The 144,179-nt window shown below is 43.4% G+C and overlaps 2 protein-coding genes, 1 long non-coding RNA gene and 1 pseudogene across 3 annotated transcripts; 3 read left to right on the top strand and 1 right to left on the bottom strand.

Moving 5' to 3' along the window:
• The first annotated feature begins 44,161 nt into the window (after positions 1 to 44,161).
• On the top strand, positions 44,162 to 46,257 carry LOC129810825 (uncharacterized). The gene is made up of 2 exons (XR_008752786.1): positions 44,162 to 44,820; positions 45,517 to 46,257. It is a non-coding gene; the product is annotated as an uncharacterized LOC129810825 (long non-coding RNA).
• A 2,419-nt stretch (positions 46,258 to 48,676) lies between these two features.
• Positions 48,677 to 58,381, top strand: LOC129810824 (lipoprotein lipase-like). The gene is made up of 10 exons (XM_055861752.1): positions 48,677 to 48,950; positions 50,117 to 50,298; positions 50,605 to 50,784; positions 51,450 to 51,561; positions 52,052 to 52,285; positions 52,658 to 52,903; positions 56,070 to 56,190; positions 56,453 to 56,635; positions 56,889 to 56,996; positions 57,113 to 58,381. The coding sequence occupies exons 1-10, from the start codon at positions 48,857 to 48,859 to the stop codon at positions 57,162 to 57,164; spliced, it is 1,512 nt and encodes a 503-aa protein (XP_055717727.1). The 5' UTR covers positions 48,677 to 48,856; the 3' UTR covers positions 57,165 to 58,381.
• A 10,819-nt stretch (positions 58,382 to 69,200) lies between these two features.
• Positions 69,201 to 75,688, top strand: LOC129810823 (lipoprotein lipase-like). The gene is made up of 9 exons (XM_055861751.1): positions 69,201 to 69,458; positions 72,156 to 72,352; positions 72,471 to 72,650; positions 72,798 to 72,909; positions 73,043 to 73,276; positions 73,865 to 74,228; positions 74,475 to 74,693; positions 74,835 to 74,930; positions 75,029 to 75,688. The coding sequence occupies exons 1-9, from the start codon at positions 69,362 to 69,364 to the stop codon at positions 75,048 to 75,050; spliced, it is 1,521 nt and encodes a 506-aa protein (XP_055717726.1). The 5' UTR covers positions 69,201 to 69,361; the 3' UTR covers positions 75,051 to 75,688.
• A 901-nt stretch (positions 75,689 to 76,589) lies between these two features.
• Positions 76,590 to 141,444, bottom strand: LOC129869328 (disintegrin and metalloproteinase domain-containing protein 10-like; annotated as a pseudogene).
• Between the last annotated feature and the right edge of the window lie 2,735 nt (positions 141,445 to 144,179).

Here is a 144,179-nt window from a genome sequence, read left to right as displayed (position 1 = left end):
TAACTGGCCAATGTTGGCCAGTTAGCTTGGGTGCTTGACTGCTGTTGTTTGGACAGAACGCTTGGATCAACCCTTAAAGAGATGGGTGGGCCTAAGAGCTCTCCAGTAGGTACCAAAAACATTAAAAGGCTATTTTATCTAAAGTGAGGATACAAGTTTATCAACTTTCAAAGCAGAATTACTTTCCCATTGTTCCTCAACTGTAGTGTATGATATACCATTTTCTAGCTCTGAGTCTACTTTTATCCTATGTAAAAAACACAATTTCAAATTTTGCTACATCAGACCGAATCGAGCCGTCACATATCATAAGAAATGGATGATGGACATCCCAAAATTAATACATAACATACAAAACGTAACATACCATATTAAATGGAGTGTCTCGGATTTATGTACAGAATAATACTAAATGCTCTGAGACCAGGTTGTAACCATGACTGTAACAGATCGGAGGATTGTGTGTGTGTGGACGTGTGTGTGTGGACGTGTTTCACTATTCTTGTGGGGTCCCGAAAAATTTGACCAACTGGGGACATTTTGTTGGTCCACACAAGGTCAAATTCTATTTCTAGGGGGTTTAGGGTTAAGGTTAGAATTAGGGTTAGGTTTAGGAGCTAGGGTTCGTTTTAGGGTTAGGGTTATGAGCTAGGGTTAGGTTTAGGGTTAAGGTTAGGTTTTTGGGTTAAGGTTAGGGTTAGGGTTAGGGTTAGGGGTTAGGGAAAATAAGATTTTGAATCGGACTGAATTGTGTGTCCCCACAAGGTTAGCTGTACAAGACTGTGTGTGTGTATGTGTGTGTCTTAAGGGATAGCCCAGACCGCGATTCCTACGCTATTAGCAAAAAAAGGTGCTATCTAGAACCTAAAAGGGTTCAGCGGCACTAAATAAGTGTCACTTGTCCTCAGCATTCTACATGCACACAAACAAACAACCACATTGTACAGTAGCTAGCTCCAAATTAGACCTTTCCCCTAGGTACAGATCAAGGATCAGCTTACCCTCCCCATCTCCAAACCTTTAGTTTCTAGCAGGAAATGCGTCCTTCTCCACCATAATAACCACCACACTTTGTAGCCATACCAGCCATCTCCAGGGCTCATACTGTACCATTCCCCTGGGCAGAGAGAAGGGGGCCCTGCCCTTCCTGTAACACACCCTGGCCTGCATGGCTCTCCTGCTCACTGCCCACTGCTAACTGTTCAAGGGAAAAGGCATGTGGTTGGTTCCACATATTGGGGTCTCCTCGTTTTTCTATTAATCCCTCCTTTCACACAGCACAAATTAAAGTGATTCAATGTGAAGAGTTACAAGTGTTACCAGTTTGGAGTTTTATACTAAGAGTTTAAAAAATTCACCATATACTTGTGAAAATAGTACCAAAGATATAAAAAAAGCTAATTATGGCAGAACTTCGGTAAACAAAACACCCATCTTTCCATTTATTTATGTCTTTCAAACTAAACTACATTACAATGTAGTACTAGGTTCTTTGACAAAGTTCCACCACCATAGGCATGTGAGACAGCAACAACAACAAAAAATCAGTGAAAGGCTATATTGAAAAGCAACTGGGTCCGAAATAGGAAAGGTTCATTTTCGTGCAAAACCTTTTTCTGTTGCAAAGCTTTTTGCTACGGTTTGCTAAGTATGCATGCACTGAATACACCCCTGATCTTGGGGATAGTGCCACCATCTACAAAATCTAGAAGAGTGTGCAATAGTACTGCTCATAAGAGCAGAGACTGAAAGGTGTATATATATTTTAACACGATCAGTTGGCCACTTCTCTCATAGTTGAAAACTCAAATTACCTGAGACTCTGGGTATGACAGGCTTCCTTCACAGGCTCTGGGCAAAAGCGACATAAGTGGTCTCTTAGGGCCCCCCCCCCCCACAAAAAAAATCTGAAATACTAATATATATATACACTTAGCGTACAAAACATTAGGAACAGTTTTCCGTATGTATCAAGAATGGTCCACATCCCAAAGGATGTGCAGGCTACTTGACACAACTGTTGGAAGCATTGGAGTCAACATGGGCCAGCATCCCTGTGGAACGCTTTCGACGCCTTGCAGTCCATGCCCAGACAAATTGAGGCTGTTCTGAGAGCAAAAGGGGGTGCAACTCAATGTTAGGAAGGTGTTCCTAATGTTTTGTACACTCAGAGTATACCTCCTACAGGCTGGAGATAAAATCTATGACAATGTACTGAGAAGTAAACTTTTTACATCATGTAGGTTTCTTCGATAAAATAGCCTAACCTAAATGGCGCCCAAACAAATATAAAATGTGCTGACATGTTAACAAACAGATATCCTAAAAACTGGACAAGTCAGTGTAAAATGGACAATACGGAATGGAAAATCAGGCTACTCACAACTGCTGTCCAGGAGTTTCATCCAGTGGGCTAAAATTGTCATGATCAGTGGTTTCAATTTTCTATTAGAAAATGTTTTACGAGCTAATCATAGCGGGGGAAAAAAATGCTTCTTCTGCATTTCCCACTGTGTAAACACATTGCAAATCGGCTGAGGATAACTCCTCCTGATAAAGTTGGGTAGCTGATATTCAGAGCTTAAATTTATTAGTCACAGGAATCAGGACTAATAAAGCCAATGCAACGGCCTGTTTTACAAGTGGTGGGCCTACCACGTGGATGGGCATTCATAAAATACCATTGCTGGCCGACATGGTAGGCTACACCCCAGTAAGTACGAACTGACGCCGGACGTCTTTTTTCGGTCCTATTTGGACTGGACATCTTTTTTGTTGTTGTGTTTAACAAAATGTAATTTCAAGCAACACTGTAGGCCAGGGATGGGCAACTCCAGTCCTCTGGGGCCTGGTTGGTGTCACACTTTTGCCCAAGTCCCAGCTAACACATCTGACTCCAATAATCAACTAATCATGATCTTCAGTTCAGAATGCAATTAGTTTCATCAACTGTGTTGATTAGGGATGGGGAAAAAGTGTGACACCACTCCGGTCCTGAGGTCTGGAGTTGCCCATCCCTGCTGTAGGTTATAACTCCATTAGCACGGAGCAACGCTAATGCCTTTTAGATGTCTTTTTTTGGTCCTGTCAGGACTTCATTTTTTTTGTGCAGTCCGGACCGTACTTGATTTCTACGTCCATGGACGTTGGTTTTTGGTCCAGTCCAAATCATAGATGTCTATGGTTAGTTCAGATTTTGTCCCGTCTGGACCAGTCATGATTTGGCCCGAACATAGATGTCTATAAATTGCATATTTTCAACTTTCATTCAGAACCAAAATGATCCTGATTTCCATGTCCAGAAAATACCTATTCTTACCTTTCATTTAGAACCTAAATTGAACCTAACTTCAACGTCTGGAAAAATATGTATTTTAGATGTCTTTTCAACGTCATTTTGCTTACTGGGAGTACTCTTGTAGGGGAAGGAATTTTTTTTCCTCGCCTTGGGCGGAAGAACAGCCAGGACCGGCCCTGTATCTGAGGGGATAGCCCAGACCTTGATTCCTACAGTTCCCTAAGGTAAATCCGATTTCCTGGCCAATGGTCGCAACTGTCTGTCTGCATCACTGAGATTCTGTAAAGATTATGGCCCCAACTAACCCCATAAAGTAGATGCCTGCGCCCTCTCTGAAATCTAATTAGCTTAATAAAAAATGTAAGTAAATTTAAAGTAGAGATATCTGCATTGGATGCATCTCAGTCAACCACACCCGCGATGTTGCACTTTCGAATATGCGGTTAAGGTGACAGAGCTAGAGTGGTGTTTGTCAGACCAGGAGACATTCCGAAATTCGGGCTATTCACAAAATCGTCTGTAGCGTCCAAACAGTTTGGCCAACAAACTATTATGGAAAGATAAGACTCTCACTAACATGATGGTGTTCTCCGTTTTGTACTTTGGACGCCCACAGGCCTCACAAGACTTGTCTGAAGGTCCCCGGTACCAGAGGAAAAAATCAAAGGAAGTATATATGGAAACTGTTTAATGCCAAAAATAAGGGGTTAAATACATGTAAAAAACAACAACAAATGTTTCCTGATCTTTCTTACATCTCTCAGATTTAAGAACAAACTTTAAAAAAATATTTTTTGGGGACTATCTGTTCCATGTAGTGAATCTGTTATTCAATGTGTTTGTATGGGCTATTAGCAGTAAGGCCAAAAAAAAAAATTCAGCAAATATTTTTTTTATACTTCAAGTGGTCTTACAATTCTTTTTTTCAATTTAAAGTTTTATTAAGTTTTCTTGTTTTTCAATCAACCAACAAAACACATTCCACATTCACAGATGTGACAGACTTAAAAAAACAGTAATAATAATAATATATAAAAACATTTTTTATAATAATAATAATAATGAAAACATAACAAATATATATATATATAATATATACATACACATACACACATGTATATATATATATATATATACATATATACACATACACACAAAGAACAATTATTTAAAAAAATAAATATATATATATATATATAAAACTTGCAGCAGCACTATCAAGGTTCTTATTAGCTATTTCCAGCCTTAGCTGAGACGACGAGCAAATAATTCGTTTTTAGATTTTACAGCACCTTACACAACATGTATCTGCTCATTTCCCTAATCACCCCATTCACTCTGTCCAATTTGAAATCTAGTTGAGTAGTGGAGACCAGAGTCTATCAAACTTGGGCTGTCTCTTGTGGAGGTTATAAGTGAGCTTTTCAAGAGGGTTAAAGTCAACAATCTGGTCAATCCAGATTTTAAATGTAGGAGAGGTATTAGAGGCCCACAATAGAATAATACATTTCTTAGCAAAGTATGTAATAGTCATAAGCAAATGTTCTCTGTCAGGATCAAGAACAAAGTCCTGCTGGGCATTAAGAAGATCAAATCAAATCAAATCAAATGTATTTATATATCCCTTCTTACATCAGCTGATATCTCAAAGTGCTGTACAGAAACCCAGCCTAAAACACCAAACAGTAAGCAATGCAGGTGTAGAAGCACAGTGGCTAGGAAAAACTCCCTAGAAAGGCCAAAACCTAGGAAGAAACCTAGAGTGGAACCAGGCTATGAGGGGTGGCCAGTCCTCTTCTGGCTGTGCCGGGTGGAGATTATAACAGAACATGGCCAAGATGTTCAAATGTTCATTAATGATCAGCATGGTCAAATAATAATAATCACAGTAGTTGTCAAGGGTGCAACAAGTCAGCACCTCAGGAGTAAATGGCAGTTGGCTTTTCATAGCCGATCATTGAGAGTATCTCTACCGCTCGTGCTGTCTCTAGAGAGTTGAAAACAGCAGGTCTGGGACAGGTAGCAAATCCGGGGAACAGGTCAGGGTTCCATAGCCGCAGGCAGAACAGTTGAAACTGGAGCAGCAGCACGGCCAGGTGGACTGGGGACAGCAAGGATTCATCATGCCCGGTAGTCCTGAGGCATGGCCCTAGGGCTCAGAAAGAAAGAGAGAAAGAGAGAATTAGAGAGAGCATACTTAAATTCACACAGGACACCGGATAAGACAGGAGAATTACTCCAAATATAACAGACTGACCCTAGCCCCCCGACACATAAACTACTGCAGCATAAATACTGGAGGCTGAGACAGGAGGGGTCAGGAGACACTGTGGCCCCATCCGATGATACCCCCGGACAGGGCCAAACAGGCAGGATATAACCCCACCCACTTTGCCAAAGCACAGCCCCCACACCACTAGAGGGATAACTTCAACCACCAACTTACCATCCTGAGACAAGGCCGAGTATAGCCCGCAAAGATCTCCGCCACGGCACAACCCAATGGGGGGGGCGCCAACCCAAAGAAGATAGATACACGGGGTCATATCAAACTGTACATCTAGTATTTTCTGTGCAGCAGTATGTATAGATTGCCAAAATCTGGCAATCTCTCTACAGCTCCAAAATACATGCATATAGGTTCCACTTTCAGAGGTACATCTTTTACAGTTAGGAGAAATGTCTGTTTTCATTCTATGGAGTCTCAAAGGAGTGTCATAAAATGTGTAAAAAAAATTGTAATTAGATTCTTTCATTTTGACATTAGTAGAGGAGCAGTGTACCCTGTCGCAAACCTCCGCCCATAACTCATCACTGATAGTCAGACCAAGGTCCTTTTCACAGATTATTTTCAAAGGAGTAAAGGAGGAGCCTCCTTTCTCAGAAATGAGTCTATAGATATAAGAGATTTTGCCTTTAATGGATTGTGCTGTGACAAGACGGGTTTCAACTTCATTCAACTGAGTTCTAAACCTCCTCTTGGAAGTAAATGAGGAAATGATTTGAAGATATAAAAAAAAAATGGGATCTTGGCACATTGAATTCACTGCAGAGCTCTTGAAATGATTTCAGTGTAGTGGTTTTCTGATGAAATAGGCCTGATTCCTAGAGTATGCCAAAGATTAAAGTTGGCATCCCTCAGGGCTTTTGGCAAGTCTGGGTTGCCTACTATAGGCGAGTGAGAACATATTTGGGAGGAAATCCCAAGGTATTTCTTACAGTCCCTCCACGCTAGTAGGGTGCTGTAAATCGCAAAGGTTTTGGCTATGTTGCCCACTTCACTAAAGTTATTAATGAATATAATTGAGCTTAGGGGCAATGAACCACAGGATTGGGCTTCTATCTGAATCCACGTTGACTCTTGTCTGTTTGTGATCCATGTTAGCATGTTGCGGATTTGGGCAGACCAGTAGTACAATTGAAGGGAGGGAAGGGCAAGACCACCCTTAGATTCAGGTTTCGATAGAGTGGAGAACTTTATCCTAGGTTTTTTATTTATATATAAACAAATGTATATATAAATTTGGTGATGCTTTGGTTAGTTGTTTTGAAAAAGGAAGCTGGGAGAGCATGGGAGCATCTGAAATAAATAGTTCAGTCTAGGGAGGACGCTCATACGGATGACATTAATTATTCCTACTAAGCTAATTGGGAGGGAGATCCAGGTTTGGAGATCGTTCTTGATTCGATCCAGGAGTGGAAGATAATTTTCCTTGAAAAGGCAATTCAGATCTGGTGTTATGAAGATCCCAAGGTATTAAAACCTCTGTGTCTTCCATTGGAATGGACATAGTGTCTTCATAGAGCTGGTGAGTGTAATATTGAGAGGGCAGATAGTGGATTTGTTCAAATTTATCTTATAACCTGAAAACCTGCCATACTGAGCAATTGTGTCTAAAATGGGAGGGATTTCTCAGGGTTGGATATGTAGAGCAAGACATCATCCGCGTAGAGCGAAATCTTGTGCTGCAGGCCATCTGCAGAAACACCCATAATACTTGGATTGCTCCTTATCAACTCTGAGGCTCCGCCCCCAACAAGTAGAGCAGGGGGGACAGCGAGCACCCTTGTCTTGTGCCCCGTCCCAAAGGGAATCTGTCAGAGTTCAGTCCGTTAGTAGTCACCATGGCATTTGGATGAGAGTATAGTGATTTGATCCATTTAATAAAGTTTGGGCCCATATTGAACTTTTCTAAGACTGAGAACAGAAAGCTCCACTCCATCCTGTCGAACGCCTTCTCAGCATCCAGTGAAGCCAGCAGGACAGGGGTCTTCCGTGCGTTTACTTGATCAATAATATCAGAAAGACGGTGAATGCTATCAGAAGAGTATCTGTCTCTAATAAATCCAGTTTGGTCCGCTTTTATTATTTTGGGAAGATGAGTGTTTCGTCTTTTGGCGAGCAATTTGGTAATTATTTTGTAGTCGAAATCCAACAAGGTTATGGGCCGGAAGGACGAGCAGGATAGAGGGTCCTTGTCTTTTTTGAGCAACACTGTAATGCGAGCTGTGTGCATTGAGTCTGGGAGAACTCAGTTTTTGCAAAAATCCTCCAGCGTTGGCATGAAAATAGGTTTAAGCTGGAGCCAAAAAGCTTTGTAGAACTCTCTGGGGAATCCATCTGGGCCTGGGGACTTGTTAGGTGGCATGGAGGTAATTGCCTCCAGGACCTCCTCAGGAGTGAAGGGGGAGTTGAGATCTTCTTGGTCGGTCTCTGATAGTTTAGGTAGCGAGATTCCCTCTAGGAAGGAGTGGAGTTCTGCCTCCGTGTGTTTTCTCTCAGAGGTATATAGCTTGCAATAAAAATCATGAAAAGTTAAATGTATCTTTTTGGGGTCATATGTGACCTCGTCCTCTGCTGTTCGGATAGCCATGATTGTACCATGACTGCTCTGACTGCTCTTTTTTTAATTGGTAAGCAAGCAATCTACTCGGCCTATTGCTATACTCATGGTATTTCTGTTTAGTAAAGAAACCTTTTTTTTTATCTCCCGAGTGTAGTCCAAATTCAGTTTGGCTTTGGCTGCTTTAAGTTGACTCCAGGAGGTGCTTTCTGGGGATTGTTTATGTACTCTTTCACAGCGTTCCAGCTCCCTCTCAAGATCTAGCCTGTGTGCTTCCATTGTTTTTTTCTTAGAGGAAGCATATGCAATTAGATGACCTCTTAGTGTGGCTTTGGCAGCGTCCCACAGTGTGGCCGGAGAAACAGGAGAATCTTTGTTGTCTTGTGTGTAGTTGTCTATCCATGTAGTTACCAATGTATGGAACGCTTCATTTGATAACATGGAGGTGTTGAATTTCCAGCTCTTTGACCTCGGGATGTTTTTGCAGAGGTCAAAGCGGAGGTGGACAAAGGCGTGATCTGAAAGTGCTATGGGTCCGATTGTACACGTGGCTGAATTTATGAAACTCTTTGGGATAAAAATGTAATCTATACGGGTGTAGGTGTTATGGACATTAGAGTAGTATGTATAGTCCATAGATGAGCTGTTAGTCTCTCTCCAGATATCTATCAGTCCCATCTCTTTAGTAAGAGAGTTCAACATCTGTGCAGATCTAAGATTTGTGGTAGGGACTTGAGATGATTTGTCTAGGGTTGGGTTAAGGGTACAATTAAAATCTCCGGCCACCACGCCAAAGGAAACACAATGCTCATTGAACAGGGTTATCATTTTTGATATGAAAGCAGGAGTATCTGTGTTAGGGGCTTATATGTTTAAGATAGTAATTGGTTGTCCATACAGTGACCCAGTTATCAAAATGAATCTCCTCTCCGGATCAGATATGTTTTTGTCAATTATGAATGGAACATTCTTATGGATAAGTATGGCTGTACCTCTACTGTTGATTTGAAAGATGAGAAATACACCTGTCCCACCCAAGCTCTGCGGAGTTTGGCATGTTCGGCATCACAGAGGTCTGTCCCTTGTAATAGCGCGATTTCTGCTTTTTCCTTTTTTAGAGCACATAGTATCTTTTTCCGTTTTATTGCATGACCTAGACCACAGGTGTCAAACTCATTCCACGAGGGGCCGAGTGTCTGCAGGTTTTCGCTCCTCCCTTATACTTGATTGATGAATTAACATCACTAATTAGTTAGGAACTCCCCACACCTGGTTGTCTAGGGCTTTATTGAAAGGAAAAACCAAAAACCTGCAGACACTAGGCCCTCCGTGGAATGAGTTTGACACCCCTGACCTAGACCATGGCAGTTCCATGTCAATAGATTTAAGGTACTAGTCATCGTCATCGAACAGTAATCGAACTTTAGTGCAAGTCATCTCTGGGTAAAGGTGGATAGTAGTTACAGCTGCATTCACATTAAAGGAAAATAAATGGTTTACATAAAATAACAATCTCTGAACACCCCAGCCGAGTTCCCAAACAACTCAACATATCCTGTTGGATCTATTACCCCCCGCTCAGTCACAATTCTGTGTTCTGAAAAAAAAACAAAAAAACGGGAACAGTTAGCAACGCACAACGTCTCCCCCTCCCCACCAAAGAAATGCCTCATCCTCTCCTCTCCGCATTGAGTAAATGACAACGTAGCCCCCGTCCAGACAACATTAAAAGAGGGAGAAAATAAAATCAATAGCCCAGCCTACATATACCTCCCCCAAGGGACATAGGGAACCACAAGTAATAATAGCAACAAAGAAAAGGGGAATAAAAGTAGGCTGAAACGTTAGTAAGTCTAGGTTATGCTATAGAGCCTATCCCTCTCAGCTAAAGGAAAATAAATATAGATTAGACAGCTATAATGACATTTAGCGGGGCGGGTGGGTCTTTGGATGTTGGCTATATGTTGTCTTACCTCCTTTAGTAATAACAGTAATTGCATTTAGTCATTTGTCCATTTCTCATTGACCAGGATTGTCTTTCAAAAAAACGTTTTGCCTCTTCGGGAGTTTTGAAGTGTCGCAGGGCTCCTTGGTGAAGAATCCTGAGCTCGTTTGGGTATTTGAATCCCCTAAAGATGCCTCGGTCAATGGAGTATTTCTTCACCTCGTCAAACTCTCGGCGCTTTCGGCGTAATCCAGCTGACAGGTCCTGGTGTAAAGTGAGTTTGGCGTTTCCCACTGTAATGGTGTTGATTTTCGCCGCCTGTAGGACTCGTTCCTTGTCGGTGAATCTCAGGAAACGTATGGTGATTGGGCACGGTGGTTGTCTGGCTGCTGGTGGGGGCCTCAGTGCTCGGTGAGCTCTCTCGAGTTCTATGGGCCTGTCAGTGGACAGGTGGAGCCACTCGGGAAGTTTGTCTTGCAGGTAGCGGATCAGTGGCATGTTTCCCTCTTCTTTTTCACCCAGATTTAATAGAACACAATTATTCCTTCGCCCCCTGTTTTCCAGGTCCTCTGTTTTCTCTTCCAGATGCTCAATTTTCTTTTTAGCATATGCTATTGTTTCCATGGTGTCTGTCAATAAGTTTTCCATGGATAGGATTCGCCCCTCTGCCTCGTCCAGGCGCCCCGCGTTTATGGTTATCTTGTTGTTGATGTCAGGCAAAGCATTTTCCAGGATTGTCACCTTGCCCCCTATCGCACTGAGCTGAGAGTTAATGGCATCTAATTTAATGTTGAGTTCTGTACGTTGGGATCTCAACTCAGAAAGGATGTCTTCGACAGAGTGCGAGGTTGGCATTCGTTGAGCCTCGGGAGGGAACATAGCGTGACTGCAGATGGCTCCTGGCTAATGGCGCTAGCTTTTTCTGAAGCTAGCTGCTTCTTGGAGGCTTTTTCCGTTGCTAATGCTCGAGTCCTGTGAGGGATGGTTTTGTTCTCTTTTAGCATGAATATATGCCTTATAGAAATAGGACATGTTAATCACAAAACATAGCGTGACTGCAGAGAAGCTGTTGTTAATCTAGGGTGTCGACTGTGCAAACCACAAGGTTGAGACAAGATGGAAAAATGCTGAATAACAAGAAAACAGGAACTGAGGAATATGTAGAAACCAACAAATCAGTTCAATCTTCACAAACAACATTCTGGACAATTGAATCCTGAGTGCTGTGAATGGACACCACCGACCATCTACTGTGACAGGCCAACTCTGAAGTTGGAACCACCACTGACACAGTATAAAAGAAGATATCTGTACTATTTCTGTCAGTTCCCTGCTTTACCCTGCGTGGTGATACAGTGAACCCGTATATACGAAAATTGCATTTACCATTTATCACTTGAGTTTAATTAAAATACTTAAAATATATTCGGTGACTCTGAATCACATTTTGTCCTGATACCAGATTTGAACTGACGCAAATCTCTTTCAGTCCGGGTAACAATGTCACCTGTAATGTCGCCTTTTGTAGCCGCCGTGACTTTTTGACTAAAGCTAAAGGAGTTTAAACTTGAAGTGGAGGTAAGATTAGGAATTGGAAACTACTTGTGCGGAGCTCTTAATTCATGCGGCCATCTCGTTCAAGGGTCACGTGATCCCCCGGTCTTACAATTCTAAATAAAATAGCTAAATGATCCTTGGTATGACCTTCGTAAAACAATTCCATATAGCTGAGACAGGGCTTAGACTCTGAGGGGCGACTGTTGTAACAGCAGTAAATAGGTGTCACTTGTCCTCAGCATTGCACACGCACACAAACAAACATTCTACAGTAGCTAGCTCCAAATTAGACGTTTCCCTTAGGTACAGATCAAGGATCAGCTTACCCTCCCCATCTCCAAACCTTTAGTTTCTAGCAGGAAATGCGTCCTTCTCCACCATAATAACCACCACACTTTGTAGCCATACCAGCCATCTCCAGGGCTCATACTGTACCATTCCCCTGGGCAGAGAGAAGGGGGCCCTGCCCTTCCTGTAACACACCCTGGCCTGCATGGCTCTCCTGCTCTCTGCCTACTGATAACTGTTCCAGGGAAAAGGCATGTGGTTGGTTGCACATATTGGGGTCTCCTCCTTTTTTTCTGGGTCCTTCCTATCACACAGCACAAATGAAAGTGATTCACTGAGTGGAGTTGTGTGTGTTAGTACTTCCCTTCTACTGGAGTGGTTCCCAACCAGGGGTACTAGGACCTCTGGGGGTACTTGGTCTATCCACACGGGGTACTTGATAAGACTCATGAGCCCATAGGTCTACTGGTAAAATGCACATGAGGGGGTATCTCAGGGCAACTCCGGGCAGAGCAACATTTATTTGGTGGTATAGTAACCAAAAAAGGTTGTAAACCACTTCTCTACTGGGGACATCTGCGGAGTGTATTACTATGTCTAATGCCTCTGCTCTTAAAGTGGAGTTCATGTCTATGTCATGATATATAATAATGTGTTACCCTCTAGTGGTCAATATTCAGAGGAACCGTCTTTCCAACTCCAAATGCTTCATATCTGCACCAATTAGGGTCCCATTCTCAATATGCGTTTCCAGTTTCTATTCTCTCACTTTAGTGCGATTTTCACAAGTATGTTGTACATTTTCACAACTTTTAGTACAAAACTCAAAACAGATCATTAAAAATGCAGTTGTTTCAAAACTCTGAGCACTTTTTTTATTGACTAAGTATAACACACAAAATCAAACAGTCACTTTTCACATAACTTAATCAGTGTTTCATCTAGAAATAGATGTTTCACATTGCAATACATGTTCATATAAAGTAATTGCCTTTCACAATGCAATGCTCACATTTAATTTCATATGACTCCTCTTCTCTTTTGTTAAAATACATTTTATTATTACTTAATTTAATTGCTCTTAATTTCTGATTTTACATGTAAACTGGTTTATCTACCAGAGATTTTGAGAACTACATAATGAAAATGTATGTCTGTAAAGTACAAATGTACTTATGTATTGTAGTATTGTTGTATTTGTATGTATTAGGGATCCTACTCTTCCTGGGGACCAAACACATTAAGGCAAATACACTACATACAAAACAAACGATAAAACAGTACATCATATAACATTCTTATACCACTACATAACTACAATGCAAAATTTATACAGGGCATTCAGAAAGTATTCAGACCCCTTGACTTTTCCCACATTTTGTTACATTACAGCCTTTTTCAAAAATTGATTACATAGTTTTTTCCCCCCTCATCAATCTACACACGATACTTCATAATGACAAAGTGAGCAAGGCAGTTAACCCACTGTTCCCCGGGGGCCAAAGATGTGGTGTTGATTAAGGCAGCCCCCCACACCTCTCTGATTCATGCTCCCCATCTCCTTGCTGTCTCTGCCTGGCCAGTTCCCCTCTCTCCACTGGGATTTTCTGCCTCTAACCCTATTACAGGTGCTGAGTTACTGGCTGACTGGTGCTCTTCCATACCGTCCCTAGGAGGGGTGCTTCATTTGAGTGGGTTGAGTCGCTGACGTGGTCTTCCTTTCTGGGTTGGCGCCCCCCCTTGGGTTGTGCCGTGGCAGAGATCTTTGTGGGCTATACTCGGCCTTGTCTCAGGATGGTAAGTTGGTGGTTGAAGTTATCCCTCTATTGGTGTGGGGGCTGTGCTTTGGCAAAGTGGGTGGGGTTATATCCTGCCTGTTTGGCCCTGTCCGGGGGTATCATCGGATGGGGCCACAGTGTCTCCTGACCCCTCCTGTCTCAGCCTCCAGTATTTACGCTGCAGTAGTTTATGTGTCGGGGGGCTAGGGTCAGTCTGTTATATCTGGAGTATTTCTCCTGTCTTATCCGGTGTCCTGTGTGAATTTAAGTATGCTCTATCTAATTCTCTCTTTCTCTCTTTCGTTCTTTCTCTCTCTCTCTCTGAGGACCTGAGCCCTAGGACCATGCCTCAGGACTACCTGGCATGATGACTCCTTGCTGTCCCCAGTCCACCTGGCCGTGCTGCTGCTCCAGTTTCAACTGTTCTGCCTGGGGCTATGGAACCCTGACCTGTTCACCGGACGTGCTACCTGTCCCAGACCTGCTGTTTTCAACTCTCTAGAGAGAGCAGGAGCGGTAGAGATACTCTCAATGATCGGCTATGAAAAGTCAACTGACATTTACTTCTGAGGTGCTGACTTGTTGCACCCTCGACAACTAATGTGATTATTATTATTTGACCATGCTGATCATTTATGAACCATGCTGATCATTTTTCCAAGTTTTGTTACGTTACAGCCCTGTTCTAAAATTATTGAATTGTATTTTTCCTCATCAATCTACACACAATACACCATAATGACAAAGCTAAAACAAGTTTCTAGACATTTTTGCTGATAAAATGTATGTTTTTTAAAATACCTTATTTACATAAGTATTGAAAAAGAGCTCAGGTGCATCCTGTTTCCATTGATCATCCTTGAGATGTTTCTACAACTTGATTGGAGTCCACCTGTGGTAAATTCAATTGATTGGACATGATTTGGAAAGGCACACACTTGTGAAAGGTCCCACAGTTGACAGTGTATGTCAGAGCAAAAACCAAGCTATGAGGTCGAAGGAATTGTACATAGAGCTCAGAGAAAATATTGTGTTGAGGCACAGATCTGGGGAAGGGTACCCACAAATTTCTGCAGCATTGAAGGTCCCCAAGAACACAGTGGCCTCCATCATTCTTAAATGGAAGTTTTGAACCACCAAGACTCATCCTAGAGCTGGCCGCCTGGCCAAACTGAGCAATCGGGGGAGAAAGGCCTTGGTCAGTGATCAAGAACCCGATGGTCACTCTGCGGAGATGGGATAACCTTCCAGAAGGACAACCATCTCTGCAGCACCACCAATCAGGACTTTATGGTACAGTGGCCAGACGGAAGCCACTCCTCAGTAAAAGGCACATGACAGCCATGTGAGTTTTCCAAAAAGCACCTAAAGACTCTCAGAACATGAGAAACAGGGTTCTCTGGTCTGATGAAACCAATATTGAACTCTTTGGCCTGAATTCCAAGCGTTACATCTGGAGTAAACCTGGCACCATCCCTACGGTGACGCATGGTGGTGGCAGCATCATGCTGTGGGGATGTTTTTCAGCGGCAGTGACTGGGAGATTAGTCAGGATCGAGGGAAAGAGGATGGATCAAAGTACAGAGAGATCCTTGATGAACACCTGCTCCAGAGCTCTCAGGACCTCAGACTGGAGCGAAGGTTCACCTTCCAACAGGACAACTGTCACACCCTGATCTGTTTCACCCGTCTTTGTGATTGTATCCACCCACCTCCAGGTGTCACCTGTTTTCCCATTAGTCCCTGGGTACTTATTCCTGTCTTTCCTGTATGTCTATTGCTAGTTTGTCTTGTTTTGCAAAGTCAACCAGCGTGTTGTTCCGTGCTCTGCTCCTGCTTTTTCATTTTCTCTGTTTTTGCTAGTCCTCCCAGTTTTGACCCTTGCCTGGCTTGACTCTGAACCCGCCTGCCTGACCCTTTTGCCTGCCCTGACCTCGAGCCTGCCTGCCACTCAGTACCTCCTGGACTCTGACCTTGTTATGATCTTTTGCCTGTCCACGACCATTCTCTTGCCTGCTCTTGTATTATAATAAATATCAGAGACTCGAACCATCTGCCTCCCGTGTCTGCATCTCACCCTGTGCCCTTATAGTAGGAACTGGCCATGACAGACCCAGCAGACTTGGATCAGCTCAGTCACGCTGTCTCCCTGCAGGGAGCCACCATTGGGAGGCATGAGGAGCTACTGCTGGACCTTTTGGAGGGGCTTCATTCCCTGACGGAACACCACGACCAAGGGTTCAAGGCTATTATGGAGCAAATCAGTGAGTTAGCTCATAGGCAGCCTGCCACCTCTGAGACCTCCCAACCACCCAGTAACCTGTCTACTATCAGTGGTGGGTTTGTACAACCTACCCCGGCTCCCCGAGTACCCCGCTTACCTCCTCCAGAGCGATATTCTGGGGATCCTGGAACATGCCGGGGTTTTCTTTCTCAGTGCTCCCTTATTTTTGAGCTACTGCCATCTTCGTTCCCTTCGGATCGGTCGAAGATAGCATATATTATTACGCTAATGTCAGGAAGGGCGCTCTCCTGGGCTACGGCAGTTTGGGAGCAACAATCCGCAATTTGTCGTCTTCTGGAAGATTTCATGGGATAGCTGAGGAAGGTGTTCGATTCTACGGTATCCGGGAGAGAGGCGGCCGAAAACTACTTGAATTACACCAAGACTCCCGTAGTGTGGCAGACTACGCAGTATATTTTCACACGTTGGCCTCCGAGAGTGCCTGGAATCCGGAGTCCCTATTCAATACCTTCCTTCATGGACTTTCTGAGGAAATAAAAGAGGAGCTAGCAGCTCGGGAGTTACCGCTGGACCTCGATTCCGTTATCGCCCTAACTATTAGGCTTGATGGGTGTCTACGGGAACGTAGGAGTGAGAGGAGGTCTCGTCCTGGGCACACTCGTTCCTCTGCTGTTGCTCGTTCATCTCCAATGGAATCCGGAAGTCCCCGAAGGCTGTATTTCCGAGAAGACCCGAAGCCACCCGAGTTCCCTCGAGAATCATCGGTGATGGGTGAGTCAGATACACCGGAACCAATACAACTGGGCAGAGCTAGATTATCGCCGAAGGAACGTTCATAAAGACTAAGCTCCAACAGTTGTCTGTATTGGGGTGCTGCGGGCATTTCATAGCCACCTGCCCAGTGAAGAGACCTCAATCATTAGTAGGCATAAGTACACTGGTGAGCCAGATTGGGAACCCTCTAATTCCCATTACCCGTACTCCTTTTGTTGTTATCCTGCTGTGGGGAGACCAGTCTAAGTCTCGGGTGCTCATTGACTCTGAGGCTGATGAGAGTTTCATGGACGCTACCCTGTTATCGGAACTAGGTATCCCCACTCAACTCCTCTCCGTTCCCATGGATGCCAGAGCACTGGACGGCCGCTCCATTGGTAGAGTCACGCACAGCACAGTTCCTATTAATCTGCGGATATCTGGTAATCACAGTGAGTCAATGCAGCTTCTCCTCATTGAGTCCCCTTAAATCCCTGTTGTTTTGGGATTTTCCTGGCTCCAGAAGCACAACCCCAATATTGACTGGACCATGGGTTCAATCCCGGGTTGGAGCCCGTTCTGACATTCACACTGCCTAAAGGCGGTGCAGCTTTCCCTGGCAGACGCCTCCAGGGTTAAGTACGGCCTCGGATCTCTCTGCCGTTCCCGCAGAGTATCATGACCTCCTGGAAGTTTTCAGCGAGCTCGTGCTGCCTCCCTTCCTCCACATTGTCCTTACGATTGTGCTATTGACCTCCACCCGGTCACCACACCGCCTCAAGGCCGGCTATATTCCCTGTCTGGCCCTGAGACCAAGGCCATTGGGGAGTACATTGAGAACTTTAGAGGATCTGCAGAGAAGAATGGGACAAACTCCCCAAATACAGGTGTGCCAAGCTCCTAGCGTCATACCCACGAAGACATGATGCTGTAATCACTGCCAAAGGTGCAGTTTGGTATTTTTAATACATTTGCAAAAAAATCTAAAAAACAGTTTTTGCTTTGTCACAATGGGGTATTGTGTGTAGATTGATGGGGGGGAAACAATTTTTTCATTTTTAGAATGTAACGTAACAAAATGTGGAAAAAGTCAAGGGGTCTGAATACTTTCCCGAATGCACTGTAATACCACCATACAACAATATTGCAATGTACGTGTGTGTAGAGTGTGAATGCTAGAGCTTGTGTGCGTATGCATGTGTCTGTACTTTCGTGTGTCTCTTCATAGTCCCCGCTGTTCCATAAGCTGTATTTTTACCTGGTTTTTGTTGATAGTGTTGTTAATAAGGCAGAGCAGCACTTTATTATGGACAGACTTCTTCCCATCTTAGCTACTGTTGTATCAATATGTTTTGACCATGACAGTTTACAATCCAGGGTAACTCCAAGCAGTTTAGTCACCTCAACTTGCTCAATTTCCACATTATTCATTACAAGATTTAGTTGAGGTTAGGGTTTAGTGAATGATTTGTCCCAAATGCAATGCTTTTACTTTTGGAAATATTTAGGACTAACTTATTCCTTGCCACCCATGTACTGTATGTTTATTGGTTGATCACACATATTAGCAGATGTTACAGCAGGTGCAGTGAAATGTTTGTGTTTCTAGCTCCTACAGTGTAGTAATTCAATATAAATACAATACTAATACGCAAATAATCAAGAAAGTCCCAAACAAGAAAGAAATGCATAAACATGTGTCCAAAATTAAGTTGCTGGGGTCTTTTTGATTGTACAATACTATAAAATACAATACACAATTACAATACAGGTGGAAGATGTATGATTGCCTTCCCTATAAGCGCACCACCCATGGATGAGGCATGCAATGATTTCAGTCCAAACCTATGTCAGGCTTGGATTCGCCATGCCAATAGGTTTTTCCCCAGGTGCATGAACAGCGAGGATATTTACTGCAATTTTGATGAGAACCTATGGCCAAATGTTCAAGACAGGCTTGATGCAAACTAGTGACAACTTAACATTGTTTGTTTCATTTCTTTCATTTGATTACATTGTGAAATATGTCTTAATTTATCACACCTTTGATAACACATGGGATAGAAATGATGGAAAGGTGATGGTCAGTCAATTTTAATGGGTAGTGCAAGTGTATTGACAAATGTGAAAACAGTGTAATATACTGTAATTTACAGTACTGTAGCATACTACATTCAAAGGGCAATTTTGAAACATGTATATTACATTTTTTGCTATTGGATTAATGGGTTTTTAAAATAACTAAATTAAGAAGATATCATTATGTTGTGCTTTGATGATTAAACTAATGTACTCATAATACAGTATTTCACAGTAAACTTATATTTTCAATCAATGGTTGTGTGATGAAAGATGTCTACAAACAAAATGAATGCACAATTAAAAGTTTTTAATGTAACACTGACTGCGTAACAAGTGTTACTCGTTTGGAGTTTTGTACTAAGAGTTTTGAAAATTAATCACATGTGAAAATACTAACAAAGCAATAATACATTATTTTTAACAAAATGAGTGGCTAATTGTGGCAGAACTTATGGAAAGAAAACACTCATCTTTCCATTTATTGATGGCTTTCAAAATAAACTACATTACAATGTAGTACTAGGTTCTCTGACAAAGTTCCACCACATTAAGAATGTGAGACAGCAAAAAAAATATTTTCAGTGAAAGGATATACTGAAAATCAACTGGGTCCAGAATAAGAAATGTTTATTTTCATTCCAAAACTTTTTGCTACGGTTTGCTCAGTATGCATACATTGAATGCAACCCTGGTCTTTGGGATAATTGCACCACCTACAAAATCCATCAGAGGGTGCAATAGTACTGCTCATAAAAGCAGATACTGAATGGTGGCCCAGGACATAAGTGACATAAGAGCTTGCTTAGGTCCCCGGCCGCTAGGGGACCCCTGAACCCCACCCCCCCCTCCCACCCACAATATATATATATATGCAGTACCAGTCAAAAGTTTGGACACACCTACTCATTCAAGGGTTTTCTTTCTTCTTTAACACACATGGAATCATGTAGTAACCAAAAAAGTGTTAAAAAGTAGCCAAGGTCCCCAGTCCACCTGGTCATGCTGCTGCTCCAGTTTCAACTGTTCTGACTGCGGCTATGGAACCCTGACCTGTTCACCGGACGTACTACCTGTCCCCGACCTGCTGTTTTCAACTCTCTAGAGAGAGCAGGAGCGGTAGAGATAGTCTCAATGATCGGCTATGAAAAGCCAACTGACATTTACTCCTGAGGTGCTGACTTGCTGCACCCTTGACAACTACTGTGATTATTATTATTTGACCATGCTGGTCATTTATGAACATTTGAACATCTTGGCCATGTTCTGTTATAATCTCCACCCGGCACAGCCAGAAGAGGACTGGCCACCCCTCATAGCCTGGTTCCTCTCTAGGTTTCTTCCTAGGTTTTGTCCTTTCTAGGGAGTTTTTCCTAGCCACCGTGCTTCTACACCTGCATTGCTTGCTGTTTGGTGTTTTAGGCTGGGTTTCTGTACAGCACTTTGAGATATCAGCTGATGTAAGAAGGGCTATATAAATACATTTGATTGGATTTGATTTGTTTTTAGATTGACAGTTACCTCAATGGCATCCCTCGAGGGAGATTTTTCTTTCCAACCAGGCATAGTACTTTGAACGCACCACTGATCTCGACACGTGATGCAACTTTCGTAGAGGGCAGAGAAATTCACAATTTAACATTAAATCAAATCAAACTTTATTTGTCACATGCGCCGAATACAACAAGTGTAGACCTTACCGTGAAATGCTTACTTACAAGCCCTTAACCAACAGTGCAGTTCAAGAAGAGTTAAGAAAATATTTACCAAATAGACTAAAGTAAAGAAAATTAAATAATATAATAATAATAAAAAGTAACACAATAACATAACAATAACGAGAATATATACAGGGGGTAACATTACCGGTACCGAGTCAGTGTGCGGGGGTACAGGTTAGATGAGGAAATTTGTACATGTAGGTAGGGGTAAAGTGACTATGTATTGATAAAAAACAGCGAGTGCCAGCAGTGTACAAAACAAATGGAATGGGGGAGGGATGTCAATGTAAATAGTCCAGTGGCCATTTGATCAATTGTTCAGCAGTCTTATGGCTTGGGGGTAGAACCTTTTGGTCCTAGACTTGGCGCTCCGGTACCGCTTGCTGAGCAGTAGCAAAGAAAACAGTCTATGACTTGGGTGACTGGAGTCTCTGAACAATTTTATGGGCTTTCCTCTGACACGCCTATTATATAGATCCTGGATGGCAGGAAGCTTGGACCCAGTGATGTACTGGGCCGTACACACTACCCTCTGTAGCGCCTTACGGCCAGATGCCGAGCAGTTGCCATACCAGGCGGTGATGCAACCGGTCAGGATGCTCTCGTTGGTGCAGCTGTAGAACGTTTTGAGGATCTGGGGACCCATGCCAATTCTTTTCAGTCTACTGAGGGGGAAAAGGTTTTGTGTTGGTGTGTTTGGACCATGATAGTTTGTTGATGATGTGGTCACCGAGGAACTTGAAACTCTCGACCCGCTCCACTACAGCCCCATTGATGTTAATGGGGGCATGTTCGGCCCGCCTTTCCCTGTAGTCCACGATCAGCTCATTTGTCTTGCTCACATTGAGGGAGAGATTGTTGTACTGGCACCACATTGCCAGTTCTCTGACCTCCTCCCTAAAGGCTGTCTCATCGTTGTTGGTGATCAGGTCTACCACTGTTGTGTCGTCAGCAAACTTAATGATGGTGTTGGAGTCGTGTTTGGCCATGTAGCCGTGGGTGAACAGGAAGTACAGGAGGGGACTAAGTACACACCCCTGATGGGCCCCAGTGTTGAGGATCAGCATGGCAGACGTGTTGTTGCCTACTCTTACCACCTGGGGGCGGCCCATCAGGAAGTCCAGGATCCAGTTGCAGAGGGAGTGCTACGGGGCGGTAATCATTTACGCAGGTTACCTTCGCTTCCTTGGGTACAGGGACTATGGGGGTATTCTTGAAACATGTAGTATTACAGACTCAGTCAGGGAGAGGTTGAAAATGTCAGTGAAGACACTTGCCAGTTGGTCCGCGCATGCTTTGAGTACACGTCCTAGTAATCTATTTGGCCCCGCGGCTTTGTGAATGTTGACCTGTTAAAGGTCTTGCTCACACTTGCTACCGAGAATGTTATCACACAGTTATCCAGAACAGCTGGTGCTCTCGTACATGCTTCAGTGTTGCTTGCCTCAAAGCGAGCATCAAAGGCATTTAGCTCGTCTGGTAGGCGCGCGTCACTGGGCAGCTTGCGTCTGGGTTTCCCCTTGTAGTCCGTAATAGTTTTCAAGCCCATCCGACGAGTCTCAGAGCCAGTGTATTAGGATTCAATCTTAATCCTGTATTGATGCTTTGCTTGTTTGATGGTTCGTCTGAGGGCGTAGCGGGATTTCTTATAAGCGTCCGGACCACATCCGTATTGAGCGAGTCACTGGTACTTCTTGCTTTAGTTTTTGCTTGTAAGCAGGAATCAGGAGGATAGAATTCTGGTCAGATTTGCCAAATGGAGGGCGGGAGGGCGGGGGAGAGCTTTGTGTGCATCTCTTTGTGTGGAGTAAAGGTAGTCTAGAGTTTTTTTACCCTCTGGTTGCACATGTGACATGCTGGTAAACATTTGTTGATTTAAGTTTGCCTGCATTAAAATCTCCGGACACCAGGAGCACCGCTTCTGAATGAGAATTTTCTTGTTTGCTTATGGCCTTATAGAATTGGTTGACTGCGGTTTTAGTGCCAGCATTGGTCTGTGGTGGTAAATAGACGGCTACGAATAATATGAGAACTCTTGGTAGATAGTGTGGTCTACAGCTTATAAGGTACTCTACCTCAGGCGAGCAATACCTTGAGACTTCTTTAATATTAGATATCGCGCACCAGCTGTTATTGACAAAAAGACACACATCACCACATCTTGTCTTACCAGATGTAGCTTCTCTGTTCTGCCGGTGCATTGAAAATCCCACCAGCTCTATATTTTCTGTGTCGTCTGTCAGATATTACAGTTCTTAATGTCCCGTTGGTAGGATAATCGTAGTCGTAGCTCATCCATTTTATTTTACAATGATTGCATGTCAGCAAGTAGGACGGATGGCAGTGGGAGTTTACTCGCTCGCCTACAGACTCTCAGAAGGTAACCCGATCTGCATTCTCTTGTCCTCTGTCTTTTCTTCACACAAATAATGAGGATTTGGGCCTGTTCCCGGGAAAGCAGTATATCCTTCTCGTCGGACTCGATAAATGAAGAAGCTTCTTCCAGTTCGTGGTGAGTAATCGCAGTTCTGATGTCCAGAAGTTATTTTCGGTCATAAGAGACGGTAGCAGCAACATTATGTACAAAATAAGTACAAAAATAAGTTACAAACAACTCAATTATTTTTTTTTTATTGCACAATTGGTTAGGAGCATGTAAAACGTCAGCCATCCCCTTCAGCGCCATCTTTACGGTCAGCAGTTAACTTCTATCACATAACTGGAAGGATTTAGCTTTGTACAACCCTTCAACAATACATTTCCACAACTTTTTCCACATTTTGTTACGTTACAGCCTTATTCTAAAATGTATTAAATTATAATTTTTCCTCATCAATCAATCCTCAGGTAAAAAACTGAAATATCTTATTTACAAAAGTATTAAGGACCCTTTACTATGAGACTCGAAATTGAGCTCAGGTGCATCCTGTGTCCATTGATTATCCTTGAGACGCTTCTACAACTTGATTGGAGTCCACCTGTGGTAAAGTCAATTGATTGGATATGATTTGGAAAGGCACACACTTGTCTATATAAGGTCCCACAGTTGACAGTGCACGTTAGAGCAAAAATCAAGCCATGAGGTCTAAGGACTTGTACGTAGAGCTCCGAGACAGGATCGTGTCAAGACAGAGATCTGGGGAAGAGTACCAAAAAATCTGCAGCATTGAAGGTCCCCAAGAACACAGTGGCCTCCATAATTCTTAAATAGAAGATGTTTGGAACCACCAAGACTCTTCCTAGAGCTGGCCGCCCGGCCAAACTGAGCAATCGGGGGAGAAGGGTCTTGGTCAAGGAGGTAACCAAGAACCCGATGGTCACTCTGACAGAGTTCCAGGGTTCATATGTGGAGATGGGAGAACCTTCTAGAAGGACAACCATCTCTGCAGCACTCCACCAATCAGGCCTTTATGATAGTGAACAGACGGAAGCCACTCCTCAGTAAAACGCACATGACTGCCTGCTTGAAGTTGCCAAAAGTAACCTAAAGGACTCTCAGATCATGAGAAACAAGATTCTCTGGTCTGATGTAACCAAAATTAAACCAACATTTTTGGACAGAATAACAAGCGTCACATCTGAAAAGGAAACCAGGCACTTCATCACCTGGCCAATACCATCCATACGGTGAAGCATGGTGGTGGCAGCATCATGCTGTGCGGATGTTTTTCAGTAGCAGGGACTGGGAGACTAGTCAGGATCAAGGAAAATATTAACGGAGCAAAGTACCAAGAGATCCTTGATGAAAACCTGCTTTATAGTGCTCAGGACCTCAGACTGGGATGAAGGTTCACCTTCCAACAGGATGATGACCCTAAGTACACAGCCAAGACAACGCAGGAGTGACTTTGGGACAAGTCTTTGAATGTCCTTGAGCGGCCCAGCCAGAGCCCGGACTTGAACCCAATCGAACATCTCTGGAGAGACCTTAAAATAGCTGTGCAGCAACGCTCCCCATCCAAGCTGACAGAACTTGAGAGGATCTGCAGAGAAGAATGGGACAAACTCCCCAAATACAGGTGTGCCAAGCTCGTAGCGTCATACTTAAGAAGACTCGAGGCTGTAATTGCTTCCAAAGGTGCTTCAACAAAGTACTGAGTAAAGGGTCTGAATGCTTACGTAAATGTAACGTTATTTTGTTTTAAATACATTTGCAAAAACTTCTAAAAAACAGTTTTTGCTTTGTCATTATGGGATATTGTGTATAGATTGAGGGAAACAAATATTTAATCCATTTTAGAATAAGAAATGTGGAAAAAGTCAAGTGGTCTGAATACTTTCCCAAATGCACTTATACAATTATTGCATATACTATAGTCTTTCAAATGTGTGATTGATGGTTGTCTATTGCTACTTTCAGATCACTGATATGGTGGAAGTTGTCGAACGAGATCAGAACACCTTCGAGGACCACCTTCAGGTACGGGCTGAGAAGGTTGTGGAGGTTTTTGTCCTGGTAAATATTAGTGTCCGCTTTTTTCTGGCCCTTCAAGAGATATTTAAGTTATGTATTTGTAATAATATGAAATATAATTGCATATATTCCTATTATCAATCAAGGTGAGGTTTAATATCAACAAGGCGCAGGAGAAACAGAAGGAGAACTACCGGAGCAGAATCAATAAGGGGACCAAGTTCTACGACATCCGGGCAAATTACTTGGTTTGAAAGAAGGACGAAAGGAAGGCGAGACCTGGGAAACCTTGCTGCTCTTTCGCTCTTAGCTGGGGTCACCACCCGTTAAGGTGAATATAAAAATCTCATAATAACTATTTGCATTTGCACACAAAATAACCTGAATCTAGTTTTCGTTTCCCTAATACTGACATGTTTCTCTTTGTCTTCCTAGGGTTACCTTGGTGGAAGCCAACAATCTTCTCTAGTTGGAGCAGTTGGACGGTTGACCACTGAAATCCCTGACGCCCTACACTCTGGAGAAGCACATGAGACAAAGTATGTTAAGCTTTGGTTGACATTTGAGAAAGCAAGAAATGGAAGTTATGCTGAGTTTATAAAAATGTACCTCTTCAATTTACCTCTCCAAATGACTTTAGGACCATCGACTGTCCGAGCCACCCAGGAGGTATCCCATCCACCAAAGCCAGTGAATTTGGATCAGTCTGATTCTATGTGCTCTAAGCCATAGGGGGACCAGCTTAAAGTAGGCTATACCTTCCAGAACTGTTGAAAAGAATCTCCCATGTATAACACTGCACTAATCCATAAAATGTTCTCACCAGTCGCTTGGGTTAGACTGCAGGAACAGGGGCAGGTAAGTCTAGTCACTGGACTAGAAGACACTAGCGAGGTTCTCATCACTAGTGTCCAACAGGGGCAGCTAAGCCAGCTACTCTCTGTGGCTGGATAGAGGACCTTTGGGGAGTCATCCTTCCGTCACACTCCTGGTTGGACAATTTTATAAATGATCATGCTCAAGCTTTTTTGAAAGTGTAGCATCCAGGAGTGTAAAGGCCTCCTGGCGGTGGGCGGCATCGCCATGCTGTCAGCAGTACCAAAACTGGCCAAGGAGTTTGTCCAGTATTTTTACATACCTGATCTACCTGTAACCTGTGTGTTTGCTTATTTACGTCTTGGTCTCCTCCCCTCTTCCCTTTAACTCATGTTCTCCAGAACCTAGGGGATCTGTCTAGCACCCAGACGTGGATCCACCTGATGTCCTCCATCCACCCTCCAACTTTTCATTACATCATCTACAGCTACTGTTATTGTCATGTTGGCATTATCTGCTAAGAAAGTTTTCATGCTCTACTGGGCACATAATATGTGAGATACACAGATGCACAAATTAAAAACATTAGCACTGCAAACACTCAGAACAAAGAGCGCAGCAGGGCCTGAACTTTGCAGTCCCCCTCTTCGAGTCCCCCTTCTGAGACTGGCTGCCTGTTGTGAACAAGTCAGACAGAACCACGCACCCATCTCCTCTTTATTTCCACAGAATTCAGTATTTCAGTCTGATTGCCATGTGTGTACAAAAAAATCTGTGAAAATAAATGAATGACACACCTGTACCAAAAAAAGGATCAAGGTTCATATATTTAAATCTGAAATATTGCCAGGTTAGTTTTCACAGCTGTTTCACAAGTTGTTTATTGTTGTAAATTGCAAGGTATCCCTTGATTGTATTTGTTAGTTCAACATCATTAATTATTGTATCCTAGGATCTACAATAAATACTTGTCACGCCCTGGCCTTAGTATTCTTTGTTTTCTTTATTATTTTAGTTAGGTCAGGGTGTGACATGGGGAATGTTTGTGTTTTGTCGGTTTTGGGTGGTTATATGGTAAAGGGAGTGTTGGGTGTAGTGTATGGGTTTGTGTTGAGTGAATGTGTCTAGCTGTGTCTATGGTTGAGTGTAGGTTCTAGGAAAGTCTATGGTTGCCTGAATTGGGTCTCAATTAGAGACAGCTGGTTATTGTTGTCTCTGATTGGGAGCCATATTTAAGGCAACCATAGGCTTTAGTTGTTTGTGGGGAATGGTCTATGTCTATGTTGCATGTTTTTGCACGTAGTCATTTATAGCTTCACGTTCGTCTGTTGTTTTTGTTTCGTTTTGTCATTCTTCTAATAAAGAGAAGATGTACTTTCCACGCGCTGCGCCTTGGTCCTCTCTCAGTCCCTTTGACGATCGTGACAATACTTATACTGTGTCTGGCAGACATATCAGTGTGGATGACGGATCACCACCTCAAGCTGAACCTCGGCAAGACGGAGCTGCTCTTCCTCCCGGGGAAGGACTGCCCGTTCAATGATCTCGCCATCACGGTTGACAACTCCATTGTGTCCTCCTCCCAGAGTGCTAAGAACCTTGGCGTGATCCTGGACAACACCCTGTCGTTCTCAACTAACATCAAGGCGGTGACCCGTTCCTGTAGGTTCATGCTCTACAACATTCGCAGAGTACGACCCTGCCTCACGCAGGAAGCGGCGCAGGTCCTAATCCAGGCACTTGTCATCTCCCGTCTGGATTACTGCAACTCGCTGTTGGCTGGGCTCCCTGCCTGTGCCATTAAACCCCTACAACTCATCCAGAACGCCGCAGCCCGTCTGGTGTTCAACTTTCCCAAGTTCTCTCACGTCACCCCGCTCCTCCGCTCTCTCCACTGGCTTCCAGTTGAAGCTCGCATCCGCTACAAGACCATGGTGCTTGCCTACGGAGCTGTGAGGGGAACGGCACCTCCGTACCTTCAGGCTCTGATCAGGCCCTACACCCAAACAAGGGCACTGCGTTCATCCACCTCTGGCCTGCTCGCCTCCCTACCTCTGAGGAAGTACAGTTCCCGCTCAGCCCAGTCAAAACTGTTCGCTGCTCTGGCACCCCAATGGTGGAGCAAACTCCCTCACGACGCCAGGTCAGCGGAGTCAATCACCACCTTCCGGAGACACCTGAAACCCCACCTCTTTAAGGAATACCTAGGATAGGATAAAGTAATCCTTCTAACCCCCACCCCCCTTAAAAGAGTTAGATGCACTATTGTAAAGTGGTTGTTCCACTGGATATCATAAGGTGAATGCACCAATTTGTAAGTTGCTCTGGATAAGAGCGTCTGCTAAATGACTTAAATGTAAATGTAATGTAATGTGTATTCAGCCACAAGGGTGTACTAATAAACTATGAGAGATAGAAAAAAATTAAACATAATGGAGGACTACTAAAATATTATTATTTCAGTGTATAAAAGGGAAGGGCAGCTTCAAATAAAAAATGCCAACCAGACAAGCCAGTGTATGAATCAAATGTATTTGCATATGAATGGAATGGAAACTAGCTGACTTCGTGATCACAATTAACATTGTGTCAAGCAGATTGGCTATTTCCGAAACATAGTGTCACGTTCTGACCTTAGTTCCTTTTTTATGTCTTTATTTTAGTTTGGTCAGAGCTTGAGTTGGGGTGGGCATTCTATGTTTTGTTCTATGGTTATATTTCTATGTGTTTGGCCTAGTATGGTTCCCAATCAGAGGCAGGTGTCAGTCGTTGTCTCTGATTGGGAGACATATTTAGGTAGCCTGTTGTCCTTTGTGTTTTGGTGGGTGGTTGTTTTCCTGTGTCTGTGTGTTCACCATACGGGACTGTATCGTTTTCGTTTTGCATCATTCACGTTGTTATTTTTGTATTCTTAGTGTTCAGTTATTAAAGTTAAACATTATGGACACTTGCCACGCTGCGCATTTGTTCCTCACCTCATTCCAACGACGAGCGTTACACATAGCAATGTTTAAGACATGGATTTCATGTTGAAATGTTAACAATGTACACAAAAGTAGTTTGAAGTAATGTTTCATCCTATTAGCTAAACAAAACTACTTTAAACAGAGACTTTGTCGCTGAAATTAGCTTTGTTTGCATAGCGGGATGAAAAGAACATAATTTAGGCTGTAATGATCTCCACAATTCGACGCATTAAGTCATCACACGTTGATAGAGCAACTGACGCTAATAGTTTATCGAATCCCATTGTGACGCGGGGGGGGGGGGGGGGGGGCACACTTTGTCAAAGGGACACTATTTGGGATGATAGGGCCACTAACAAAATGTTGCTTAGGGCCGCAAAAGACCGACCCTGGCAGGAACCATAAAACTAAGTCACTTTGAGTAAGAGTCTGCTAAATTACTTAATGTAAATGTAGGCTGGACATCAGAAACTTTCGTTTATCTCTTAATTTCCATGAGTGAACTTTCCCATCTGTCTCATTTTACCGTGGTTAAGGATCAGAAACTAAACTCAAAACAGACTCACAAAAACAGCTACCAAACTAAACCGTGCATTAAGATGTTTTTTCCTTAGAACTCAGTACATGCGTCAGAACCTTAAATAGATGTGGATTTCTCTTTTAAGTCATTAACTAAGTTCCTCCAGGACCATCTGAGCCCTGATGGCTCCCTGTGTGTAAAACAACATTTGTACCCGTCATCTGTGTATTTGCATCTTTCCTTCACCCCATCTCCACCCTTTCCATGTCTGAACCTGTTCAGCCATGACCATCTCCTTGGCCCCTCTCTAGCCTCCTCATGTGTACAGTAAGACTGGAGCTCTCGTCTGCTTCCTTTACCTCCTCCCCTGTGCAACTATCATCACAAAAGGCTCTCCAGATGTAGGACAACTGAAGTCTAAAGTCAACACAACCACAACAATACAGCCTAAGGTGAGAGAGCGGAAGCACACGTAGGCCTGGCGACAGACAACCGCCCTCAGTCAGAGGCCTTGGTCTGTACACACAATGCAGCCCTGTGTCATGCACCTACAGAGCAACATCCCTTCACTCATCCACATTAAATGGCTTTGGAAATGGCTTCGCTTGTTGTTTCTGTTGATGAGTGGTTTGGACCTGAACTCACACACGCTAGGCCAACAAGACCTGCACATGAAGGCACTCTGAGGACACTGGTTACACTCTCCAAGACATCACTCTTCTGACCTGCTACAGCTGCCCCATATTTTCAAAAGAACCAGCATGTCGGAGTCACTAGGCTCTTCCCAGAACAATCCTCCGTCCATCCATCCCCACTCTGTCTAACTAAGGTTTAAGAGGAAGTAGGAGAACATCCACGCTAGCGTTCATATTATTTTTTGCAATCCATTTTTTAATTGACATTTTACTCAGCGTTCATAGCATTACGATGGCCGCTGGTACCCGAGCCCCACTTGATCCCACTTGTGTGAGATGCGTGCGATGGATACATCAGCACAACATGGGGGAAGTTCCTGAAAACAGAAAGTGTAAGTGTGACGTGCTCATTTGTAACATCATCCATGTGGTTCTGGGCCCTAAAAGTGTTACGCTACTATTAGGGCCCAGAGTTGTTCCTGGTTAGTTCAGGAAAAACTCCTGGCCTTAATTATGATTGGTCCAAACTGAGGTGGGAGGCACATGCGTATCGCCATAGGTCCTTCCCTGAAAAGAAGAAAGTAAAGTTGTGACAACATTCTTATCATTTCATGGAATTCAAGCTCAGCTAAATAACTGGAGCTCCGGGGAGGTCAAACAGAACAATAAATAGGACCCACAGTAGTACATCAAGAAAAGGAGAGGTCATGGAATTGACCAACAAGGCTGATCGCCAAGAATAATACACATGCATATAGATCCACACAGTGTACTGTAGATGCACACATGGAGGACCTGGGCCCTAGGACCATGCGTCGGGACTGCCGCCCGTGGTGACTCCTTGCTGTCCCCAGTCCGCCTGGCCTTGCTGCTATTCCAGTTTCAGCTGTTCTGCCTGCGGTTATGGAACCGCCACCTGTCCCAGACCTGTTGTTTTTCAACTCTTAATGATCAGCTATGAAAAGCCAACTGAAAATTATTCATGATTATTATTTGACCATGCTTGTCACTTATGAACATTTTTGAACATCTTGGCATAGTTCTGTTATAATCTCCACCCGGCACAGCCAGAAGAGGACTGGCCACCCCTCATAGCCTGGTTCCTCTCTAGGTTTCTTCCTAGGTTTTGGCCTTTCTAGGGAGTTTTTCCTAGCCACCGTGCTTCTACACCTGCATTCTAGCTGTTTGGGGTTTTAGGCTGGGTTTCTGTACAGCACTTCGAGATATTATCTGATGTACGAAGGGCTATATAAAATAAAATTGATTGAAAAAAATAAAATAAAATTGACATACACAGCCATGTAGTATATGCATACCAGCATGCCTGTACTCTGATTCTGTCCTATGCACGATTGCAAATGCGTTCAATTCAATTTTAATTCAAGGGCTTTTATTGGCATGGGAAACACATTCACACACACATACTGTTCATGCATGTGCATGCAAGCACGCAGAGAAACACACTGGATCCTCCTGAAATTAAATCCATAAAAAGTCCTTTGCGGAAAAGATGTTTGGCATAAATTTGTTTAAAACAGGTCTAAAGATGAACAAAATCAAAAGGGAATACTTTTGAGATATTTAAGTTTTATATACAGTATTTCTCTATCCATTAATTCATGCAAATCAATTGTATTCTTTAACACTAATCATATGTCAGAAAACACAGTAATGTTTTAGATGACACCAACACATGCTATGTAGCATCTACAAACTCATTGTTGAAGTGTCTAAAAGAAGGCCAGGATAAGGCCAAAATGTCACAACTTTAATTAGTTATTTCTCAATAATTATTTTGGATACAGATTTCAAAAGTATGCCAAACATCCTTCCCCCAAATGATGGTTTGATGGATTTTGTTTCAGGAAGATACAAAATATCATAAATGGGCCATAATGGCATGGAGTTGCTCCGTTGTGAAATGGGTAAGCTGAGTGCAGGACTGGCAAGACTGTCTCCTGGGCCTGGGTGGATGGGTAGATGTGATGAGTTGTGAAATGCTGTTACACAGTGGAGGCTGGCTGACTGCTGTGCATGGGGCCTGCTGGCGCTGGGTTGGATCCTAGGGTCAGTCAGCTCCTGGGTGAACACAAGATACATTATTCTGTTGGGTCATTCTGCATTCCCCACATAACTGACTGACAGCAATTCCTCATACACACAGGCATGTATACGTGCAAGCACACAAACTTAGTGCACATTAAGACATTAGCACTTTCAATCCTAAACGGAGTTAAGCAACTAACCCAGCTAACAACAAACATTCCCACAACTTTAGAGAATGTTCCCTTACGAGTCTCATTAGGTCATTCACTAATGTTTTCATGGTAATTTTCCCGTGATGTGCAAGCAATGTTTCCAAGAGACGATTCCCTTATTGTCAAATAGAGTTACACAGAAAGTGGCTACTTTGTTCTCAGAACTTGTTCTAGACAATTCATGGGAACGTTGCAAGACATCCATGAGTCCAGTTCTCTGTGGGTTAGGAGAGTATTGAATCAGCGTCCCACCAAGCATACACAGAACATGGTTGCCATGTTCTCAGGATATAAGATAAAGTTCTAGATACATTATATAAGACTTTTGCAAGAACATTTAGGTTGAATCAAATCAAATATCATTTGTCGCTTGCTTCGTAAACAACCGGTGTAGAGAGGGAAAGGCTTACTTACGGGTCCTTTACCAATAATGAGTTAAATATAAAATAAATAGAAATAGTGACACGATTAATAAATACACAGTGAATAACTGGCTATATACTGTGCAGGGAGTACCAGTATCGAGTCGATGTGCAGGGGTACAAGGTAATCAAGGTAGCTATGCACATATAGGTAAGGGTAAAGTGACAACAGGATAGATAATGAGCTGAGCTGTAGCAGCAGCATGTGGAGCAGTAGTAGTGAAAGTGTGTGTGTGTGGGCATATGTAGTGTGTCAGTCTAAGAATGTGTGAGAGTGTGGGTAGAGTCCAGAGTGGGGGGGTCAATGCAGGAAGTCCGGGTAGCCATTTGATGAGCTATTTAGCAGACTTGTTTAGCAGTCTTATTGCTTTGGGGGAGGAGTTATTCATGATCCTGTTGGTTCCAGACTTGGCGCACTGGGGACAGCCCGTCAGGAATTCCAGGATCCAGTCGCAGAGGGAGGTGTTCAGTCCCAGGGTCCTGAGCTTGGCGATGAGCTTGGAAGGGACTAAGATGTTGAATCCTGAGCTGTAGTCAATGAACAGCATTCTTACAGTACATAGGTATTCCTTTTGTCCAAGTGGGTGAGAGCAGTGTGGAGTGGGTCCAGGGTGTCTGTGATGGTGTTAATGTGAACCTTGACCAGTCTTTCATGGCTCTAGATGTGAGTGCTACAGGGCAATAGTCATTTAGGCAGGTTACCTTGGCGTTCTTGGGCATGGGGATGGTGGTCTGCTTGAAGCAAGTTGGTATTACAGCCGGGTCAGCAATACGTTGAAAATGTCAGTGAAGACACTTGCCAGCTAGTCAGCACGTGCTCTGAGTACGCATCCTGGTATTCCGTCTGGCCCTGTGGCCTTGCGAATGTTAACCTGTTCAAAGGTCTTACATCGGCTACGAAGAGCGAGATCACGCAGTAGTCCGGAACAGCTGGTGCTCTCATGCATGGCTCAGTGGTGCATGGCTCAGTGTTACTTGACTGAGCATAGAAGGCATTTAGTTTGTTTGGTAGGCTCAGGTGTTCAGTTTCCTGTGGGTTAGGAGAATATTCTATCAACGTTGCACCAAACATGGTTGCCATGTTCTCAGAATACACTGTATATGTTAGTCATTATTGCCATTTTGAATTGCATTTAACTTAGGGCTAGGCCCCTATTTCTCAATTTCCGCCTGAATGACGTGCCCAAAGTAAACTGCCTGTTGCTCAGGCCCTGAAGCCAGGATATGCATATAATTGGTACCATTGGAAAGAAAACACTGAAATTTGTAGAAATTTTAAAATAATGTAGGAGAATATAACACTCCTACCATATCTATATAGATAGAATGTGGACATATTATGACAATAACAGCTCAAATATGCAAAGAGAAACGACAGTCCATCATTACTTTAAGACATGAAGGTCAGTCAATGAGGAACATTTCAAGAACTTTAAATGTTTCTTCAAGTGCAGTCGCAAAAACCATCAAGCGCTATGATGAAACTGGCTCTCATGAGGACCGCCACAGGAAGGGAAGACCCAGAGTTACCTTTGCTGCAGAGGATTAATTCATTAGAGTTAACTGTACCTCAGAAATTGCAGCCCAAATAAATGCTTCACAGAGTTCTAGTAACAGACACATCTCAACATCAACTGTTCAGAGGAAACTGCGTGAATCAGACCTTTATGGTCAAATTGCTGCAAAGAAACCACTACTAAAGGACACCAATAAGAAGAGGAGACTTGCTTGGGTCAAGATACATGCGCAATGGACATTTGACCAATGGAAATCTGTCCTTTGGTCTGAGTCCAAATTTGAGATTTTTGGTTCCAACCCAAAATTGACTGGTACTGGATATATATCCTTATCAATCTACACAAACAAACAGTTTTTAGAAAATGTTCCAGTCTCTGCCACTAAAAAACGTCCCCAACGCATGATGCTGCCATCACGCTTTACCGTAGGGGACCTTCAATGCTGCACAAATTTGTGGGCACCCTTCCCCAGATCTGTGCATCTACACAATCCTGTCTCGGAGCTCTGCGGACAATTCTTTCGACCTCATGGCTTGGTTTTTGCTCTGACATGCACTGTCAGACCTTATATAGACAGATGTGAGCATTTCCAAATCATGTCCAATCAATTGAATTTACCACAGGTGGACTCCAATCAAGTTGTAAAAACATCTCAAGGATGATCAATGGAAACAGGATGCACCTGAGCTCAATTTTGAGTCTCATAGCAGAGTCTGAATATTTGAAATATTTTTGCAAAAAATTCTAAAAACCTGTTTTCACTTTATCATTATGAGGTATTGTGTGTAGATTGATGAGGGAAAAAACGATTTAATCAATTTTAAAATAAGGCTGTAATGTAACAAAATGTGGAAAAAGTCAAAGGGTCTGAATACTTTCCGAAAGCACTGTATATATGGCATCTTTGGGGCATTTTATTCTGCTCTTCCGACCGCCTCAATCATTTTAAGCCATCATTGGGTTGTATGTACCAATTATTTATGGAGATATGTGAGTCATGTCCATTATGGCCCCATCAGGTGGTTGGGGGGCATTTTTGAAAATGAAGTATAGTTAGGTGTGTAGTGCTGCCGGAGCGCTCTGGAGAGGCTAATCGATGTCTCGTAATATAACTTAATTAATGATGAATTAGTATTCTGCATAACAGTCTGAATACAATAGCATACTATAACATTACTGTAAGACCAAAAACACCACATCATTTCTTATGCGATTTAAGGATAAATGTGCTCTGATGAAAACAATACATGTGGGCTAGTCTGTTTGTTAGTATCGTGTGCTCTGAAATCCACTCAAAGAATATTTACTCACATCACAAAAGAAGATCTAAATGCATATTTTCATGAAACTGAGTGAGATCAAATGGTTAGGGTTGGCATTCAGATGCAGCTTGGACGTTTCATTTGTAAAATGAGAAGAATTATCATTCACGATTGACAGTAATGATGACTTATTTTGAAATGAGGTAGGCCTAATTTGGTGTTTGATGGTATCAAAAATACAAAAACATTTATTCAAGGCAATGTGTGTAGGGGTAGGCAGACATTACATTTGGATGTTTTGTTATATGCATATAAAATTATATTATTCAACAGGCTGCGTTGATTGAGAAACATGGTGTAATTTCCTTATTTTTGTACTCTGGCAGCAAAAGAATTGCACTACACCACTGAGTATAATAAATGACTTACTTTGTGTAAAGGCTGGAAGGTCTCATCATAAAAGCATTTTGTTAAAATGGGTAACCTGTCTTTCTGCTGTACATTCCTATGGGATTTTACCAAAAGTGACATGTACAGGGCAGGGAACACCCAAATATATTACTTTTTTGAGTGTTCACATGTAATCTAGTGTAACTAGTCATGAAAACATTTACAAAATAATTTGGCACGTGTTTTTACGAATTTTTATAACTAAAAGTTTAAAGGATATGTATATATGGCATCTTTAGGTCATTTTAGTAGGTTTTCCAGACCCCCTCAAACATTTTAAGCCATCATTGGGCTGTATGTACCAATAATTTATGAATATATGACCAAGTGAATCTTGCCCAATATGGCCTCATGCAGATGGTTGGTGGCCATATTAGAAATGACAATATAGCCAAAAATACTTCTTTAGAAATACGCCAGCTGTGTGTGAAATTTGGTGGCTCTGTCACAAAGTCAATATTATTTTCCCATAGTCCCTGGATTATGGTCAGTATGACCCCCATGAAGGTCTTAAGAGTCTTTTATGATCAGAATGATTGTCTATATTATCTGTGGGGTGTATTTAGTGGGGAGATAACATTACAAAGTAAGATATTGTTTGGAATGATTTTATTCTAACAGGATATCCAAATGGTAGCCATTTTATTGAAATGGTCGCCCTGGTTGACTGACATGCTTCCCAGACTGCTTGCAATCCTTAAAATGTTCCTATCTGGTATCAGTGTACCAAGTTTGATACTTGTATCATATAGTGGAACGATCTCGGGTAAAGTGTATTTGGTTCTTATCCGCTGGACTACAACACTGATCCCAAGTGATTCTGTTGCAATTTGTCAATTTGTCCACATTAAAACTTGGAGATGGAACTCTGTGTTGTGTATTGCTTTGGTATGACTGGCATCATCATTGCTTAATTGGCAAATGTGGTGAAAATACAGACATTCTACTGTAAATATACACATTTATGATATTCTGAGAGTTGCGGCAACCATGTTCTACGTATATTTCTATCAGAAGCAACACTACCCCCTGGGCCATGTTTCTATCAAAAGCAACAATACCCCCTGGGCCATGTTTCGGCAACAAATTAGGAACGTTACAGATAGAAATGCAATGACGAGAGCTGATGTGTTTCATTATCAGACACACGTTTTTTCTACAGGGTAAGTGCTGTGAATTTCAAAAAGACGAAAGAGATTTCTCTTTGAGATGCTCAGCTATCTAGAATTCTACTGATTACCGTTTTTCAATGAGAAATGTTTATTAGGTCAGATAGGTGTGTTGTAACTGTTGCCAAATAATGACACTAACATACCTGTATATTGCTAAAAATGTGAGAGTAGGGTGACTCCGCTAGTGGTTCTCAAACCCAAGTCACCAGCATCAATGACGAACACCCTAAGCACTAACCCAATAAGGGATATCTCTAGGGAACGTTCTTATTGTGTCAGTATAGTTAGGCCCTTATCACAAAAAAACTCACCCTTCCTCCCTAGGCACCTGGGTGAATCTGAAACAGCTCCATAGATGTAAGCATTACAGTGAATGCATTTTGAAGTAAATTTCAGCTCTGTAAAAAGTATACTCAAGAAAAACGTATATTGACCAGAGTGATTCAGGAGTATTATTTAAACAGGTTAATATTCCCCACCAACATTAGACATCTATACAGAAAGCCCTTAAACAATGATCATTGACACAGACATGGTGGCGTAGCAGGAAGATCTGAATGCTGTGAACCAAGAGTTTGGGAGTTCAAAATCCCAGGTGAGGACATGTTGAGTAATAATTACTGTATAAATGAACATGTACAATGTAATCATGTATGTCAAATATGCAAGTTGAAAACACTGTATGTTAAAAGCATGGGTGAGTTTCCCTTGCCAACAGAATGTACTGTATGTTATCAAAAATCTTCTGAGAACCTGTTTTGGTGTTAAAGTTACGAGAACATTCCCTTAATGTCAAGCAGAACTTATCTAGAATGTGGTTACAATTTTCTCAGAATATAAGATATGAATGTTCTAGACACATTTCATGGGAACATTGCAAGTACATTTCATTGTATCAGTTGTGAGGACGTCGCCTGATGGTCCCAAAGAATCATAAAAAAACATATTTTCCTCATCAATCGACACACAATACCCCATAATGTCTAAGCAAAAACAGTTTCTTATTTTTTTTTATTTAGCAAATTTATAGAAATGTACATAAGTATACAGACCCTTTAAACAGTACTTTTTTGAAGCACCTTTGAAAGCGATTACAGACTTGAGTCATCTTTGGAGTGGTGCAGCGGTCTAAGGCACTGCATCTCAGTGCTTAAGGCATCACTACAGACACCCTGGTTCGTATCCCGGTTGTATCACAACCGGCCGTGATTGGGAGTCCCATAGGGCGGCGCACAATTGGCCCAGCATCGTCCAGTGTAGGCCGTCATTGTAAATAAGAATTTGTTCTTAAATGACTTGCCTAGTTAAATAAAGGTTAAATAAAAAATACAAATAATAATAAAGCTACAAGCTTGGCACACCTGTATTTGGGGAGTTTCTCTCATTCTTCTCTGCAGAGCCTCTCAAGCTCTGACAGGTTGGATGGGGAGCGTCATTGCACAACTATTCTCAGGTCTCTCCAGGGATGTTTGATCGGTTTCAAGTCCGGGCTCTGGCTGGCCACTCAAGGACATTGAGAGACTTGTCCTGAAGCCACTCCTGCGTTGTCTTGGCTGTGTGCTTAGGGTCGTTGTCCTGTTGGAAGGTGAACCTTCGCCCCAGTCTGAGGTCCTGGCGAGTCCCAGTCACTGCCTCTGAAAAACATCCCCACCACCATGCTTCCCCGTGGGGATGGTACCAGGTTTCCTCCAGTGAGGTTGACGCTTGGCAGTCAAGCCAAAGAGTTCAATCTTGGTTTCATCAGAACAGAGGATCTTGTTTCCCATAAACTCAGCAAAAAAAGTAACGTCCTCTCACTGTCAACTGCATTTATTTTCAGCAAACTTAACATAACAAGATTCAACAACTAAGCCTCAGCCGACCAGAGTCTGAACAAACTGAACAAGTTCCACAGACGTGACTAGCAGAAATTGAATAATGTATCCCCGAACAAAGGGGGGTCAAAATCAAAAATAACAGTCAGTATCTGGTGTGGCCACCAGCTGCATTAAGTACTGCAGTGCATTTCCTCTTCATGGACTGCACCAGATTTGCCAGTTCTTGCTGTGAGATGTTACCCCACTCTTCCACCAAGGCACCTGCAAGTTCCCGGACATTTCTGAGGGGAATGGCCCTAGCCCTCACCCTCCGATCTAACAGGTACCAGACGTGCTCAATGGGATTCAGATCCGGGCTCTTCACTGACCATGGCAGAACACTGACATTCCTGTCTTGGAGGAAATCACTCACCAAACGAGCAGTACGGCCGGTGGCATTGTCATGCTGGAGGGTCATGTCAGATGAGCCTGCAGGAAGGGTACCACATGAGGGAGGAGGATGTCTTCCCTGTAAGGGACAGCGCAGCGTTGAGATTGCCTACAATGACAACAAGCTCAGTCCGATGATGCTGTGACACACCGCCCCAGACCATGACGGACCCTCCACCTCCATATCGATCCCATTCCAGAGTACAGGCCTTAGTGTAACGCTCATTCCTTCGACGATAAACACGAATCCGACCATCACCCCTGGTGAGACAAAACCGCGACTCGTCGGGGAAGAGCACTTTTTGCCAGTCCTGTCTGGTCCAGCGGCGGTGGGTTTGTGCCCATAGGCAACGTTGTTGCCGGTGATGTCTGGTGAGGACCTGCCTTACAACAGTCCTACGAACCCTCAGTCCAGTCTCTCTCTGCCTATTTTGGACAGTCTGAGCACTGATGGAGGGATTGTGCGTTCCTGGTGTAACTCGGGCAGTTGTTGTTGCTATCCTGTACCTGTCCCGCAGGTGTGATGTTCAGATGTACCGATCCTGTGCAGTTGTTGTTACACGTGTGTAACGGTCCTGACCTGTTTTATGTTGTTTTTTGTATGTGTTTAGGTCAGGGCATGTGTTTTGGGTGGGCAGTCTATGTTATCTGTTTCTATGTTGGTTTTGGTTGCCTGGTATGGCTCTTAATTAGAGGCAGGTGTTTTGCGTTCTCCTCTAATTAAGAGTCATATTTAGGTAGGGTGTTCTCACTGTTTGTTTGTGGGTGATTGTCTCCTGTGTCTGTGTCGATGTTACACCATACGGGAATGTTTCGGTTTGTTCGTGCGTTTATGTAGTCTGTTCCTGTGTCAGCGTGCTTCGTGTATTTGTAAGTTCGTTTGTTCAGGTCTGTCTACATCGTTTTGTTATTTTGTTAGTTATATCAAGTATAGTTCGTTTTCGTCTTTGTCTGTTTTTGTTTATTTAATAAATCATCATGTATTCACAACCCGCTGCGCCTTGGCTCGATCACTACTCCACCTCTTCTTATGAAGAGAGAGAGGAACGCTGTTACAACGTGGTCTGCACTGCGAGGACGTTCAGCTGTCCGCCCTGTCTCCCTGTAGCGCTGTCTTAGGCTTCTCACAGTACAGACATTACAATTTATTGACCTGGCCACATCTGCAGTCCTCATGCCTCCTTGCAACGTGCCTAAGGCACGTTCACGCAGATGAGCAGGGACCCTGGGCATCTTTCTTTTGGTGGTTTTCAGAGTCAGTAGAAAGTTAGTCCTAAATTTTCATAACTGTGACCTTAATTGCCTACCATCTGTAAGCTGTTAGTTTCTTAACGACCGTTCCAAAGGTGCATGTTCATTAATTGTTTATGGTTCATTGAACATCATTTCTAAAAACGTGTTTTCACTTTGTTATTATGGGGTATTGTGTGTAGATTGATGCAGAAGAAAATGTATTTAATTCATTTTAGAATAATGCTGTAACATAAAAAAATGTGGAAAAAGTAAAGGGCCAAATTCAATGTAGGACCTGATCTTGATGCTCGTTTATGTGTGAGACGGGACCTGGGATCTGTAGATTGGAGAAAAGCATTAGTTAAAGGACATGGAGTACCCTTGCCTTCATGAAGTCCCTCTTTGTTTTATACCAGTTACGAAGGCAAGTCTCCTACACAGAGGGGCATCATGTGGAAAAACGTGGCATTCAGCATATACGTTTCCCATTTCTAAGAATGTGTGTGTATTTATATGCATGATGTACAGTGCCTTCAGAAAGTATTCACACACCTTGCCTTTTTCACATTCTTTTGTGTTACATCCTGAATTGAAAATGTATTACATTGAGATGTTGTGTCACTGGCCTACACACAATACTCCATAATGTCAAAGTGGAATTGTGTTTTTCGAAATGTTTACAAATGTATTAAAAATAAGAAGCTCTTTGTCTTAAGTATATGTCAATAAGTATTCAACCCCTTCGTTATGGCAGGCCTAAATAAGTTCAGGAGTAAGAATGTGTTTAACAAGTCACAAAATCTCACTCTATGTTCAATCACAATGTTTAACATGATTTTTGAAGGACTACCTCATCTCTGTACCCCACACATACAATTATCTGTAAGGTCCTTCAGTCGAGCAGTGCATTTCAAACACAGATTCAACCACAAAGACCAGGGAGGTTTTCCAATGTCTTGCAAAGAAGGGCACCTATAGAAGCGCACCGAAAAAAAGACATTGAATATCCCTTTGAGCATGGTGAAGTTAATTAATTACACTTTGTGTATCAATACACCCAGTCACTACAAAGATACTGGCGTCCTTCCTAACTCAGTTGCCGGAGAGGAAAGACTTGCCTAGTTAAATAAAGGTTCAATTTAAACATTTAAAAAGGAAAACGGCTCAGGGATTTCACCATGAGGCCAATGGTGACTTTAAAACAGTTACAGAGTTTAATGACTGTGATAGGAGAAAACTGAGCATAGATCAACAACATTGTAGTTACACCACAATACTAATCTAAATGACAGAGTGAAAAGAAGGAAGCCTGTACAGAATAAAAATATATTCCAAAACATGCATCCTTTTTGCAACAATGCACTAAAGTAAATCTGCAAAAGAAATATGGCAAAGCAATTCACTTTTTGTCCTGAATAGAAAGTGTTATGGGGAAAATCCAAAACAACACATTACTCAGTACCATTCTCCATATTAACAAGCATAATCAAATCAAATCAAAGTTTATTTGTCACGTGCGCCGAATACAACAGGTGTAGACCTTACAGTGAAATGCTTACTTACAGGCTCTAACCAATAGTGCAAAAAGGGTGTTAGGTGAACAATAGGTAAGTAAAGAAATAATTGGTGGCTGCATCATGTTATGGGTATGCTTGTAATCCTTAATTAAGGACTGGGGAGTTTTTCAGGATAAAAAATAAACAGAATGGAGCTAAGCACAGGCAAAATCCTTAAGGAAAACCTGGTTCAGTTTGCTTTCCACCAGACACTGGGAGATAAATTCACCTTTCAGCAGGACAATAATCTAAAACACAAGGACAAATCTACACTGGAATTGCTTACCAAGAAGACAGTGAATGTTCCTGATTGGCCGAGTTACAGTTTTGACTCAAATCTGCTTGAAATCTATGGTAAGAGCTAAAAATGGTTGTCTAGCAATGATCAACAACCATTTGTCAGAGCTTGAAGAATTTTGAAAATTGTGATGTTTAAATGTTGCACAATCCCGGAGTGGAAAGCTCTTTGAGACTTACCCAGAAAGACTTACAGCTGTAATCGCTGCCAAAGGTGATTCTAACATGTATTCACTCAGGGTGTTGAATACTTATCTTATCAAGATATATTAGTGTTATATTTTCATGAATTATGAAAGGGGGGGGGGTTACATACACTGACACAGCACACCTATGAGTGAGGGAAGTACAGTGGCGGACATCGTCATGTATAATACAGAATAAGGTTTCACCATATATAACTGTAGCTGTACTGCAGCTGTCTAATCAGTCATAACTAAACCACTAAGGATTGTTCATTCAGGTCAGAGTGGAATGAAGACACCACTGGTTTAGATACACGGGAATGTCTCCAAATATGATTGTGTAAGTAGAATGAGGAGGAGGAGTGGACTTACAACAGTCTGATTCTTATTAGAGGCCAAACTGGTTCCCCCCTGCAAGGCTCCATGTCCCTGTGCTTTAAAGGTCCAATGCAGCCGTTTCCATCTAAATATCAAATCATTTCTGGGTAACAATTAAGTACCTTACTGTGATTGTTGTCGATTAAAATAGTCAAAAATAAACTAAAATTGCTTCTTAGCCAAAAGCAATTTCTCAAGCAAGAATTTTGCTAGGACTGTCTGGTAGTGGTCTGCGTGGTAAGGGAAAACTGAAAACTAGTTGTTATTGGCAGAGAGGTATGGAACTGTCTTTCTTATTGGTCTATTAACTAATTTCACCTGCCCACCAAAACAGGCAAACTTTCAAAGTACTCTTAGCTCTTACACACACAGACAGACAGACAGACAGAGAGACAGACAGAGAGACAGACAGAGAGACAGACAGACAGACAGACAGACAGACAGACAGACAGACAGAGAGACAGACAGAGAGACAGACAGACAGAGAGACAGACAGACAGACAGACAGACAGACAGACAGAGAGACAGACAGAGAGACAGACAGACAGACAGACAGACAGACAGACAGACAGACACATTGTGTCATTCAGCCTCCATACAGCTCACAGCCTGAGGACAGAACAAGGCCACTGCCTTCATGTCACATCAGGACGGAGGGATGAAGCAGGAGAGGGTTTTCTTTCTTTCTCTCTCCAGTGTTTCTCCATTACTTTTTGACTCTGGGCTTTTTACCGTAATGAGAAAGTCGTAAAACTCAACCCTTCTGGGTTCATTCTTTCCAATTTACTGCCCCAAACATCCACCGCCTCTCATAGTGAATTATTTAATGGGACTTCCAAATATGGAGACAACATCTTGTGTGTTGTCACAAATGTTTGCTTTCTTTAGCTCTTAAATGTTCCACTGAAATAAGCCATGTGGGTTGTTTTAATGGCTAAATGTGTGTTTTTTACATTTCAGCTCAGCTGAGCTGGCCTCGAGGTCTTTAGCAGCACCTTGGTCTTCTCTAGTTGTGTCTAGGACATGACGATAGGGGGAACGACTGGAAATACAACAAACCCCCTTTCAGATAAAGAACTTGGTATGCAAAACAACAGTGCTATGTAACCTTTTTCAATCAACAATAAAATCCACAGTTTCTAGGAGAGTTGCTCTCCTCCCTCCCTCCCTCCCTCCCTCCCTCCCCAAGCACAAGGTCCAGGGCAGAGGGTCAACATGTGCGTGCTACGACAGGCCAGCAGGGGTCCTTGATATAGCTGGAGATATAGGATTGGGGCTAGGCTGAGGTGGCAAGTTTACTGTAGGCGGTGTTGGAAAAGGCACAGCATTACCAACGGCCTCTGGGAACAGTCTCCCAGCTGAGCAAAAGAGGAGAGGAGGATTAGATGAGGGGAGGAGAGGAGAAGAGGTTTTAAGTTATAGTATTTCCCAAATGATGAGCTGAGACCCACTGGAGGATTGCAACTGAAGACAGGATCCTATCTAGAAACGTTTGTTTTGTGTTGACTTGGTATGTCACAAGCAAAACACTTTTGGTGGATTATAGTGAAAAAGTGCTGAATTATAGTGTTATAGTGGATTAATTATAATGGATTATAGTGAAAAGTGCAGTCACAGACAGTATACACAGACAATATACTCATTACACACTGCAAGACCAAAGGGCATGGACGTCCAGCTTGGCCTACAGCTAAAGCAAAGAACACACACTCCCCTGAATGAGGACACCACAAGCCAAAGTCCTGCAGACATACAGCACTGTACACATGGATTCACCGCTGGCTTCCTCCTGAAACATATATAAGTTAAGTTTATGCTTGTTTACAGTTTTCCCACAGCGTTTCCACTCTGTGAGTAATCAAATGGGGGTTTGGAGTGAGAACACTGGCAGTGTGGTTGTTTGATGCAGATAGGGGCCCTTTTGAAGAGGGTTGAAGAGTTCTTATAAACAATGGACTGACTGCAGACTCAGCTGGAGGACCTGTGTGAGTTTGTATGATGCAGAGAGAGTGAAGAGGCCAGCTGGAGGACCTGTGTGAGTTTGTGTGATGCAGAGAGAGTGAAGAGACCAGCTGGAGGACCTGTGTGAGTTTGTGTGATGCAGAGAGAGTGAAGAGACCAGCTGGAGGACCTGTGTGAGTTTGTGTGATGCAGAGAGAGTGAAGAGACCAGCTGGAGGACCTGTGTGAGTTTGTGTGATGCAGAGAGAGTGAAGAGACCAGCTGGAGGACCTGTGTGAGTTTGTGTGATGCAGAGAGAGTGAAGAGACCAGCTGGAGGACCTGTGTGAGTTTGTGTGATGCAGAGAGAGTGAAGAGACCAGCTGGAGGACCTGTGTGAGTTTGTGTGATGCAGAGAGAGTGAAGAGACCAGCTGGAGGACCTGTGTGAGTTTGTGTGATGCAGAGAGAGTGAGGAGACCAGCTGGAGTAGTATTTACTACATATGCATGTTTATAATTAAGTTTACTGAGCAAAAATATAAATGCAACACGTAAGGTGTGAACTGAAATAAAAGATCCCCGAAATTTTCCATTTGCACATAAAGCGTATTTCTCTCAAATTGTGTGCACAAATTTGTTTACATCCCTGTTAGTGAGCATTTCTCCTTTGCCAAAATAATCCAGCCACCTAACAGGTGCGGCATATCAGGAAGCTGATTAAACAGCATGATCATTACACAGGTGCACCTTGTGCTGGGGACAAGAAAAGGACCTCCACATCCGGCTTCTTCACCTGCGGGATCGTCTGAGACCAGCCACCCGGACAGCTGATGAAACTGAGGAGTATTTCTGTCTGTAATAAAGCCCTTTTGTTTATTATTACTAATTCTGATTTGCTGGGCCTGGCTCCCCAGTGGGTAGGCCTATGCCCTCCCAGCCCCACCCATGTCTGCACCCTGCCCTGTCATGTGAAATCTATAATTAGGGCCTAATGAATTTATTTCAATTTACTGATTTCCTTATACGAACTGTAACTCAGTAAAATCGTTGAAATTGTTGCATGTTGCATTTATATTTTTGTTCAGTATATTTATTACTCATGTAAATGTTTGTAATTCATGCTCACAGGGCTCATTGACCTCCTAGACAGAGCTGCAGGTTTTAGGACTGGAGTTTGCAATATGGCAATAATGTCACGGTGCATCATTTGGTGAATGATCATGTTTGTTGTACGTCGCGCATGCTGTTTTCATACATGTAAAGATAACTATGTCTGTCTTTTTGAAAGCTATGTCCGTCCGTCTGCCTGTCTGATGTCTCGCTGTCTTTCTCTCTGTGTCTCTGTCTCTGTCATCCTCTGCATGTCCAGCTGTCTCCGCATGGTGTGACTACCGTTCTTTAGATCTCCTCTCTGAAGTGGTTGTTGGGAAACGTGGGTCTGCGGTTCTGTTGATTAATAAACCATACCAATTGAAGATTCAAGTAGACTTTTCCTCAGTGTTGTCAGGAAAGCCCACAGGTGTGTATTGTGGATTGCAGAGTCAGGCTTACATTTCTTATACCATAATGGTTCCCCCTTGGGCCAAATATGTCAACCTCATTGGATAGTCTGTCTGAGATAAGGGAGATGCAGCGGGAGCGCAGCCAATAGGCATCTTTCTTCTTAATTAGAATGTGTCTTCAGTGGGTTAGATATCACAGACCAAGGTTAGGTGTCATTACCATCTTAAATACTGGGTTGGTCACTTTGGTCTTGCTAAGCATCAATTCCTTTAGTTTTATGCACATCACTGGAAAACATTAAAAAACAAAATGCTATATTTGAAATGGGAAAGCTTAGTTGAATGATTACCAACATTTTTTAGATTATCTGTAGTTTTTATTTGGCCAACAATGCTGTATCTGCACTCGGAAAAGATACAGAGTTGTAATTTCTCCACAAATCTCAGGTTTACGGTGACCTGCATAAGTTACTGTACACATTAGATACACAGAACCTTTTAAACGTCAACTCAGATGCATCGGTGGGTAATTTCTTAGCGAGGGCAAAGAACAAGGCCTCCCTAACAAATAACACTAAGTTGTTACATGCTCCCCTGACCTCGGTTTCTGCTTATTTGAGAGAGTTTGTTTCTGCAGATGATGAGATTTAGTGAAACAATATTACTGCAGTGTGAGATATATGTTTGGAATGTTCTATAGTCGGAGGACAGGCTATTTACTAAAGATACATCACAGGAGTTAGTCAGAAATGTGGATATGCATCATGCTTATAGACCAATGACATTCTATCCTCAATCAAACACTACATGTTATTGGTGTCTCATCAAGCTATGTCATGTTGACCTTCAGGGTACTATATGTTTTGCCTGATGTAGAAGACAAATGTGGAGAGGAAAACAAGCCCATGTCTTAGACTAAGATATTGGAATGCATCCCTCTCTGTCAAGACATGAGTCAGTGTTATACTCACTGTCCATAAAACCAGTCATATGGTCACACTAATTTCACACCCACACCACTCCCTCTCCACCAGTGTAATTTCAATAAAAAAAATATATTTTGCACTATTTGCAAGAGAGATTAAAGTGAACAGAACCTTACAACGGTTTAGCTGCCAACATACTATATGAATTGTGTTTTAAACATCTGGTTTTCGTAGTCCCATTAAATTATTCATTTATTTGAGTATGCCAAGAGACTGTTTGTGCAGTTCAGTACTGCACATGTTAACATAATGCATTAAAATACGTCCTTCTGAATTTCAACAGAGAACAATAATTTGTGAGTCAATCGAGCTCAGTCATTTCCAAATTCAGCTGAAAGTAATTGTTCAGCAAAGATCGAGCTATGAGAGAAGGGGCTTACTCAACACACCCATTGCGCCTCTCCCTCGTGAGTGTCCACCACGATGTTCTCAGTATAGGGAAGTGCCAAGAGTGTAGGCTATCGTTTTCCCTGGGGTTGGCTGAAGTAGTAGTCTATTATGCCACACATCGAGTCTGACGCAAAATCTGATCAATTCTGTACATTGTTTTATTTCCAGGAATGTAAATTCAACATGTTTTCGAGTTTATTAGCGTACAATATATTTCAGAACGGAGTTAAACGTGTAAAATACCACACATTTGACATTACGCAAGTAGATTCAAAATTAAATCGACATATTTTATTGAATAAATATTAGTAGCCTGTAGGATAGTTCTGAATAGTTCAGGATAGTTCAGCACCAATAGTGTCCATGCATTTAGCAGAATATGACGCAAAAACGTTCACGTTTCGCTTTATGGACATATATTTGGATAGACATAGGCCTATATTAAGATTCCTAAATATAGAACATGTGTATTGTTACTTAACACTGGTTTTGGAATTACATTTATCAAGCCGCATGTCTTATTAAACGCTCCAGTTATACAGCATGGTAAATCACAGAAGAGCCAAAAGTGGAGCATGAGGTTTGTACAGACTGCAAAACTCAAACACCTACATAGAAGCCCATTTCGAATACAACTTTTTTTAAACGAGAATATAACTTGAATAAAAATAAAATAAAACATCTGGCTATAGCATTTAAACTTTAAATAGCAAGTAAACCGTTTGGTGAACATCTCAAATATTTTTACCAAGACAAGATATTCTGAATTGAATAAACATATAAGGTATCACTATAAAGGAAAGCTAAAACAGATAATCGTATAACATGTCTATATGTGAAGGACAGCGGTGAAGGGATATGTGAACCCAGCGGTGAAGGGATATGTGAAACACAGCGGTGAAGGGGCAGAGAGAGTTGTGAATGATTTTGGAGCAATTTTGCGTTGGAACCAGTTCAAGCCCAGCCCACTCACTTCCGACCAATGGAGTTTGTTTATTCAAATGAGCCACTCATAAAGACGACCTGGAGCGGCAACTGTGGCAGACTTCAACAGAAACTTCACTCTTATCACAAATCAGATTTACTTTTAGACCAGAGCAGTGGTCCTACTGACCTATACAATTGGATCTACTACTCCTAAACCAACATACAAGGACATTTTCATTCGGGACTTGACGGAGAAACCTCTGGATCAACAATAATATGGGAAAAGAAAATACCTTTTTGGCCACCGTTTGGATAATTCTGGCAAATATCTGTGTATCTTTTTCAAGTACACCAGAACAAACACTTTTTGGTAAGTAAGGGATATTCATCCTAGCTGTTTGTAGAGCTGACTTTGGCTTTGTTATAGATAGGTTAAATAAACACATTATTTACTCAATGTTGATTTTCTCCCATAAAATAAACACTAGAGCCAACGGGGGGCAGTAAAATTGATGCAGCCTCCTCCAAGTGACCGAGAGTAACCTCAGTTCAGTCAGACGTACCCCACTCTAGTGCATTTTGTCAGGGTGCGCACCTCTCTCATGAATAATCTTTTCAACCATTGCAAAAAATATTTAATGAATCTGATCAACAGAATGCAAATTATGCATTTTAAGTACACGACATTATTTCCATGTTCAAGTGCACTTAAAATAATATTTTGAAAACGAAATTGTGATATTTGTTCTATTTTTAATTGATGTATAATAACAATTTCCCCGTTGTTTTACACGTATTTGCATAATGCATAATAACATATATTATCATTATTATTGACATTATATTCGATATTTAATGTGGCCTATTTGTGTATGTTTGTGATATAAACTAACTTAATAACTTAATTTCAAAAGGCTTATAGTGTTATTACTACAATGTTTGTTTGGTAGAATTTCAAAAGATGCAAAAGGGGGCGACATTGGACCGGTAAAACTATCGATATCTTTTTTGTCATGCTGGTAATTGGATTAGATTACAACAATTGATAAACTGATAGATTCTGCAGATTGTGTCTTTGTAATTACTTTCTTCCAAAATAGATAGTGTTTGAAGATTTAAAAAAAAAGCTGAATTGCCACCACTTGAAAGATGTAATGAAAAATACTGCAATTGGTTTCTTTGTAAACAAATTTTAGATGCTGGATTTTATTTGTCATGCAAATAAGAAGTTACATTTTGGTTATGGTAAAGTGTTTGAAATGCTAGTGACCTCCTTGTACAATCATGATAATGAAAAAGTCATAAATAATAGGACATCTGGACTCGGTTTTAATATGTATCTGGTTAAAAATGTAAACAATAGTATAATGAATAAGGCAGATTCCTTTAGACTCTTGACTCCCCTGCATTGTGCATAATGGTAACCTGTATGCCATGATAACTGTTCAAAGTGCTTACATGAAGGATCATGCACTAGTAGGTGAGTGACAACATGACTGATGAAGCCAGTTTAACATCATCGCTGTGTCTGTGCAGGTAACAGCAACTCTACTGAATGGCTTGAGGACTACACAGACATTGTATCCAAGTTCTCCCTGAGAACTGCTGAGATACCGGATGATGACTTGTGCTACATCGTTCCCGGCCAGCCCTTAACCATCCCAAAGTGTGAATTCGACCCTGGGTATAAGACGTTCGTGGTCATTCATGGATGGACGGTAAAGCTTTGACACTATTATGATTACCACAAAAGCAGAAATTGTTGATCATCATTTCAATGAGGCTTGTTGGGCATAATTAGGGACATAACTCAACAATGTTGATTCAAAAAATAAATTCAGCATTGATAAGTAGATGTATGATGAGAAGCTCCACGCTGTCCCTAGGCATAATGTTGTAGTGCTCATTCATGTGTAAAAGTGCTGACACTTGGCTAGTCTTCAATCAGTGCTGTGAGTAAACAATGAGGGCTAGGGTCACAGTGAGTCAGGGCAGCCACTGACCCCGAAAATGTGTTTGTCCAGGTTACAGGGCTGTTTGAGAGCTGGGTCCCTAAGCTGGTGACAGCGCTGTACAAGAGGGAGCCCAAGGCCAACGTGATTGTGGTGGACTGGCTGACACGGGCGCAGCAGCACTACCTCACCTCCGCTGCCAACACCAAGCTGGTGGGCAAAGACGTGGCCAAGTTTGTTAATTGGCTGCAGGTGGGTGATCTCAAGGACACTGGGTAAATAGGAACATAGCCACAGGAAGTAGGGGTGCCCCCTGAAAAATCATAATTAAAACAAATATGAATATATATATATATATATTTTTTTTTTACAAAAGTAGTGCACTGGGCCTTTTCTAGTCCTGTATTAACGGACAGATACAGCCGTTTGTCGCATGGGCAAAAAAAAAATTCAGCACCGCCGAAACATAATAGAATACATGGTTCACACAAGAACAGACTTTCATGTTGACAATGCAAAAACGTATTTGAAATAAGCAATATGTGACTGGTGATGATACATTCATTTCGAAGTCAATGCTGTGGTTGTATTTTACTCCTGGCTGATTTAGTACACCTAAAAGCTTATTACAGTCATGTTGTTGATCCACATCAACCACTCATTACACAGCTCATTATTGATAGAAACAGCAGGTGGAGCTAGTGAAGCATATCCTCTGCTAGAAAATAGGGCTAGGAGACATTGGTATGATAAACTACCTGAAATGATTACATGTGTAAGCGTACAGTATAACTGACAGAACAGAATATACTTGAGAGGGTGTTAGGATGGCATAACAAGTTTTACAGCCAATACTTTACACAGTCACAAGACTGGAAAATAGAAATAAAACCTTGTCTGTTTTCCCCCGTTGTCAGAAAACACTAGACTACCCCTGGGAGAAGATACATCTGCTGGGATACAGTCTGGGTGCTCATGTAGCCGGCATCGCTGGTCTCCTCACCAACCACAAAGTCAGCAGAATCACAGGTGAGCAGACAGCCCTTCTCTGCTGAAGAGGTTTTAATGTTTATCTATCAGTCTGTCGCGATGTAGATGCATAGGCCTACATGTGCAAGTTCTATCTCAATGTATTTAGCCTCAGTAGTCCTACCATTTGTCTCCATAAAGTTTACCCAACTATTACATCTCGAGGCCATTGAAAACCATAATCAAATCATCACTAAAGCACATTGTGGGCTTCTACCCCTCTCTCTTATCCTCCCCCTTCTCTCTCTCTCTCCCCTCTCTCTCTCTCTGCTTCTACCCCTCCCTCTCTCTCTCTCTCTCTCTCTCTCTTTCTCTCTCTGTCTCTGCTTCTACCCCTCTCTCTCTCTCCCACTCTCTCTGCTTCTACCCCTCTCTCTCCCTCTCTGTCTCTACTTCTACCTCTCTCTCTCTCCCTCGCTCTCCCTCTCTGTCTCTACTTCTACCTCTCTCTCTCTCTCTCTCTCTCTCTCTCCCTCCATCTGGCTCCCAGGTTTGGACCCGGCCGGCCCGACCTTTGAGTTTGCTGACGCCCAGAGCACCCTGTCCCCTGACGATGCTCTCTTCGTGGACGTCCTGCACACCAACACCCGGGGCTCCCCAGACCGCAGCATCGGCATCCAGAGACCCGTGGGCCACGTGGACATCTACCCCAACGGAGGAACCTTCCAGCCAGGCTGTGACCTGCAGAACACCATGATGATGATCGCCACCACCGGCATCCGTAGTACGTACTGGAACTGGACACTGTACTGTAGAATGCCTTCTACTATTCTAGCTTCTCCATATTTCTGCTGTCTGACATATATATAGTAGACCATAGTGTAACATCAAAGTCTGTTATTATACTGTAGTAAATCTTCAAGAGGAGTGTTTCTTGAAGTTTAAACAGCTGCAACAAGTACTTTGACTCCATTAAAAGTGCAATTTTCAAAGGCCTCAGTTTTCTAACCATAACACTGAAAGCCATACGTCATAAGCCAGAATAAGCACATTTCACAGACACAGTCACATTGTTAGTCTGGTGTATATTAGAGAATCAGCCAGTGATTCAGACTTCATGGTCCTAATGGTCTTGTTTTACTCCTGTCCTATGCAGATATGGACCAGCTTGTGAAGTGTTCCCATGAGCGCTCCATCCACCTGTTTATCGACTCGCTGGTGAACGCAGCAGAGCATCAGACCATGGCCTACCGCTGCAGCTCCAAGGAGGCCTTCATGAAGGGCATGTGTCTCAACTGCCGCAAGAACCGCTGCAACAAGGTGGGCTACGGCGTCAACAAGGTCCGCCTGCCCCGGAGCACCAAGATGTACCTCAAGACCCGCGAGATGATGCCCTTCAAACGTAAGGATGAGAGAGGAATTGTTTTGAGACAAGAATGCATGCATGCACAAATGTAACAGTATAACTTTAAACCGTCCCCTCGCCCCGACACGGGCGCGAACCAGGGACTCTCTGCACACATCAACGACGGTCGCCCACGAAGCATCGTTACCCATCGCTCCACAAAGGCCACGGCCCTTGCAAAGCAAGGGGCAACACTACTTAAGTCTCAGAGCAAATGACGTAACTGATTGAAATGCTACTAGCGCGCACCCGCTAACTAGCTAGCCATTTCACATCCGTTACACAAAGCAACACTCTTTTTCACAACAGGAGGTTAATTTCCTGGCACTAAAATAGATTTAGTTAAGAGTTACCTGACGTACATTAATTGCCAAATCCTCAATGTATCGGTGCGGATGGCTGAATGTAGTTATTATAGTGGTGGCTAGGAGCTGGCTCAAGCTGGCCTTGAGAACTTTAACTTCTTTGGGATTGGTGTCCCTCCACAGGACGGTTGAGCTAACGTAGGCTAATGTGATTAGCATGAGGTTGTAAGTAACAAGAACATTTCCCAGGACATAAACATATCTGATATTGGCAGAAAGCTTAAAATATTTTTAATCTAACTGCACTGTCCAATTTACAGAAGCTACGACAGTGAAAGAATACCATGCTATTGTTTGAGGAGAGTGAAATGCAATGGTTCATTGGATCAGTCTAAAACTTTGCACATACGCTGCTGCCATCTATTGGCCAAAATCTAAATTGCACCTGGGCTGGAATAATACATTATGGCCTTCTCTTGCATTTAAAAAATGATGGTACAAAAAAATACAAAAGAACGGTTGGTTTTTTCTTTGTATTATCTTTTACCAGAGCTATTGAGTTAAATTCTCCTACATTCCTTTCACATTTCCACAAACTTCAAAGTGTTTCCTTTCAAATGGTACCAAGAATATGCATATCCTTGCTTCAGGGCTTGAGCTACAGGCAGTTAGATTTGGGTATGTCATTTTAAACGAAAATTGAAAAAAGGGGCGGATCCTGAACACTGAGTCTCTTTACCATCCTGTGCATGTTACATTAGTACAACGGGCCCCAACTGTGTACATACCATATTGATACTGTACCACCCTGAGAAAACAACTACTGTAGTCTACACAAGTCCTTCCCTTATCAGTCACCTGACCCACTATCCATAAAAGATTCTATAACATCCGCCCAGCCTGCGTCCATTTTCCTCCCTCCTCACCCCACTACTCTAGGATTGGCACAGTCTGACATATCTGATAAGGTAGTGGCGTCAGGGACAAACAAAAACAAGCAGGGGGAATAAAACAAGGTTCATGGCGCAAGCCATGAAGGTCACATGAGAGTGAGACTATTAGTATTTCAGTAGTGGCTGTGGTTTGGTAACTGGAAACCACTGCACGTGAACTCTTACGATGGAAAGTTAGAGGAAACTTTCCACACCAATTGGAAATGCTTCTGGCACTGGCTTTGAATTTAGGCACACAATAACATCTCTGTAGTACACTGTAAAACCATGAAGCATGTGACACATTTATAACCTAAACGTCAGTGTTTAAAACTTAAACATTAGGCATTTAGATTAACCAATAAGGGTTCTCATCTTAAACACCGGTGTTTAGAATGCTAAGATATTCAGCTTTTCCAGTCAGTTTCTAACCAAGAGAACACCTATATCTCCTAAGTGTTCAGATTTTTAACACTAGTGTTTACTTTCCCATCGTCATGTTTAGAGTGCATTTAGTCATTCAAAAATGTATGTGACTTTCCATTCCTTTTATTCAGATCAGTGTTAGGAATGTCTGTCACCTTACTTACATTTCAGCACAACTGAACAGGACATTTATTTTCAATTGCGTGACGTTGTTGTTACTCAACAGTCTTGAGTCCATTTCTGTTAACTCTCTCAGAGTGAAAAATATGTGGGAGAGGCCTCATCATATTTCCCAGCATGCTTTGGTACAGGTTGATATTTAGAATAGTTTGTTTTAAAATCTTTGTTTCCTCATGCACGTTGATTTATTGAGCTCATAGTATACAAATATAAATAACTTAAATGTTTCTAAACTAATCCAATCTGTAGGGGTTGGACATTCACAACCAAGGAACCCGTTACTGAGACGGTTGTTCTAGTTTAGATGGTTTAGGTAGTCTTGGTTGTTGAGGTCTTCACCATAGCAGACATTCTGAGTGCAGGTTGTGGGTGATAAAATATACTAATTTCTTGGATATCCTCCCTCTGGCTGGAATCTGATAGGAATTGCTAATCACGTCATAAACCATCATATTGTGACTTGCAGATCTGATGAGCCAGGATTTTCAGACCACAATGTAGACCATAACTAAAGGCCTTATGAAGTGTGTAATATGTGATCATAAAGGGTTTAATTTTAATTGAAATGCATTCACTTAGGTAGTCACTTGATGAAGGCTTCAGGAATAGAAGTTATTGAATGCAACAACAATGTCTCTTTTACAAACACAGACATGGGTGGGTATCCCTCATAATCACGCGAAAGGCATGCTGGGGAATATGCAAATACGGCTTTACACCTACAGTGTTAAAACAACACCCCCAGTGTTTAGTGTTCAAAACCAAAAAACCTTGTGCTGAATAAACATGTTCATGTTTGTTAAAAGTGTTACAGCGAATAAACATGTTCTGGTGTTTACAATCTAAACACTGTGACACATTTTCATTTGAAATTCTAAATGCCTTGACGCATTTAAAAAGTGTTACAGAAAAGTGTTAAGTTATGCGTTCAGATCCTAAACACTTGGTTTTACAGTGGAAGGAGTGGAAGGTTGGACAATTTAATCTGAAGCTTAACACTGCATTTTATTTCCCTTATTCACACAAAGGCAGTAAGTGGATCAATAATATGGTTATGTAAAGACAGGTCTTAAGCACTGAGATACTACAATAGTGTGTGAGCGAGGATCTTTAGCTCAAACTGTGGGCATCAGTGATTGGATTATGGCCACATGCCACAAACACTTCAAACTGTCGGAGAATGTGTCTTAACTGGGCAGACTGCAGGTGTTTCCGTAAGAAGAAAACATACTCAGGGGTTCAGAGGGCAAAACCTTCTCTGTGACGCTCGTCTGTATGTGGCATGGTTCTAAATGAAGGTCTCTGTCATTCTTTCCACAGTTTTCCATTACCAAGTGAAGGTGCATTTCTTCAGCAGTGAGAAACTGGCCTACACTGAGCAGCCCATGAAAATCTCTCTGTACGGAACCCATGATGAGAAGACTGACATACCTTACATCATGTACGTATGGTTTGATATTAAATAAAATAATCAAATAAGGAAATTATAGGAAATACAAATACATTTTGTGCAATACTTAGTTGTCCAGAAATGCTTGATATAATATCTAAACAAGTCCAGACTTACGAATATAAAACACTGACATTGTAGCGCATAATGAACCCTGGAAATGTCACCTCACCACCCCACCTCAGCTGGGTACTATATACAGTACAGAAGATGAGCTGATCCACTCACCTTTGACCTGTGTGTGACCCCTCAGGCCCTTCCTGAACACCAACAGCACTGTGTCATTCCTGCTGACCACCGACGTGGATGTCGGGGAGCTGCTTATGGTCAAGCTGCGCTGGGAGAAAGATGCCTATTTCAGCTGGTCTGACATTTGGGGCAACAAAAACTTCCACATCCGCAAAATACGTGTCAAGGCCGGGGAGACTCAATCCAGGTAAGTCATGATAGTAATGATGAGCTGTATATCTATATGTAGAAGGGGTATTCAAATTCACAGACCTTAAGGTCAGCAGCATTGCTGGTTTCGCTCCAATTAATTACATTAATCAATCAAAACCCAACAGTACTGTGGACAGTATTTGAATACCTTTGACACAGCACATCGCCTTTCACATTGCCAGTCTTTGGAGTTATATGTTAAAGGCGTCAAGAAGGCTTTATTGATAGTCTTTACTGTCTGAATCCAGGGTCATCTTCAGCGCTAAAGATGGAGAGTTTGCCTACCTCATCAGAGGAAAAGACGACGTAGTCTTTGTCAAATCAAAAGAGGACAACATGAGCCGGAAAGAGAAAAAGTAAGAAAAGTTTGTAAAACTTTGGTCATTTGAATATAGAAAAATCAATCATAACCAAAGATGGTATTCAAAACGTATTTCCTCATGTTCTTCTTTTGATTTTGATTTATCTTCAGGATGCACAGACTCAAGATGCAGGGAAGCCACTTCAAGAATAACATTGCATGAAGCAACGCTTGAATCAAAGTGCGCACTGAACCACACAGCCACAGCTGGATGGAGCCTGGGAGAATACGCTGGAGAGAAGATAGGGGATGTAAGTCTCTGACTTGTACTGTATGTTCTGCCTCTCAACCCGTGTCATCTCATCTCCACCCGGAATCACGTCATCCCACTGAGCTGGGAGTCAGCTTACCTGCTTTGTCTTCTATTAACCGTCGTCATGGAGAGTGTTACAATTGCTTTTTTTATGTTTTTGACTTGGTCTAACGTTGCTACATTATCTTTTTAATCCTTCATCTCAACTGTGTTTATGTATACCTACTAAATCAAATTAATTAATTTCTAACGCCATACTAGGTAGTTCCGATTCAAACTTCAGATTCAAAGAGATTGACATAGCTTCCACTTATTTTTGCCACATTCAGTGTGCACACTATAATAATCATGTCACTAATGTCATGCCTAAACCACTAATTGCCACCATCACAGGGACCAAAGATGGTGACATTGTCTACTGAATTGAATATTGCAGTGACCCGTGTAAATAGCTTTTCAATCACTATTATATATATGCGTTATCATTGTAGATGAATTCCCTGCTTATTCTTTGTGTGCATTTGGTTATTGTGTTTGGCACTGGTCACTTTAAGGGCGTTAGTCCAGTCAATTTGATCGTTCATCAACTAGTTGAAATGGATTATGTTCAGATCATTCCTTAATTGGTCACTGGACTTCTGAAGAATAGAGGTCACAAGGAGAAGTTAGTATGGCCTTAGTACTTTTACTTCCTTTATAGGTAAAAAATTATGTGGAAACAATTACCTTAACCCTATTGGTCAAGCATGCCCTCTAAAACATTCAATTTTCTTTAAAAAGGTCAAACAAAATGCTACACTAAATGTATAACATATATGTGAGACTTTGCCAACATGGGTGGGCAGCCCTACATAATAACCATAAACATCCCAAGAATGTTTAATATTCTATTTATTGAATGTACCTGTATATATTTGTATATTAAGCTGTAATATATTTGGGCAGATTTCCATAGATGTCGCTGTTTTTCTAGATGAAGCGGTGTGATTTTATGTGAGTGGCTTTGGACAGACTGATCAAATTGGTCTCCATGCCAGCTGATGAGCGCATTTATTTTTCTGAACTGAAATGCATTGCACTCTATGAAGACAGAATATGATACTTTAATAAAGTGAAAACATTATATATTTTGGTATTCTTGGATTTTTTACTGCCCTGAGCTACATATTGTGTTCTTGAATTCCTTAGATATTAATCTAACCCTAGAACAGGTATTCACAAACCAGGGGTACGCGCAGTGCCGTCAGGGGCATGTTATTGTTTTACTAAACTGTTTTATTTTATTTTTGTAAAAAAATAAGTCCATTTATATTTTCCAATGGGGCTATACATTTGGGTGAGTTTTTTTTTCTCTCACCTGAGTAGCCTCGTTCCACTGCCAAAAATCTAATTAAACCATTGAGTGTTCAGTGAAATCATAACACAATGTCAAATACAGGTAGCCTAGTCAAATAATTAACATCCAATCACATTAACCATTACTCTCTTGCGGGAATACCACTAACGGTCCGTATGTAACCAAATGTACCTGCTGCTCATGTTGGTATCTGTACTGATGGCGCAAAAGCCATGACAGGGAGACATAGTGGAGTGGTAACGGGAGTGCAAGCAGTTGCTCCCGACGCCACTTGGGTACACTGCAGCATCCACTGAGAGGCTCTTGCTGCCAAGGGAATGCCTGACAGCTTGAAAGACGTTTTGGACACTACAGTGAAAATGGTTAACTTTGTTAAAACAAGGCCCCTGAACTCACGTGTATTTTCTGCACTTTGCAATGATATGTGCAGCGACCATGTAATGCTTTTACAACATACAGAAGTGCACTGGTTATCAAGGGGCAAAGTATTGACACGTTTAAAAAAAAAAAAGAAGAGAAACCAGCTTAAAGTTGTCTTTACTGACCATCATTTTCACTTGTCTGACCGCTTGCATGATGACATCACCCCTATCTGGGTGATGTTTTTCCTCGCCTGAATGATCTGAATCTAGGATTACAGGGACTCTCCGCAACTATATTCAATGTGGGGGACAAAATTGAGGCTATGATTAAGAAGTTGGAGCTCTTCTCTGTCTGCATTAACAAGGACAACACACAGGTCTTTCCATCATTGTGTGATTTGTTTGTGTGCAAATGAACTCAAGCTTAGGGACAATGTCAAATGTGATATAGCTTAGCACCTGAGTGAGTTGGGTGCGCAATTACGCAGGTACTTTCCAGAAACGGATGACACAAACAACTGGATTCGTTATCACTTTCATGCCCTGCCTCCAGTCCGCTTACCGATATCTGAACAAGAGCGCCTCATCGAAATTGCAGCAAGCGGTTCTGTGAAAATGTAATTTAATCAGAAGCCACCGCCAGATTTCTGGATTGGACTGCGCTGAGTATTCTGCCCTGGCAAATCGCGCTGTTAAGACACTGATGCCCTTTGCAACCCCATACATTTCTGAGAGTGGATTCTCGGCCCTCACTAGCATGAAAACTAAATACATGCACAGACTGTGTGTGGAAAATGATTTAAGACTGAGACTCTCCAATACAACCCAACATTGCAGAGTTATGTGCATCCTTTCAAGCATACCCTTCTCATTAACCTGTGGTGAGTTCTTCACAATTTTCGATTAACAAATAAGGTTTTATATGTAAGATGGTTAAATAAAGAGCAAAATTATTGATTATTATATTATTATTTGTGCCCTGGTCCTATCAGAGCTCTTTGTCACTTCCCACTAGCCGGGTTGTGACAAAAACTCACACTCATTCTTATGTTTAATAAATGTATCGTATAGTGTGTGTATGTGGCAGGCTTACAATGATGGCAAAAAAACAACATTTGAGAGTGTGCTGACCCTGGTGCTAGAGGGGGGACGCAGCTGGAGGTTGAATGTTTTAAGGGCCCGGGACTATACATTCAGCTCCCCTGATTAAGATGTTAGCTCCCCTAAATGCAACAAAAGTCTAACTTTAAGGGGGCTCTAAATAATTCAACCATTCTCATATCTGTTTAAAATGCAGTGTTAAATATGTTTTACAGTGGTAAATATGAAAATAAAATCTTCCAATGAAACGAACAACCTCTCTGTCATTGTTGAACCCATTTATTTCTATGCGGCAGTGCTGTCCATCCAGTAGTGTTGAATTATGGCCTCAGATGAGCTCCTTTATGCATAGATTTCCCTTGCTACCTCCTAATTTCTGCCATTTGTTTGTTATGCATCCTTGATAAAAACAGCCATTATTACAATGCATTAGATTTATCCGTTGATTTATCATTGTTTGCTTTTGTCAGTCAGTTGTTTGTGCAGGTACTGGTGTTCTCTGTGCCAGAAGTAGTAGACTATTTATTTATTCTTTTCAATCAATATTTGATCCAATGTTACGTAGGCGTAGTTACACAAGGTCCATGATTCTAAAGGGTTTAAGTTCAATGTTCTAATTCGATTGTTAAATGCTTACTAATTAAGTGATTATGCCCGAGAAGTCGGTGTTTGGAGGATATATTGACACTGATGTTGTTATATACAGTATCCTCCAAACACCGGCTTCGAGGGCATTATCACTTGTATACAATGGGTTACCAACATATTCAAATAATGATTGACATATTTTCATAAAAAAATATATTTTGGTGAATTTATTCATACTATTTCATCCTTCCACAAGATATATTCCCGACACAAATTTAGGGTTGCTACCCAAGCCGGCTGGTCGTTCATTCTATTGGTTTGGTTGCCAGAGACTCGACCCAGTCGTTCAGTCTTTTTGTTCTTTATCTATGGACCCAGTCGTTCGTTTTAAATGTTCCATTGCCATACTGTCTGGCAACGTTCTTATCAACTATGGCTAACGCACAGTCACGTCAAACAATACAGCCAGAACAGTAGCTGCATTTGCATTTGTTTAAGCTGTTTTTTAGTGACATTTATTTGGATACATCCATAACAATGAGCTAATGAGGCGCGATTTCACCTGGCATAGAAAATGTGCTCTCTCATCAGGACACTGTTGTTCAGAGGAGCTAGCCAACAACACAGCTAACACAATCACTTCAAACTGAAGCTGGAAAGACTGCAAACTATCTGCCCTTCGTTTATTTCTTTTTTCTTTTTCAATTGACAAACATGCCTACTTTTGAAGTGACTTGTTCGACAATCAGATGAAAATATCATGACTGGTTGGGTTCATGCCACATTAAAAGGTAATACGTTTTTACCGTTTAAATGACGTCTTTATTATTAAGCCTATAAAAAAATACAGAGACCCCCGAATGTCTCGGTGTAATTCGCACTCTGTTCAATATTGTATATAATCGTTGGAAATAGTCCTACATCTCTTTGAAGACCATAACCATATGACCTCATACTTAGCAACATGCCGTCAATACAGAGACAGTTGTCATTCACATTCACAGGTCTCATCAACATTTGCCTAATTGTGTAAGAGACACATACTGTAACACTAATATATATAGTTTGACATGGATGGCTACTGCTGTTCTGCCCCTGACTGGTGAATTGCTGGCATAGCTCATAACATTATTATTACTGCTGTGCTTTACACACAGTGGTCTCATTGTTCCTAATCTGACACCTGTGGCTCTTTAAACCTTGTCTGACACATGCTAGTAGCACAACATCCACATTAGAGCTTATCATCACAAAGCCCAGTACACTAACATCCCAAAACAAGTTGTGTAACACACAAAGGCAATACACGAAGATAACAAATAGCTTTGGACCCCAAATTCTCTTAGTTGGAAATACATGGAATAATCCCATAGATTGTAAAAAAAACAGTGGGGTTATTGAGTAATTCTTGGAATTTGGAGCGTCAAAAAAGGAGGAAGGAAACATGGCAGGAAAGGTATTTTTTCTATTACTCACTATTGTAATCACAGGATCATTTCTGTACAAAACTACATGAGATACATTACACATTTTGTCAACATTAATTCAAGTTGGTCAACTTTAATTCATTCAATTATAAATATTTTTCATCGATTAATAACATATTTCTTAAAAGTATTAGGGAAAAACAAGAAAACTATCTGTCATCCCCATTCAGCAAGTTACAGTCAAACGGGTAATGTGAGGAATGAGGAAATACACTGTGTTTCAGAAATCCGGTCCTCAATTGCCTGTAACTTGCTGAATGGGGATAACAGATGTTTTTACTTAGACCAGGGGTGATGGGTCTAAGTAAGTTCTGGACAGAGATATGTTGGGTGTGTTGGTGGGGTGAGTGTTGCCTGACAGTGGAAGGGTACTGTGATGTGTCGTCTCATGAACTTGCTGGTGAACTTCTCTCCTCCCTTTAGGTCATGGAAATATTCCCTTATTGTGTTGGTGGACGAGAGATGACCCCACAAAAATGACCTTTAAACCTGTACTGTTCACTGGCCCAATTAACCCAAACCTGATGTCCCCAGAATGCCCCTCTAAGATGTTATTGTAATTTTCCATAAGAAATCATATGGAAATCTCCCAAAACAAAACAAACAACATGAGATGAATTTGGCAGTGAGGATAGAATAGTTGATAATAATTACATTATGTTCCTCATGGGAAAAAGCTCCACTTCCTGGTAAATTAGTTACACAACACACACTGTACATCACATGCATGATAAATCAGCTAAGATATATTTTCGGTTCACGCAGTAAGAACTTCCTGAAGCCTTCAGAACCACGCGTGTTATTCTTAGAAAGAACCCTAAAAAGAAGCCTGGGAAACCCTTGGAAAAAACATTCCAGAACAATTTGTCACCTTCAAAACATTGGGGAACAGCTGTTGTTAAGTTGGCTTCCAAACTAAATCACTGGCTCTTGCAAATCTCTACAGCACAACTTTACAGTTTCTCTTATCAACGCAAACTGCCTCAAAATCCCACTTACTGAGACGCTTCCCTTCAGAAGCGATTCAGTTTCCCTTTCAAAAGCAAAGAGAATGGCAGCACCGTAGCGATGCATCTGTTGATCTAATACAGCTGTTCCTGCTTTACAGGAAAACTCTGTTATGTTCCTAGAAAAGCAACATTAAATTGGATGCCAACTGGACCGCTACAAGAGCTGCTTCAGGGACATGCAGCAGGAGGGATGTGTGTGTTGAATCTGGCAACAGTACAATAAGACAACTTCTGCTATGTCCCCTCCCCCCCCCCCCCCCCCCCCCCTTGTGTTCCACGTGTCACATAACAACAGCGACAAATACCAGCATTGGAGCCAAACTTTGTTTCCATCTCCTTCCGAGCAACCAGGGGTACCAGGGACCTCTGATAGGTTGACGTTTGACAACAACAATGGTCAACCATAGAGGCTAGACACACTTAACATGTGCACATTCCTGAAGGAAAGCATGTGACCGTAGCAGGTGACATTATTCTTAGTCCTTTACACACAATGGCGCACTGCTTAGATAATGGAAACGCAGGTTTGGTCCAACAAACTGGTCCAACAAATCTGGTCCAACAATTCTCTGAGTCTGACCAATCACAACTCACACAAACTGCAGATCCCCACTGACTGATACAGTATGTCTGGTTTGGCTCAGTTTGAAGAGTATGCTTACAATGTCACTTACAATGCCAGGGTTCTGGGTTTGATTCCCACAGGGGACCGGTACAAAAATATATGCATTCACTACTGTAAGCTTCTCTGGATAAAGCGTCTGCTAAATGACAACAAAAAAAATGAACTTGATCTTAAGTGAGGAAGAGGGTAAACTAGGCCTATGTCATGTTGGTTGTAGGCCTATTCCTCACTCAGTAGTAATACTAATGGATCAGTGGAGGCTCCTCAGAGGAGGAAGGGGAGGACCATCCTCCTCAGTGAATTTCAGAAAATAAAAATAGTTCTTAGATAAAACTATACTAAATATATTCACGTCACCAAATAATTGATTATAACACACTGTTTTGCAAAGAAGGTCTACAGTAGCCTCAACAGCACTCTGTAGGGCAGCACCATGGTGTAGCCGGAGGACAACTAGCTTCCGTCCTCCTCTGGGTACATTGACTTCAATACAAAACTTACTGTAGGAGGCTTGTGTTTCTCACCCCCTTCCATAAACTTACACAGTAATTATGACAACTTTTGGAGGATGTCCTCCAACCTATCAGAGCTCTTGCAGCATGAACTGACATTTTGTCCACCCAATCAAAGGATCCGAATGAATCTAGTACTGAAAGCATACACTACAGCTAGCTAGCACTGCAGTGCATAACATGTGGTGAGTAGTTGACTCAAAGAGAGAGAAAGACAATAGTTCTTAAATGGAAGCAAACGAAACAGAGATAAACATACCTGAATTTGTTCAATAGAAACTCTGGTTTGCATCTATTGGACTAATGATTACACCCTATATCAGTTAGATGCAGGCAAGATTGGACAAGGCGGTATTGAATGTGTCAATGTCTGTCACCTTGATTACTCAAATTCCTCTCAACCTGTGCACCTACGTTGTAAACTTTCATTCACGGTCTAGGTTATCGCAACCTCATGATGGGTATGGTGAAAATGTGAGTATCATGTAGTAGCCTAAACCTATCAATGTTACATTGAACTGGATGAATGGAATATGAATGACAGTCATCCAATATGCTGTAATAGAAATAAGGCCATGCTCATGAAAAAAAAAAAGTAAACGGCACCGACCGCCACTGCAATGGAAGTCCCAGTGCAAAGAGTCAAACAACAACAAACTTAAAGCTTGCATTTATTATTCACGTGCACCCACAGAGATCACAGGATGGGTACATCGCTCAATGTACCTAAACAAATGATCGAACTAGATTTACATTTGACATTTTTATCATTTAGCAGACCCGCTATTCCAGAATGACTGACAATTAGTGCATTCATCATCAGATAGCTAGGCGGTACAACAACACATCACTATCGTATCACGTACATTTTCCCTCAACAAAGTATTTATCAGCAAAGTCAGTGCTGGTAGAACAAGACAAATGCTAAACATCCAGTTAATATTTGCATTGCAACAGAAAGTAAGGTTGGATTAGGTTAAATAGAGCTTATCTTAGAAAACTGGGGAGAAATGTTATTGATAAAATCTTGCATAATTGCTAGACCACAATCTCTCTCTAGGTCTAGGGGGAAGGGTCTGTGGATGTATAGAGTGGTGAATGGTGGCTAGGGGAAGGGGCTTGGGAAAGGGTGTAGAGGGGTGGTTGGTTAGGATTTGGACTATGATTTATACTGGCCCATCTGGCCACCTCCACTCAGGGCAGTCTTCTAGAACTAAAGCCAGTAACGTTGATGACATTACAGGTTCGTACGCAGCTTCTCATAACATTATGTTCCACTCTAGTTGTACTCCTAAACTCCACAAGGCCCACTTAACACATTCTGTACCTGCTGTGAGAAACAGTCCCCTCAAGCAGACATTAGGTGGGCTGAGGTGCCCCTGGTATGCAAACATCATAAAACCCTCTGAACTGTGATATGTTGTACAACAAGAAAAACATGATCATATGTCCAATAGTTATTGTGTCATGTTATCATGTCATCAATGTATCAATTTCAAGGTCTTGTAGCAGTAGGCCACTGAGTTATTTTGCATTCTAGCTACAACTACTATTATTATAATAGCCTATATATATGAATTGAACAAATAATGCAAATGTTAAGTTAACATAATGTAATGTAGGCATGCTAAAAAACCTTTATGCTTAAATCGCCCTCACTCATGCATTCAAGAGCAAGGCCATTTGTAGTGATAGGCTACAAGAATCTAGCCAGATCAGAATCAACATTTGACAGCCTGGTCTCATAGACTAGCCGTAACATAGTAAACTTAGATCCGGGATGTTACGTTTGGTATGGTCACATAAGACAGAAGGTTACTTAAAGCAAATGTGAAAGTAAGGTGGTTAGTTGGGGACGATGGGTAGGCGTATAAAGCAAATATTTAATTGTAATTCATAACATGTCATACAAAATGGATGATTGACATCCACAAATTAATACATGCCATACAAAACATAACATATCATAGTAAATGGAAGGAGACAGATGTAAGTATTCTATATTACGTATACCCCTGAGTCCAGGTTGAATTTGAGGGCAGATTCAATCAGATCCACTTTAGCTGAAATCCACATAGTTTTTATGTTGTCAGAGGTGGAACTGTGTTGTCAAATTCCAGGGGCACAACTGGTTTTAGAAGTGGGGGACATAACTTTTTTTAAACATATTTTTTCAGACAGATAAACACTCAAAACAGCCTACCAACCACTCGGAATCGTCCGCATGGTCCTAAAGCACATCGTTGCATCGTTCTGTATCACATTCCAATGATAAAACTGGTGGGGACAAAAATCCAATTTCACAATGTGGGAGGGACTTATCCCCCATCCCCAGTAAAAGTTGCGGCCCTGTCAAATACACAAGCAGCTCCCTGAATCAATGTACACAGCAACAAAATCATAAAACCCACCTATTTCTACAATTTATCTTCTTAAAATGTGATTTTATACCTAACCTTAACTACACTGCTAATCTTGTGCCTAACCATAACCTTAAATTAACACCAAAAAGCAAATTGTTGTTTGTTTTCATGAATTCTTACTATTAGCCAATTTAGACTTTGTGGCTATGGTAACTAGTGGAAACCCGAAATCGCATTAGCCTGTCTAGCCCCGGGGTTCCGCTAGCGGAACTCCTCCCACATTCCACTGAAAAGGCAGAGCGCGAAATTCCCAAAATATTTTTGAGAAATATTTAACTTTCACACATTAACAAGTCCAATACAGCAAATGAAAGATAAACATCTTGTGAATCCAGTCAACATGTCCGATTTTTAAAATGTTTTACAGCGAAAACACCACGTATATTTATGTTAGCTCACCACCAAATACAAAAAAGCACAGACATTTCTTTCACAGCACAGGTAGCTTGCAGAAAACCAACCAAACTAACCAAGAACCAACCAAACTAACCAAGAAACAACTTCATCAGATGACAGTCTTATAACATGTTACACAATAAATAAATGTTTTGTTCGAAAAATGTGCATATTTGAGCTATAAATCAGTTTTACATTGCAGCTACCATCACAGCTATTGTCACAAATAGCACCGAAGCAGAGACCAACGTGGAATACCTAAATACTCATCATAAAACATTTCTGAATAATGCATGGTGTACAGCAAATGAAAGACAAGCATCTTGTGAATCCAGCCAATATTTCAGATTTTTTAAGTGTTTTACAGCGAAAACACAATATAGCATTATATTAGCTTACCACAATAGCCAGAAACACAAGCCATTTACCAGCAGCAAAAGTTAGCGATCGTAACAAACCAGCAAAAGATATATAATTTTTGACTAACCTTGATAAGCTTCATCAGATGACAGTCCTATAACATCAGGTTTTACATACACTTGTGTTTTGTTCGAAAATGTGCATATTTAGAGCTGAAATTAGTGGTTATACATTGTGCTAACGTAGCATCTTTTTCCCAGAATGTACGGATATTTTTCTAAACCTCACCTATTCTGACCAAATAACTATTCATAAACATGACTAAAAACTACATGTTGTATAGGAAATGATAGATACACTAGTGCTTAATGCAATCGCCGTGTTAGAATTCTAAAAATAACTTCATTGCGACATCCAGCTTACGTTATAGCGAGAGCGTGCCCAAAATCTGGGCGCTAACTAATAGTACACATGTTCGACAGATATATGAAATGGCATCATAAAATGGGTCTTACTTTTGATGATTTTCCATCAGAATGTTGTACAAGGGGTCCTTTGTCGGGAACAATCGTTGTTTGGTTTTAGAATGGCCTTTTTCCCTCGCGAATTAGCAAGCAAAACTAGCCAAGTGCCGCTAAGCTCTCCTTCGTGAACAAACGCAGTGAACGGAACACACAAAAACTCCTGGAAAAAATTCAATAATCTGATTAAACTATATTGAAAAAACATACTTTACGATGATATTGTCACATTTATCAAATAAAATCAAAGCCGGAGATATTACACGTCTATAGGGAAAGCTTTTCAGAAGCCAAAGCTGATGTCCATCCCGCGTCATCCTGAACAGAGGAAATTGGGGTCCTGTCATTCCAAGAGGCCTCTTTTCACCATAGAAAGAGCTAGAGACCCCATTTCACCTCTCACAGCCTATTGACATCTAGTGGAAGGCGTATGAAGTGCATGTATAGTCATAAATCTCAAGCAAAATGATAGGGAGGGCCTGGAACAGAGCCTCGATTTGAGATTTTTCACTTTCTGACAGGAAGTTTGCTGCAAAATGAGTTCTGGTTTACTCACAGATATAATTCAAACGGTTTTAGAAACTTGAGAGTGTTTTCTATCCAATAGTAATAATAATATGCATATTGTACGAGCAAGAATAGAGTACGAGACCGTTTCTCTTTAACCTCAACAGGTTAAAGAGAAAACCCATGCAGCCTTGTTTAGAAGTTCAGTCACTGGAATATGAGATGTAATCTACAGCTTGGTTAGGTTGATAGAAATCCTCATTATTTCGTTTAATGATTTTCAATTTGAGGATCATTATTCCTATATAGCCGACAACAATTTCTCATTCTGAACTACTAATGCGAGTGGGATGGGTGTGGCTTCAAGACAATGATCACAGGAGCAGCTGCTCACCGATTTGACAGCTCTAATGCAGTTCCACCCCCGACCGACAAAACATCAGCTTTGTAGGTATCCGCTACGCAGGTTAACTCTTGATCTGATTGAATCCAGGCCTGAGTGTTCTATCTCACACACTGTAAACAAATAACACTAATAACTTGAATACAACTATTATTATTAAAACGTCATTGCCAGTTATCATCGTGATTTCGTATTATAATTTACTTTACCCCCCTTCCTCCCGTGGAAAGGGAAAAGCGACCAATGGGTTTGCGACAGAGGGAGAGGTACTATTTAAGAACTGGGCAGTTCAAGGTGGCTCAGATATCAACACTAGGCGCCAGAGAACGTACGGGAAATATTCTAACCGGTGGAAAATTGTCACGGTTTTACGTTACATTTTTTTCCCCTCTGTGCTGAGATTGCAGACTTTTACATACATTTCCCCAAAATACGAATTATTAGACTGCAAAGAAATGAAAGGGTTGCAAGTGCATTGTCTTTACTTTCTTGTGTTAAATGCAGTATTTTATGTGGCGTCTTTGGAAGAGGGGGACTCCATTTCTACACTTGGTGAGTAGCCAATATTGAGGAAAAATACGTTTCAACCTTGTTTTGCAGTCCTGATTCAATAACATTTAATTTGTGCTGCTTAAGTGAAATATTCTCTGAAGAATTTAATCTCTCATAATTAATTAATGTAGTTGACAGCCTACAGATACTGTCACTTATCTAATAAGGCTACTATATACATTTTCAGGAGGTGTTATAATAGACTACTAATGAGTTTGATGACTTAGATAAATAGTTTGTATAGGACATGATGACAAGTATAAGGCTGAAAGCCCATTCATACACTGAGTAATGTTACCATAGGGATTGAAAAAACGTTATGTGTTCTAGTGTTGATACATAACAATATACAAAATTGATAGGCTACATAATCTCAAATATACAGTACCAGTCAAAGGTTGGACACACATACTTATTCAAGGGTTTTTCTTTATTTTTACTATTTTTTTTACATTGTAGACCTCAACTATGAAATAACACATATGGAGTCATGTGTTAAACAAATCAACATATATAGTTTAGATTCTTCAAAGTAGCAACCCTTTGCCTTGACAGCTTTGCACAGTCTTGGCATTCTCTCAACCAGCTTCACCTGGAATGCTTTTCCAACAGTCTCACATATGCTGAGCACATGGCTGCTTTTCCTTCACTCTGCAGTCATACTCATCCCAAACCATCTCAATTGGGTTGAGGTCAGGTGATTGTGGAGGCCAGGTCATCTGATGAAGCACTCCATCACTCTCCTTCTTGGTCAAATAGCCCTTACACAGCCTGGAAGTGTGTTGGGTCATTGTCCTGTTGAAAAACAAATGATAGTCCCACTAAGCGCAAACTAGATGGGATGGTGTATCGCTGCAGAATGCTGTGGTAGCCATGCTGGTTAAGTGTGCCTTGAATTCTAAATAAACCCCTGACAATGTCACCAGCAAAGCACCATCACACCTCCATGCTTCACGGTGGGAACCACACATCAGAGATCATCTGTTCACCTACTCTGTGTCTCACGAAGAGATGGCGGTTGGAACCAAAAATCAAACAGTTGGACTAATTAGACAAAAGGACAGATTTCCACCGGTCTAATGTCCATTGCTCATGTTTCTTGGCTCAAGCAAGTCTCTTCTTAATATTGGTGTCCGTTAGTAGTGTTTTTTTGCAGCAATTTGACCACGAAGGCCTGATTCACGTAGTCTCCTCTGAACAGTTGATAATGAGATGTCTGTTACTTGAACTCTGAAGCATTTATTTGGCCTGCAATTTCTGAGGCTGTTAACTCTAATAAACTTATCTTCTGCAGCAGAGGTAACTCTGGGTCTTCCTTTCCTGTGGCGGTCCTCATGAGAGCCAGTTTCATCATAGCGCTTGATGGTTTTTGCGACTGCACTTGAAGAAACTTTGAAAGTTCTTAATTTTCTGCATTGACTGACCTTCATGTCTTAAAGTAATGATGCACTGTTTCTCTTTGCTTATTTGAGCTGTTCTTGCCGTAATATGGACTTAGTTTTTTTACCAAATAGAGCTATCTTGTCACAACACAACTGATTGGCTCAAACACATTAAGAAGGAAAGAAATTCCACAAATTAACTTTTAACAAAGCACACCTGTTAATTGAAATGCATTCCAGGTGACTACCTCATGAAGCTGGTTGAGAGAATGCCAAGTGTGCAAAGCTGTCAAGGCAAAGTGTGGCTACTTTGAATAATCAGAAATATAAATGATAGTTTAAAAAATAAATTGTTTACTGCATGATTCCATATGTTATTTCATCGTTGTCTTCCACTATTATTCTATAACGTAGAAAATAGTTTCAAAAATAAAGAACCTTGAATGAGTAGGTGTCCAAACTTTTGACTGGTACTGTATGTAACAGTTTAACTTTATGTCCGTCCCCTCGCGCGAACCAGGGACCCTCTGCACATATCAACAACAGTCACCCACGAAGCATCGTTACCCATCGCTCCACAAAAGCCGCGGCCCTTGCAGAGCAAGGGGAACCACTACTTCAAGGTCTCAAAGCGAGTGATGTAACTGATTGAAACGCTATTAGCGCGCACCACCGCTAACTAGCTAGCCATTTCACATCCGTTACATGTACATGTATTTTTCCCCCTTAAAAAAAATACAAAATTATAGGTTGTCTTCGGCAATGCTGAAGTAGGACGTAGATGTAGTCAGTTGATGCATATGAATACTTAGTATATTGTTTATTTTAATTATTAGAAATATAATATATTTATTGTGTCTGCTTTAACCTTCATGGAATATGCAACCTCCATTCAGTGCAGTAGCCTTGGCTGAGGAGTCAGCTGACCCACTGGGAACACAGCTACTTTGAAACCCTTTGAGATTTTTCAGAGCTAGAGGGACAAAGCTGGGAAAAGCTGTGGTGTCTATAGGGTCTGTCTGACCGACTGAACCCTAGTAGCCAGGGCCTGATTAATACAGGGGCTGAAACCCCGGGGCCCATGTCCCGGAAATGTATATGATTTGTTCATCTGGCCGCCTTGCTAGTAGCCCCCCAGGCACTGAGGGGCCTGTGCAGTCAGAAGTTCCCACCAATGTGGTTAAAGATTAGAAACAGCATAGATGGCTCTAAAGCTTCCATTCTCTTTACTGCAATGGTATCTTCAAACATTTAGTAATGACTTTTCCAAAATGTCTAAAGCAGATGTTTTGTGTTTACATTACATTATTCTCAGATAATTTCATGGACAACTTCAAGGACTTGATCCGAAACAACGATGCCACCCCTCATGCCTACACCAAATTCTCCCTCCGGAAGCCTTTGATGCCGGAAGATGACATCTGCTACATCATCCCCGGCAACCCGGAATCTCTCAAAGAATGCACTTTCAACAGCACATCCAAAACCTTCCTGGTGATCCACGGCTGGACAGTAAGCCCCTCCAATCTGTAGCAGCATGTCTGTGACATTAAATCCTTAACAACTATTGCTCATGGACTTGGATTACCCCGTCAATAACACCATTCGTTCTTTCCATCTGCCTCAACAGGTGAGCGGCTTGTTTGAGAGCTGGGTGGCCAAGCTGGTTTCGGCGCTGTACAAGAGAGAGCAGGAAGCCAATGTGATCGTGGTGGACTGGCTGTACACAGCCCAGAACCACTATCCAGTAGCTGCCCAGAACACCAAGATGGTGGGACAGGAGATTGCTCGCTTCATTGACTGGCTGGAGGTTTGTATGATGACTCAACATCTAAGACACTGCACTGTTTCTCAGATAAAATCATGAATAACATATTCTAAACAAAAGGTATAAAGAGTTACTGTACATTGTTTCCATGGCAAGGAACTTGACACTTTACTCCAATATGTTTCCAAGGAGGCAACAAACATCCCTCTTGAAAACCTCCATCTCATTGGCTACAGTCTGGGTGCTCATGTTGCAGGATTTGCTGGGAGCCACGCCTCCAATAAAGTGGGCAGAATAACTGGTAATTATGTCTTACAGAGAAACATAGACAAGATGATAGCTAATCATTGATTGGCTCTTTGGCCTGTACCAACTTTAATTCATTGGTCTTTGGCTTGTCCCACTCCTCACTGATTGCTCCTTTCTCTTTACAGGTCTTGACCCAGCTGGTCCAGACTTTGAGGGGGAGCACGCTCACCGCCGCCTGTCCCCAGATGATGCCCACTTTGTGGATGTTCTACACACGTTCACGCGGGGCTCTCTGGGCTTAAGCATCGGCATCCAGCAGCCTGTAGGCCATGTGGACATCTACCCCAATGGAGGCAGCTTCCAGCCAGGCTGCAATCTGCAAAGCCCTCTGGAAACAATATCCAAACTTGGCCTCTTTGGTGAGAATCACATCTTGATATTTTAGTGTCATTCTATATAATTGGTTAAATATTCGACATAACATTCACAATCACTTTCCCCACAATGACTCTATTGTCAATCTGGTTACTGCGTTATCATTGGCTAAATCAGACATGTAATTGTCAGCTTGTAACTTATTGGAAGATGGTAAGGCTTGTGAACAAGGAACAATAGGCTGGCGAAGTCAGTACAACCTGACGTACATCATGACATCAGTTGCCGTAACTGTGCAGCTAGTCACTAATCTGTCTTTACGATGAACATTGTCGCCATCAGCCTGACAAAGGCCTATTCATGCCTGTTAAAAACAGAGGACCGCAAACATCACGACTAGAGAAAATCCCTTCAGAAGGTCATCAACAATATCACTCCTATTGTAGCTCCCCAAAATGAAGGTTGATAACTCTATCTATAATGGTAATGTTAGGGAATGGAACTTTCTCAGGATTAGTGATATACTACTAGATGCATCTACTTATCATTTGATTGCCTGTCCTCCAATTGAGAACCTCAACTCAGGTTTTTAATGTGGACCAGTGATGCAACTATCCCCTTTATGTTCCTAGCTATCAATGATGTTCCCAGGTGTTCCCACGAGCGCTCCATCCACCTGTTCATCGACTCCCTGGTCAATGAGCAGGAGGCCAGCATGGCGTACCGCTGCGGGAGCGACGATATGTTCGACCGCGGAATGTGCCTCAGCTGCCGCAAGAACCACTGTAACACCGTGGGCTACGATATCAGCAAGGTTCGCAAGACACGTAGCGTCAAACTGTACACCAAGACCAGGGCCTCCATGCCGTTCAGAGTTTATCACTACCAGGTGAAGATCCACTTCTCCAGCAAGGTGAACAGGTCTGAGATGGAGCCTTCACTGACAGTCTCCCTGATTGGAACCAAAGGAGAGGTTGAAGACCTCAAACTGACACTGTGAGTACCTGGTCCAACAAGCGGTTAAACCATACAACAAAGCACATGCTAGTACATCAACATAAGGCACCTGACACCATTTCTCATGTTTATGATAACATTAATCTTTATGGTCTATAGTTAAAGTTCTAGTGCTACTGTGGTCTGTGCTTAGACTTGACACCTTCACTCAAAGGTCAATTATTTGTTCTTGTGAAGTGAGTTGACAATAATCAGTTGAGCCTCTATGCTCTTTCTCATTGGCAGAAAGGAGAAGATAACAACCAATAAGACCCATTCCTTCCTGCTGGTAGCGGAGAAAGACATTGGTGACCTCCTGATGGTGAAGTTTAAGTGGGAGGAGTCTACTAGCTGGTCTGCCTCATTCAAGCTCAACATGGTGTCTTCCTGGTGGTCGGGTGACTCTGCAGAGTCTGAAGTGGAGGTCCACAAAATACGCATCAGAGTCGGGGAGACGCAAAAAAAGTTAGTTTTAAGAGGCCTAATTTCTTTAAAATCATGAAATGGAGACAATTTTCATCCATACAAACATCAGAAATATAATAGTTTTGAAAGAGTGCAAAACAATTATTTATTAGTTTTTTTTAATTTGCTATTCTTTTCCAGGATGGTGTTCTGCATTAAAGATCCTCATGCTCTGAGCTTACAACAGGAAGTTACGTTTGTAAAATGCAAGGACGAATGGAGGAAAACTTCAAAAAGGTATTTTCTTTTGATCTAATCAACCATTTCCCCCCCCTGAATTATTGCCAGTCAGGGATCCATTGATTAGACAAATATTAACCCTGTTTGTTTTACAGAGTGAACCTGGGGAACCACTGAATGTACGGAGCAACAGACGAATGTCCTCCTTCCGCAGCTCTTAGAGTAATTATTTATACAGCTGTAATTTATTTTGTCTTTCAAACTATACAAAGACATTATCACATTGTGTCCAGAACTAGAAATGTGTGTTATTTAAAAATGTATGTGAAGTCTCTTTTTTGTTGTTGTTTGTTTGTAAGCACTGCTTTTGTGGGGCATCAACTACGGTGTGGTGCTAAAGGATAGTAAATGCCATCATCTTTGCTGATTTTCTGGCAACCCCAAAGAGATGGATCTTATACAAAGTCTTTGGTGCCTCTGATTGACAGAGCTCCATTGACAGGCTGAGTAGAGGCCTCGAGGTACCTGCAGTTCAAACCTCATGTGTTTCCTTAATTTATGCTTAAAGCATTCACCATTGTCGTCCTCAATACTATGTGATTGTAGGATCGGACTCAGTGTGCCTTAAAATAACTTGTCTTAACCTACTGTATGTTTCTTTTGTTAATGGTGTACATTATATTTTTTTATAGTGAGTTGTTTCTTTTACCTGGTCTTTGAGACAGTAATATTCATGAGGTCTGAAATGCACATTATTCCGAGAACTTTGAATTTAGTCAAGCACTTGAGCAATAATGCAATGGCTGCTATTTTTACATAGTGCTGGTTTCAAATTAATATACTGAGGCCTTTGCAGCAAAATACAGTGCATATCAGTGAACCATATTTGTAGTTATTACAATGTTATAGTTTATAGATATCTGTATACAATGTTATAGATATCTGTATACAATTATAGCTTCTTTTTTTTTTCAATGATTCATATGGAACTATTACCTCTAGCAAGTGCTTATGTGATGTATTTTGACTAACATATCCGTGGTTGCTGCTAAACTATGACACAAATAATGCTCATTTAGCTGTGTATGCCATATAATTGTGACCAGGTAGCTAAACTCAAAAGTCAGAGTGGTTATTGTGAAGTGTGCTCACATCAGCAATAGAAACATGACAGCCTTCCTCAGTAAACTGTGCACAGTGGACTTTGCATCATAGTTCAAGTTACAGTTAAGAATTGGCTAGTAATAATATCTCATTGTCAGACTATTTTAACACCACTGAGTAGGCTATTTATAACTAATATACATTTAGAGACCGGTATTGTAATCATTGTGACTTATTTCATTTCTGCCTGTTCTATTGAGCCTGTAGAAAAGGTGGTAAACTTTTGCACTGAAAACCAGAGGAAAGGGTTACTAAACCAGTTACTAAGTGCACCATGTGTAAATATCATGTTAGCATATGATTCTATGGTAAAATATTACTAGATATATTTTTTACTGTCTTAACTTTTTAAATGATATCTGTATACTGTATTTACCTGTAAATGTGACCATATACATACTTTAATAAATTGGAACTGCTATTTTGAAGTTGGAGTGTGTTTTAATGGAAACAAGGTTGTAAAATTGTCCAGGATCATGCTTAGGTATACTATAAAATCTGAACCCATCCAAGAAGAGACCAACTCAGCACTGCATTATACACCATCTACATTCCATTTTAGAACATACAGTGCCTTCAAAGTATTCACACCACTTAACTTTTTTACCATTTTGTTGTGTTACAGCCTGAATTTAAAATGGATTACATTTAGATTTGTGTCACTGGCCTACACACAATACCCCATAATGTCGAAGTGGAATTATGTTTTTAGAACATTTCCTAAATAAATTACAAATGAAAAGCCTTAATGTCTTGAGTCAAGAAGTATTCAACCCTTTTGTTATGGCAAGCCTAAATAAGTTCAGGAGTAAATATGTGCTTAACAAGTCACAATAAGTTGAACGGACACACTCTGCGCAATAATAGTGGTTAACATGATTTTTGAATGACCACATCTCTGTAAGGTCCCTCAGTCGAGCAGTGAATTTCAAACACAGATTCAACAAAGACTAGGGAGGTTTTCCAATGCCTCGCAAAGGACAGACATTGAATATCCCTTTGAGCATGGGGAAGTTATTAATTACACTTTGGATGGTGTATCAATACACCCAGCCACTACAAAAAATACAGGTATCCTTCCTAACATGAGGACAATGGTGACTTTAAAACATTTAGAGTTTAATGGCTGTGATAGGAGAAAAATGAGTATGGATCAACAACATACTCCACAAGACTAACCTAAATGACAGAGTGAATAGAAGGAAGATAGCACAGAATACAAATATTCCAAAACATGTATCCTGTTTGCAATTATGCACTAAATAAAACTGCAAAAAATGTGGCAAAGAAATGAACGAGGGATGAATCAGGGATGCAACTTTGGCTTTAGAAGTGGGGGGTTATATATACATACATATATAACATTTATTTTTTGTCGTATAAACACTCCAAACAGCCGGAGGCGTCCGCATGGTCCTAAAGCACACAGTTGCCTCGTTTTGTATCACATTCCAATGATAAAACTGGTGGGGACATGTTCCCCCCATCCCCAGTGAAAGTTGCGCCCCTGTCCTGAATAGAAAGCATTATGTTCGGGGAAAATCCAACACAACACATCACTGAGTATCACTTTTCATATTTTCAGGCATGCTGGTGGCTGCATCATGTTATGGGTATACTTGTCACCAGCAAGGAATAGGGAGTTTTTTTGGATACAAATAAATGGAATAGAGCTAAGCCAGTCTAAATCCTAGAGGAAAACCTGGTTCAGTCTCCTTTCCAACAGAAACTATGAGACAAATTCACCTTTCAGCAGGACAATAACCTAAAACACAATGCCAAATATACACTGGTGTTGCTTACCAAGACGACATTGAATGTTCCTGAATGGCCTAGTTACAGTTTTGACTTAAATCGGCATGAAAATCTATGGCAAGACATGAAAATTGATGCTTAGCAATGATCATCAACCACAATCTTTTATATAATAATAATATGAAAATATTGTGCAATCCAGGTGCGCAAAGTTCTTACAGACCTACCCAGAAAGACTCACAGCTGTAATCTTTGTCAAAAGGGATTCTAACATGTATTGACTCAGGGGTGTGAATATTTATTTAAATGAGATACTTCTGTATTTCATTTTCAATAAATGTGCAAAAATGTAACTTTGTCATTATGGGGTGTTGTGTGTAAATGGGTGAGCAACTAAATGTATTTAATGCATTTTAAATTCAGGTTGTAAGACAACAAAATGTGGCATAAGTCAAGGGGAATGAATACTGTGCTGTCCCTTAGATTCTGATGCCTTTTCATTTGGCTGACCCACCAATATCAAATGGTCTCTTGTTTTTCAGCGGCACTCTCTTTTCAAGCTCCAGTACAATGGCTGATGAACAGCAACAGTTCTGAGTAAAACTGGACTATTCTGCCTGGTGTACCATGTCTGTCTACACAGCTTATTTTAGTCCTCACCTCATCTATATACCTCAGTACTCCAATGGACAGACATACACAATACAGGTGACTAGAGGTAATCATCGTGTCCTTCAAACTGGTTCAAGCTGGTCCATTGTGTCAAATGAGACAATGCCACTATGGTGGAAAACTGGATGATTGTCAAGGATCAAATTAGCCTTCAGGTTCAAATTGCTAAGTGAAGGACACTGATGGAAGGCCATGGGCGGAAGGAAGAATGGTACATTAAGTGCATGAATGGACAGGTGGATGTAAAAAAGAACATCCCACTCGTAGATCAGTGAGGGCAAAACAAACTTGGCAACACCCCCTTTTCCACCACACATGCCACACATGCATTGAGTTATGACGTACTTGTTAACATAGATAGATAGTTGACGGTTATAGTCTTTGTCCTAGTCAGAGACAGAAATGGAGCTACAGGGTGCATTCACACAGACACACGGTGCTGACCATCACTGCAGACAGAGTCATGATGGCCAGGAGAATAGCCTACCAGTGAGCCTGCGGACGACAAGAGCACAACAAGTCAAACATTCGCCCACTCTAGTTCAAGTCTGCTATAGTTAGCTGTTTAATAGCCAAAACACCTCCAATTCCATTTACTTTCATTCACATTGACTTGAGGTGACGTGATCTTTTCTTCAAGAAGCCATTTGCTACAGGATGTTAGTCAGTTAACATTTCAAATGTGACACTGATTTGGATGGAACCAATGGGCATGCATTAGCGGTTCAGCTGTGGTGTGGAAACAGTACTGTTGCCATATTACAGCCTAATAACCTTAACCATAGCTGGCATAGCTCCCAAACCAGTTATGTGTAGTACTGTCCTCGAATCAAAGAAAAGATAAGACATCAACTTTGAGCTGCGGGCCTCCCGAGTGCAGTGCTAGAGGCATCACTACAGCCCGGGTTTGATCCCAGGCTATGTCGCAGCCGGCCACGATCGGGAGAACCATGAGGCAGCTCACAATTGGCCTAGCGTTGTCCGGGTTAGGGGAGGGTTTGGCCTGCCGGGATGTCCTTGTCCCATTGCGCTCTAGTGATTCCTGTGGCAGTCCGGGCGCATGTATGCTGACTTCGGTCACCAGGTGTACAGTGTTTCCTCTGACACTTTGGTGCAGCTGGCTTAAACGGGCAGTGTGTCAAGAAGCAGTGCAAATGTATGGCTCTCGACCTTCGCTTCTCGCGAGTCCGTACGGTAGTTGCAGCGATGGGACAAGACTAACTGCCAATTGGGGAGAAATGAAAAAACGTTTTTTATTTCTTTGAGCTGGAAGGGGGTATGGATGCACAGATACGGACAATAGAAAATCCATTAACACTAAAAAGCCCTGGTCAGAGGGAGTGAACGGTAGATCTAAGCGCAAGTAGGGGCTGGGTTGGGTAGGTCGCTTTCTAAATGTAATGCATTACAGTTACCTGTCCAAAATTGTAATCAGTAATGTAACTTTTGGATTACCCAAACTCAGTAACATAATCTGATTACATTCTGTAAGAGGCATTAGAAGAAGACAAAAATGTATGTTACCAATTGAATGACATCTATTGCAGGATAAATCAATGTTAAAGTTTACATAGCTGGCCATACTGTACATGAATGTTACATTTTACTTTATGGGTTGGTTATGGAGGCTTCATCTAACCCATCGCTTTCTACTTCATATAATAATACGATTAAATTATATCTTTACATCAATAGGCAGCTTATACTTCTTGAATTCAACCATTATTGGGTTCAAATATACAATTAGATTTGTGGAAAGCCATCCACAACAACCACAATCCGTAAGGCGCAAATAGCTAAATGAGAGAGCAGCAGTATGAGTCACATCAATGCACTACGTAAATATCAATAATAAGTGATATCCGTATCACCGTAGACTACACCACTGCTGTCATCCTTACCTCCAAGTATTTATTCAAGTTGGATAATCTTTGGATGCCGACAGCAGTCGGAAGACATAGCTTGGACTGTAGACTACAAAAGCCTATTCCAACTCTTTTCTCGCAATCCATCAAACACATTTGGTGTGCCATCAAAGTGGTCTCTGACTTGTGGTCAGACTCGCTCAGGTGGAACAAACTTAAACTTGTGCCCTTTTTCAATGCTAATTTGAATGTCATTGATAAAAAGTGTCAAAGTTTTTTTTCGCAGACATCCTTTCTGAATTTAAAAGTAATCCTCAAAGTAATCATATAGTTTTTCAAACTCAACCTGACGTGTGACCCAAGTAGCTCTTTTAAATCCCTGTGGGCATTCCTGATTCGCCGCACTTTCAAGCGAGGCCAAAGCTCAAAGCCAACTGAGGCTGGAACATCTGAACGAAGAACATCAAAACAGGAAGCTTTCCATACACACACTGAGCTCAACACGCATCTCAACACACTACATCTTCTAGGATCCTCTGGCCTGTTGTAAATTAACAACCTGAATACATCATAGGGTAGATAGATAGCCGACCCCTATAAAACAAACCTTCATCCACTCAGCCAGGTTGTCAAACTCATCCAGGTCTACCAGGTGGAGGAAGGAGTTCTTCAGCCTGGCGATGGGCCTGTCAGTGTCCAGGATGCCTAGAACACCAGGAACTTGTCGCAGTAGACCTGCTTGGCTGAACACGGCTCCGCGGCAAACAAGGCTACACGCTTACGCTGGAACTGCTTAGTCAGGACAGAGGAAGTGGTGCAGGTCGCAGGCATGTCTAAGGTGAAGAAATCCATTGGAAATACAGGTAAACATTTTGTTAAAGGTGAAAGATTGAGTTTACTGAGGGAAAAAAGCACATGCACACATTGGTAACCAAGCTCCTTATCCTTGTTAAATTCTGCTTTTTCACAGCCCACCACATCAGATGCCCTTTTGGTTGTTAGGGGAAAGACTAAGCAAATGTACACGTTCTTGTTTGTCCCCAAATCATAAACACATTCCCCAGATTTAAGCGCAGCAGGGGAGGAGACGAGGGTGAGGGAGGAGAAGAGGGATTGTGGTTACCTGGCTGCTGGCAGCACGTGGCACTTCCCTTTCTTGGACTCTCCCAGACAGTCACACTGCTCCAGGCTGTAACTCACACACTGTGACTCAAAGTGACAATTCTGAGAAATAGATGGAGAAATGGACAGAGAGAGAAGGATAGGCGAGAGGGAAGGAGGGAGAAAGGGCGAGAGAGAGATGGAGAAAGGGAAAAGGACAGGGGAAGAGGAGGGAAGGATAGTGAGAGAGAGGAAAAGAGGGAGGGTGAAATACAATACAGGAGAGAGGGGAGAGGACATAGAGAGAATGAAAGGAGAACACAAGAAAAAGAACACCAAAGTCTCACAGAAAAAAATGTTTGCTAGACAGTGCCAGACAGGCCTACTCATTCTCACAAATCCTAAACATCCGTGTTCAGTTAACTTGTTCCCTGATCCACGCTGCATCAGAAATGGGTTCTGGCCCAAATCTAATATTTCATGATGTATGCCCCCATAGAGAGCCATACATATGGAATTTACATTGAAATGTTCCCAATCAGAACGACTCTCCAAACTCAGAACCACATGTATCATCTGAAAGGATAAAATAATGGAGGAAATTCACTCAAGATGGCAACCAAGGACAATAGATCCTGTTAAAGTGGATACTGCTGACGTTGGAATGTCATCACATTGAGACAGTGGGTACAATGACTGAAAATGTTGAGTCATTATCTGGCCCTCCATTGAGACACACCCGAGTGCCCAGACTACATACGTTCATGTTGGCCTTGGCTGTAGGCTCAGGGCAGATGAGGGAGAGACCAGAGCACACACTCTCCAGCTGACAGTCCAACTCCTCCTCACATCTGTCCCCTGACAGCTTATGATACTCTCTTGGCCACAGCGCAGTCCCTGACTGGGACTGAGGGGACAGAAGGAAAGAAACAGGTGGGTGGGCAGGCAGAGACAAGTTCATCATATGAGTGTTGTTTACTGTTTTGTTTTGAACGGTATGGAATGGGGTAATTATCCCTTCAGCCACAACCACAACTCTGCTTTGTCAAACATGTTAATCTTCTTATTAAGAGCTCCATGGGAGATGTTATGTAAACTTTGGACAGAAATTAGTAATTACCCATAGAAAGAGATTTAGGACCAGCAAATCACAAAGGGCTTTTTTCATCCTACTAAGCCAAGACTCCTGAACAGCTAATCAAATGGCTACCTGGACTATTTGCATTGTCCCTCCCATTTTTAAGCTGCTGCTACTGTTTATCATCTATGCATAGTCACTTTACCTCTACCTACATGTACATATTACCTTAATTACCTGATTTTTTAAATTATTTTTGTTTACTTCAGTATATTATAGTAAATACTTTCTTAACACTTATTTTTCTTAAAACTGCATTGTTGGTTAAGGGCTTGTAAGTAAGCAGTCACTGTAAGGTCTACACCTGTTGTATTTGGCGCAGGTGACAAATACAATTTGATTTGATTTTGATTTTGATTTGATCCTACAGCAAACTTTTGACCAGAAGTTACCTGCAATGTTGCCAGGTTTCAGGCAACACTGGGTTCCCATGGGTTCCTTGTTCTCTGTGCAGCAGACGTCTGTCTTGTTATTGCCCAGATCACACTCCTCCCCCTCCATGATCTGGTTCCCACAGATTGGCTGATCAATTGCTGACAGGACATGTATACCCACACACATTATCTCATCACCTCCCTGACCAAGGCCCTTCTCCCCCGTTTGCTCTGTTTGGCCTGGCGGCCAGCAATAAGAAGCGTCTTGGTGGTTCCAAACTTCTTCAATTTACGAATGATGGAGGTCACTGTGTTCTTGGGGACCTTCAATGCTGCAGACATTTTTTGGTACCCTTCCCCAGATCTGTGCCTCGACACAATCCTGTCTCGGGAGCTCTACGGACAATTATTTTGACCTCATGGCTTGCTTTTTGCTCTGACATGCACTGTCAACTGAATGACCTTCTATAGACTGTTATATGCCTTTCCAAATCATGTCCAATCAATTGAATTTACCACAAGTGGACTCCAATCAAGACGTAGTAAGATCACAAGGATGATCAATGGAAACAGGATGCACCTGAGCTCAATTTCGAGTCTTATATCAAAGGGTCTGAATACTTTTGTAAATATAGTTTTTCTGTTTTTCATTTTTAATACATTTGCAACCATTTCTAAAAACCTGTTTTCACTTTGTTATTATGTGGTATTGTGAGTAGATTGCTGAAGAAATAATAATATTTAATCAACTTTAGAACAAGGCTGTAACGTAACAAAATGTGGAAAAAGTCAAGGGGTCTGAATACTTTCCAAAGAGGCTGTATGTGAGAATGCTGTTCATTGACTACAGCTCAGCGTTCAACACCATAGTGCCCACAAATCACTAAGGAAAAGACCCTGGGACTAAACACCTCCCTCTCCAACTGAATCCTGGACTTCTTGACAGGCCGCCCCCCAGGTGGTGACGGTAGGCAATAACACATCTGCCACGCTGATCTTCAAAATGGTGGCCCATCAGAGGTGCGTGCTTAGTCCCCTCCTGTACTCCCTGTTCACCCACGACTGCGTGGCTAAGCACAACTCCAACAGCATCATTAAGTTTGCTGAAGACACGACAGTGGTAGGCCTGATCACCGACAACGATGAGACAGCCTATAAGGAGGAGGCCAGAGATCTGTCAGTGTGGTGCCAAGACAACAACCTCTCCCTCAATGTGAGCAAAACAAGGGAGCTGATTGTGGACTACAGGAAAAGGAGGGCCAAACAAACACCCCAGTTAACATCAATGGGGCTGTAGTGGAGCGGGTTGAGAGTTTCAAGTTCCTTGGTGTCCGTGTCACCAACAAACTATCATGGTCCAAACACACCAAGACAGTTGCGAAGAGGACACAACAACATATTTTCCCATTCAGGAGACTGAAAAGATTTGGCATGGGTCCCCAGATCCCCCAAAAGGTTCTACAGCTGCACCATCGAGAGCATCCTGACCGGTTGCATCACCGCCTGGTATGGCAACTGCTCGGCATCCGACCATAAGGCGCTATAGAGGATAGTGTGTACAGCCCAGTACATCACTGGGGCCACGCTTTCTGCAATCCAGGACCTCTATACCAGGCGGTGTCAGAGGAAGACCCAAAAAATCGTCAAAGACTCCAGTCACCCAAGTCATAGACTGTTCTCTCTGCTACTGCACGGCAAGCTGTACCAGATTGCCAAGTCTGGGACCAAAGGCTCCTTAACAGCTTCTACCCCCAAGCCATAAGACTGCTGAACAATTCATCAAGTGACACCCCTCCCCCCACATTGTTTTTACACTGCTGCTACTCACCGTTTACTATCTATGCATAGTCACTTTACCCCTACCTACATGTAAAAATTACCTTGACTAACATGTACCCCCGCACATTGGCTCGGTACCCCTGTATATGGCCTCGTTATTGTTATTTTATTGTGTTACTTTGTATGAAATTTTTTACTTTAGTTATTTAGTCAATATTTTCTTAACTCTATTTCTTGAACTGCATTGTTGGTTAAGGGCTTGTAAGTAAGCGTTTCACTGTAAGGTCTACACCTGTTGTATTCGACGCATGTGACAAATAACATTTGATTAGATTCGATTTTGGATTGATCATGCTACATGTACACAATCAAAACGAATCCTGCATGACAACAAGCCAGGACATGATCTTATCTAACCCTATGTCCTAATGTTTTCCTTTGTAATAGTTAGATATTGTGTGCAATACTGTTCAAATTTCAAGCGATAAGAACACATCTGCCCATAGGGTTCAGGTCCTGCAATGAATTAACACAGAGAGCTGCAACAAGACCTGTACAACAAAAGAGGTAATGTAATCAAATGGCATATAATGACATATCAAACATCAAAAATCTGTGAAATAACAAATAAAAGTACGTGTTGGAACTCCAATGGGGAAAAACAATAACAATAGGCAAGGATGACATTGTCCAGTACTCACAGCGGCACCCAGGCTGTGGCACAGCTCGTGGGCCAGGGTGACCTTAACATGTTGAGGGGGGAGGTATTGGGTGTAGTTCTGCAGCGTGTGTCTTGAACAAATCCCTCCCCAGTTCCCTAAAATATAAGGGAACGTTAAGTAGAGCAAAGGTAAGGTATTAAGTCTTGAGACTATAATTTAGGTGAAAGGGCAATTTGCTTGGCACAATGTGTACAGTAGACAACAACATGCCCTGAACAGTGTTAATAGAGCGGGAGAAACCTCAGCTGCAGTGGGTCGATTAACCTCATGAACGTGTTAGGTGTTAGTGCAGGAGCGGTATATACTGTACTGTAACTCTACTTAGACAGTACCAGTCAAAAGTTTGGAAACACCTACTCATTCAAAGGTTTTTCTTTATTTTTAGTATTTTCTACATTGTAGAATAATAGTGAAGACATCAAAACTATGAAATAACACACATGGAATCATGTAGTAACCAAAAAAGTGTTAAACAAATCCAAATATATTTTATATTTAAAATTCTTCAAAGTAACCACCTTTTGCCTTGATGGCAGCTTTGCACACTCTTAGCATTCTCTCAACCAACTTCACCTGGAATGCTTTTCCAACAGTCTTGAAGGAGTTCCCACATATGCTGAGCACTTGTTGGCTGCTTTTCCTTCACTCTGCGGTCCAACTCATCTCAAACCATCTCAATTGGGTTGAGGTCGGGTGATTATCGAGGCCAGGTCATCTGATGCAGCATTCCATCACTCTCATTCTTGGTCAAATAGCCATTACACAGCCTGGTGTCATTGTCCTGTTGAAAAACAAATGATAGTCCCACTATGCGCAAATCAGATGGGATGGCGTATCGCTGCAGACTGCTGTGGTAGCCATGCTGGTTAAGTGTGCCTTGAATTCTAAATAAGTCACTGACAGTGTCACCAGCAAAGCACCCCCACACCATCACACCCCCTCCTCCATGCTTCACGATGGGAACCACACATGCGGAGATCATCCGTTCACCTACTCTGCGTCTCACAATGACACGGCGGTTGGAACCAAAAATCTAAAATTTGGCACTCATCAGACTAAAGTACAGATTTCCATCGGTCTAATGTCCATTGCTTGTGTTTCTTGACCCAAGCAAGTCTCTTCTTCTTATTGGTGTCCTTTAGTAGTGGTTCTCCTCTGAACAGTTGATGTTGAGATGTGTCTGTTACTTGAACTCTGTGAAGCAGACTGGTAGTGTATATTCTACTTGAATAGCTGTGTTAAAGCGGTCCACCAAACGTCCACCGGGACTTTTTTCCATCCTACACTATATTGTTTGCATTCTAGGTTGCATAAGTGACCACTGTGACCTTGACCCTACCACATCCTTTCACTAAATACTTTTACAAAACAGAGCAATTTCCCCCCGAGTTTTATAGCGGTTGTCCCCAGCCCCCTGCATATTAGTGAAGGTGTGGACAGGCCAGCAGGCAGGCTTAAGTCTCACTGTGGCAGATGAAAGCCTCACAGCCAGTTGGGTCTGTATCGGTGACCACCTTATATAACACTCCTGCACTGCAGGCGACCCCACTGCCACCAGTTACAAACAGATGGCCTTTTTCTCACAGAATACAGTACTGTGACATCATCCCTCAGCTAGGCCCCCACTCATTTCAGAGAGGCCCGTTTTGTGACAGTATGTGGATCATTGAAAAACCTTGGTCATGGATCTGACATGGGCTTTAGGAGTGGGGCAGCGTCCTCTCGCCTTGGCTCAACAAAGGATCAGCTCTGCTTCTCGGGGGGCACTGACAGATACTTATTGATTAGATACATGCGGTAAAGAGATCAATGGAATGCAGACCATTGGGGAAAGAACAAGGACACAGTCATTGGTGCACTTAAAAAAAGATCTGATTTTACAAAGTGGATATATTTGTTAAATCTGTCCAGATTTTTGTGTTCTAACAGGCCCACAATGTGGTTACTAAAATCCGATGTGGATATATTAAGGCTGTTTTTGCGGCATAATATTTAGAAATAGTCCTTTTTGGGGTTAGAAAAAATGTCTGCTAAATACTAACTCCCATTTGTATAAGCTGGTAGCATAGACATTTTTTTAAAGTGTAATGCAGTTGTTTGGGGACGATGACATGAACATGTACTGGGGTTGACATCCATAAACTTACTATACTCAGATTTTTACCCCAACATAGTGTGCAATACACATACAAACAATAGCCTAAATGTAGGCTAATTTTGATGGGGGGGAATGAAGAGATTCTGAGGTTTTGAGTAGAGGGACTACAGCTATGACCAGAAGTAACTTTTCGCAGCAGTTTAGGAGAGAATTTTAGCTAACCCTAACCCTTTTCCTAACCTTAACATAAGTCTCCTAACCTGCCACGTTAGTTATCCTTAACTGCTGCATACATTCTTCTTACCTGGCAATTCCATTGTTTTGGTCGAGTTCGGTTGATCTCTTTACCACATCTATGAATACTGTTCGAAATTCAGGTCATGTGGTCAGGGCATGTGGGGGTGGCATTTAGCCTTTTCTACCTGTCTCAGACAAAGGATATTTGCAATTTATACAAGCAAATAGTGAGGACAGCACGTAATATGTTGTTCCCCAGGAAATAACCGCTACTAGCCTTAAACCTCCGGCTACCACTGCAGAACCACTATAGTCATCATCATCAACACCACCACCACCACCAACAACAACAACAACAACAACAATGAAGGACAATGTCTCATTTGACTACTGTATAAACTTAGCTAATAATAAACAAGGAACAAGGAACTCCCCTCACACACCCCTACCCCCAAGTCTGTCCCTTTCCGGTATTTCAGTCCCATGCCTGATGTGTATGCTTTGGGTAACAGGGCCTGTCCAGCCCATGCAAGTGCTACCTATGTCTTTTATATAACCACTCTGCTGGGTTGGGGAGTAACGGACTGCGTGTAATGGCCAGAAACAAAGAACTTTCTTCTGAAACTCATCAGACTATTCTTGCTCTGAGAAATGAAGCGTATTCCATGCAAGAAATTGCCAAGAAACTGAAGATCTCGTACAACGCTGTGTCCCACTCCCTTCACAGAACAGCGCGAACTGGTCCTAACCAGAATATAAAGAGGAGTGGGAGTGCACAACTGAGCAAGAGAACAAGTACATTAGAGTGTCTAGTTTGAGAAACAGATGCCTCACAAGTCCTCAAATGGCAGCTTCATTAAATAGTACCAGCAAAACTGTCACGTTCCTGACCTGTTTTCTGTTGTGTGGTATGTGTTTAATTGGTCAGGGCGTGAGTTTTGGGTGGGTAGTCTATGTTATGTGTTTTCTATGTTGGGTTAATGGGTTGCCTGGTATGGCTCTCAATTAGAGGCAGGTGTTTGGCGTTTCCTCTAATTGAGAGTCATATTAAGGTAGGTTGTTTCACATTGTTTGTTGTGGGTGGTTGTCTCCTGTGTCAGTGTTTGTCGCGCCACACGGGACTGTCTCGGTTTATGTAGTCTGTTCCTGTTCGTGAGTTCTTCGTTTTTTATGTAAGTTCCATGTCCAGGTCTGTCTACTCCGTTTTGTTATTTTGTTAATTATTCAAGTGTATTTCGTTTCGTGTTTTTTCGTCTTGTTTAATAAATATAATGTCAAGTTACAACGCTGCGTCTTGGTCGAATCACCACTCCTCCTTTTCGTATGAAGAGGAGGAGGAATTCCGTTACAGAACCACCCACGCATCAAGCCTCCAGGGGTGCCAGAGACCTGTACGCACTGTTCCTTCTCCCCGCACTCGCCCTGAAGTGCGTGCCCTCAGCCCGGTACCTCCAGTTCCGATACCACGCACCAGGCCTATAGTGCGCATCGAGAGTCCAGTGTGCCCTGTTCCTGCTCCCCGCACTAGCCTTGAGGTACGTGTCTCCAGTCCGGTACCACCAGTTCCGGCACCACGCACCAGGCCTACTGTGGGTCTCAGCAGGTCGGAGTCGGCTGTCTGCCCAACGCCGCCTGCACTGCTCGTCTGCCCAGCACCGTCTGAGCCATCTGTCTGCCCAGCACCGTCTGAGCCATCTGTCTGCCCAGCGCCGTCTGAGCCATCTGTCTGCCCAGCGCCGTCTGAGCCATCTGTCTGCCCAGCGCCGTCTGAGCCATCTGTCTGCCCAGCGCCGTCTGAGCCATCTGTCTGCCCAGCGCCGTCTGAGCCATCTGTCTGCCCAGCGCCGTCTGAGCCATCTGTCTGCCCAGCGCCGTCTGAGCCATCCGTCTGTCCCGAGCCATTAGAGCCGTCCGTCAGTCAGGGGCCGCTAGAGCCATCCGTCAGTCAGGAGCCGCCAGAGCCGTCCGTCAGTCAGGAGCCGCCAGAGCCGTCCGTCAGTCAGGAGCCGCCAGAGCCGTCCGTCAGTCAGGATCTGCCAGAGCCGCCAGCCAGTCAGGATCCGCCAGAGCCGCCAGCCAGTCAGGATCCGCCAGAGCCGCCAGCCAGTCAGGATCCGCCAGAGCCGCCAGCCAGTCAGGAGCTGCCAGAGCCGCCAGCCAGTCAGGAGCTGCCAGAGCCGCCAGCCAGTCAGGAGCTGCCAGAGCCGCCAGCCAGTCAGGAGCTGCCAGAGCCGCCAGCCAGTCAGGAGCTGCCAGAGCCGCCAGCCAGTCAGGAGCTGCCAGAGCCGCCAGCCAGTCAGGAGCTGCCAGAGCCGCCAGCCAGTCAGGAGCTGCCCTACAGTCATGAGCTGCCCTACAGTCATGAGCTGCCCTACAGTCATGAGCTGCCCTACAGTCATGAGCTGCCCTATAGTCATGTGCTGCCCTACAGTCATGAGCTGCCCTACAGTCGTAAGCTGCCCTACAGTCGTGAGCTGCCCTACAGTCATGAGCTGCCCTACAGTCATGAGCTGCCCTACAGTCATGAGCTGCCCTACAGTCATGAGCTGCCCTACAGTCATGAGCTGCCCTTCAGTCATGAGCTGCCCTCCAGTCATGTGCTGCCACTCAGTCATGTGCTGCCACTCAGTCATGAGCTGCCACTCAGTCATGAGCTGCCACTCAGTCCGGAGCTGCCACTCAGTCCGGAGCTGCCACTCAGTCCGGAGCTGCCACCCAGTCCGGAGCTGCCACCCAGTCCGGAGCTGCCACCCAGTCCGGAGCTGCCATTAGTACAGAGTTGTCCCTCTGTCCGGAGCTACCTCTCTGTCCGGAGCTACCTCTCTGTCCGGAGCTACCTCTCTGTCCGGAGCTACCTCTCTGTCCTGAGCTACCTCTCTGTCCTGAGCTGTCTCCTCTATGTAGGAGGGGCCTTAGTGAGGGTTCCTGGACCATGGTCGGGGGCGAGGGTCGCCACTCAAAGGACGCGAAGGAGAGGGACAAAGACAGTGGTGGAGTGGTGTCCTCGTCCACCGCCGGAGCCGCCACCGCGGACAGATGCCCACCCAGACCCTCCCCTTGAGTTGTAGGGGTGCGCCCGGAGTTCGCACCTTGAGGGGGGGGGGGGTTCTGTCACGTTCCTGACCTGTTTTCTGTTGTGTGGTATGTGTTTAATTGGTCAGAGCGTGAGTTTTGGGTGGGTAGTCTATGTTATGTGTTTTCTATGTTGGGTTAATGGGTTGCCTGGTATGGCTCTCAATTAGAGGCAGGTGTTTGGCGTTTCCTCTAATTGAGAGTCATATTAAGGTAGGTTGTTTCACATTGTTTGTTGTGGGTGGTTGTCTCCTGTGTCAGTTTTTGTCGCGCCACACGGGACTGTCTCGGTTTATGTAGTCTGTTCCTGTTCGTGAGTTCTTCGTTTTTTATGTAAGTTCCATGTCCAGGTCTGTCTACTCCGTTTTGTTATTTTGTTAATTATTCAAGTGTATTTCGTTTCGTGTTTCTTCGTCTTGTTTAATAAATATAATGTCAAGTTACAACGCTGCGTCTTGGTCGAATCACCACTCCTCCTTTTCGTATGAAGAGGAGGAGGAATTCCGTTACAGAACCACCCACGCATCAAGCCTCCAGGGGTGCCAGAGACCTGTACGCACTGTTCCTTCTCCCCGCACTCGCCCTGAAGTGCGTGCCCTCAGCCCGGTACCTCCAGTTCCGATACCACGCACCAGGCCTATAGTGCGCATCGAGAGTCCAGTGTGCCCTGTTCCTGCTCCCCGCACTAGCCTTGAGGTACGTGTCTCCAGTCCGGTACCACCAGTTCCGGCACCACGCACCAGGCCTACTGTGGGTCTCAGCAGGTCGGAGTCGGCTGTCTGCCCAACGCCGCCTGCACTGCTCGTCTGCCCAGCACCGTCTGAGCCATCTGTCTGCCCAGCACCGTCTGAGCCATCTGTCTGCCCAGCGCCGTCTGAGCCATCTGTCTGCCCAGCGCCGTCTGAGCCATCTGTCTGCCCAGCGCCGTCTGAGCCATCTGTCTGCCCAGCGCCGTCTGAGCCATCTGTCTGCCCAGCGCCGTCTGAGCCATCTGTCTGCCCAGCGCCGTCTGAGCCATCCGTCTGTCCCGAGCCATTAGAGCCGTCCGTCAGTCAGGGGCCGCTAGAGCCATCCGTCAGTCAGGAGCCGCCAGAGCCGTCCGTCAGTCAGGAGCCGCCAGAGCCGTCCGTCAGTCAGGAGCCGCCAGAGCCGTCCGTCAGTCAGGATCTGCCAGAGCCGCCAGCCAGTCAGGATCCGCCAGAGCCGCCAGCCAGTCAGGATCTGCCAGAGCCGCCAGCCAGTCAGGAGCTGCCAGAGCCGCCAGCCAGTCAGGAGCTGCCAGAGCCGCCAGCCAGTCAGGAGCTGCCAGAGCCGCCAGCCAGTCAGGAGCTGCCAGAGCCGCCAGCCAGTCAGGAGCTGCCAGAGCCGCCAGCCAGTCAGGAGCTGCCAGAGCCGCCAGCCAGTCAGGAGCTGCCCTACAGTCATGAGCTGCCCTACAGTCATGAGCTGCCCTACAGTCATGAGCTGCCCTATAGTCATGTGCTGCCCTACAGTCATGAGCTGCCCTACAGTCGTAAGCTGCCCTACAGTCGTGAGCTGCCCTACAGTCATGAGCTGCCCTACAGTCATGAGCTGCCCTACAGTCATGAGCTGCCCTACAGTCATGAGCTGCCCTACAGTCATGAGCTGCCCTACAGTCATGAGCTGCCCTTCAGTCATGAGCTGCCCTCCAGTCATGTGCTGCCACTCAGTCATGTGCTGCCACTCAGTCATGAGCTGCCACTCAGTCATGAGCTGCCACTCAGTCCGGAGCTGCCACTCAGTCCGGAGCTGCCACTCAGTCCGGAGCTGCCACCCAGTCCGGAGCTGCCACCCAGTCCGGAGCTGCCACCCAGTCCGGAGCTGCCATTAGTACAGAGTTGTCCCTCTGTCCGGAGCTACCTCTCTGTCCGGAGCTACCTCTCTGTCCGGAGCTACCTCTCTGTCCGGAGCTACCTCTCTGTCCTGAGCTACCTCTCTGTCCTGAGCTGTCTCCTCTATGTAGGAGGGGCCTTAGTGAGGGTTCCTGGACCATGGTCGGGGGCGAGGGTCGCCACTCAAAGGACGCGAAGGAGAGGGACAAAGACAGTGGTGGAGTGGTGTCCTCGTCCACCGCCGGAGCCGCCACCGCGGACAGATGCCCACCCAGACCCTCCCCTTGTGTTGTAGGGGTGCGCCCGGAGTTCGCACCTTGAGGGGGGGGGGGGTTCTGTCACGTTCCTGACCTGTTTTCTGTTGTGTGGTATGTGTTTAATTGGTCAGAGCGTGAGTTTTGGGTGGGTAGTCTATGTTATGTGTTTTCTATGTTGGGTTAATGGGTTGCCTGGTATGGCTCTCAATTAGAGGCAGGTGTTTGGCGTTTCCTCTAATTGAGAGTCATATTAAGGTAGGTTGTTTCACATTGTTTGTTGTGGGTGGTTGTCTCCTGTGTCAGTTTTTGTCGCGCCACACGGGACTGTCTCGGTTTATGTAGTCTGTTCCTGTTCGTGAGTTCTTCGTTTTTTATGTAAGTTCCATGTCCAGGTCTGTCTACTCCGTTTTGTTATTTTGTTAATTATTCAAGTGTATTTCGTTTCGTGTTTTTTCGTCTTGTTTAATAAATATAATGTCAAGTTACAACGCTGCGTCTTGGTCGAATCACCACTCCTCCTTTTCGTATGAAGAGGAGGAGGAATTCCGTTACAAAAACACCAGTCTCAACGTCAACAGTGAAGAGGCGACTCTGGGATGCTGGCCTTCTAGGCAGAGTTCCTCTGTCCAGCGTCTGTGTTCTTTTGCCCATCTTAATCTTTTTATTGGCCAGTCTGAAATATTGCTTTTTCTTTGCAACTCTGCCTAGAAGGCCAGCATCCCGGAGAGACGCCTCTTCACTGTTGACGTTGAGACTGGTGTTTTATGGGTACCATTTAACAAGAATGGAATGGTCTAACATATCAAAAGCATTGGCCAAGTCAAAAAAATAGAAGCACAACATTGCTTAGAATCAAGGGCAATGGTGACATAATATAGAACCTCTAAGGTGACACATCCATAACCTGAGCAGAAACCAGTTTGCATACCAGAGAGAATACTACAGATGTCAAGAAAACCAGTCAGTTGATTATTGACAAGCTTTTCCAACACTTTTGATAAACAGGGAAACATCGAAATTGGCCTAAAACAGTTAGGATCAGCTTGATCTCCCCCTTTCAATATAGAACGAACTGTGGCTGCCTTCCAAGCAATAGGAACCTCCCCAGAGAGGAGAGACAGGTTAAAAAGGTCAGAGATAGGCTTGGCGATGATAGAGGCAGCAACCTTAAAGAAGAAAGTGTCTAAACCATCTGACTCAGATGTTTTTTTGGGGTCAAGTTTCAGGAGCTCCTTTAGCACCTCGGACTCAGTGACCGCCTGCAGGGAGAAACTTTGTAGTGTTGCAGGGGGAAAAGAGGGAGGAGCATCGGGGATAGTCGCATTTGAAGGGGTGAGAGATGAGGAAATGTTGGGGGGGCAAGGAGGCATGGCTGAGTCCAATAGGAATCCTGACTTAATGAAGTGGTGATTAAAGAGCTCAGCCATGTGCTCCTTGTCAGTAACAACCACATCATCAACATTAAGGGACATGGGTAGCTGTGAGGAGGAGGGTTTATTCTCCAGGTCTTTAACCGTTTTCTTTGGGATTAAACCCACAGAGAGAGAACTGCTCCTTAAAGTAACTAACTTTGGCCTTCCGGATAGCCTGAGTGCACTTATTTCAATTTGCCTGAACGAGTATGCGTGTGCCGAGCAATTTGCCAAATGGAATTCTTGAGGTGGAGTAACTCTGCCAGATCATGGTCTAACCAGGGGCTGAACCTGTTTTATGACCAGCTATGTAAACTTTAACATTGATTTATCCTAGAATAGATTTCGTTCAATTGGTAACATACATTTTTGTCTTCTTCTAATGCCTCTTAAGGGGAAAGTAATCTAAAAGTAACTGAATGTAATCAGGTTACATTACTGATTACAATTTGACAGGTAACTAGTAACTGTAACAGGTTACATTTAGAAAGTAACCTACCTAACCCAAATACTCTGTTACATAATTACATTTACTTTGATATTTAAGTACTGTATATTTAAAACCAAACACTTTCTGACTTTTACTCAAGTAGTATTTTACTGGGTGACTTTCACGTTTACTTGAGTCATTTTCTATTAAGGTATCTTTGCACTCAAGTAGTAATTTTCCTCAAGTATGACAATTGGGTACTTTTTTCACCACTGCACTGGAGGACAGTGAAGGTTGAGCTGCAAAAACAAGGCTGCCCTATTTCCCCTGCCTGCCCAACCCAAAGTAGGGAGAAGTTTCCCCTAATCGCTGATATAGAGGCAGGTATTATTTAATCAAGGCTATGTTAGGTTAACATTGGAGATATGATAATCTGATCCTAGATCTGTGTGTTAGGGCAACCTCTAATTTGAGCATCTAATCTATGCTGCTTTGTGGATGAGGCTGATTTTACTGTACATTAATCTGAGTGTTCATCCCAATGGTACTCAGCATCCAGGATTTACACAAGTCCTAGAGATTGCCATGCCTTTCAGACTGATCAAAAAGGCAATTAACAATCACCATCAAAAGGAGTCCCTGCTTGAGAACACAAAGCCAACCAAGGCATGCTTCGCTTGGGGAATTCACAACACGGGCCCGGCTGCATGCCAACACAGACATCTCCAAGCTAATCAAGAATGCCGTGCGTATTCTCGCTGAATGGACCCAAAGGGGCTATTCAGAGGGCTGGATTTCCTAGAAAGAGCATGGCTTTGGCACCAGTGTTGTGATCTTAGGTTGTGGTTTGGCCAACTGCAATCAGCTCTGTTTATGTCATGTTCTCCTCCCCCTTTCTGCCTTAGAAAGAGCCCTGATGAATGCCTCCTATTATTAGTCTCCTAGACTCACCACAAACACACAGCCCCCACACACTAACACTCTGATGCAGTTACTCTCTCTTTCTCTCTCTCTCTCTCTCTCTCTCTCTCTCTCTCTCTCTCTCTCTCTATATTTCTCTCTCTCTTTCTCTCTCTCTCTCTCTCTCTATGTCTCTCTGTCTCTCTCTCTCTTCCTTTCCATCTCACTATCTCTTGCTTTCTCTCTCTATTTTGTGCATGACACAAGACAATTTTCCAACAATTGTTTACATACAAATTATTTCACTTATAATTCACTGCATCACAATTCCAGTGGGTCAGAAGTTTACATACACTAAGTTGACTGTGCCTTTAAACAGCTTGGAAAATTCCAGAAAATTATGTCATGGCTTTAGAAGCTTCTGATAGGCTAATTGACATAATTTGAGTCAATTGGAGGTGTACCTGTGGATGTATTTCAAGGCCTACCTTCAAACTCAGTGCCTCTTTGCTTGACATCATGGGGAAATCAAAAGAAATCAGCCAAGACCTCAGAAAAAAAATTGTAGACCCCCACAAGTCTGGTTCATCCTTGGGAGCAATTTCCAAATGCCTGAAGGTACCACGTTCATCTGTACAAACAATAGTACGCAAGTATAAACACCATGGGACCACGCAGCCGTCATACCGCTCAGGAAGGAAATGCGTTTTGGCTCCTAGAGATGAACGTACTTTGGTGTGAAAAGTGCAAATCAATTCCAGAACAACAGCAAAGGACCTTGTGAAGATGCTGGAGGAAACAGGTACAAAAGTATCTAGAGCCACAGTAAAACGAGTCCTATATCGACATAACCTGAAAGGTCGCTCAGCAAGGAAGAAGCCACTGCTCCAAAACCGCCATAAAAAAGCCAGACTACGGTTTGCAACTGCACATGGGGACAAATATCGTACTTTTTGGAGAACTGTCCTCTGGTCTGATGAAACAAAAATAGAACTGTTTGGCCTTAATGACCATTGTTATGTTTGGAGGAAAAAGGGGGAGGCTTGCAAGCCGAAGAACACCATCCCAACCGTGAAGCACGGGGGTGGCAGCATAATGTTGTGGGGGTTCTTTGCTGCAGGATGGACTGGTGCATTTCACAAAATAGATGGCATCATGAGGTAGGAAAATGATGTGGATATATTGAAGCAACATCTCAAGATGTCAGGAAGTTAAAGCATGGTCGCAAATGGGTCTTCCAAATGGACAATGACACCAAGCATATTTCCAAAGTGGTGGAAAATGACTTAAGAACAACAAGTGAAGGTACTGGAGTAGCCATCACAAGCCCTGACCTCAATCCTATAGAACATTTGTGGGCAGAAAGCGTAAAAGCGTGTGCGAGTAAGGAGGCCTACAAACCTGACTCAGTTACACCAGCTCTGTCAGGAGGAATGGGCCAAAATTCACCCAACTTATTGTGGGAAGCTTGTGGAAGGCTACCCAAAACGTTTGACCCAAGTTAAACAATTTAAAAGGCAATGCTACCAAATACTAATTGAGTGTATGTAAACTTCTGGCACACTGGGAATATGATGAAAGAAATCAAACTGAAATAAATAATTCTCTCTGTACTATTATTCTGACATTTCACATTCTTAAAATAAAGTGGTGATCCTAACCTAAGACAGGGAATTTTTACTAGGATTAAATGTCAGGAATTGTGAGCTCAAGGGCAACGATGTCTAGATGGAATTTGTATGTGTGGTCCTGGCAACTGGACCTTTTTTGGAACACCATTATTTTTGTCTTACATGAGATTTACTGTCAGGGCTCAGGTCTGACAGAATCTGTGCAGAAGATTTAGGTGCTGCTGTAGGCCCTCCTTGGTTGAGGACAGAAGCACTAGATCATCAGCAAATAGTATACATTTGACTTCAGATTCTATTACGGTGAGGCCAGGTGCTGCAGACTGTTCTAGTGCCCTCGACAATTCGTTGATATATACGTTGAAGAGGGTGGGGCTTAAGCTGCAACCCTGTCTCACCCCCTGGCCCTGTGGAAAGAAATTTGTGTTTTTTGGCAATTTTAACCACACGCTTGTTGTTTGTGTACATGGATTTTATGATGTCCTATGTTTTTCCCCCAACACCACTTTCCATCAATTTGTATATCAGACCCTCATGCCAAATTGAGTCGAAAGCTTTTGTAAGATCAACAAAACATGAAAAGACTTTGCCTTTGTATTGGTTTGTTTGTTTGTCAATTAGGGTGTGCAGGGTGAATACGTGGTCTGTCGTACAGTAATTTGGTAAAAAGCCAATTTGACATTTGCTCAGTACATTATTTTTGAACTTTTGAACGGTAGTGTATATGTTTTTGCTGTTTGTTCATTGTTTCAGAGCCAAAAAGATTGGAGAAGTGGTTGTACTCTAGAGGGCAACCAGTCTTCTCTCTCTCTCGCTCACACACACACACACACACTCTCTCTTTCACGGTCTTGGACAAACAAACAAACAATAGTAGAAGAAGGACCTGACTCAAGTGATGCTCTCATTTGAATGAGGACGCACGGGGAACAGATGGGTGGATCGTGTGCTATATTTAGACTGCACTGTCAAAAAAACAAAACTTTCCCATCATTTATCCACTTCACATTAAGCAGCAAAAGCGTAGGTTGTCGAGAGTTGCCACCGTACCATGTGAGTCCTTGTACAGGGATGTCTGTTTGGTTTCAGTCTGTTCCAAGCTGGAGCTATGCTTTCTAGTTTTTCACTGAGCTCAGACAATGCTGTTTTAGCTCTGTGAGGCTCTGTGTGCCAAACATTCTTGATGCAGATCCAATGGAATAAGCTGTTGCTCTTCATCACTATGGACACCCTTCCACTGAGTTCATTGTCAACAGAGGAACAACTGGGGCAGTGTTTTGTGTGTGTGTGTGTGTGTGTGTGTGTGTGTGTGTGTGTGTGTGTGTGTGTGTGTGTGTGTGTGTGTGTGTGTGTGTGTGTGTGTGTGTGTGTGTGTGTGTGTGTGTGTGTGTCTGTGTCTGTGTGTGTGTGTCTGTGTGTGTGTGTCTTGGGTTGAGGGTGGGGGTAAGGCTTGTGTGTTTTGATTCGCTCATAGTGCCCTCACTCCAAAGAAATTCCCTTCCTATGGCTGATTATCAAAAGTGTTTTCATGTCAAGGCCATTGCCTACCCTTTTTGTGAATGCCGAATTCTATTCATCTTATTCAACTTGAGATGTATTTACTTTCCATTCAAGAATTAAAAAAATGACATTCAAATTCAATGATGTTCTTTCAATTCTTTAATTGGAATTTCGATTTACTTCCTGAATTGACTGAACTGAATAGAATTTACCCTGTTGTTCAGTAAAACATAAACCGTTAGTTAACCATTTTGCTACCACAGCGCTTTATGGAGAAATTTAAACAACCTACTATATTGTTGCTGCTGGAAAATTAACACCCATACTTTCGCAATCAGCTTGTCAAAAGGAAAATGAATTGTAGTGGTGTGGGGCTAGGAAGTGGCACCAGGGACACCAGTGGTACCAGGGACACCAATGTCTCTGGATTTATAGCACCATGCCATAGTTCATGTTACCCATTCTCTCTACCTTGACGAAATAAGTTAGGAAGATTTGGCTGATGGCGATACTGTGGATTTAGGCCTTGTATCTAGACTCAGGTCAAACATTCTCACATTGCGGTAATTCTTTGGGTTGTCACGTGTCAGCGGTTCAAGCCATTCAATGTCACAGCAATGTCATCGAGACTATGTGTGAGTGTGTGTGTTTGCATGTGTAAGCGTGCTCCTCATGTGAGACCTCACCACGGTAACCAAACTATGCTTCTGCAGGGGCTGTGGAATGCGGTCACCCTGTGTTCAGTGAAGTTAAAGCGTCTGGGGGTGGGTGAGGGGGGTAGCTGGAGCCAGGGTTCAAAGCATTCTGGTCACGTGTGACCATGAAAGTCTCTCTCTCACACCCCTCCGATTAGCCAATCAAAAGGCGGCCTAGCTGACAATGTGATGGAAAAGGTGCTCCACCCACTGTGGGAACAGGTCCCGCTTCCTCCAAAACAACAATAATAAAACAGAGAAGGCTTTGTCACTGGCCTGTGAAACCGCGGTGACATTAAGAAATGTCACATTGTCCATAGAATGGCAGCACTGTGTGTTTTATTGATGACATTTCGGAGGTGTTTTTGCAAAGATGATCAGTTTCCGTAAAACGCTTTATCCACAAAACCTGGGGTATTCACACAGGTCAAGTTAGGTAAAATAAGATGCATATCAGATGTGGACAAGTTCAGATGTGAATTTGGCTTCTAGCGAATACATTGGACACGGAACTTTGATTTAGTCATTTGTATTTATTTATTAGGATCCCCATTACAGCAGCTACTCTTCCTGGGTTCCAAACAGGGTCAAAACAATTACATTAAAACAAAACACAAAACAGTTTACATCAGAAATAACACAATACATCATACATGTCATTATTACATTATTACACATTTACAATGTAAAATCCACAATACCACAACATTACAATGTGTGTTTGTGAAGAGAGTGTGTGTGTGTGTGTGTGTGTGTGTGTGTTGGTGTGTGTGTGTGTGTGTGTGTGTGTGTGTGTGTGTGTGTGTGTGTGTGTGTGTGTGTGTGTGTGTGTGTGTGTGTGTCTCTTCACAGTCCGCATTGTGCTGTGTTGTTTTATCAGTTTTTTTAAAATCTAATTTTACTGCTCGCTTGAGTTACTTGATGTAGAAGAGAGTTCCATGTAGTTTTGCACTATACAGTACTGCATGTTTCCCAGATACTGTTCTGGACTTGGGGACTGTGAAGAGACCCCTGGTGACATGTCTTGTGGGGTATGTATGAGCTGTGTGTTAGTTGTTTGAACAGACACTGTCAAGTCAATACCTCTCACAAAGTGATGCAGTCAATCTCTCCTCAACTTTGAGCCAGGAGAGATTGACAATTTGTTATTGATATTGGCCCCCCCACCCCTCACCCCACCCCCTTGATGTCATTGCTCATCCATATATTTATATGTATATATTCTTATTCCCTTCCTTTACTTAGATTTGTGTGTATTAGGTAGTTGTGGAATTGTTAGATTACATGTTAGATATTGCTGCCCTGTCGGAACTAGAAACACAAGCATTTCGCTACACTCGCAGTAACATCTGCTAACCATGTGTATGTGACCAATAATATTTTATTTTATTTTAATTTAAGGGCCAGCCATGCCGCTTGGTTCTGGGCCAATTGTAATTTGCCTATGATTGGACACACAGCTGTGATTGTAGTGCAGTCAAAATTGAACTCCAGCCGTAGGGAGAGAAAACTAACAGGGCTCACACACTCGTTGTACAATAATTCAGCGCACGTTGGACAAAGGCCAGTAGGAAAAATATCTATTCTACATGTACCATCTTAAAAACATCCACAGGAGTGTTGGCACAGCCCAGTTTATGGACTTGAAAAAACATTATGCTAAACCCTTTTCTGGCCTTATGACAGCCATGTTAACTTTCTTTATCCAAAGTCACCTGCAGTTGATGCTGTGAAGGTCAAATATTCAATAACCCTATTTACCTTGACTTAGTATGGAAACTTTTCCAATGTGGGTGTTGGGAGGGGCCAGGGGTGACCTCTAGCTTGTCACATATCAAGGCTAGAAATGGACAAAGGGCAAATACCAACCACTTGAAAGGTGCTAAGCTAGCTCAAATGTTACGAATATGGGCACTGCCCCCACAACTTACCAATAGGGGTGGGTTTGTATGTGTGTGTAATGCAGTGGTGTTTAAGAGGTAGTGGGGAGACTGTTTTTATGGCCATGTTGTAACTGCTGAGGGGAGTCTGTTAGATCACGTCCCATAACAACAAGAGTGCTTTTGTCAGAATCAGAATCACTTTTATTTGCCAAGTACATTTACACATACCTGGAATTAGCCTTAGTTAGAAGGTGCTGCCAGCAATAGACAATATACAAACAGAATACAGACACAAGTTCACACAGACATCATACAGAATATAGCAATATTGGAACAGTATACATCAAACTCTAGGGTATAGACTGATTACAGCGGGAATGTACAATTGACAATTTACAGAGGCATGGTTGCTGCCGTGGCAATTATGTACAGTGTATATACAGTGTTGTGCGGAAGTGTACATAGTACAAATATATTATAATGCAGATTAGTATTAGAGGCCATTGATGACAAGGTGGTCATGTGTGTCTGTGTGTGTGTCCGTGTGTGTGCCTGTCTTGCCCTCCCAGACCAGCCCCAGGACTCCACTGTAGTCCCTGTTGGTCAGCAGGTTGGACAGAGAGTCATTTTTCCAGTTTCTCTCAGACACATCAGCACCACCTGAGAACACTGCATTATTTCTATAATAGCTCTTCTTAAAATCTGTCATAAAGCAGCCTTTGAGTCTAAGGAGAATGAGAGAGAATGAAAGGGAAAACACAACTAGTTTGTGAATTGCACATCAAGTTGAAGCTCGGGGTTATCATAGCGTAACATCAGCACATCTAAATTGGATAAGCCCTGAAACAGGAAACATTGCAGCCATTGTGAGTCGAGGAGTTCTTACACTGAGGTATTTCACTATGAAGTTGATTAGCTTGAGTCCATCAAAGTCGGCCTTGTCATAAGTATCATTCACCGCTCTCTCGTAGGAGGCAACCTGGGAGAGGAGGACACAGAGCCAAAAGGGACAGAATATTCAACAACAATAAACACTCACAGTGTGATTCGATACTTCTCTGCTTGAGGAGACTCACTACAGTTAGGGCTGGCACAATTACCATATAACCGTGTAACCGGCAGTTATGGATGAAAACCGCCATGGAAATAAAATAACCGTCAATAATTATTTTGGGAACGAACAGCTGACTGAAGAACGGACGGGCGGTCATTCGTATGGTTGAGTCTGTTTCTGCGATAACATGGACTCAACAATGTGATTAAACTTTGTTGCCCCTTGTTGAAACAAGCAAGGTGTTGTAGAAAACAATTCATAGAATGGGCTTGGAACCTCTAACTCAGGCAATTTGACTGGTAAACTCATGGGTACACTCACAATTGCTGCCTTGTAGAGTGATGCAATCATTTCCATGGTAATATAGAATCTTCTTTCAAATGATGTTAACTGATGTGGATCATGTAATGGAATGTATTTTTTATATTGTTAGTTGAGTCGAATCAAGGAATCGCAGCACATATTGATGGGTACACTTCCTGCTTTGCTCCTATGGATACACTCGCAATGGCCACCAGTCCACCCATTATGCGATCATTGACTTGAATGGGAACGCCTGTTTTATTCATTATATTTCTATGGCAGAAAATGCAGTCAGGAGTGGAGGAATGGAGAAAATTATGGTACAGTGGATATGGCATTAATACAATTCATAATCTCCTCCACCAAGATTTTTAATCCACTGTATTTTCAGCATGGGGGGGAGACTGCTGACATTGTACCCTGCATACCCTACACGTGCAAACCAGTCACATGCCAACCGAGGCATACAGAACATATAATCCCTACTCTTCTGCATGCAACAACGACGCACAGCGGGAACTTTCCTCGGTCATAAATATTGACGCCTCGGAGTGAGGAGACAGCAGCCGTGTCTCTATCCTGTGAGAATGGGGTCATCAGTGACAACACAAGGGCCATATTTACAGGCAGACGATATCAGTGCACCATTTACAGTATAATGCTTGCTTTAAAAATAAAATTGCCCATGGCCACACCAAGGGCCATGGACAACATAAATTGTCACGAGTGGAAAGAATCTGGCTAGTCAGGAGAGGTGAGAAGAGAGGAGCAGATGTAAGCCCAGTCTAAATAGCGTGGCTAATGCCATGTGCCACATTCACTGAGGGCTCAATCCAGATTTAGGAATTTATGCCTTTCCTACGCACACCTTTCCTGCGCACTTGTCAGTATTTGGTATTCAGACTTAACTTATTCATTTGCATCACTTAGAAATATCTTTGATTTTGAAAGAAAATCCCCAAAAATTGTACATTAAAATAACATCAAATTGATCAGAAATACAGTGGCTTATAGATGACCTGGAGCCAGTGGGTCTGGCGACGAATATGTAGAGAGTGCCAGCCGACGAGAGCATACCTGTATGTGTATGCCCATATACCACCCACCAGTAGTGGGTGGTATATGGGGCTTTGGTGACAAAACGGATGGCACTGTGATAGACTGCATCCATTGTTAATGTTGTAATTAAAAATATATATATATTTCACCTTTATTTAACCAGGTAGGCCAGTTGAGAACAAGTTCTCATTTACAACTGCGACCTGGCCAAGATAAAGCAAAGCAGTGTGACACAAACAACAACACAGAGATACACATGGAATGAACAGTCAATAACACAATAGAAAAAGTCTATATACAGTGTGTGCAAATGGCGTAAGGAGGTAAGGCAATAAATAGGCCATAGTAGCGAAGTAATTACAATTTAAGAAATTAACACTGGAGTGATAGATGTGCAAAAGAGCAAAATAAATAAAAACATTATGGGGATGAGGTAGGTAGATTGGATGGGCTGTTTACAGATGCAGCGATCGGTGAGCTGCTCAGATAGCTGATGCTTAAAGTTAGTGAGGAAGATATAAGTCTCCAACTTCAGTGATTTTTGCAATTCGTTCCAGTCATTGGCAGCAGAGAACTGGAAGGAAAGGCGGCCAAAGAGGTGTTGGCTTTGGGGATGACCAGTGAGATATACCTACTGGAGCGCGTGCTACGGGTGGGTGTTGTTATGGTGACCAGTGAGCTGAGATAAGGCGGAGCTTTAACTAGCAAAGACTTATAGATGACCTGGTCAGTTTTACGAGGGTATGTTTGGCAGCGTGAGTGAAGGAGGCTTTGTTGCGAAATAGGAAGCCGATTCTAGATTTACATTTTAGATTGGAGATGTTTAATATGAGTCTGGAAGGAGAGTTTACAGTCTAGCCAGACACCTAGGTATATGTAGTTGTCCACATATTCTAAGTCAGAACCGTCCAGAGTAGTGATGCTAGTCGGGCGGGAGGGTGCGGGCAGCGATCGGTTGAAAAGCATGCATTTAGTTTTACTGGCGTTTAAGAGCAGTTGGAGGCCACGGAAGGAGTATTGTATGGCATTGAAGCTCGTTTGGAGGTTTGTTAACACAGTGTCCAAAGAAGGGCCAGATGTATACAGAATGGTGTCGTCTGCGTAGAGCTGGATCAGTGAATCACCCGCAGCAAGAGAGCCATCGTTGATATATACAGAGAAAAGAGTCGGCCCGAGAATTTAACCCTGTGGTACCCCCATAGAGACTGCCAGAGGTCTGGACAACAGGCCCTCCGATTTGACACACTGAACTCTATCTGAGAAGTAGTTGGTGAACCAGGCGAGGCAGTCATTTGAGAAACCAAGGCTGTTGAGTCTGCCGATAAGAATACGGGGATTGACAGAGTCGAAAGCCTTGGCCAGGTTGATGAAGACGGCTCCTCAGTACTGTCTTTTACCAATGGCGGTTGTGGTATCGTTTAGTACCTTGAGCGTGGCTGAGGTGCACACGTGACCAGCTCAGAAACCGGATTGCACAGCGGAGAAGGTACGGTGAGATTCGAAATGGTCAGTGATCTGTTTGTTAACTTGGCTTTCGAAGACTTTAGAAAGGCAGGGCAGGACGGATATAGGTCTGTAACAGTTTGGGTCTAGAGTGTCACCCCCTTTGAAGAGGGGGATGACCACGGCAGCTTTCCAATCTTTAGGGTTCTCGGATGATAAGAAAGAGAGGTTTAACAGACTGGTAATAGGGGTTGCAACAATGGCGGCGGATAATTTTAGAAAGAGAGGGTCCAGATTGTCTAGCCCAGCTGATTTGTATGGGTCTAGGTTTTGCAGCTCTTTCAGAACATCTCCTATCTGGATTTGGGTGAAGGAGAAGCTGGGGAGGATTGGGCTTGTAGCTGCGGGGGGTGCAGAGCTGTTGGCCGGGGTTGGGGTAGCCAGGAGGAAAGCATGGCCAGCCGTAGATAAATGCTTATTGAAATTCTTGATTATCGTGGATTTATCGGTGGTGACAGTGTTTCCTAGCCTCAGTGCAGTGGGCAGCTGGGAGGAGGTGCTCTTATTCTCCATGAACTTTACAGTGTCCCAAAACTTTTTGGAGTTAGAGCTACAGGATGCAAAAAGGATGCAAAAAGCTAGCCTTTGCTTTCCTAACTGACTGCGAGTATTATTTCCTGACTTCCCTGAAAAGTTGCATATCGCAGGGACTATTTGATGCTAGTGCAGTCCGCCACAGGATGTTTTTGTGCTGGTCGAGGGCAGTCAGGTCTGGAGTGAACCAAGGGTTATGTCTGTTTTTAGTTCTACATTTTTTGAAAGGGGCATGCTAATTTAAGATGGTGAGGAAACGACCAGGCCCTCTACATCCCTCTACTGACGGGATGAGGTCAATATCCTTCCAGGATACCCGGGCAAGGTCGATTACAAAAGGCCTGCTCGCAGAAGTGTTTTAGGGAGCGTTTGACAGTGATGAGGGGTGTTCGTTTGACCGCGGACCCATAGCGGATGCAGGCAATGAGGCAATGATTGCTGAGATCCTGATTGAAAACAGCAGAGTATATTTAGAGGGCAAGTTGGTTAAGATAATATTTATGAGGGTGCCCATGTTTACGGATTTAGGGTTGTACCTGGTGGGTTCCTTGATAATTTGTGTGAGATTGAGGGCATCTAGCTTAGATTGTAGGACTGCCGGGGTGTTAAGCATATCCGACAATTGTCTATTGTCTAATGACTATTGTAGCTGGAAACGGCAGACTACCCTGATTACTTCACCTTTATCTAACACTCCTTTGTTATCACCCACCAAGCAATATTGTTTATTTTTCCATGTAAGATGCTTCCCTTGTTTTGTATCGTTCCATGTTCTTTGTCATTAAACTCACTAACTGCACTTGCTTCCTGACTCCCTGCGTCTACGTTACAGAGCATTGCCTCACAAAATGGAAGCAACAGCCAACCAAGATATCTCCCAGATTGTCGACGAACAGGGAGACCTACTTCGCCAACATCACGATCACCTGGCGCAACTGGATGAGGTTCTCCCCGTTCTTCAATGTCTAGATCTTCCCTAAGGGGCGTCACCCCCAATGAGTGGAGGATCCTCTACCATGAGTCGACCCAGCGAGCCAGCACTCCAGCCCATTCAGCAGTCTGTCCAGGTCAGCGATGCCCATTTGTCCCTACCAGACCAATATGACGGGACCATCCAAATACCGTGGCTTCCTCCTCCAGTGCTCCCTCTATTTTGCTTATCAAATGGGAGCCCCCACCTCCGAGAGGTCCAAGGTTGCCACGGTTATTTCCCTGTTGACCGGGCGGGCGTTGGAGTGTGCTACGGCCGTCTGGGAGAGAGGAGGAGCTGGGTTCCTATGGGAGGTTCATGGCTCTGTTCAGAAGAGTCTTCGGTCGTCCACCGGAGGGCAGAGGGGATTGAGCGCCTACTCCAACTATGGCAGGGGGACCAGACCACTGCGGAGTACGCCCTCACCTTTCGTACAGAGGCAGCATCCAGCGGATGGAATTAGTCGGCACTCTGCACCTTATTCAAAAGAGGGTTGCATAAGGAGGTCAAGACGGAGTTGGCATGCCGAGACGACACTCTCTCATTGGACACACTCATCACGATTGCCATCCGTCTGGATAACCTCCTTCGGGAGCATCGGGACTCCCATCATCTCTCTCCCTCCTTTGTTGACCGCTCTGAGTCAGAGCCTGAACCCATGGAGGTAGGGGCCACACGCCTCCCCACGGCTGAGCGACGTGGTTGGAGACTGCTGGAGCTCTGTCCCTTTTGTGGCCAGGAAGGACACCAGCTTCAACGGTGTCCACTATGTTCTAACCCGAGAGTCACTAGAGCAGAGGGACGGTCCAGTGATCATTCGTCTCGTGGGGTAGGTGTGAGTATTTCATCATCTTCACTCTCACCAAAACCTTTTTAGTACCGGTTTCACTAGCTGGCTGTCACGTGTTGTTTCTACAGCTCTAGTGGACTTTTGACCAGGCCCTTGCCTCCTCCCTGAACATAACATCATACCCGCTCTCCTCTCAGTTTCTGGTTCAAGCGCTGGATAACTGACCACTGGGATCTGGCACAGTCACACGCATCACAGCACCCCTCACCATCACCGTGGGAACCCTGCACCAAGAAAGGCTCCCCTTCCTCATCATCCAGGCACCCGTACACAAACGCCACGACACCACCATCTCCTGGCCGAGGATAGAGATTATGGCCTGGTCACCCGGATGCCGGAAGACCTGCTTTCCTTTACCCTGTCATTCCACGTCGGTTAAGAGTCCTGTGGTTTCCCTCCAGGCCGACATCCGAGGTTTACCAGGATCTCCGGGAGGTTTTCTCCAGACTTGCGCCACCAGTGATTTATACTCTATGCCTATAGGCAGCAACCTCTAATGTGCTAGTGATGGATGTTTAACAGTCTAATGGTCTTGAGATCGAAGCTGTTTTTCAGTCTCTTGGTCCCAGCTTTGATGCACCTGTACTGACCTTGCCTTCTGGATGGTAGCGGGGTTAACAGGTCGTGGCTCGGGTGGTTGATGTCCTTGATGATCTTTTTGACCTTTCTGTGACATCGGGTGCTGTAGGTGTGCTGGAGGGTGGGTTGTTTTCCCCCGGTAATGCGTTGGGCAGATCGCAACTGTCTGTGGCTGAGGAGTACATCCAGGAGGCTGTCCAACAGGGTTCCTTCCGCCCATCCACATCCCCTGCGTCGGCTGGTTTCTTCTTTGTGGCCAAGATGGAGGGGGGTCTTCGTCCTTGTATTGACTACAGATGGCTCAATGCCATCACCACCAAGTACCGCTACCCCTTCCCATTGGTGCCGTCCGCCATTGAACACCTCCACAGGGCACAGTTTTTTACCAAGCTGGACCTGCGGAGTGCCTACAATTTGATCCGCATCCGGGAGGGGGATGAATGGAAGACGGCCTTCAGCACCCTTGTCGGGGCACTATGAGTTACACAATGTGCTTTCTATTTGGTGTTTTTTCAGTAACTGGTATTCATGTTCAGCTTTTCAGATGCAATATTGTTATTATGTTCGTTCCATGTTTAGCCAATGCTCTGTCGGTGTTCCAGACATTCGTGAACAAGGGGTTTCGGGACATGCTTGGGCGCCAGGTGGTCGTGTATATTGACGACATCTTGATCTACTCTGCCACCTTAGAGGAGCACATCGCCCACGTCCGGGTAGTCCTAGGACGCCTCCTGGATAACCATCTGTACATCAAAGCGGAGAAGAGCGAGTTCCATCAGGTCGCCATCTCCTTCTTGGGATATCGGATCAGCCTGCAGGGAGTAGTCATGGAGGAAAGGAAGGTAGAAGCGGTCAGGTCATGGCCAGTCCCAACCACCATTGAGACTACAACGATTTTTGGGGTTTGCCACCTCCTCATCAGGAACTTCAGCTCCATCGCCTCTCCGTTCACCTCTATCCTCAAAGGTGGTCCCCTTAAGTTGGCGTGGAATCCTGCAGCTGATGAGGCCTTTCACCTGCTGAAGAAGCGTTTCACCTCCGCCCCATTTCTGAAACACCCAGACCCTACGCTGCACTTCGTGGTGGAGGCGGACACCTCAGAAGTGGGCGTGGGGGCCGTTCTGTCATAGCGGCAAGGTAATCCACAAAAACTATATCCATGTGCATACTACTCTAAAAAACTGTCCCCTGCAGAGAGGAACTATGACGTGGGTGATCGGGAGCTCCTGGCAGTGAAGTTGGCATTAAAGGAGTGGAGACACTGGCTGGTGGGGGCCACAGACCTGTTTCTCACCCTCACCGACCATTGCAACTTGGAGTACATACAGACAGCGAGGCGTCTGAACCCACGCCAAGCAAGGTGGGCCCTTTTCTTTATTAGATTCATCTTCACCATGTCATACCGCCCAGGTTCAAAGAACATCAAAGCCGATGCCCTGTCCCTTCTCCACGATTTGGGAGAGGTCCCTGTCCTGAGTGGTCCCATCATACAGCCCTCCCAAATCGTTGCCCCCATACTCTGGGACATAGATGTGGACATCCGCTAATTTCTGTAGAGGGAACCCACACCATACCCCTCCGCACCGTACCCCTCCCATACAAAACAAGGGAGGCGTCTTACATGGAAAAATAAACAATATTGCCTGGTGGGTGATAACAAAGGAGTGCTAGATAAAGGGGAAGTAATCAGGGTAATGATAGAATCCAGGTGTGCCTGTTCCCGGAGCGCACCTACGTTCCCACGGAGGTAAGGGATTAGCTTTTGACCTGGGTGCACACATCCCTTGCCGCTGCACACCCAGGTATCACCCACACCACTCAATCCAGCTCCGTTAAGTACTGGTGACCCACCTTGGCACAGGACGTCGCCTGCTACGTCAACTCCTGCTCTGTATGTGCCCAAACCAAGTTTCCCCAGAAAGCTCCAGCAGGGAAACTTCTTCCCCTCCCCGTGCCTCAGTGGCCTTGGACCCATCTGTCAATAGATTTTGTCAATGATCTTCCCGTCTGATGGTTTCACCACTGTTATGGTTATTGTGGACAGATTCTCAAAATCCTGCCATTTTATCCCTCTCTCATATCTCCCTACCACTCTCCAGGTCCCTGAGGCACTGTTCCAGCAGGTCATCTGGCACTATGGCCTTCCGGAGGATATCGTCTCCAATCGTGGCCCTCAATTCACATCATGTGAGAAAGAGCAGGCGGAAACAATAGGCGGATTGCCACCACAGTGAGGCTCCCGTGTTCCATCCTGGTGATCGCGTCTGCCTCTCCATCAGGAACCTCCCGCTTCGTCTGCCCTGTCTGATGCTGATTCCCTGGTTTGTGTGGCCATTCAAGGTCCTCCGGGAAGGTCAACGAGGTAATTTACATATTACAACTCCCCACTAACTACCGGATCTCACCATGTTTTCATGTTTCCCTCCTCAGGCCGGTGGTTCCTGGTCCCCTGGCGGTTGCCGTCCCCCACGACACCCCTCCGCCTCCCTTGGACATCGAGGGGAGCCGTGCCTATGCCGTCAGATCACTCCTGGACTCCTGACGTCGTGGGGGTCAGCTCCAGTACCTGGTGGACTGGGAGGGGTACGGTCCAGAGGAGCGGTGCTGAGTTCCGGTGGCCGACATTCTAGATCCCCACATCATCTAAGAATTCCACCTTCGCTATCCGGACCGGCCTGCTCCTCGCACTTGGGGCCGTCCTCCTGGCCGGCGTCGTCCTGCGGTTGGAGCCGCGCGTCGGGGGGGAGGTACTGTCACCTGCTCCCGCTCCCCCTCTCCCTCTCCCTTTCCCTCTCCGGCACTCGATGTCGCCGGTCTACTAACCACCGGTTACTACGCACACCTGGCAACCCTCATTACGCACACATGCGTCCCATCATGAGGCACACCTGGATTCAATCATTACCGATTACTTCCCCTTTATCTAGCACTCCTTTGTTATCACCCACCAGGAAATATTGTTTATTTTTCCATGTAAGACCCCTCCCTATGTTTTTCGTCATTAAACTCACTAACTGCACTTGCTTCCTGACTCCCTGCATCTATGTTACAGGGCCGCAGTACATGTCATGTTGATATGATTTTCAGTTTGCTTCCATATGGTTGGTTTCACAATAGTCTCATCACAATAGTCTCATCAGGAAAAATAATCTAAAACAATTGCTATGTGTATTTACAATCCCCTTCTCCAAACGGATTACTCATTTACCTGTCTCTTATCAATAGCACTTATCAATTTATAAATTGATTATTTGTGTGGATAATGTTCTATATACAGATCTTTACAAGAAACCCACTGATTGTAACAGTTTGTTGAAGGCTGAAAAACAGTTTGCCCGACAGCCAATTCTGTCAAATCAAAAGAATTTGCAAAAAACAATCAAACTTCAACAGAAACATGGCTGAGATTCAAAGAAAATTCATTGAAAGGGGGTACAAAACATGGATGTTGAGAAAATCTAAAACAAAATCGAGACAAAAATAATAATTATTGAGTTCTCACTACGCGCTATTCAAAATGCTCTGAACAAATTACGGGAATCGTCCACAAATATTAGCACATTCTAAAATCCGATGACAGTATCGGTAATGTGTTTTCGCACCCTCCCTTGCTCCTATTCTCCCGGGGTAGAAATCTCAGAGATCAATTGGTAACCTCTGATTTACCACAACAAAATACCCCCCCACAAAGTCTCCTTGCGCCACCACCAGATAGATACCACAAGTGTAATGGCTGTGCTCAATGCAATGGCACTTACAAATGTTGATCCTTCAAAACCCCCCAAACAGAGAAACAGATCCCAATCAAAGGTGTTATCAAGTGCTCCACTAAGGCAGTTATTTATCTAATAACTTGTCGGTGTGGTAAAAATTATGTGGGCAAAATGAAGCGAGAACTAAAAGTAAGAATCTCTGAGCACCATAGCACAATTAGGTGCAAAAACGTGAGTACGCAGTTGTTGCCCACTTTTCGGATGTGAACCACCCTATTTCGTCCCTTCACTATATTGGCATCGGACACGTCGTGGCCTTCACAATTCTTTGTTAAAACGAGAGGCTGCCCGAATCTTTCATTTAAAGCCCCTCGCTCCCTTCGCTCTCAGAGTTCGATCTGAAGCCATTCCTGTGATTATTGTGTTTTTGCTATCCATTGTAACTAATATTGTGTTTGTAGGCCTATATGATGTAGCCTAATTGTATCTATGATCGTATGTTATTTATTCATGCTTTTTTATATGTACTATTGATATTTGTAAATCGACCAATGAAATCATGCCACGGCCGGCCATAATTACAAACACCTGCACGAGTCCTTTGAAACCCTATATAAACTGGTGACTGTGCTGTATGTCAGTATATCCCAATGAAGACAGCTTGGCTGTCGCAGCTGAGGAAATAAAAGATTGTATCGGCGCTCTTAGAGTGTGACGCTTTTCCTTTTCTTTTTTAAGAGGAAGTTATGTCACCAGACTCCCAGATCAATGTGTGACAATCTCTAATCCAGACCATCATACAGTATGTTCTGACCCACTGTTTACCATTGTTCCATTATGGGACGTTTCCACACAGACACTTAAATCACTGCCATACGGACATTTATTGCACAGCATCCCAGCCAGTCAGGCCGACGGCGGGTGGACAGGCAGGCTGTTTGGTGGGCGGGGCGGTGAGCCTTTGACCCAGTCAGTCCGCCAGTTACGCCAGAGTTCACTACAGGTCTCTGGGGCTGCAGGGACTGGGACTGTGTCATGTGCATGGGGGCTCACAGTCACACAAACACCCAGGGGAATCTATCCTGGAACAAGGACTTGGCTGCAGCCATCTTGGCAGCCCCAGCATAGTGCTGGGCATGGCAGTGGTGTTACTACATTCTGAAGGGTGTAGCTGGCACAGACTGTAGCTGAGGGCCTGTGGAGGGGAAGGCAGCCAAATAGCACTAGAACCTGTGTTGATATGCCCTTAGCATTGGGTTAACTTATGGGGCAGCTAGCGCTTACACCTGGCACACTGCTCTCTCCTAATCCCTGCCAGTGTGGTGCCACAGCACCTGTGTGGTCAGGAGAAGAGAGGGCTTGGCAGTTGGCACAGAAAAGGTGGGGTGTCTTTAACGCCTGAACGTTCAACATCAAAAGCTAAATTAATTAACTCATACTGAACATACCAAATGGAATTCCAACATGTCTCCAGTCATCTGACTGAATAACAGCATTGAACTTTTGACATTTATCTTTTATTCAATCTAACTAATCCTGAATAACATCAAACACTATTAGGATTGCTTTGATGTCTGGTTTATGTAGCAAAGCTTTAAATAACTTGTTTGACAGACAGTCAAGATCCAAAAGCTCTAAAGTTATCAATGGTTTTCATCAAATTCTGAAAGAAAACTATAATTCCCGAAAAGGAGTTCCGATATCGATAGACGGCAGGGAAGGCCTAAATATGTTGGACAATGGTTAACCCAATTGCAAATGACCCAACACAAGTTAGTGAGCTTTTGTCCAGATGTATCCGATATCGAGTAGTAACTCCAGTTCTGGACACAACTTCTGAGAACAAAGGTAAATAGAACGGATGGGGTTACTGAGAGACAGGGAAATCCTGATGCCTTATCTCTGGCATACTAATAGTACATAATGACGGCATCTAGCATGCTAGGGTTTCAAATGTACTGCACGTTCTCTGGATCATGAAACACAGAACAGGTCAGATGTGGCAGACTCCCTTCCCATTGAACCAACTCACAAATGGCAGACGGAAAGGGCGGAGGTTGCTTATCAGTCCAAAAATGAAATTAATTCTCTCTCCATTCCATAAATGGAAATTTGGAGTAAAAACTTTGGAAAGTATTTAGACACTGGGCTGAAAGGACAGACACTTCAAACCCCCTATACATAGACATGGATCCTATCTGGACAAGAGGAATACCTATGTAAGAATGCTGTTCATTGACTATAGCTCAGCCTTCAACACCATAGTACCCTCCAAGCTCATCATTAAGCTTGGGACCTGGGTCTGAACCCCGCCCTTTGCAACTGGGTCCTGGACTTCCTGATGGGCCACCCCCAGGTGGTGAAGGTAGGAAACAACACCTCCACTTCGCTGATCCTCAACTCACCGGCCCATAAGGGTGCGTGCTCAGCCCCTTCCTGTACACCCTGTTCACCCGTGACTGCGTGGCCAAGCACGCCTCCAACTCAATCATCAAGTTTGCAGACGACACAACAGTAGTAGGCCTGATTACCAAAAATGATGAGACAGCCTACAGGGAGGAGGTGAGGGCCCTGGAGGACCGGTGCTAGGAAAATAACCTCTCAATTAACATCAACAAAACAAAAGAGCTGATCGTGGACTTCAGGAAACAGTAGAGGGAGCACGCCTCTATCCACATCGACGGGACCGCAGTGGAGAAGGTGAATTTCCTCGGCGTACACATCACTGACAATCTGAAATGGTCCACCCACAAAGACAGTGTGGTGAAGAAGGCGCAACAGTGCCTCTTCAACCTCAGGAGGCTGAAGAAATTCAGCTTAGCCACTAAGACCCTCACAAATTTTTACAGATGCACAATTGACAGCATCCAGGCTGCATTATTTCAGGCTGCATCAACAGCCTGAAATAATCGCAGGGCTCTCCAGAGGGTGGTGCGATCTTCCCAACGCAACACCGGGGGCACACTGCCAACCCTCCAGGACACCTACAGTACAGCAACCGATGTCACAGGAAGGCCAAGCAGATCATCAAGGACATCAACCACCCGAGCCACGGCCTGTTCACCCACGCTACCACCCAGAAGGCGAGGTCATTACAGGTGTATCAAAGCTGAAACCGAGAGACTGAAAAACAGCTTCGATCTCAAGGCCATCCAACTGTTAAATAGCCATCACTAGCCGGCTACCACCCAGTTACTCAACCCTGCACCTTAGAGGCTGCTGCGCCATATACAGTTGAAGTCGGAAGTTTACATACACCTTAGCCAAATACATTTAAACTCAGTTTTTCACAATTCCTGACATTTAATACTAGTAATAATTCCCTGTCTTAGGTCAGTTAGGATTACCACTTTATTTTAAGAATGTGAAATGTCAGAATAATAGTAGAGAGAATGATAAATTTCAGCTTTTATTTCTTTCCCAGTGGGTCAGAAGTTTACATACACTCAATTAGTATTTGGTAGCATTGTCTTGAAATTGTTTAACTTGGGTCAAATGTTTTGGGTAGCCTTCCACAAGCTTCCCACAATAAGTTGGGTGAATTTTGGCCCATTCCTCCTGACAGAGCTGGTGTAACTGAGTCAGGTTTGTAGGATCCTTGTTCGCACACGCTTTTTCAGTTCTGCCCACAAATTTTCTATAGGATTGAGGTCAGGGCTTTGTGATGGCCACTCCAATACCTTGACATGTTGTCCTTAAGCCATTTTGCCACAACTTTGGAAGTATGCTTGGGGTCATTGGCCATTTGGAAGACCCATTTGCGACCAAGTTTTAACTTCCTGACTGATGTCTTGAGATGTTGCTTCAATATATCCACATAATTTTCCATCCTCATGATGCCATTTATTTTGTGAAGTGCACAAGCCCCTCCTGCAGCAAAGCACCCCCACAACATGATGCTGCCACCCCGTGCTTCACGGTTGGAATGGTGTTCTTCGGCTTGCAAGCGCCCCCCTTTTTCCTCCAAACATAACGATGGTCATTATGGCCAAACAATTCTATTTTTGTTTCATCAGACCAGAGGACATTTCTCCAAAAAGTACGATATTTGTCCCCATGTGTAGTTGCAAACCATAGTCTGGCTTTTTATGGCGGTTTTGGAGCAGTGGCTTCTTCCTTGCTGAGCAGCCTTTCAGGTTATGTAGATATAGAACTCATTTTACTGTGAATATAGATACTTTTGTACTTGTTTCCTCCAGCATCTTCACAAGGTCCTTTGCTGTTGTTCTGGGATTGATTTGCACTTTTCACACCAATGTACGTTCATCTCTAGGAGACAGAACGTGTCTCCTTCCTGAGCGGTATGACGGCTGCGTGGTAACATGGTGTTTATACTGGCATACTATTGTTTGTACAGATGAACGTGGTACCTTCAGACGTTAGGAAATTGCTCCCAAGGATGAACCAGACTTGTGGAGGTCGACAATTTTTTTTCTGAGGTCTTGATTTCTTTTGATTTTTCCATGATGTCAAGCAAAGAGGCACTGAGTTTGAAGATAGGTCTTGAAATACATCCACAGGTACACCTCCAATTCACTCAAATGAAATCAATTAGCCTATCAGAAGCTTCTAAAGCCATGACATCATTTTCTGGAATTTTACAAGCTGGTTAAAGGCACAGTCAACTTAGTGTATGTAAACTTCTGACCCACTGGAATAGTGATACAGTGAATGATAAGTGAAATAATCTGTCTGTAAACAATTGTTGGAAAAATTACTTGTGTCATGCACAAAGTAGATGTCCTGACCGACATGCCAAAACTATAGTTTGTGAACAAGAAATTTGTGGAGTGGTTGAATAAACAAGTTTTAATGACACCAACCTAAAGTGTATATAAACTTCCGACTATTATTCGGACATTTCACATTCTTAAAATAAAGTGGTGATCCTAACTGACCTAAAACAGGGAATATTTACTTGGATTAAATGTCAGGAATTGTGCAAAACTGAGTATAAATTTATTTGGCTAAGGTGTATGTAAACTTCTGACTTCAACTGTATATATTCTTAATTCCAGTATTTTACTTTTAGATTTGTGTGTATTGTTGTGAATTGTTAGATACTACTGCCCTGTTGAAGCTAGGAACACAAGCAATTCGCTACATGCACAATAACATCTGGGTTCACATTTCTTTAGACCAATCACCTGAGCCACAACAGCTTCAACGCTCTTGAACTTCCTGTAGTAGAAGTGGTCGGCAGGGAGATAGAGCAGGCAGCTGGTTTTAGAATTGTCCGATGTTCTCTTCGACCTGGACACCGGAACTTCCTGTTGAAGTCACATGAGATGGTAGTCACTAGATAGCCATGCTCAAAATGACAAAATAGTAGTTTAGTCATAACCTTTCAACAAGAACATGAGCTATTTAGCTTTACGGCCTTGTGCATTCTCACACCACCACAAATGTATGGTTATTAACCTTTTGGGCAACGCTAAGGTTTGTTGTTAAAATTACATTGTCCGGTAAAAAAAAAAAGGCAATACGTCTGCCACATAGACAGAGGGCCAGTCACCCGTGGGAACGTGTTTGAGGGGAGAGAACGGGTTCGGCAGGATGGAAAATTCCTCATGGAACAACATCTGCTCAATCCATTTTATAGCTAATCTCAAAATAAAGGAAATTATGTATGTTTCCAAGCATGTGGCTATAAATAACTTTACATGATGTTCTGTATATGTTCAAATCTCCCTGTACCCATTGTTGATCAAGATATAGGGACCATAACCAAACTAGCCTCATGCCTTAGAGACAATGGCCTGCCTATAATAGATTATTCATGGAGCTGACACGCAAAGTCATACCTGCTGTTTATTTAATCAATTTACAGGGTAGCTTATAGCTCTAAACATAATATGACCTGCAATAGCTACTGTATCTGCAGATCATCTACAGAGGAGAAACAATCAAATCAATACTAAACTCAGCAAAAAAAGAAACGTCCCTTTTTCAGGACCCTGTCTTTCAAAGATAATTCGTAAAAATCCAAATAACTTCACAAATCTTCATTGTAAAGGGTTTAAACACTGTTTCCCATGCTTGTTCTATAAACCATAAACAATTAATGAACATTCACCTGTGGAACGGTCGTTAAGACACTAACAGCTTACAGACGGTCGCAGATATGAAAACTTAGGACACTAAAGAGGCCTTTCTACTGACTCTGAAAAACACCAAAATTAAGATGCCCAAGGTTCCTGCTCATCTGCGTTAACATGCCTTAGGCACGTTGCAAGGAGGCATGAGGACTGCAGATGTGGCCAGGGCAATAAATTGCAAAGTTTGTACTGTGAGACGCCTAAGACAGCGCTACAGGGAGACAGGACGGACAGCTGATCGTCCTCGAAGTGGCAGACCACGTGTAACAACACAAGCACAGAATCGGTACATCCGAACATCACACCTGCGGGACAGGGACTGGATGACGGGTTTGTGCCTGTAGGCCTGTTGTAGGCAGGTCCTCACCAGACATCACCGGCAACAACATTGCCTATGGGCAAAAACCCACCATCGCTGGACCAGACAGGACTGGCAAAAAGTGCTCTTCACTGACGAGTCGCGGGTTTGTCTCACCAGGGGTGATGGTCGGATTCGTGTTTATCGTCGAAGGAATGAACATTACACCAAGGCCTGTACTCTGGAGCGGGATCGATTTGGAGGTGGAGGATCCGTCATGGTCTGGGGTGGTGTGTCACAGCATCATCGGACTGAGCTTGTTGTCATTGCAGGCAATCTCAACACTGTGCGTTACAGGGAAGACATCCTCCTCCCTCATGTGGTACCCTTCCTGCAGGTTCATCCTGACATGACCCTCCAGCATGACAATGCCCCCAGCCATACTGCTCATTCAGGGACACATTATTCAATTTCTGTTAGTCACATATCTGTGGAACTTGTTCAGTTTATGTCTCAGTTGTTGAATCTTGTTATGTTCATGAATATATTTACACATGTTAAGTTTGTTGAAAATAAACGCTGTTGACAGTGAGAGGACGTTTCTTTTTTTGCTGAGTTTATGTGGGCACTCTTTTCTCTTATCTTTTATCTTACCTGTCATTTTATCATGAGTTCTGTCAAACACTACGCCATAATGGTGCCAATACTAGTACCAAACACTGTGTGTGTGTGTGTGTGTGTGTGTGTGTGTGTGTGTGTGTGTGTGTGTGTGTGTGTGTGTGTGTGTGTGTGTGTGTGTGTGTGTGAGAGAGGTGATGTCTGGCCTACTTTATTAGGTCTGAGGCTTTGGGCAAGCCGCTGCAGACGCTCTGCACCACAGAACCCGTCATGGCTGCTTCCATTGGGAGGATAATCTGTGTGGATTGTTATCCCTGCTCTGCTGACGAGTATTTTTCTCTGCTCATACAGGTAAAATACAGTAGTAAAAGCCTTGTGCACCAATTTGGTTAAAAAAAAATACACTGCTCAAAAAAATAAAGGGAACACTTAAACAACACAATGTAACTCCAAGTCAATCACACTTCTGTGAAATCAAACTGTCCACTTAGGAAGCAACACTGATTGACAATAAATTTCACATGCTGTTGTGCAAATGGAATAGACAAAAGGTGGAAATTATAGGCAATTAGCAAGACACCCCCAAAAAAGGAATGATTCTGCAGGTGGTGACCACAGACCACTTCTCAGTTCCTATGCTTCCTGGCTGATGTTTTGGTCACTTTTGAATGCTGGCGGTGCTCTCACTGTAGTGGTAGCATGAGACGGAGTCTACAACCCACACAAGTGGCTCAGGTAGTGCAGTTCATCCAGGATGGCACACCAATGCGAGCTGTGGCAAAAAAGGTTTGCTGTGTCTGTCAGCGTAGTGTCCAGAGCATGGAGGCACTACCAGGAGACAGGCCAGTACATCAGGAGACGTGGAGGAGGCCGTAGGAGGGCAACAACCCAGCAGCAGGACCGCTACCTCCGCCTTTGTGCAAGGAGGTGCACTGCCAGCGCCCTTCAAAATGACCTCCAGCAGGCCACAAATGTGCATTTGAGATGGGGTTAAGATGTACATCTTAACAGAAATGTGCAACACATATACAGCCTCTTGAAGTTTTCACAAAAAATGCATGTTTCTGCCTTAATTCATCACGGTTCTTCAGGGTATCAAATACAAATGAATTTTTTATTTATCTAAATGTAACCTTTATTTAACTAGGCAAGTCAGTTAAGAACAAATTATTATTTACAATGATGGCCTACCAGAAGGCAAAAGGCCTCCTGCGGGGACTGGGGCCTGGGATTAAAAACATTTTTTTTTTTAACTAAATAAATATAGGACAAAACACACATCACAACAAGAGAGACAACACAACAGGACATAAAGAGAGACCTAAGACAACAACATAGCAAGGCAGCAACACATGACAACACAGCATGGTAGCAACACAAAATAACAACAACATGGCAGCAACACAACATGGTAGCAGCGCAAAACATGGTACAAACATTATTGGGCACAGACAACAGCACAAAGGTCAAGAAGGACCTTTAATAGAATGTGACTGGCAGAACGGGTGTTGTATGTGGAGGATGAGGGCTGCAGTAGATATCTCAGATAGGGGGGAGTGAGGCCTAAGAGGGGTTTATAAATAAGCATCAAACACATTGACTTTCTAATTTGCAACTAGCAACTCAATTCGTAATATTTATCTTGATTGTACACTGATGTTTTCCCGTAAAAGCAAAGACTCTTTCTAACAACTGCAGCAATCTGAATTCCTATCAAACAGTCATTGCAGTAGGCCAAAGGTAAGGGGCCTTGTACTATGTTCTACTCCTCCATTTAAGCGTAGGAGGTGGTCACATGATTGTGGATAATCCACCAGTATTGGCCCTAATATGATGTTGTGTAAAATCAACACACTGATGACCGGCACACCCACTAGTCTAGGTTAATGGAGGCTGGATTGCTGAAATATAAGCCATGGCCAGAGAAGGTTAATGACTCACTGTATGTGTTGGCGTGTGTGGACACCTGAAACATCAAACAGCATTTCCTCTCTGGCAGGAAGCAGTGAACATGTGTTTGTAGTGTTGAAATACGAGTTGCACAGCTACTTTTTATCAATAAGGACCTAAATTACTAATAACTGGCTTGGTAGATAATAGCAGTTGTGTTTCCTGATAACTTCATGTACACAACAGACTGGATGACATGGAAAATCTCCAAGTTGTATACAGAGATCTGGAATATACTCCATGTCTCATGAGGCTAATACTTACTATTATCAACTACAAAGGTGCAAAGGTCATGTGGTTTCCCTGAACCACAATCAATTGTCTGAATTTGAATTAGAACTCAGGGACCATGAACCCTCAGAACTTTTTTAAATAATTGAGTAGCCATGCTGTCAAGGGCGACATTTTGTTTCCATAAATTGATGCATACAGGTAACTGCCAAAATAAAGAAAACAACATAGTGTCAAATCAAATCAAGGTAGGGGTAAAGTGACTATGCATTGATAATAAGCAGCTAGTAGCAGCAGTGTAAAAACAAAGAAGGGGGGGTTGTCAATGTAAATAGTCCAAGTGGCCATTTGATTAATTGTTCAACAGTCTTATTGCTTGGGTCTTTGACAATTTTTTGGGACCTTCCTCTGACACTGCCTAGTATATAGGTCCTGGATGGCAGAAAGCTTGACCCCAGTGAGGGGACCCATGCCAAATAATTTCAGTCTCCTGAGGGGGAAAAGGTGTTGTCGTGCCCTCTTCACAACTGTCTTGATGTGTTTGACCATGATACATGATAGTTTGTTGGTGATGTGAACACCAAGGAACTTGAAACACTCGACCCGCTCCACTACAGCCTGTTGATGTGAATGGGGGCATGTTCGTCCCTCCTTTTCCTGTAGTCCACGATCAGCTCCTTTGTCTTGCTCACGTTGAGGGAGAGGTTGTTATCCTGGCACCACACTGCCAGGTCTCTGACCTCCTCCCTATAGGCTGTCTCATCATTGTCAGTGATCAGGCCTACCACTGTTGTGTCATTAGCAAACGTAATGATGGTGTTGGAGTTGTGCTTGGCCACGCAGTCGTGGGTGAACAGGGAGTTCAGGAGGGACTGAGCACGCACCCCTGAGGGGCCCCAGTGTTGAGGATCAGTGTGTCAGATGTGTTGTTGCCTACCCTTACCACCTGGGGGCGGCCCATCAGGAAGTCCAAGTCCAGGTGTTTAGTCCCAAGGTCCTGGGCTTAGTGATGAGCTTTGTGGGCACTATGGTTTTGAACGCTGACTCATTAAAGAAAATATCTTCGTCCAGTGATCGCTGTTCTGATATCCAGAAGTTTTTTCGGTTATAAGAGACTGTAGCAGCAACATTATGTACAAAATAAGTTACAAACAACGCAAAAAAAATATATAAAAATAGCACAGTGGTTTAGGAGCCCGTACAACGGCAGCGATCCCCTCCGGCGCCATTATAATAGGTCGTTAGGCCACCACAAGCTAGAACAGCTTCAATGCACCTTGGCATAGATTCTACAAGTGTCTGGAACTCTATTGAAAGGACCTTTCTTCTTAGCTGACATATGGAATTGTTTTAAGATGGTCAAACTGTGGATCATTTAGCTATTTGTTTTGCATTTCAGAACCCCTTTAGGTATAATATATATACAATGGGCTCCAAAATTACTGGCACCCCTGACTGGCAATGCACAAACAATCCTTAAAAAAATAGAAACAATATAATTATAGAGATAAACTCAAAATACCAACTTGTGAAAAATACTGTACTTTATTAATGTTTCAATGGAACCCACCAAAAGCATTTATTGATTTAATTAAAAATCAATGTCCTCCAAATCAAGGTTTCACAATTAATGGCACCCTTAAATATTATTGTAAATAACATATACCAAAATTAAACCAGGAATTATATTCCACTTATTTAAGTTTATCTAAGTGTTAAGGAACTATATTGAGCCATTACATCACTTCCTTTTTCACGATGGTATAAAAATGAGTTAACACGCATCAATATCCGTTTGTCATCCAACACCATGAAGAAAAGAACTGGCCGTTCAGAAGGGACAGATGGTCGTAGACCTTCATAAATCTGGTGATGGCTACAAGAAGATCCACAAACGATTGAATATATGACTGAGCACTGTCAGGGCAATTGTTAAAAAATTCAAAAGATATGGAACAGTTTAAATCCTCACGGGTAGAGGACGCAAATGCATTTTGCCCCCCAGGATAGGGAGGAGGATCATGAGAGAAGCAACAAAATTCCCAAGAATCACTGTGAAAGAATTGCAGGCCTTGGTGGTGTCTTGGGGTCACCAGGTTTCAAAAAGCACCATCAGACACCACCTCCACAACCACAGGCTCTTTGGAAGGGTTGCCAGAAGAAAGCCCTTAATGACCCCAAGACACAGACGCAAGCGCTTGGAGTTTGCCAAACGTCATTAAAATTATGATTGGAAGAAGGTGCTCTGGTCAGATGAGACCAAAATTGAACGTGGTCAGATACAGCATCGGCATGTTTGGCGTCGAAACAGAGATGCATACAAGGACAGGTACCTCATACTGACGGTGAAATATGGAGGTGGGTCAGTGATGTTTTGGGGCTGTTTTAATTCAAGAGGTCCAGGGGCACTGGTTAAGATTGATGGCATAATGAATTCCACCAAGTATCAGGCAATTTTGTCTGACAATCTGGTTGCCTCTGCCAGAAGGCTGGGACTTGGCCGTAGGTGGACTTTCCAACAAGACAATGACCCAAAACAGACCTCAAGATCCACACAGAAATGGTTCTGTGACAACAAAATCAATGTTCTGCCATGGCCATCTCAGTCGCCGGTCCTCAATCCAATCGAAAACCTGTGGGCTGAGTTGAAGAGGGCAGTTGATAAGCGCAAACCCAAGAATGTGAAGGATCTTGAAAGGATCTGCATAGAGGAATGGTCCAAAATCCCTCCAAATGTGTTCCTTAACCTTGTCAAACATTACAGGAAAAGACCATGCTGTTGTCCCTGCCAGAGGTGGTGGCACTAAGTACTAAATGAGGAGTGCCAATAATTATAAAACCTTGATTTTGGTGAAATGTATTTTGTATTAAATAATTTGATGATTTTGGTGGGTTCCATTGAAACATTAATAATGTACAGTATTTCTCACATGTTGGTATTTTGAGTTTCTCTATAATTAAATTGTTTCTATTTTTTAAAGTATTGTTTGTGCATTGCCAGTCAGGGGTGCCAGTAATTTTGGAGCCCACTGTATATATATATATATATATATATATATATATATATATATATATATATATATATATATATATATATATATATATATATATGACAAAATATTGAATTTGGCCTTTACTGCAATAGCCCAGCAAAAACACATTGAATAACACATTAACAAATGGCAAAAAAGACTGTAAAAGGTTTTGAAGTGTCTGAAATATAAGAAAGCTCCGTAAATATGGTATATTTTTTGTACACATACAGTATTTAACCCCTTTTTTGAGGAGGCACAAAACTACCTTCATACTTCCATACATATTTTAAAACCGGTACCGGTTACCTTCAGACGATTCCTGTGACACTTATGGGGGTTGTAGAGTAAAATGGAGACCTCCGTTGTGTTCGTGTTCGTGAGATTCTCCCCTTTTTTTGTCAAAATAGTTCGTAGGTCAAACGGTTCGGACGTTAGGGGGAAAAGGTGTTGTCGTGCCCCCTTCACAACTGTCTTGGTGTGTTTGGACCATGATAATTTGTTGGTGATGTGGACACCAAGGAACCTCTCAAGCTCTGTCCGGTTGGATGGGGAGCGTTGCTGCACAACTATTTTCAGGTCTCTCCAGAGATGTTCGATCGGGTTCAAGTCCGGACTCTGGCTGGACCATTCAAGGACATTCAGAGACTTGTCCCAAACCCACTCCTGCATTGTCTTGGCTGTGTGCTTAGGGTCATTGTCCTGTTGGAAGGTGAACCTTCGCCCCAGTCTGTGGTCCTGAGCGCTCTGGAATCGGATTTCATCAAGGATCTCTCTGTACTTTGCTCCGTTCATCTTTTCCTCGATCTTGAATAGTCTCCCAGTACCTGCTGCTGAAAAACATCCCCACATCATGATGCTGCCACCACCATGCTTCACTGTAGAGATGGTGCCAGGTTTTCTCCAGACGTGATGCTTGGCATTCAGGCCAAAGAGTTAAATCTCAGTTTCATCAGACCAGAGAATCTTGTTTCTTATGGTCTGAGAGTTTTTAGGTGCATTTTGGCAAACCCCAAGTGGGCTGTCATGTGCCTTTTACTGAGGAGTGGCTTCCGTCTGGCCACTCTACCATAAAGGCCTGATTGGTGGAGTGCTGCAGAGATGATTATCCTTCTGGAAGGTTCTCCCATCTGTCAGAGTGACCATCAGGTTCTTGGTCACCTCCCTGACCAAGGCTCTTCTCCCCCGATTGCTCAGTTTGGCCGGGTAGGCAGCTCTAGGAAGAGCCTTGGTGGTTCCAAACTTTCTCCATTCAAAAATCATGGAGGCCACTGTGTTCTTGGGGACCTTCAATGCTGCAGAAATGTTTTGGTACCCTTTCCCATATCTGTACCTCGACACAATCCGGTCTCGGAGCTCTACGGACAATTCCTTCCACCTCATGGCTTGGTTTTTGCTCTGACATGCACTGTCAATTGTGGGACCTTATATAGACAGGTGTGTGCCTTTCCAGATCATGTCCAATCAATTGAATGTACCACAGGTGGACACCAATCAAGTTGTAGAAACATCTCAAGGATGATCAATGGAAACAGGATGCACCTGAGCTCAATTTCGAGTCTCATAGCAAAGGGTCTGAACAATTATGTAAATAAGGTATTCTGTTTGTTATTAAAAAAAATATATATATTTTTTTTGATTAAGGCTGTAACGTAACAAAATGTGGAAAAAGTCAAGAGGTCTGAATACTTTCCGAAGGCACTGTGCATCTGTATGACATAACAATAATCACTTTAACATGTGATATCCTGGATTTCTGCCATGTTAATAATTGGCGACCCAGACTGGAGGGCTGACAGAGGAAGACCCGATTGTTGAACCGTGGAGGACTGAGAAAATACTACTGCCAGGCTGCCGCCTGGGCGACCTGTCGCTCCATCAAACACTCGTGATTGGGTCACACCATTCTGCTGAGGCACCTATGACCAATGAGAGTTGTTGGCTCTATAGATGGCATGGGTGGGGATGTTGGACTGGGGAGAGGGGGAGGGGGTTAAATGCCGGGCGTTGACCCATTGACCCTGAGCCTCAGAGATGAAGAGTTGGGCTCTCTCTCAACTATGCATGCGTGGGGAGACAAAAATAAGCAAACGCTCTAGAAGTTTCTGGACCGTGCAGCCAAACTCTTAAAAAAAGGCATAGTTCTTTGCCAACTTAAATAACTAAACTCAATCTGTCTCACTGCAGTAGAGAAATATCCCATACATAGTTTAAACAGCCTATTACACAGCCTATTGTAACGTGCACGTTTGAAAAGTACTACATCCATCATAAAAACCATAGCTGGATTTCCTGTTCGGTTTACCTGAAGATCAAACCAATTCAGGACTAAAAGGGTATTCCATAAAACGTCCACTGAGACGCTGCCATACTCAGCCACAGAGTACATCAGAACCCCCAGTCACCAGATATATTTTTTAGAGTTAATGTTAAATCCTATAGGAGAACTTGGCCACATGTGCTAATTTAAAAGTTATGTCAAAGTAACAGAGTAATTTGCTAAAAGTAGCCACCCTTAGACGTCATCCTTGGTGGGCTTAAAGTCATGTCATCAACCCGGGCCAGGAGAAGACATTTACATTTACATTTAAGTCATTTAGCAGACGCTCTTATCCAGAGCGACTTACAAATTGGTGCATTCACCTTATGATATCCAGTGGAACAACCACTTTACAATAGTGCATCTAACTCTTTTAAGGGGGGGGGGGGGTTAGAAGGATTACTTTATCCTATCCTAAGACCTTGTGGGGGTGTTGCAAGCGTGGTCACGGGGGGTATTTCCCAACACAGATTCTTTCCGCAAAAACCTCCATGAAGGGACTGAAATCAGTCTTCGATGCTGGATGAAATGCAACAGCTGTTTTTTTACAACACACATTTTAGTCATTTAGGAGACACTCTTATCCAGAGTGACTTCATACATTTCTCATACTTTTTTTTATTTTGTTCATACTAGTCCCCCATGGGAGTTGAACCCACAACCCTGGTGTTGCAAGCTCCATGCTCTACCAACTGAGCTACACAGGACTGCAATATGAACAATGTGTGAAAGCACTGTGTGAGGGCTGCCCATCTTTTGAATCGATCTTTAAGCAAAAATTATTTCACACATCTGGAATACATATGCTTCACTGATGTTTTTGTTTCGTTCTTCACCTACAAGCAGAACTAGAGACTTTGTCAATCTGCTTGCTTGCAGGGTGTTGGCGGGGATGTCTAAGTATGTTTTCATGAGTGAGCCTCTTAACTAATGATACCCAGAGCGGAAGGAGAGCTGGCAGGCTGAATGACAGAGCCCCAGCGAGCATGACAAATGCTCAATAGTGATCCTTCTCTCACACCAAGGTGGTGTGACTTCAAAAGAGAGGTCACGTGACCAGGGTTTACCATGGAGAGCTCACACACAGACACAGTCGGACACTCCTCTCTCTGATATTGTTTAAATGTGGGTTGTCTGCCAGGACTCTACACAGCATGGGGACCTGTCAGTACTAGCCTGTGCCCACCGCTCTATCTCCTCCCTGGAGGAGACGCACGGGCACATACACACACACTTCAAAAGACTACTCTTATCAAAGCCATTGGAGATAACCTCAATGCTTTATAACCCCACGGGTGGTAAAACTTCTTCCTTCTTCCTTCATAACATTGTTATGAGCTCGGTCTTCATGGAGTAAATTTATGTGACACACATCTCATGTACCATGACTTCCTGAGTGGTGCAGCAGTCTAAGGCACTGCATCTCAGTGCTAGAGGTGTCACTACAAACCCAGGTTTGATTCCAGGCTGTATCACAACTGGCCGTGATTGGGTGTCCCATAGGGCTGTGCACAATTGGCCCAGTGTCGTCTGGGTTAGGGTTTGGCTGGGGTGGGCTGTCATTGTAAATAAGAGTTTGTTCTTAACTGACTTGCCGAGTTGGCTAAATAAATAAAAAGTCCTAATAATTAGTCAGACAGTCTGTTGATAAAAGTAATGTTAGTAAGATGTTAAACAGACAGTCTGTCTGCCTGGATTGCTGTTCCTAACGACCTATTTACAAACAAACCTATGTGTATGTGCATGTGTAGCAAAAGATGACAGTTTTGCTACAGTTGTTTATTGGGGGGATACAAAAAGCTTGAGAAACCAGTGGGTTGTGCTTTGTGTGCGTAATATAGTTTTAGGAAGCTAACCTCTTTCCTGGAATTCATCTTACACTGAAACACACACAAGCACACGTTAAATAGGATGACGGCTCTTTCCAATGAGTGCCATCTGGCCAAACCTCTCTAGTAAGGCCCTCTCAGCCCTCTCAGAGGCCCTCTACCCAGCTCAAAGGGTTCCCAGGCTTGGGAGGAAGGTCACCTGACACTGCATCATCTTAGGTTTTTATTTTCTTTGGCTGGAGCTCTGAGTGAGTCTCCACCTCTTCCCACACCCCAGAGCATAAGAGGACTCTGTTAACCCGTTACCCCCTGTCTGCTCTGAACAGCACAGTGCATGACTGGATCAGTGACCCACGGTAACCCCAGCCTACAGCCTGCTGGTTTAAAACTGGGTTAGGATAAAAGGAGAGATAGGGAACAATAGACAGCCATTAGTCTGGCCCTCGTGCAGGATCCTCTCTGTTTTCATCAATGCCATGGTCTGCTCTGGTCTGGTAAGGAGGTGTCAGGCCATGGCATTGAGCGTTGGTCCATTTCATCTGACCATGATGTCATACAATATGTCAGCTTGACCTTTGGTAATGAGGTCATGGTCTGATTATAGCTTTATATTAATTTCCTCATTCCAAAAATGAGGAAGGGTGTATACATACCCATGCGACACAATGGCAGATATATTTTGAGAATCGTTTGTAATAGACCATATCATTTTGAGGGAGCAATATAGCAATTGATATACATTTAAGAAGAACACTCATTAGATGTTCAACAATCCTCTTACCTATGTCGTCCTCATGGTAGATGATTGAGTGGTGTTGTGAGGGCTGGCTGGTGTATCTGTGGATGGGCTCTACATGATACGCTCCATTGGCTGTAAGGATGGAACCCTCAAACTGGCCCTGGATGACAGAGCCGTGGCAGGAGGAACCCCTCTCATCTGGTAAGAGACAGACAGGTGGGAGTTAGTGAGAGATGGAGTGGGGAGAGAGATAGAGAAAGGCAGGCAGATTGTATTTTTGAGGGGAGGCAGGCTACAGTATGTTGGATTATGATGCCACGAGGCCCTGAAATGTCATACCTTCAAATTCTTCAGAATATAGATGGAAGAGATCCGCTGTACTGGATCTGTTTTTAGAGAGCAAAATCAAGCAAAATCAAGCTTCAATATCGCATGAAGGCCTTCGCATCAATGTCCCACTGGGCACACACTGGTTTAATCACTGTTGTATCCGTGTCATTTCAATGAAATTAAGTTGAACTAATGTGGAATAGATGTTGAATTAAGGTCTGTGCCCAGTGGGGAAGGCCTATGTGTTTGTTGGTCAAAGGATTCCACAGAGGACAAGCTTAGGCAGATCTCCTGTCTTAACTGACAGTTCCAAGCTAATGGGAGGCCAATGAATGGGAACAACGGTGCAAGATCCCCCTGCATCGCGTGACGAGTCAAACCTCAACACTAAGCTAACAACGGTGTCAAGTATCACACAGGACTAAATAAAAGTAAGTATACCCGCATTGGGTCCGCCAGAGTAGATAAGCAACATCAGAAGGCAGTATTTGGGTGTATTCATCATGTCTCAATTATGTTGTTAATTCGTTTTTAATGTTGTTACCAATTTGAATAAACATATTCTATCAGGTAGAATTTCACTGTAGATTTACAGTATTATCCTGGCACCAGAGTTGCCAGCTTAATACTGTAATGTTGCGTTACAATACTGTTTTCCTTACTGTAAAAAATTACAGCAAGGATGCTATAAAATGTCTTTACAGTAAGGAAAATAGCACTGTAAAACATATTACAGCATATTACATATTACAGCATCACTACAGTATTAAGCTGGCATCTGTGATGCCAGTATAATGCTGTAAATGTACAGGGAAATTCTACCTGAAATCTAAATGGAGTGATGAATCACTCTTCACTATCTGGCAGTCCGAAGGACAAATCTGGGTTCGGTGGATGCCAGGAGAACGCTACCTGCCCGAATGCATTGTGCCAACTGTGAAGTTTGTTGCAAGAGGAATAATGGTCTGGGGCTGTTATTCATGGTTTGGGTTAGGTCCCTTAGTTCTAGTGAAGGGAAGTCTTAACACTACAGCATACAATGATATTCTAGACAATTCTGTGCTTCCAACTTTGTGGCAACAGTTTGGGGAAGGCCCTTTTTATTTAATTTTTTAGGGAGTGGATCAGCTTTAATATTGCGGATAGATAGTTGCTCTCCATCAATGTAATTGTCTGCATCATTTCCAATCCCCATATATTTTTGGGATAAATATATATATCTATATACAGTACATACACATACCCATATACATACCCATATACATACACAGTTGAAGTCAGAAGTTTACATACACCTAGGTTGGAGTCATTAAAACTCGTTTTTCAACCACTCCACAAATTTCTTGTTAACAAACTATAGTTTTGGCAAGTTGGTTAGAACATCTACTTTGTGAATGGCACAAGTAATTTTTCCAACAATTGTTTACAGACAGATTATTTCACTTATCATTCACTGTATCACTATTCCAGTGGGTCAGAAGTTTGACTGTGTCACGATCGTGTGGTGGATTGACGGACCAAAATGCAGCTCTTGGAAAATAAGCCATCTTCTTTTATTTTAACACGAACGAAGATGAACACGACACAAAACACTTTAACAAAAAACAACAAAACGACCGTGAAGCTACAAACGTTGTGCACAAACAGACAGGCTACTAACGTTCTTACATAGACAATTACCCACAACCAATGAGAGCCTATGGCTACCCTAAATAAGGCTCCCAATCAGAGACAACCGAAATCAGCTGTCTCTAATTGGGAACTCATTCAGGTAACCATAGACTCTCCTAGATAACTAACCACCATAGACAATGCTAAACATCTACACTCAACACAAAACCATATACTACACCCATTAACCCCTTTACCAAATAAACACCCAAAACAACAAAACATAAACATTCCCCATGTCACACCCTGACCTAACTAAAATAATAAAGAAAACAAAGAATAATAAGGCCAGGGCGTGACATAACCCCCCCCTTGAGGCGCGAACTCCGGGCGCACCATACACAGTCTAGGGGAGGGTCTGGGTGGGCTCCCCTCCACGGTGGCGGCTCCGGCTCTGGTCGTAGTCCCCTCGTCACCACAGTACCTAACCACCTCCTAGGCTTTCTCCAAACGACCCCCCTCCACATTAACCCCATTGCATTAAGGGGCAGTTCCGGACTAAAGGACAGTACCAGGGTAAGGGACAGTACCAGGATAAGGGGCAGTACCAGGATAAGGGGCAGTACCAGGGTAAGGGGCAGCACCAGGGTAAGGGGCAGCACCAGGGTAAGGGGCAGCTCCAGGGTAAGGGGCAGCTCCGGACTGAGGAATGGCAGCTCCGGACTGAGGGACTGCAGCTCCGGACTGAGGGACTGCAGCTCCGGACTGAGGGACGGCCCATGGCTGGCTGACAGATCTGGCTGCTCATGGCTGGCTAACGGATCTGGCTGCTCATGGCTGGCTAACTGATCTGGCTGCTCATGGCTGGCTGACGGATCTGGCTGCTCATGGCTGGCTGACGGATCTGGCTGCTCATGGCTGGCTGACGGATCTGGCTGCTCATGGCTGGCTGACGGATCTGGCTGCTCATGGCTGGCTGACGGATCTGGCTGCTCATGGCTGGCTGACGGATCTGGCTGCTCATGGCTAGCTGACGGATCTGGCTGCTCATGGCTAGCTGACGGATCTGGCTGCTCATGGCTAGCTGACGGATCTGGCTGCTCATGGCTAGCTGACGGATCTGGCTGCTCATGGCTAGCTGACGGATCTGGCTGCTCATGGCTAGCTGACGGATCTGGCTGCTCATGGCTAGCTGACGGATCTGGCTGCTCATGGCTAGCTGACGGATCTGGCTGCTCATGGCTAGCTGACGGATCTGGCTGCTCATGGCTGGCTGACGGATCTGGCTGCTCATGGCTGGCTGACTGATCTGGCTGCTCCTGTCTGGTTGGCGGCTCTGGCAGATCCTGTCTGGTTGGCGGCTCTGGCAGATCCTGTCTGACGGACGGCTCTAGCGGCTCCTGTCTGGCTGGCGGCTCTAGCGGCTCCTGTCTGGCGGACGGCTCAGTGGGCTCATGGCAGACGGGCGGCTTTGCAGGCTCATGGCAGACGGGCGGCTTTGCAGGCTCATTGCAGACGGATGGCTCAGATGGCGCTGGGGAGACGGGCAGTTCAGTCAATGCTGTGCAGACGGCAGATTCCTGCCGGCTGAGGCGCACTGTAGGCCTGGTGCGTGGTGCCGGGACTGGTGGCACCGGGCTGGGGACACGCATCTCAGGGCTAGTGCGGGGAGCAGCAACAGGACGCACAGGACTCTGGGGACACACAGGAGGCTTGGTGCGTGGTTTAGACACTGGTGGTAAAGGGCTGGAGACACGCACCATATAGCTAGTGCGTGGAGGAGGCACTGGTGGTAATGGGTTGGGGCGGGGAGGTGGCGCCGGAAATACCGGACCGTGCAGGCGTACTGGCTCCCTTGAACGCCGAGCCTGCCCAACCTTACCTGGTTCTCTGCTCCCCGTCGCCTGACCAGTGCGGGGAGGTGGAATAACCCGCACCGGCCTATGTAGGCGAACCGGGGACACCATGCGTAAGGCTGGTGCCATGTACGCCGGCCCGAGGAGACGCACTGGTGACCAGATGCGTTGGGCCGGCTTCATGACATATGGCTCAACGCTCAGTCTAGCCCGGCCGATACGTGGAGCTGCAATGTACCGAACCGGGCTATGCACGCGTACAGGAGACACCGTGCGCTCTACTGCGTAACACGGTGTCTGCCCGTACTCTCGCTCTCCACGGTAAGTACAGGGAGTAGGCGCAGGTTTCCTACCTGACTTCGCCACACTCCCTTTAAGGCCCCCCCCAAGAAATTTTTGGGTTGTACTCACGGGCTTCCAGCCTTGTCTCCGTGCTGCCTCCTCATATCGCCTCTCGGCTTTCGCTGCCTCCAGCTCTTCACGAGGGAGGCGATATTCTCCAGGTTGATCCCAAGGCCCCTTACCATCCAGTATCTCCTCCCATGTCCAGAAATCCTTTGTGGTTAGGTCCTGTTGCCGCCTTCCATGCCGCTTGGTCCTATGGTGGGTAATTCTGTCACGATCGTGTGGTGGATTGACGGACCAAAATGCAGCTCTTGGAAAATAAGCCATCTTCTTTTATTTTAACACGAACGAAGATGAACACGACACAAAACACTTTAACAAAAAACAACAAAACGACCGTGAAGCTACAAACGTTGTGCACAAACAGACAGGCTACTAACGTTCTTACATAGACAATTACCCACAACCAATGAGAGCCTATGGCTACCCTAAATAAGGCTCCCAATCAGAGACAACCGAAATCAGCTGTCTCTAATTGGGAACTCATTCAGGTAACCATAGACTCTCCTAGATAACTAACCACCATAGACAATGCTAAACATCTACACTCAACACAAAACCATATACTACACCCATTAACCCCTTTACCAAATAAACACCCAAAACAACAAAACATAAACATTCCCCATGTCACACCCTGACCTAACTAAAATAATAAAGAAAACAAAGAATAATAAGGCCAGGGCGTGACAGACTGTGCCTTTAAACAGTTTGGAAAATTCTAGAAAATGATGTAATAGCTTTAGAAGCTTCTGATAGGCTAATTGATATCATTTGAGTCAATTGGAGGTGTACCTGTGGATGTATTTCAAGGCCTACCTTCAAACTCAGTGTCTCTTTGCTTGACATCATGGGAAAATCAAAATAAAATCAGCAATTTCCAAACACCTGAAGGAGGCCTACAAACCTGACTCAGTTGCACCAGCTCTGTCAGGAGGAATGGGACAAAATTCACCCAACTTATCGTGGGAAGGTTGTGGAAGGCTACCTGAAACGTTTGACCCAAGTTAAACCATTATAAGACAATGCTACCAAATACTAATTGAGTGTATGTAAACTTCTGACCCACTGGGAATGTGATGAAATAAATCAAAGCTGAAATAAATCATTCTCTCTACTATTATTCTGACATTTCACATTCTTAAAATAAAGTGGTGATCCTAACTGACCTAAGACAGGGAATTTTTACTAAGATTAAATGTCAGGAATTGTGAAAAACTGAGTTTAAATGTATTTGGCTAAGGTGTATGTAAACTTCCGACTTCAACTGGATATGCCAATTATGTGATGGTTCGACCGCATTCTGTCCCCTATCAACACTTGTTTTACTTTTGGTGCCAGAGAGAATGACATAAGAAAGTAATCAAGATGACTAGCTTGGGGAAGGCACTCTCCTGTTTCAACATGACAATGCCCCGTGCACGAAGTGAGGTCCATACACAAATGGTTTGCCGAGATCCGTGTGGAAGACCTTGACTGGCCTGCACAGAGCCCTGACCTCAACCCCATCCAACAGCTTTGGGAGGAATTGGAACGCAGACTGCGAGCCAGGCCTAATCACCCAACATCAGTGCCCGACCTAACTAATGCTCTTGTGGCTGAATGGAAGAAAGTCCCCGTAGCAATGTTCCAACATATAGTGGAAAGCTTTCCCAGACAAGTAGAGGTTGATATAGCACCAAAGGGGGGACAAACTCCATATTAATGCCCATGATTTTGGAATGAAATGTTCCAAAATCAGCATGCGTCCACATACTTTTGGTCATGTAGTGTACCATTGGAAAGGAACACGCACAGCCCAAGGCATATTCAGACTTGTTGTTATGCTGGGGTTTATGTTTAAGTTAGGGAGTCCTTTGAAATAAAATGAGCGAAGATGAATGTGAAATAGGAAACAGCAGTTTCATTACAATGGTGTTAGAGTTTCATAGTGGTAATGACAGAGGTCATGAAGTAATTTGTGGAAGTAAATTGTGGTTGACATGGTCACACTAACATGAATTAGGGTGAGAAGTTATCTTTATTTAGTTGTATTAGATCATGATATGCTGGAAAGTCCTATTGGACACAGTGTGTGAGACAGAGATATGAAGTGTCTGATCATAGTGTCATGCTCTTTGTGACATGACTTCATTAATACTTCCCCCCCAAAAGGAAAAGAGGATACACCCAACATCCAATCTACTTGGAGAACGTTTTATAATAGACCATTTATATATTTTGGGGAGCAATGTAGAACACAAATCAAAATATTCTCATCAGACTAATAAAAGGGAAGTAAAAACCTGTACTGTAGCGTTTTCAACGACCTCCTTTTACTTGCAAATATACTCATTCAAGGAACAAATGTGGACGTTTTAAGTTTGGGAAACTGCAATAGAGACATTCCCATCCCTAACGGAACAAGGCAACCCATTGACTGAACTGAACTATGGTGCACTCTCAGTCTCCGCATTGAGTGTCAAATCCAATGTCAAAGCCAGGTTCTTATATAAAGCCAGGTTCCTATATAAAGCCAGTGTCAAAGCCAGGTTCCTATATAAAGCCCATGTCAAAGCCAGGTTCCTATATAAAGCCCATGTCAAAGCCAGGTTCCTATATAAAGCCCACGTCAAAGCCAGGTTCCTATATAAAGCCCATGTCAAAGCCAGGTTCCTATATAAAGCCCATGTCAAAGCCAGGTTCCTATATAAAGCCCATGTCAAAGCCAGGTTCCTATATAAAGCCCATGTCAAAGCCAGGTTCCTATATAAAGCCCATGTCAAAGCCAGGTTCCTATATAAAGCCCATGTCAAAGCCAGGTTCCTATATAAAGCCCATGTCAAAGCCATGTTCCTATATAAAGCCCATGTCAAAGCCAGGTTCCTATATAAAGCCCATGTCAAAGCCAGGTTCCTATATAAAGCCCATGTCAAAGCCAGGTTCCTATATAAAGCCCATGTCAAAGCCAGGTTCCTATATAAAGCCCATGTCAAAGCCAGGTTCCTATATAAAGCCAGTGTCAAAGCCAGGTTACTATATAAGGTGGCAGGTAGCCTTGTGGCAGTAGCGTTGCGTGGGTAAAATCACCAGGGAAGCCAAGTCAGGAAAAAAAGCCATATTACAACCTGTGTTGTGATAATTGCGTTGTTCGCTCTATAACCTGTTAGTTCATATTCCTTGACACTGTGAAATATAGGCCTAAGGCAGAGACAATAAGAAGAAACAGTGGCAGAATAAATTCAACCACAGCACAACCACATTCAACCACGGCACAGGACCATTCACAACTGACCTCACTTAGTTTAACTCAGCGCTGTTTGGCTATCAAGGGAGGCCAAATGCTCTCTAGCTTCCCTTGCACTCAATGCTACGGGCGGCAATAACGTCATATTATTTTTGACCAGACAGCATCAGATAGATGGACTACACATACTGAGACAGAGGGCCGCTGTTTTGCTCGCTCGAATGCTTTCTCCAGTGAAATTACATTTAGCCTCTTGCGAATTTAAGGACATTTAAGAAATGTTTTTTTTTTTATTGGTACATTTTGGGGGGAAGCCATCCATGAATACATGCCACTGCCTAGGGGTTAGAGTCGACAAGGTGAAAAAATTGTCAATGTGCCTTCGAACAATTAATTTGTAATTTGTAGTAGATGAAGAACAACTGATGAACTGTAACTGTTTTAATGCCAGGGACATACCCAAACAGGGAAACAGATTCCAATCAAAGGTGTTATCACATGCTCCACTAAGGCAGTTATTTATCTTATAACTTGTCCTTGTGGTAAAAATTCTGTGGGTAAAACAAAGCGAGAATTAAAGGATGAATCTCCGAGCATTGTAGCACCATTAGGTGCAAAAACTCAACGTACCCAGTTGTGGCCCACTTTTAGGAAGTGAACCATTCGATTTTGTACCTACGTTATATCGGAGAGCGGGTGACCTCGGTCTCAACATAGACTTTGATCTGAAGCCATTCTTGTGATTTTGCTATTCATTGTAAATGTTTGTAGGCCTATGTAGCCAAATTGTATCTATGATCGTATGTTATCCATTCATGTTTTTTGTATGTTCTATTTATCTGTAAATTAACCAATGATATCAAGACACACGGTCATGATTACAGACACCTGTGTGTGTCCTTTGACACTATATAAACAAGTGACCTGCAGTGTTTGTCATTATACCCTGATGAAGACAGCTTGTCTGTCGAAACGTTGGTTATTAAATTATTGCGCCTGAGCTCCTAGAGTGTGCGGCTCTCCTTTTCTTTTTCAAGTGTTCTACTCCGCTAGCCAGCACCTCGCCTAAACAGGTGTGTGTTTCTTTCGCCTCCAGGGACACTGAGAGGAACTAATCATGACAGATCACAATATAGGCCAGACAATGTAATGTGTCTTAGACTGAAATGGAGACGTAAAACCTAATTCAACTTCTTGTCTGATCTGGTTTACCTCCAGAGAAACACAGCTGTCATAAGTAGAGGTGGTCTGAGCTTCAGCCACTCTCATTTAGGTTAATATTTTGCTCTTCAGGGCTGTAACTGATCTCGCCAGCTGCTCTTCTACTCTATGACTGCCTCCCCCAAACCTCCTGCCTTAAACTGATTGGCCAAGGTTGGACAGCCTGATCTGAAATATGACATCACACACAAAATCCAGCCCACATGGAACCCCACTCCACACAAGGTTACTTTAGGACATTGGGGTGGGTTGAAACACTATCGCTCCCCATGCAATAGGATGTGATCTCAATAGTTAATGAGATCTCTAAAGTTGTAAATGTACCCATCTAGTCCGGTTCTGAGTTTTTTCTTTCTGCTCCCTGCACACACAGCCTTTAGCTCTCGTCCCACAGGGGCAATATGTTTTAAAGATGGGAATAAATTGTTCAAACTAGGGCTGCACCATACCAGCATTTTTTTAATACCAAATATTGTGATTGTGATTTTACATGCGATATAGATTAAAACATTTGGGTTAACGGATGGAATCATAGAAATATAATTATTTATATTAAGAAGCAAAGAATCATCATTCTTGATTGGAGCAATCTGTTGAACACATCTGCCCTAACAGTATAGCGAATCTGACAGCGAGGAGTAACTGTGACAGGGCAGGGATTTGTGTGTAGGAAGCAGGCGCAAGAGGAGAGAGGGAGAGAGACGACAAACAGGGTCAATTCTAAAAACGGAAGTTACACGCGCCTGAGTGGCATTTCAAAAATATTGCATGCGATATGATCTCTTGTGATATGATCTCCTGCGATATGATCTCTTGCGATATGATCTCCTGCGATATGATCTCCTGCGATATGGATATTGCACATGTCAATATTGCGATTAGATGTGAATTTGATGAATTGTTCAGCACTACTTCAAACCAACTTTTACTAGCCTTTTTGGTTGCCTGTGACACTAAGTTAAACCAACATTACATGTGACATCCAAGCTGACCCTACAAGTGAGCGGTATTCAGACTCAGCCAAAGGATTGCGAGTAATTAGGGAAGACTATGCCCTAGCTGTATTCTTTTGTTGTCCCTGGGTTTATGGGAATTACCGAACCACATTAATCTTTAGACATACCCAAATATTAATTTATCCATATGGAACGATATACAAGAATATTACAAGATTTGTATATGTTCTACCTGAAACTTGTAAGTAATACATATGGCATCAAATACACATACAAGACCCACAGTAGATCCTTGTAATATCTGACTTATATGGATGGGCAAGCTTTAGCCAAACAGAAATGTTGCATGTGTTGTATATAAATCATTGAGAGACATGTAAAGTCTCACATACATGGGAAATACACATTTCAAAGCACTTGGATCATAACAAGTACAGAGGCTAATTTCATGAATCATTTCATTTATTGTGTTCTGTAGAAAGTTCAAATTTCATCTTTGGGTGCGAGGAAGGTCCACTCCATGACATGCATAGACTACCTTTTGCAAAACATTGAATACAAATATCATGAGTAAATACAAAATTCACTGTGTTTTGCTCACAGAATATTAACACATTGTCTTCGTCAGAAGAGAAATGTCTGCAATTGTGTTCACCGTGTCCGGCAATCAGTATATACTACTGCACAATATTCTAAACTATCCCATCAGTGTCATACCATGTACAATATATGGAAAGATTTGGAGAATGGGGACTGTCTGATTGTTATGATTTTTACAATATTGCGGACATGTAGAGAAATAAGTTGGGTTACTTATACGTAACTTTGGGTTACTCCTAGGTCATCATCTCCAACAAAATGAACTTCCAATATAGAACATTGTTTTGGTGTGGATTGAGGCCTATATAGTATTATTAGTTGTTTTCTTCCATTTTAGTCACCTTTATTTATTTCTACTGTAGATTGTTTTTCTGTACCCCAATGAAAAGTCTACAAAACTACAAGCAAACCAACCTTTGTATTTATACATAGAATTTGATTGTGATGATACAAACATGGCATTCTTCACATTTGGTTCACATTACTTTCAATTACAGTAATATGCAATGGAGCTGGACTGTGGACACTGAATATGCATGCATGGTCTGACTACCTGATTAGTGTGTATGGCTTTGTGAAAGTCTGATGGGAAGTAGATGGTTGACATGTAGGTCAGTGTTCTGATCAGAGATCCTCTGGCCAACTTCTGCACCATGCAATGGCCATACTTTCCTATGGTATACAAACACTGATCACCCATGTTAAGAAAGTGGGAGATTCTAAAAATACTCCCACTTTCAAAATAACTACTGAGTTGTTTTTGTGTTATGTCTTGCTATAGGTCTGACCATGAACTATTTCTCCATCCCAGCAACTCTCTTGTATCACCTCGCCACAGAGTTTACAAGAACCTCTCTCATCATGTTTAGGGGCAGCTCGATCACTATCCAATATAACTCTTACGTTTGGTGCCCCAAGGGCAGTCACCTCAGTGAACTTTGCAAACGTCTTGACATGATGCTATACAGTTCTCATTTTATTAACAAACTATTTAACTTCTGCTGTTGCATTGGTTAGGGAGGTGTCAGTCTACCATGAAAAGCACGGAAAACACCCCTTGTTTGCACATTACTGCATTTCACTTGTTTCAGGAGGTATCCGTATCCTCAAACATAAAGGCTGGGTGGGCTCACAAAGGACCCCAGTGTACTACGCTTTGGCGAAGGACCAATAAAAATAAGGATAAAAAATGTAGGTGCTGGGTTTTTATATCGGTAGCAACCACCACAGAGTTTCTGTCCAGAACACGAGGAAGCAGTATTTCCAGTTCAAGGGTATTAATGAAGATCCACACACACACACACACACACAACACCACTGCTATAGCTCTCGCTACATGTGTTCCTCAATCGGACAAGATCTTAAAAGGCTTTCCTCTGCAAGCGATGATTCATCTCAATGCCGTCAGGAACAAATCGGTATCCATGTTCATCAGTAGATCCACATGTACAACCTGGGTGGTCATGCACTTAAAGATGATGCACCATCTCTTTTAATTTCTTTTTGATTCTTGATAACATACGGTCCAAAGCAGTCCACACCTGTAGAAAAGAATGTGGGCTTGTAGGCTGGCTTCGCCACTTCCTGCATTTGGCGCAAGCAAGCTGGAAATGACGGATACCTGCCCTTCCCCCTCAGAATCCAGAATCCTTTACATACAACCGCAAACACCCTCTCTTGGCCCGGATGCCACAGCTGCTCGTCAATTTTTTTTATCAGTAGCTTTGTGAATGGATAAGCTGTGTCCAGGACCACTGGATGAAGGATGACAGGGCCCAGCTGATCACATCTCCGAAGGCGACTTCTAACATGGATCAGTCCAGTGTCGTTGTCATACTCAGGGGCCACAGTCACCAGACGGCTGCCCGGAGGGACTGGCTGAGACAGTGTCTTCCCACGTGTGATATCGTCAGCTGGATTGCTCTCCGTGTCCACGTAACAACAGGATTGGGGATCCTTGAGCTCCTGTACGTCTGTGACTCTTGTTCCAACAAATACTTTGTACCTGCAGGAGTCTGACTGGAGCCAACTTAAGACGGTTGTAGAATCCCACCAGTATATGAAGTCATGGATCTCCAGGGTGAGTCCTCTTCTGAGGACCACGGCCAGCTGGGCACCGGTGAGTGAAGCGCAGAGCTCGAGTCTTGGCATCGACTGTTGTCGTTTCAGAGCCACTCTTGATCTTGCTGCAAGGAATGCCACTTGGATCCGTTAATTGGTGTCTTCAATGCGGAGGTATAAGACGGCACCTTACGCACACTCTGAGGCATCACTGAAGACATGGACACTTCTTGTGCTGGTTGGGAGGTCCATGTCGGTGCTGACGTAACACCATGGCAGTGTGACCTGAGGCAGCTGTGGAAGTTTGTTCTCCCAAGTAAGCAACGCTTGGAGAAGATCTTCAGGTAGGTCTGGGTCATTCCACCCTCTTTTCTTGTCTCAAAGCCTCTGGACCATGACCTTGGCCCTTGTGGTGTATGGGACGATGAAGCCGAGTGGATTCTACGGCTGGCAAGGATCTGATATATGTTGTGTATGGTGGGCTCAGCTTTCTTTATTTGACCTTGCTTGTAGCCAAGAGTGTCAGAAAGACATTACCATCATAGTCCAAGGGTAAGCTCTTGGGGTTCCACGCCATCCTGGGTGAACTAGAGCTCACTGCTGTCTGACCTGGATTCTTGAGGTAGGTGTCTGATGACACCTGGAAGGTTGCTGGCCCACTGGCGTAGGTCGAATCCGCCCTCAGCAAGGAGGTGCTTCAGCTTGTCCCCCAGATTCTTGGCTACCCGCAGAGGGGAGGCTTGGTAGACAGTCGCTTTAGGAGACGTCAGAAAAATGTACAATTCTGTGTGGCTCGAGGAGAGGGAAGTCCATCTACACCGGTTCTTGTGGCGGGATTCAGAGGGCGATGAGGTGGAACAATATGCCATAACCAGAGTGAATATCGGGGACAAGCCAGCAGGGTGCATAGCACAACTGACCATGAGGGAGACGGCTAACCTGCCTCAATTCAGCCACCTCACAGATGAATGCCAAGTATCACATGAGCACAGCTACGTCGATGACATCTTGACATCCCACAACTGCCGTGAAAAACTCGAAGTCATCACAAAGAATGTGGAGCTGATTCTAAAAGCAGGAGGGTTTGCACTGAAGCCTTGGGTCTTCTCAGGCCAAAATAAAGGAGAAAGAGAAAAGGCATCACCAAATATTGTTGTCCTGCCAAATCAGCTTAAGGAGGAAGACAACAAGGCGCTCGGTCTCAGCTACATTGTGGATGAAGACATGTTGCATGTCATGGTGAGGGTCAACTTCTCCAGGCGGAAGAAAAAGATGAGACTTGGGCAAGACTTACTGCTAGAAGAAGTACAAGCACAGACACCAGACCCGCTGACAAGACGTGAACTGCTGAGTCAAGTTGCTGGTTTGTACGACCCAGTTGGCCTGACAACGCCATCAAAGCAAAGAGGGGCTATCTTGGTCCGAAGGGCATTCCAAGAGGCAAAGTCAAAGTGCAGCATGGCCAAGGACACATGGGACCTTCCCCTGTCGGATGAGCTCCGCAAAGATGCAATTGGAATTTTTGAGGAGTACGTCCAGCTAAGCAAAGTAATGTTCCCAAGAGCTCTTACTCCACCAAAGGCAATAACTGAACCAGTCGCTGTCACTTTTTCAGATGGCAGTGAAAGCTCCTATGGTGCTGTCCTCTACCTGCGGTGGAACTGCAACAAACAATTAACAATTCGACTAGTGGAGTCAAAAGCAAAGCTGACACCACTAGACCAGAATGGGGATGCAGTCAAAGCAGAACTTTGCGGTGCAGTCTTTGCAAGCCGCCTGAAAAAGTACTTTGAACAGCATTACCAGATCCAGATAAAAAGGTGGTACCATTTGTTAGACAGTCAGACTGTTCTTGGAGGTATCCAGCGAGAAAGCTATGGATTTCAGACTTTCTTCGCTAATAGAATTGGAGAGATCCAAGAGAGGACACGGCTACAGGACTGGTGGTGGATCCCTGGACCACTCAACATAGCCGACATTATCACTCGAGGAGCTGGGCCAAAGGAACTTGATGCCCATTCAGAGTGGCAGCAAGGGCCAGAGTTTCTATATCTTCCAGAGAGCGAGTGGCCAATTATGTCGTCAAAAGATGTGTCTGTGACAGCTCGAGAGAGCATTAACAATATGCAAAAGAAGTCATTTTTGGCAGCACTCACCAGAGCCCAAGCGAAAAGAAGTCTTCCAAGTCTTGTGGGACGATTTCCTGCTGGTGCAGCTGTCCTAAACTTGGTAGATGAGAGGCGCTTTAGTAGCCTAAAGTGTCTAATCAAGACTGTTGCTTTTATCTGGAGAGCCGCCAAAAAGTTTAGATCTGCAACAAAGTCCATCGAGACCCCAATGTGGGAGGCGATTCCCACAAAAGGAGTTATCACCGCCACAGAACGGCAAGAGGCAATAAGAGACATCTATCTTGCTGCTCAAGAGGGGGTGACGTTCCCAACTACCACTACGGACCGCTTGGTTGTGTACAGAGAGCCAGAATCTGGGTTACTAGTCTGCGGTGGGAGAATCCATGGCTTCAGGGAGGATGGCGCTGCAGTTCCCCTTCTGCCTTTCAATGCATGGGTCTCTACTTTATTGGCACGGGAGGCGCACGATGAGGGTCATGAAGGTGTGGCTGCAACCCTGCTGAAAATGAGGAGGAAAGCCTGGGTCATCCAAGGAAGGAACATTTCCCAAAAAGTAGTGGATAACTGCCTTTTCTGCAAAAAGTCAAGAGCAAGAAGGTGCGAACAGGTAATGGCTGACTTACCTGCTGAAAGAGCCACACCTGCAGCTCCGTTCGAGTTCACTACAGTCGACCTCTTCGGACCGTACCTTGTCAA

Source organism: Salvelinus fontinalis, chromosome 14, assembly GCF_029448725.1.
Source record: "Salvelinus fontinalis isolate EN_2023a chromosome 14, ASM2944872v1, whole genome shotgun sequence".
NCBI classification, from domain to species: Eukaryota; Metazoa; Chordata; class Actinopteri; order Salmoniformes; family Salmonidae; genus Salvelinus; species Salvelinus fontinalis.
The sequence above is the reverse complement of the archived record's forward strand: the minus strand, read 5'-3'. Positions and strand labels throughout refer to the sequence as shown.

What these genes read in the sequence shown, in the direction of transcription:
- LOC129810824 (XM_055861752.1), top strand. Translation starts at nt 48,857, where the DNA reads ATGGGAAAAGAAAATACCTTTTTGGCCACCGTTTGGATAATTCTGGCA. An exon ending in CGCCACCACCGGCATCCGTA is followed by an intron (nt 52,286 to 52,657) that starts GTACGTACTGGA and finishes TGTCCTATGCAG; the next exon opens with ATATGGACCAGCTTGTGAAG. An exon ending in GCCGGGGAGACTCAATCCAG is followed by an intron (nt 56,636 to 56,888) that starts GTAAGTCATGAT and finishes GTCTGAATCCAG; the next exon opens with GGTCATCTTCAGCGCTAAAG.
- LOC129810823 (XM_055861751.1), top strand. Translation starts at nt 69,362, where the DNA reads ATGAAAGGGTTGCAAGTGCATTGTCTTTACTTTCTTGTGTTAAATGCA. An exon ending in GCTTCATTGACTGGCTGGAG is followed by an intron (nt 72,651 to 72,797) that starts GTTTGTATGATG and finishes TATGTTTCCAAG; the next exon opens with GAGGCAACAAACATCCCTCT. An exon ending in TAAAGTGGGCAGAATAACTG is followed by an intron (nt 72,910 to 73,042) that starts GTAATTATGTCT and finishes TTCTCTTTACAG; the next exon opens with GTCTTGACCCAGCTGGTCCA.